General features: G+C 42.9%; 1 protein-coding gene across 1 annotated transcript; it reads right to left on the reverse strand.

The window, feature by feature from the left end:
- Positions 1 to 7427: 7427 nt before the first annotated feature.
- Positions 7428 to 74937, reverse strand: GATB (glutamyl-tRNA amidotransferase subunit B). The gene is made up of 13 exons (XM_077815367.1): positions 74768 to 74937; positions 71888 to 72038; positions 38824 to 38937; positions 34659 to 34857; positions 33477 to 33599; positions 30642 to 30755; positions 29851 to 29935; positions 28021 to 28065; positions 26218 to 26407; positions 19817 to 19950; positions 19196 to 19274; positions 12040 to 12174; positions 7428 to 9583 (listed from the first exon to the last, which is right to left on the reverse strand). Exons 1-13 carry the CDS (start codon positions 74932 to 74934, stop codon positions 9455 to 9457), a joined length of 1665 nt encoding a protein of 554 aa, XP_077671493.1. The 5' UTR covers positions 74935 to 74937; the 3' UTR covers positions 7428 to 9454.
- Positions 74938 to 144179: the final 69242 nt, after the last annotated feature.

Consider the following 144179-nt stretch of genomic DNA (forward strand, 5'->3'; position numbering starts at 1 on the left):
ATTTTTAGGGGGTTGACTGCTTTATTTTTAAAAGGGGAGTCTACAGTGCCACCTCTGAAATCCCCTTTACCAATGGCTGAGGTTGTGAATCCAAGTGTTCTCATGTGTTATAAATGCATGACTAGCTGAAAGCAGGTGCTGTACCCAACACATACCGTATTGCCTTATGTTGCATACAAATCTGCAGCTATCAGCTGTTGGTCTTTTGAAGTCAAATGAAATGTGTAAGTGGATGCAGAGTGCAGACTGCTTGGAATTTTCCTTGCAGTTTCTCAGCATTCTTTGATAAATATTATATTGCTATCTAAAATCTCAAGCAAGCCTTATTTAGTAAAATTTGCACAAAGTACAAAGTGTTTCTATGCAAGCTCTAAAAAATTTGTGTTCTTCTATTGATAAGCTGAAGAAAAGTATTCAGTATCTTTCAGTAGTGTTAAAAGGGCAACTCTGATCTATTTTTGTTAAGTACTGCTTTTTATGAAAAAGGACAGCTTGCCTCTGAAAAGGTGTTCTTAATTTTTTTTTAAAGGTCATTTTGAACACTGGTTATTTATTTTTTAAGTTATGCGCTAGCTTTTCCTAATATTGCACTTTTGGGGTAATGGGGAGGGAGGAGGAATGTTCAGTAGTTGGAGAGGAAAAAGTAACAGGGATAATTGAAAACAGTTGCTAGTGATTAACAGCTTAAGAAAATTCTCTTCTGTGAGTAATGAGGTTCATTAGAAGAACCCAAACATGATGAATTGGTGCATCACTGCAGCATTTAGTCTTACTCTTAGTGGCATAATTGTGCTTCCAGTGCTATACATGAATAGGGGGCTCAGTTCATGAAAGCCTTAACACTTCCCCTTTCTACTACGAGGAAACTAAAACAATCCCAAAGCACTGGAAACCAGAGGTAAGAATGATATTAAAGCAGTTTTTGTTATGCTGCTGGTTGTAATTCCCCAATACTGAAAAGCCCCATTTTATAACTTCCCCAATTTCAAGCATATTATCTTCACTTAAGGAATGTAAATGAAAAGCCTATAAGGAGAAAGATCAGGTTAAATTTTGTAAAGTACCTAAGTGACTTAGGAACTGAAGTCCCATTAACTTTCAATGGTCCTTGGTCACCTGGGGGGTATGGCTACACAGTAGTTAAACACCTGCAGCTGGGCTGGGCTCGTGGGGCTTGGGCTGCAGGCTTATAAAGTTGCTGTGTAGAGGTTTGGGCTTCAGCTCTGAGACCATGGTGGGGGGTGGCGCTGGGAGGGTCACAGAGTCCATGCTCCACTCTGAGAGCCTGAATGTCCATACAACCATTTTTAGCCCCACGAGCCTGTGTCAGCTGGCCTAGGCCAGCCACCATCTTTTATTCCAGTGTAGAGATACCCATAAGTGCTTGGAAAAGTGCACCCATCATCCATAGCAGGGAGAGGTATAGTAGTGCCTGACTGCATTAAGTCCTGTCTGTAGGAGACACTAAAAGTCCTAAAGTGGATCTGCACAGATTGCCACATGCAAATACTTCCCTAGACCTACCATCACTCGTCTGTCTAGGTATTTGTAATGTACTCAATTCTGTGGTGTCTGAACACCAGCTTCCCTCCCTCACAGCCCTGGCTGCTGCCTCTCAACCCTTTGTGCTTAGGCCCGTGCATCCCTCCAGGTCACTTTCTTCTCTGTTGCTCCTGTTCCGTGCAACTCTTTGCCTGTCAGATGCAATTCCACCAAATCACACTCTAGCCTCCTTGCTGCTGCTCCGCTCATCCCCCATTTGATTGCCTTTTGTTTAACTCATTTAATTTAGGAATGGGAGAATTCTTCTACTGATTCCAGTGCTGCTGGAGCCAGGGCCAACCACCAGCCTCAGGCCCCTTTCCTTCTCCTAGCAGCTTCTCCTTCTCCAGCCTACCAAATTAGTGAGCTTTAAAAACCCTACAGCGGGCAGAGGAATTCTTACTGACAAGTCATTACACTGTATGTGCATAAGGTATGCTTTAAGAGAGAGATCACTTACTGCAGTGCTCCAGCCTAATCTGGGCTGGGTCAGTGGCTGCTGAATGCTGTAAACACTGGTCTAATCTATTCCCATGTCATCAAAGCATAGCCACTACCTTCTAGCAAGAAGCTGATGTGAGTGCTTTAAAATGGACTAAATACATGTAATAATAAAATAAGCAAACTTCAATGAGTCATAACCAAGTGGGATTTACTCCCAAAAAACTATCCACATTTTTAAAAACTGTTAATGGGGTGAATTTGTTTGGTAATTCTCCCTTTCCTTGCCTTTTAGTTAAAATCAGACCATTAACTCTTTTTTGTGAACTGTTTAGGAGTGGTTTCATTTTAAATGGTCCTTTTTGTTTTTAAATGTGCTTATTCATTACAATAGTCTGTTCTGAAGACATAAAGGTAGATGGAGACCTTAAAACATGGACTCTGCAAACTAGATCTGTAAGTTTTGGGGTTTGGACCCAGTAAACTGTAATGGTTCCGGAGGAGTTACTCCAGCCTACCGAATTAGTGAGCTTTAAAAACCCTACAGCGGGCAGAGGAATTCTTACTGACAAGTCATTACACTGTATGTGCATAAGGTATGCTTTAAACAAAGGAAAACCATCTGTCATCTATCTAAAAGGAGAGACCATATTGTGGACTTGTAAATTGGCAAGTGATTTGTCAATTTTTGATATATTTGCTATTTCCTTTGTATAAGTCTGGTCGGTTTATACTCAAACTCTAAACTGTCCAAATAAAGATTCAGTATACATTATATGACTTCTGGCCTGAGATATCATAGGCAGGGTTTCAGCGAGGACTGAATTACAGAACCATAACCTCCAGCATCCTGAGAAAAAACGAACTATGATGTTGATTATTCCTACCTTCAATGTGCAGAGCAAACTACATGTAATTGAGCATGAAAACAGTTGTTTCATTATTAGAGCCTCAAATTAATAATCCTTTCTTGTGGAAGTCCTTCATCCGAAGGCTGTTTAATATGCTGCTGCTTTCAAATTGGAAAGATCTGGAACAAAAATCAAGACCTGATTCTGATCTGTTACACTGGTGGAGATGAGGAAAATCAGACCCAAAGAAGGTTGTTTTTTCTTATTAAAAAGGTTGCCCTTCTTTTAGTACACTTAGATACATTCCTTCAAAGTATCTGCTGTTCACAAATTGCTTTTAGTATTTAATACTTCATCGGGGTTTGTCACATCCTGTGGTGAAAGCAGAATGCATTCACTTACTGTAGTTATGCCTGTTTGGTAAATACTGTCTAGTTGGATAATCTTTTTGTGTTAACGACAGACAGGTACGATTGATCCATTTAACAAAACTGGTTTTTGTTTTTAAAACTTGGTAGGTAATAACACACTTACACCTAGATTTCACAAGTTCCAATCTGAGCAATAGCGGCTAAAAGGTTTGACAGCTCCTTGGTGTATGTGCTGTGAGAGAGCTTTCTGTCCACTCCCTATGGACACAACTGGCATGTTCAGGACAGAACGAGGGTTTAAGTTCAAGCTGCCCTTCTACCACTAGAGGTAGGTCTTCCAGTACAAGGCAAGCTAGCATGCCTCTGGATAAACAGAGGACTTCATTCTCCAGTGTTGTCAATTCAGCACCTTTCACAAGCATTTAAAAAAAAAAAAATCTCTAGGATGGGAGAGGGAAAAAAAAGCAGTCTTATTTGGTGCAATTAAATGATGTCACGCCTTTTACTGTATTACTTTGAATGGTAGCCAGAGCTACAAAGTCATTACTGCTTACTGTGCAAATCTTCTTTTATACATTGATTATAACATAGTTCCTCTTTGAGGAAGCTTGATTTAATAAGCAATTTACTGTGCTGTACTGACAGAAATTGCTGTGTCATACCTACAGTTTTTATGAAGGCTGCTAGGCTTACATTTGTAACATTTAGAGTGCAGCTGCAATTGCAAGTAATGTAGTACTTTTTTACCCATGCTAGTTCTGGCACAATTCAGTGCTGTCCCTATCTAAATTTGATTTAGGTAATTACAAGATGTCCTTGGTTGCACCTTTTGGGCTTTAGCAATAGAAAATGACAATTACCAAAAACCACAGGCTGGCAGTGTGTTACTCACTTCAGTGTGAAATACAGACAGAACTGAAACTCTTGTTTGTCACAAGCAGAAAAAAGTGGCCCTGTGTCAAGGACCACTATTGAAAAAATATCATAGAAGGGAGGGTGAAAATTACCCTGTGTTAATGTGTTTTTGGATTTGTTTGCATAAGTAGGTATTCAAGTAATCCGAGATAGGTGCCACCATAAAACTCTAAGATTGCTGTGGTGCATATTTAATTTATAACTTCATTAGCTACAAAAGATCAGATTAATAACTTTCTTTGAGGGAGGTCCTGCTTTTCCAAATGTGATCTAGCGTAAATATTTTTTGTTTTGTTGTATACTGGTTGAAGACACTTATTTATGAACAGGAGTATTACTGGGTCAAGTACATATGCACTTCGAGTTTTTGATCCTCTGGCCTGTAAGGGCTGCTGGGAAGTCATTACTGCTTACTGAGCAAACCTTTTTATTAATTGATTATAACAATTTGTGTGGCAGCTGGATTAAGGCCAAAAACCCTTTATGGAACTTTTGTGCAAAGGCTGCGTTTCTGAACAAAATAATTTTTCTTTGTCAAAGTTAAAGTGCCCGGGTATAATTATATACCTGCAAACTTGTGTTTTGGATATATTAGCTTCAAGAAAGCATTTGATATCACTAATATTTTATTGCAGTTTGCTTAAAAATAACCAAGTGTATCTAGGCCAAAAAAACAAAAGTAGCTGGGTTAAACCTAGGTCTAATCAAACTTTGTCTAAATGCTACCCTGTCAGCTTGGCTAGCACCCACACAGGATGCCATCTCCTCTCTAATGGAAAGATGTGGCCTTTAGAGACTACAAGTCTCAGCATTCAGTGCTCCAGCTTGAGCCAAGAGGCCATGTCGCTGCTGGATATGACTCTGTTAACAGTGAGAGTGACATTCAGTTTACTAACTCTAGCAATATTTAGTTTTCCTTAAAGCTCCAGCTCAGAGTATTGTGATTAAATTAAAGCAAAGATTCTCACATCGAAGTTTCTAGCCCTCAAATTTAGAGAAGCTTGAACCTTTAGCCCTCCTGTCAACTTTGTGGCAGAATTTTAGCAAAGTCCTGCTGGGAGCCTGCACCAGCATATTGCTCATTCAAACTTGTTTTTCTTTTCTTTAACATTGCATGCCCCACCTTCCACAAACCTCCCAGAATCAGGCTACTGTCTGCAAGGACCATGATTTGCACCCACAATTTATGGGGATAGAGAGCTGCCTTTAAAAAAACCCAAAATCTGTTGGACACTCGTGCCTGCATTCTGGCCCTGTTCTGCCTGGCTTGTGCTACTCAGGTTTCAAAAAGCAGGTAGGAAAAAAAAATCAGCTTTGCTGTTCAGCTGGGAATCCCTAGGGCCACTCTTTGCTTCCTAACCACTTCCCCTGCCCCAGGACATGAACAAGAGAAGAGGGGAAGGCTGCTTCAGTAATTCTTAGCTACCAGACTAGCCCCTTCCAAGTACAGCCAACCAGATCAATGCTATATTTGAAAAAATAAATTGGGACCTCCTTGCTGCTGTAACTTGGTTTTCTCTCACCCTTAGATGAAGCAGAATGTTCTCAACTTCCTGTCTGAATCATATGAAAATAGCAGTGCAAGGGAGATACAGAGAAGGGCAAAAGTTTTGATGTGCTCCTCTGTCTCAGGCTCCTTTCTTGAGCACCCTGAGATTATAGCTTTAAACAAAAAATGAAGTAGGATACTCGTTCAAGAGTGAGAAGCCACTTTACACATACAGCAAACACCCAAGGCCATAAATCTATGAGAGGCTGCTGCTGCAGTTAGTGACTGTGAAAGTCTGCATATTACAAAGGGCTGCTCAGCACAGAAATAAGAACATTATACTAGAATGATATCACAGCAACTACTTAATGTAATTTGAACCCTTTCCCAGGACATTAACAGTCACAAGTAGAATGCCTAAACTGTAATGAAAGTATCCACCATATACCTCTATAGCACGGATCAAATTAAACTCTGCTGTGAAACTTTGCAGCCAGGGCTGATAGCTAAAGGTTGTCTTTCCTCATTACTCCACACTGCCAGAAAAAATATTTTGTCAGTTTCTCCCTCCAACTCCCAAATGCAGGATAACTGCTGCTACACATATATAATCAATGCCCCCTGCCCAAAGCTTTTACACTCTATTTGGTAAGCACCCACATGTTTAACTACCTCTCTGTCCATTTGGATGAGATTGTAATGACTGTGTATGGTGTCAACTTTTATACATTGGCAAAATTTCTCTCTATAAGCTGAAGGGCCAAAGGAAATTCTCTCACACAGGTTGGGTATTAAATTAATACTGAAGATCTGAATGAAACTATATGTAACTCACCCTGCCTAACAACTGGAGCACATAAGGCATCTAAGCAGCACCTCAGTGAGGGCTGCAGTAGCAAACTGACACCTGAGTGAAGGGCAGAACTTGAGCCTTAATTCTAGGAAGCCCTAGCTTTTGTCCTTTGTTCAAGCCTTGTGACAGCCTCCCTCTACACCAAGCTTTTCGACATCACTCAGTCTCTGCACCATCTCACCCCGCAACACCCATCTTGTGTTTCGTATTTGTCCGATAGTCGATTAACTCCTTCAGGCTGGATCCTTAAGTCTTAAAATGTTCTGTAAAGTGCTGTGCACACATATGATGCTATACAAGTCAGTCTTACTAAGTGGTATGTGGCAGAGTTGTCATTCTCTGTAGGGAACAAACTTTGAGAGTTTAGACTTTGCCCTGAGCTTTTTGGTGGGGAGCAGGAGAATCATTCTGGCCGTGTTTAACTGGATGTTTTATGTTCTGCTCAGAGGGACACAAAGGCTGGAGTATAGTTAGGATAACATGTTTGAAGCCATGTCAGAGCTTAAGCTGCCCTCCATCCCGGCTAACACTGCTTTAGACAGGATAGCCAGCACCTTAATGAGCATGCAAAGGACTTCTTACACATTAAGATCTGATTCAAAAAGCTTACCCTTTTTGATTGTCCGTCAAGAAACATCCTTAATAGTTTTTGTTCCTATGCAAAATGTTGGTTTAAAAATTCAGCAAGTGCTGAGTCCATAACATGGTTGAAGATTTTTAACCGGTTTCCTTTGTCTTTTTCTAATACAAGGGAAGAGTTTGTTATAATTATCCACTTCTAGTTTCCTTGTTCTCCATTGTATGTGTGGCAGGCAGCGTTGAAAGTAGGTTGAGATTTATAGTAATTGCTATTTTAAACATAAAGATCTAATGCTGTATATTCATAGAACGTGTCCATGAATTATTACAGGCTATTTTCTACCCTATTACTAAATTGCCTAGAACAAAATGGCTTTGAAAACAGGTAACCATTAAAGATATTTACCAACAGTAGTCATGTTATGGTATCTAAGATCCTTCTATTTTAAGTATAAGTTACTACACTCTCTCAGGTAAGGGGGTAAGTGTAACACACATCCCACTCCAAAGCTGCCCAACAAAAAGCATTAATAATACAAGAGGACAAAACCTTCTGGAAAAGGTTGGGTTTGTTTGTTTGTTGGAAAGGTAAAGAATAGGCTTAAAACACATGGACCAATAAAATTCAAACTTTATGCAGATGCTCCGTCCATAATTCAGTCTTGTGCCTTTTGTTTCCTCCCACAATGGCAGGAGTTAAGGACAGAGCATTAATCTAACAAATTCAAAGTTCAGTGTATATTGTGGTTTGTGTCATAACCATTTATTATCTGAATAGGTTTTGTAAAATTGGTTTAAACTTCGCACTCTGAACAAAATCGTCGTGGAACAAAACAGGTGCCAGTAAATAAAAGATAAAATGGTGCTTTTGCTCAGATGTGACAAAATGATAGTAAAGCCTTTGTTTGAATGTCAGTTTAAATGCACAATTTTTTAAAAGGTCAAGGTCTCTGTCATTGCAAAATTCAGAGTAAATCTTATCCTTTTCAGACAAAACAAGGCAACCTAACGTTAATGCTTTTTGTCAGCTGCACAACCTTTTAACTAACTTATTTTTATGTGAACAATGGGCACACATTTTATTCAATAAATATATTTGAAAACCCCTGCATTTTGCCTCTTTTCTGCTTAAACTGTGAGCTTGTTTGTTCAGATGTTTCCCTGTCAAGAAAGAGAGTAGCACTGCTAATCAAAGAATGAAGTACCAGTGAGGAGGGCTGAACTAGCAATTCCATAACTTGAAGAGGATAGCTAGATTCCACAAGAGAGGCCTGGGCTACGTCCTCTCTGAATTAAGGCCAGATTTGTAAAAGTGTGTAGGAGCCCAAATTTCATTTTCAAAAAGGATTTAGGCATCTGAGTCAAAATCCCACTAACAGTCAACGGGATTTAGGCTACTAAGTGCCTAAATAAGTTAGGCATTGCAAAGCTGAGCATGGCAGCATGTAAATAGCTTTACAAACCTGGGCCTAAGAGCTTAGTATGGTCTGTGCATGCATTCCAATGGCAAAACATTTTACCCTTCAGAAGTATCTTTGAGCTTGAGGATAATTGTGGTTTTTAGAAGGGATCAAAAGAGGCTTCTGAACTCCAGCAACCACAGTTCATAGCCCGATCAAGTATTTATTATAGATGTAAGATTATAGATGTGCATATAGCACAGGCTCTTGAAGTAGCAGGATTTTTCCATAATGCACAGGACTGCCTGAGCTTCAGCTGCCTTAGTTGGCTTTTAGGGGCCTGTTTAGCCACTGGGGTTGGGTGGGGTGGGGTGGGGGGTAGGATTGGGTTTAGGATCGATCATCCCCTGAAGGAAGGAAAGGCAGCTGGGCAGTCTCTTCTCCTTTCCCTCCCTCTGGCAGAGGCAAGGGAGGAGTGACAGCACTGAGGAACTGCTTCCCCCTCCTGACAGGTGGCGGGAGTGGCCAAGCTGCCACTGAGTGTTTGGCAGAGCGAGTAGGTGGCGTGACCTATGCACATCATTACATTTCACACTCTAAGATGCGTGACTTTCTATTCCTTCAGAAAAGCATTGCTACCTGGCAATATTTAATCACAACATACATCTGATGCCAGTTCTAGAGTATTCAGCCAAACAGTAACGTAGTGAATCACTTACCTTTCTCATGTGTGCAAAACCAGCTCCAGGAAAACTGACCAGCTCTCAATACTAATGTCTGCTATTCTTTTGCACGGAATGCCTTTTCTTTTGTCCTGACAGAGGGTGAAGCATTCAAGAAAGATTGTATAACAAGAAACTACCTGAATAACCACCAAAAGGGAATAACAATTCTGTTCCATGCTAAGACTACACAGTATCTTTTTCTAGCTCAGGCTGGAAATGAACTGTACAGAGTCCAGGGAATTGTCCAGTCATTCCCTCTGTAGGGACCTGTGCAAGTTGCTCTGAAAGTTACTGTGACAGCCTCTTCTCTAATATTTGTTTCACCAGCACAGGGTCTGCTCGTCCTCTTGTTGTTCTTTGAACCAGTCCAATCAGTTTATTCAGAACTTTTCGGTTTCCCTTCTTTATCTCCATAACCTTGAAAATAAGAGTACAAAAGTATTTATCATGAATAAGGGAAGATGTTGTGTTTTCCCTCTAAACAGATGCACATTTTCTAACCTTAGCACCAGCTTAATGTAGGCCTTAAAGTAAGTTTTTGGCCTCGATTCTGCAAAAGATGGGTGTGGCTGGAGCCCCACTGGATGAGCACATGTCACTGCAGAATCAGCGCCTTAATCCTAATAGAATTACTGGTTTCATGATAATTTTTTGTCCCAAGACATCCCGTGCAGTGCTGTCTGAAAGCGTGAAAGAAAGACTTACCTATTTTACTTTTCCTAATGGGGTGACATGCAAAAAGTAAGATAGCAACTAATAAACAGATTTTAAAATGTTCAATTTCAACTGATTAGTAATAAATTTACTAGAGTTCAGAATTATTCTAAAATTCTACTATGGACAGTGTCCTTTTAAAGTGGAGACACTTGTATTTCATTAACCCTGACCTGGCATTTTTCACAAGAGCAGAAACTTTAGAATTAACCCTTTAAAAACTTTTATATCAGATATAATAACCTGGAGGAGTCTCTTGCAACAAAGCATTAAATGTTTTTTAACTACGTGTACTCATCATAAAAATACTACCAGTGAGACAGACAGATTCTATTTTTAGACCCATTGACTGACCCCAAAATACCTGCACTTTGGCCTGCACAATTACTGTGCACTGGCCACTTACATGGCCAGTCAGGTAGCCATTGACCCATTTGTGCATGCAAATACCCAAGTTGAAAAGAGAAAAGTTTAAGCTGGAAATGATGGCTAAAAAACCCTAACCGTTTAACAAGGGAAGTATGAAATTCACCATCACTTTGTCTGAAATCAAAATAGGATTTTGATACGTTCTAGTTCAACCATGAGTTATTGAGCTCTACCATGTTTACTTATGTAGCACGGAAAAATAATTATCTGCATTGTGGGAAGTATTGGGTGAAATTCTATAGCCTAAACTATGCATGTTGTCAAACTAGATAGCAGTCCCCACTGGCCTTAAACTTTACTAATACATGAACTACCAGCTGCACCAATTGCATGCACAATTGCAAATACATCCACCTGAACTTTAGCCCATCTTAAATCTTGTCTATAATGTCCCAGCATAGATAGGGCACATTGCAAGCAGATAAAAGTAGCAATTACTTAAATTGCTCAGTATTTGAGTGTTAGTTTCCCTTTTTAAAAAATAAACTACTATTAAAAAGCAAGGCATTTTCTCTTGCAATAGCCCAACTGCCTGTTCTGTAAGATAAGATCTCATGGTAATTTAAAGCAGAGACCTACAAGCTTTAAAAGCTTCTTTACTAAAAGGATCACCTGAAAGCAGCTGGAAAATAAGGCTGCTTTATCACAGCTGGCTTTGCTAAAACACTGGAAGCTGAGGGAGGAATTAAATTCGTACAAAATCATTTTTATTATTGAAACAGGAATCTGGTTATGGACCCTCAGCTTTTGTGCTGTTGAACAGTTCTAGCTCTCTGCTCTTGTGATTCAGTACTAGTATGAAAATACAGAAGCACTTTTATCAGCCACTGCAAATGAGTCAATATAAGGGAGGTCATGCAGATCTACTGCAAGTTCATTTTCTTTATCGAAAGCTGTTAGTGTCCCCCAGTGAGACTTTGGCGTGGGTGGTATTGTTCTCAAAAGATGTTAGCTTTTTTTTCCAACTGCAAATGTAGCTAGACAATGTTTATACTTAAAATAAGCCATTCATTCCTGCTTTTACATTTTGCACTCACGAGAATACAAAAGCACCTTTTTTATAAAGCTAATGTTGGACGTGGTCAAGGTTACCCTTCCATTTTGCCCCCCTTTCATAAATTACAAGTTTACTTTTTCTAACTGAAAATCTCTAGAATCTTGAAATGCAATACACACTGTGTGTTAGTGTAAGGTTGCTCACGAGGGTTAGCCAGTCAGTATACATTCCTTGGGAGAACAGACATGGTCTTTGCAAAGAGACCCAATAAACGCCAACTTTTTGGCTTACCAACATTGATGCTATCTCCTTTGAAGCTAATATTATTCATATAGAATAAATAATGACTTCTTGATAGATACCCTGAGTTTTCACACTGTTATATTAATTTCATCTCTTTGACCTTTGATATCTCCTAAGATGACAAGAAAAAAAATCAGGGAATTATACTGATCAAAACTGCCAGGCCAGGGTAACAAAAGTGCTCTCTGCACACATTCAGTTGAAAGGGATAGGACTTTTTTTGTGCTTGTTTTCTTGCACTATCACTTTTATGCATAGTCAGAACGCCTTGGCTTCTTGGACAAGCCAGACTAATAAATCCTTCATTTCTCTTTGAAGATGTACAAACAAATGCAGAGCCAGAGAAAAGATGGCAATTTAAACCCGTTAGCATCACAGACCACCACCATGTCCAAGCCTCTGTAATCAGTTCCCACCCAGTTCGAATCACCTCTTCCTGATGTCCTTCCATCACTGCCTGACAGATCTGTTCAAACTCTTGCTGATCCTGGATTAGTTCAAGTTTCTTTTCTTTAACAATCTGAAGAGGGGTCTTCCCCTCCCCCTTCCACAATTCCTCAAACACCTGCAGCATCAAAAAAGGTAGAGGAGGGGAGTCAGTGTCTGTTGCATACACACTTCCCACTCCAGTAATGTATGAGTGAATTTAGCAGGAAAAAAGCAAAGGATTAACATTTATGTGATAGACAAACTTTCCCAGGCAGCTCTGTGGACACATCTCAATCTTCACTTGCTAGTGCCCACCCCAAGAGCACCAGGATGAGATCAAGCAACTCCGTTTAATTTATGATCTGAACACAGTTTAAAGTCAAATGCAATAATCCAGAGCATCACCACATCCCCTCCCTTTATTCTGAAGCACAATATGCATGTCACATAGCTTTGCAACAGTGATGCTCTTTGTGCCCCTACTGTAGGATTGCCATACAAGAAGATGGTGCAATAATCCCTTGTTGTTCATACAAGTGTTGCTAAAAGAAATTACAACATGCATGGTCAGCAGAGAATGCCACCTCAGAGAATTGACAATTAGACAACTATTGTGCCTATTCAGATTCCAGGTAACTAATTTCATTTACAGACCATGATCACCACAGGAGGGAGCGAGTGAGGATGCTTAATAGAATATAGAAGATGAATATTGCAAATCAGAATCCATGTGGCAGCCCCATCCCATCCATATCTCACCTCCAGGAACAGCTGGGTGAACCTAAGCTTCTGGAATAATTACTAGCTCATGTGAATGTGTTTCCCTACTTTGTACCAGGGCTATCACCATGGAATAAACTTGCAGAAGAGAGCATTTATAAAAAAGCAATTTCCTTGGGCAGTCATTTTCTGTTCTTATTTCAGTGATGGGGGATGTGAGAGAGAAAGCCCTTATTAAAACAGCTGCTTCTGCTTGCTCCTGCCCTGAAGACATAATTGTATGTTCGGGCCATCCCGGTGTGCCAGGATGGAAATGAATTCCAAGTCAAAAATGCAGCACTATAAATTTGCTGCGGGATCAAGAGGAGGCTGGGGCGAGGAGCCCTAATTTAAAGCCATTTTCAATAATGAGCAGTGCAGCAAGGTGGTTTATGAAAAACAAAATAAATAGAATGACATTTTAATCCTCTCATTGATTTTTCTCCAATATGAAAGCCATTCAGCATGAAATGATGTGACAGTTGTGGCAGGTACTTTAAGAACCCTGCATTGATGCTACATACTCCAAGCCAGGTGCGACTCAAATTTGCCTCCTATGCCCCAACCCCTCCTTCTCCCCCCAACAGAATCGTATCGTTTTTGTTTTGCCACAGGCCTTGAGAGAACAGCAGCAAAGTTGTTCTGTGAAGCCACACTGCAGGTCTTGTGCTTTCCTTGTGAAAGGGAGAAGAGCAGAAAAGACAGATCAAATGATTAAAATTACGGATATCCAATCAGAGTTACAACCACCGTAAGTGTTAAATCTGTAAAACACAGTTTAATCTGTTCCTATCTAAAACTCAAGATGCCTCTCCTTCCAGTTCATTCCCTAGCACCACTACAGAGTCACCTGGAATATCCTAGGAAAAAAATTCAGCTGACCCATGGCCAGACACTGGGCTTGTCCACTTCACCAACTATTCTGAGAGCTCACTTAAGGGACACCCACAGTTGCTTCCTCCCCGCTATCAGCAAGTGCTCAGTCTTCCCCAAAGGAGCAGATGGGAAGCTTTCTGGAAGGTAATTCTCCCTGAGCTCCCCTGAGGCATTGTGACTCCATGTCACACCTCATTGAAGTGCAACTTGCAATTTGCACAAGCTAGCTCAGAGAAAAACTCCCCAGAGATCTTGCTCAAAATAGAAACTAACCAGTGAAGAACCCACATCTTTCTAAGAAAAGGGCAGAAACTGATTTTAGGTTTAGCATGTACCATACCTGCAATTCTTAAACCGTGGTCCTTTCTCAGGGAAGGAGGAGGGCACTGAAGCAATACACACAATACAAACACACACACACACACAAAACTACTAACAAAACCCTCTACTCCAAGCAGAATTACCAAGAAAAGCCCGTTGAGTGGTCTACCTTAGGTCAGGGCTAGGGAAGTTTGAGAATCAGGGAGTAATAACTGGTTCCCCTGACAGCCATCTCATCTCCTATGTTAAGCATATCTTGGCGCAGAGAGATTTTGCCCATTATGCACTATCTTAGGGGGACCAGGGAGAGACTGGATTTACTCTTGTAAATATACACAGCAAACTATGTCGGTTTGGGTTTTGTAGCTTTAAAAAGTATCCTATTGCTTGAGTACAATATTGGCTCCCTCTATGGAGTACGTGGACACAAATCCTCCTTGGGCTATTTCTGAAAGTCAAGGACGGAGAAGCTAATTATATTGGTTAGTCCATTATAAGGGGAACCTTGGTGTAATATATTATAGTAGTATTCAGAGGTTAAACAGAAAGCATTTTATTCATGAAGGCATAATCAAAACACTTCAATGCAGAAGTGCAGTTCTACTCCATTTACTTTTTCTTGGGCTCTTGTAGTCTTTTCTCGGCCAGACAGAATCAGTTGCAAGGGTTTAAGAGCCCCTTCCCCCTCATCCACCCGAATCTACATTGTTATAAACATACACAGCTGAGAGACCAATACTATTCGAACATGGTTTCCTATTAGATTGATATTAAGAGTTTATAGAAAAAGCTAGACAAATTTGACAGGCCAAAAATCTGGCCTCATCCCACTCCATTTTTTTCTTTTTCTACATGTTGTTCTAGCCTAGATAAGAGTCTAGTCTAAAAACAGTGTAAAATAATTTTAATTCATCCACACTCACTGGTCAAACCAGGCTATAAACTGGCTGAAAAAGAACAAGACTTAATGATAAAGTCTCCAATGCCAAAATGCAATTCTCAGTCTTACCTTCGTTCCTGAAATCCCAATAGTGGCAACTATAGACTCTAGCCGAGGTTTGGTTCAGACTACTGCCAGATCCTGCCAGCTCTAGCTTCATATGCCTAGCACCAAACCATTGGTCAGAATGATTTAGTAACAGCTTGCATGTCTTGCATCCACACAAGTATCATTCTAAGCATTTTAGAACTGTTGACTGTGCAAGCTGGTTGTGACACCTAGGAAAAGGTTTTCAGTTGAAACAAGTCTGCAACCGCTTGTTCCATATATGGGTACAAATACTGCAGCTACACCATTCTGGCCCATTCCTCCTCCTAAAATGCAATGTCTTTGCGTTTGCAAATTATCCAAAAGCCTATGCTACTAACAAGTGCTGTGCCCTTTGGATCAGGTGCTCCAGATTCCCCAGGCTGCGCTGGTACAACCATGACTGTAAAAGGGTCCTGTTCAACTTAGGTTCATACACTGTGCTCACCTCCCTGGTATCTGCTGTATGTAGAAGTGCCAAATGGTTCTGTCACAAAGTATTGTTGTGCAGATAAGCTAAACCATTGTGCAATCAATTTTGTACGATCCATGTGCCTGCAATGGTAGCCCTGATTAGCGTACATACTATTTTTAAGATCAGTTTGGTTTGTGTGCTATAATTACATAACACAGCACTGTACAGCAGTGTCTCTTCTTTGACATGCGAGTTCTATTGCCTTGTACAACAGAGAATGAGCACAGACCTTTTAAAAATTTAAACTGTTGGCACTTCCTGCAGTACAAGCATATGCATATGCATGACTATTTGCTCATCCCATCAAACCCTTCCATCTTTTCTTGTTGGATCTGTCTTCACTACTGCAGTTAATTCCTCCCACCCACCTCAAATGCTGCAGAGTGTGGAGTGTGTGTGAGAGAGAGAGATCCAATATCTCTGCCTACTGCAGAAAACTGTTATAAACATTTGTTATTCTTCTGACATCTAGGCAACCAAAATACTTTTCTAAATGTGGCAAGGTTTGATAGCATCACTCAGTGATAGGCAAACAGTATAGTTATTACTCTGGGTCCGAATTCAGATCATAGAGCACAATGCATACAAGGAGCTAGTAATTAAGCAGGAGATGCAATCTCTCTGAAATTCCTCATTTTATAACCTGTCAAAACCGCCTTTGTATAAATAAATTAAAATGCAAAAAGCTCCATTAAAACAACGTTAACTTTCTGACTTAAACACCACAACAAGGAAACAACTAAAAATAAACTCTGAAGGTCCTATTCAAAGTTTCAGGCACCAGGCTGATGGGTGCTCTCAAAAACCACGTACACAGAATTTTTGTATACCCACATGCACTAAGTATTCTCAATGTTTTCTGCCTATTACAAGCTTTTATTATTTTAAGACCATTTCCAGCCACCATGAGCAACCACAATTTTGACTGGCTTAATTACGAACTAAGACGTCTCAGCTCCACCAAAAACGAGGCCAGTTTAATTTAACTTTAAGCACCCAGACTTAGAACGCTTGTCCTCTTTATAACAATTTTTTGATGCAAAGACAAACATGCAGAAGTGAATATACATTAATTTCATTCCAAATCTGTAGCTACAGTGAAACAATAGGTGGAAGGAATATGCAAACACCTGCCCTTGTTGATCTGAGAACATTAACCCTGGAACCTCATTATGTGAGTTAAGTGTCTTAATTTCACTGTTGACTATTTTAGAATAAAAAACATTAGCTAGTGTATTTATCCAGTGGCGTTTGTTTAATATTCTACAGATATAAACTTGCAAGGTTTAAAGAGACAAATAGTTATTATATTATCATAGGACCTAAAACGTGATAGGTGCTCTGCATTCAAACAAAAGTCACAGTGCCCCACACAGTTTTACTGTTTATTTTTTAAAGTATGATCAAATATATTGTGACAGGGTCAGGCCAGATGGCTACAGGAGAGTAATAGAAGGCAGATATATTAGCCCCAGGTTAAGTAGGTCCCTTTTCCCTGGGTAAGGTAACAGGGAAGGTTCCAGAACAATCAGGAACTTTCTGGAAACAATTAAGGCAGACAGGCTGATTAGAAGACCTGCAACCAATCAAGAAGCTGCAGAATCAATTAAGACAGGCAGGCTAATCAGGGCACTTGGGTTTAAAAAGGAGCTCACTTCAGTTTGTGGTGTACGTGCAAGGAGCTGGGAGCAAGAGGCGCAAGATGCTGAAAGTGAGAAGGCATACTACTGGAAGACTGAGAAGTACAAGCATTACCAGAGGAGGAAGGTCCTGTGGTAAGAATAAAGAAGGTGTTGGGAGGAGGCCATGGGGAAGTAGCCCAGGGAGTTGTAGCTGTCACACAGCTGTTACAGGAGCCACTGTAGACAGCTGCAGTCCACAGGGCCCTGGGCTGGAACCCGGAGTAGAGGGTGGGCCCGGGTTCCCCCCATTCCCCCAACTCCCTACTTGATACCGGAGGAGTTGACTTGGACTGTGGGTTCCACCAGAGGGGAAGGTCTCTGGCCTGTTCCCCGATCCACTAGGTGGATCAGCAGAGACTGAGGGAATTGTTCTTCTTCCTTTTCCCCATGCTGGCCAGTGATGAAGCTAACTAAATGAATGGCAGATTTGAGCCACGGAAGTGGCCAAACTGAGGGCTGCCGTGAACCTCTGAGGAGAGCAAATCCGCCAATAAGCACAGGACCCTCCAAGGCAGAGGAGGAACTTTGTCACAATATATATACAAATATATTTTTTCTTCACTACAGGATTTCACTGGAGTTGAAAGAAAATTTACAGGAAATTACATAGAAAACCTCAAATGAAGATCTTGAAGGGGAATGAAAGATCTTAATTTTTTTTAACAAACATAAAATGGTGAAAAAATAAATTTTATAAAATGATTAAAAAATGTACTCAACATGTTAGAATTTTGGAGTGTATGTCTAAAATAATATCCAGTAGCTTTTCCAGAAAGATCAGAAGAAGCCGAGGCAATTTTTTTTTGCAGATTTCCAGTAACCTCACAAAAATGCTCACTGTTGTCAAATGTGACACAAACACCTTCCTCTGCTCTGCCAAGAGTGTCAGCATTCAGTAGCCATTTGTTAAATTTTTCAAATAGGCACCTTAATCCTTTCTCCCACACTTCTGAATATGCATGAGAAAGACTTGCTGTAAACAACTGCAGAGTCACTTCACTAGTGTCCTAAAATCCCTCCTTTCACCTCACTTCCCCCATGAAACCTAAAAAAGACTTGATAATGGTTAGGCAGCTGGGTGTGCTGTGACCACTGCCTACCATTTTAAGTGGCATTGTCACATTGTTACCTTGTGCTCCCCATGTTTTTTGTCTTGTACTTAAGTTGTAAGCATCTTGGGGCCAGGACTGTCTCTTTGTTATATGTTTGCTCGGTGCCTAGCACAGTGGGCTCACATCCATGATTGGCATCCAGAGGCACTACCTCAATACAAATTAATTATTAGGATTATTTATAATAGTGGTCATTAACATATTCCCTGATGTCAAATGGATTGTTAGCACAGTTTCTTAGATCCCATCTTCGTTTTGGGAGATTGGCCTAAATAAGCCAGTATTTGAAAAAAAAGAGGGGGGAAATAGTTGGCTCTATCTTGAATGCCTAGCTAAGATGCAGCAAAGAGTGTCATTGGCTTATCAAAAGGGCAAGTCATCCTCCTTCAGTCTCACGAGGCACTTGACACAAATTTATCTTTATCAATAAACCCAGCTGTGTTTTGCCCTTTGCCATTCAGTGGGATGTGTGACTTCTTATAGCTGCAGCTCCTATTCAAATTATTAAGAACTATGAAGCAGCAAGTTCCCCGAGCATCACCACAAGAGACTGGACCAAGCCACTAAAACATGGATGTCAATTCTAACCTTCCCAAAGCGCAGCAGTATTCAGAATTTGGGATTTGATTATAGGGATTACTGGTCAGTGGCGTCAAATCCAAATTTCCCAAAATTCAGGCATGTTTGGCTTTGTTAGGGATTTGTTTCAGGCCTCACTCTACTATTTAACCCTGAATTTTATATACATCCCACCTCCAGTAGAAGTTTGACATATTTCATGCTTTAAATATAAAATGAATATACTGACACCATGGAAGTCATATGGATTCCAGATGGAGATTTACTAGGAAAATGAAGTTAGTAGTGGCAGTTTCAAAGGCACAGTAGGTCCAAAACAAACTCACTTGTTTGGCTGCTGAAGAAGAAATTGCGCCTCTCTCTAGAAGGTTTAGAAGGTCAGCCAGGAGGAGAGAACTGACTGGACTAAATTAAAAAAAATTAAGGTGGGGTGAGAGCTCTCAAAAAACCCAAACAAAAAAACCACCACACACAGCGTAATCTTTACATCTCTACATGGTGCCTGGTCATTTGTATAAGTGACATACAGTCATTTAAACAAAGATTAAATGTTATTACTGAAAGCAAACTAGTTACCTTGTCTCCTAGTGGTACACTATGTCAACACAACTTTTAATAATGTAATTGTATTTTTGGTCAGCTGAGTAGGTTTAGCCATTTTAATAAGATAACAATGGAAACCCATGGATTACAAGCAGTAGCGATTAAAAGATTTCCCGTCTCTGGAGGGTATGGAATAGACTTGGTTCACCAAGAACCATACAGGCCTAGGCTTCCAAAAGAAGTGGTGGCTATTGGGAACTCTGTTGTTCACCCACCATGGAGTTACATTGCACTAAACTAGGATACAGTGTTGGTGTTAGAGGATACTATTCACAATTGTTTGTCTGGCCATGGGAAAACGGATGTTTCTGTTTGATCAACTCAATATAATCAGAAAGATTCACCTTTCTTTGACTGTAAGGTTGTGTTGTTTTAAATAACAAAGCATATCATTTAGAATCCAGCCAATCACTTTCTTTGGATTCATCTGGGTCTGTCTCACTACATTTTGAAAGAATTCCATTAATCCGTCTTCATTCTGTTAAGAAAAAGAATTAAATGGGTCAATGACAGAAAGGTACAAAAAATAATATTTTAGGTACATCAAATATGTGTAGGGTGACCAGATGTCCCGATTTTATAGGGACAGTCCCCATTTTTGGGTCTTTTTCTTATATAGGCTCCTATTACTCCTCACTCTCTGTCTCGATTTTTCACACTTGCTGTCTGGTCACCCTACATATGTGTATTCAGAGAGTCCTGGTCCTCTCTCATTCCCAGATAAACCTGATCTGTGCACTCATTGCAAGATCTTGGCAACCTCTAGTAATTCCAGTAAGGCAACAGTGTAATCTACACTAGGAGATGCTCTATCAAAAGAATACATAAGTATAGCTGTCAGCCCATCTGCCAGGTTGATAAGATTGTATATTTAATGTAGTTTCTATCTTTCATTAATCCTTCCCTGAAATTAGTGTACAGGGAGAAGCTGCTTCACCCAAGGCAGGTGTTGAGAGTTCTCTTGTTCCGTTCTAGTCTTCCTACCCTCTGGTGAAATGAGCTGTCAAAGAACATGCTATGTTTACCAAGGAATGGTTTTCTGAAGCCACCTAGAAATATTTAATGCTCCAACTTGCAGACACATTTCAGATTGCTGGAATAAGATGGACTTGTTTCTATCCTTGGGTGATTTGGATGGGTCAGACCAGAAGAAGCAGAATTTTTATTGTTCTAGTTTTTTCAAGTCAACTCTGATGAAGGCCCTCAGTGTTGGAAATTTATTGCATTGGGGGACACAGATTCAATTTTAAAGTGTACAAGAAATCTGAGATTGTTTTTAGTAAACGAGATACGGCAGGATCTGATGGATGCTGTGATGTTTGTCACTTGGAGAATGATCGCTCAGTAACTGTAGCACGTAACTCAAAAGACCTCCAAAAGACTGTGGATATTGTGGGCATTCTTACTTATCAAGGGAAGAACCCAAATTCAGTTGTGCTACTGGACTTTGTATACAAGTAAAATTATTAATTTAATTGATCCCTTACTAAATACTGTAATTTTTCTAATTGCCCTCAGGACTCATTATTCCAAATACAGGCATAGAATATTAAGTCTTAAAATGACAAGATTACTAAACAGACAATATTACCTTGGAAGTTCAGTCAAGAAAAAGTGAGGAGGTATTAATGCCCCTTCTTAGCAAATACGGTGGGCCTTTACAACCACATTTTTAACATGGGTGGAGCAGGTATGCCCAAAAAATGCTCATACAGGATACATTCAACCAAATTGACGGACCCACACTTACTAGATTTTCAAATGGAAATGCACATATTTGCAACCACTCCGTTGTGCTTTTTTTTTTGAAAATCTGCCTAGTATTGTCTTTACCAGTACCAGTCTATGATGAGTGAAACAAAGCGTGTGCTTTATTAAAATAAAACTTGAACCAAATTGAATCAGTGTGACACGAATGGAATATTTTCCTTATTGTTCCTGCAATTTGTTATATGATAGAAAATACTTGATCAGCCTTTGATTTCCAACCATCCTTACTACCCTACTGTTGGAAGTTAGTTTGGACCAGTTGTGCATTCTGATCAACTTTCCTCGAGCCAAATTCACTAACATGGAATACCAAAATCATCCTGTGACTCTATTAGGAATATTTATCTGAGAAGATGTTTGTCAGCCTATGGAACATCTCAGGCAGGCAGTTTTGCTATTGAGCTCTTATACACTGGATACCGACACTGAGAACAATTTTCTCCAAAATCCTAGCTCTCATCCCTCGCTATTCAATATAAGACAGTTAGTTTTCACCACAACTTCCAGTTTTCTTAACTGCATTTAGTAAGTACTTCTGCATTTCTATCAGCTTAAAAAGATTAGCATATATTGAGATTAAAAATTCCCAGATACAAGAGAAGATTAAACACATTTTTAACGTTACTGTAGCATATACAACGAATATAAAATGCTGCATAAGTATCAGGCTAAAAAACAAGGTGTAATTCAAATAATGGAGAATACTGGCAGAGAAGGTATCCGTAACAAACATTTACACTTTAAAGCAAATATCTCCTTACTGCCAGTTACTGGATAACATACCAAAGGATATTTTGGATCTTTACCTACCTCATAGAAGCCGTTTAACTGGTCATATACTGACAGCAGTACTCAGCACTTACTTAACACACCCGTATTTTAGAATGGTAGGGTACTTTAGACATGTCGGTAACCTATATTAGAGGTGTGCATAGATACTAGAGGGAGCTGATAGAGGAAGAGAATGAATGATCATATAGGTCTTTTCCGTCTATAACTTCTATACCTCAGTGACTCTGACCTCTGGATGTCAATATGCTTTTTTTATTATTTTATGGCAGCACATTAACTCCAAAGTCCCACGTCAATAAATAAGCAAAACAAACAAAACCCAAACAAACAAAAACCCACCAGGAAGAAAGCCAAAATGTTAACCACCACCCGTGGCCAAAGCCTCAGCAGGCGCAATTAATTCCAGGTGCAATATTTGCAGGCCTATTGGTTTGGAGAGATTGAACTTGCATGCACAAGTTGAGTAACTGAACACTTAGCTGCTCAGATGGCATGACCAACTGCCTACATGCATGTGTAAATGTGGGATTTTGTCTGCGTAAAATGTGCTCCTACAAATACTCCCAGTTAATTATTGCAATTATAAAAATCTGCTGAAAATTTGGCAATACATGTTTAAGAAACCACAGAAATAAGGAGATTCAAAGTGAAGGATGTCCTTCCATTTCAGTTCATCCTGTTGTACTTAGGTCCTGCAGGAGCTACAATCTTCCACACTGGAGCACACACAAGTAGTTACTGCAATACCTTCATACAATGGTGAGCTAAGAAATTAATGTTCATTTTGAAGTCTGACATTTTAACAGAATTTTTGTGCATAATGTTCACACTAACAAATTGGGGTAGAGTATCATAGAATCATAGAATATCAGGGTTGGAAGGGACCCCTGAAGGTCATCTAGTCCAACCCCCTGCTCGAAGCAGGACCAATTCCCAGTTAAATCATCCCAGCCAGGGCTTTGTCAAGCCTGACCTTAAAAACTTCCAAGGAAGGAGATTCCACCACCTCCCTAGGCAACGCATTCCAGTGTTTCACCACCCTCTTAGTGAAAAAGTTTTTCCTAATATCCAATCTAAACCTCCCCCACTGCAACTTGAGGCCATTACTCCTCGTTCTGTCATCTGCTACCATTGAGAACAGTCTAGAGCCATCCTCTTTGGAACCCCCTTTCAGGTAGTTGAAAGCAGCTATCAAATCCCCCCTCATTCTTCTCTTCTGCAGGCTAAACAATCCCAGCTCCCTCAGCCTCTCCTCATAAGTCATGTGTTCTAGACCCCTAATCATTTTTGTTGCCCTTCGCTGGACTCTCTCCAATTTATCCACATCCTTCTTGTAGTGTGGGGCCCAAAACTGGACACAGTACTCCAGATGAGGCCTCACCAATGTCGAATAGAGGGGGACGATCACGTCCCTCGATCTGCTCGCTATGCCCCTACGTATACATCCCAAAATGCCATTGGCCTTCTTGGCAACAAGGGCACACTGCTGACTCATATCCAGCTTCTCGTCCACTGTCACCCCTAGGTCCTTTTCCGCAGAACTGCTGCCTAGCCATTCGGTCCCTAGTCTGTAGCGGTGCATTGGATTCTTCCGTCCTAAGTGCAGGACCCTGCACTTATCCTTATTGAACCTCATCAGATTTCTTTTGGCCCAATCCTCCAATTTGTCTAGGTCCTTCTGTATCCTATCCCTCCCCTCCAGCGTATCTACCACTCCTCCCAGTTTAGTATCGTCCGCAAATTTGCTGAGAGTGCAATCCACACCATCCTCCAGATCATTTATGAAGATATTGAACAAAACCGGCCCCAGGACCGACCCCTGGGGCACTCCACTTGACACCGGCTGCCAACTAGACATGGAGCCATTGATCACTACCCGTTGAGCCCGACAATCTAGCCAGCTTTCTACCCACCCTATAGTGCATTCATCCAGCCCATACTTCCTTAACTTGCTGACAAGAATACTGTGGGAGACCGTGTCAAAAGCTTTGCTAAAGTCAAGAAACAATACATCCACTGCTTTCCCTTCATCCACAGAACCAGTAATCTCATGATAAAAGGCGATTAGATTAGTCAGGCATGACCTTCCCTTGGTGAATCCATGCTGGCTGTTCCTGATCACTTTCCTCTCATGCAAGTACTTCAAGATTGATTCTTTGAGGACCTGCTCCATGATTTTTCCAGGGACTGAGGTGAGGCTGACTGGCCTGTAGTTCCCAGGATCCTCCTTCTTCCCTTTTTTAAAGATTGGCACTACATTAGCCTTTTTCCAGTCATCTGGGACTTCCCCGGTTCACCATGAGTTTTCAAAGATAATGGCCAATGGCTCTGCAATCACAGCCGCCAATTCCTTCAGCACTCTCGGATGCAACTCGTCTGGCCCCATGGACTTGTGCACGTCCAGCTTTTCTAAATAGTCCCTAACCACCTCTATCTCCACAGAGGGCTGGCCATCTCTTCCCCATTTTGTGATGCCCAGCGTAGCAGTCTGGGAGCTGACCTTGTTAGTGAAAACAGAGGCAAAAAAAGCATTGAGTACATTAGCTTTTTCCACATCCTCTGTCACTAGGTTGCCTCCCTCATTCAGTAAGGGTCCCACACTTTCCTTGGCTTTCTTCTTGTTGCCAACATACCTGAAGAGTACAGATTCTGCATTTTGAAGGCATCCCTCTACCACTGCCATTTATTTAATGAACACTCTTGGGTACTGTAACTTGAAAGACTGTTTCTTAGATTTGTGCATCTGGCCTTATCAGCCATCTACGGTAGTTCTGAGTTAGGCTTAAAACAGCAATGGAAACATAATTTTCAGGTGAATTAAGGTTAACTATTCACCCAGTGAGTCAAATAAGTGAATTTGTACAGAGAATAAACATGCTGCCATCCTAATCTACACTAAAAGGAGAAAGACCCAGAATGCAGACGAGACCTCCCCGCCCTTCATTTATTGAAGAAAAACTACTTTCAATTCATCTGTATTTGTACATCTTTCTCACAAGCAGCAATCCAAAATCTTCTTCAGAATTAAGTTATAAAGAACAAATTGCAAAAGGAGAGAAATTAAGAGGCAAAAGGCAGGAAAAATATGTTTTCAAGTGAGATCTGCGAAGTGAAGGAGAGTTGACAAAGAGCTAGCAGTTACATATGGCTGGAGCTGCAGAGGAGAAGACTCTTGCATCATCACTGATGAGACTATGTAATAGAAAAGAGGAGAAAGGATTAGCTAAAAAAGGATTACTGAGGTGAAATGGAGGAGGGTCCATTTACTGCCTTCGATCAAAGCATATTTGTTTTCATAAATGAGAATTTTTCCTGAGGTGAAGTTACTTATACATGTGTGGAGAGAAACACTGGCTGCAAAGCACTTTAACATCATTAATCAACATCTCTCAACTGCTACCTTCACAGTCACAGGACTTCTACATGACTTATGACTGAGGAAAACTTGTGACTCACTAGTAAGATGCAACATCAGTAAGGCAAGAACCTTCCTAGTCACTTTCTTCTCAAGAGATTTCTGTAAAATTTGATTTAAATACTGACACACAAAGTCATCACTGCTGGATCAATTCAAAAAGGATTGAAAGAGCACAAGGATGCTGTAATTTGTTTTCAAGAGACTGGATGGTCTTTAGTTGGCTTCCAGAGGTTTCCAGATTTTAAACACAACCCCCTCACCTCCTTATCAACTGCATTTTTGGGGCAAAGTTTTCACCATGTTCGGTATTGTACATTTTTTACAAAAACAATGGTCATTTATTATTTTGTTAAGCATGAACAATGCACTTGGCCCTGTTCCAGACACAAAGACAAAACAATACCTGCTGTGAAGATCATGCACTTATGGACAAGACTTAGTTTGTCAGCAAAAAGTTGTACACTTGCAGCATTGTTAATGAGTCCACTTTGAGAGAGATGAGATCATCATTCACTAGCAATTTGTTAGCTCCCTATTTGTTCAGGAATCACTTCTCACAGAAACAAACTGCACATGTTATTTCTGAGCCTGGTTGAAGGATTTGGCACGGAGGTACAATTTAAGAGAGCTGTTAGACACATTTCCAAATTTAAAAATCCATGGCAGCTGACAGCTGGTTAATATGACATTTTACAGTGCATTTTCTCTAAACGCTGAAACGTTGAAGTTTCTTGGTTTATTTTAGCACTTGATCAATAGACCTACCAATAAGGCGAAACTATGTTCAGGCAGAATCCCATACTGTTCAACAAGCTTCACTCTCTTCACACTGGGGAGATCAGGAAGCCTCTCCCGAATCCAATCAATATTCACCACTTGCTGATGGTTCATATTAGCAGGCAACGATTTAGTATCGTACAGAATCAATGGAGGGAGGTTTGGCTCTGGCATGAACCTGGAGAGAATGAAGAGAGACGAATTTGGGGTTATTTTTTAGTCAAGATAATCCTTAGCATCTCAACAACAGGCTGTAAAATTTGTGTGCAAAAGTTAATGTTCCTCTGGAAATGATATTACTGGATTTAACTGACCAAGATACTGAAACTTCACAGCTCAGTATATTACTGTCAATTAGGGAAAAAAATCAGTCCACAGCCACCATTTTCACTCTGATTATCTGTCACTGTTTGCCAAACAAACAACCAGCAATAGAAAAAGGGTAATTTAAAAAATTTGACACCCAAAATATTACATGTCGATGCAGTCCATTGCTCTTGTTGGTGTGCATGAATTGTGATTCTGACCAGCAAGGCAGTATGGGTTGGACAGGAGAGAAGCATATTGACAGCCAGCTGCCAGGAGTTCTCTGTGCAGGTTGCAACCTCTCTCATATTAACCTGAGGAGTGCTGATAAAACCACATGCTGTGTTAAAAGCAAAATTACCATGCTCAGCAGGATGTCATAGTAAATAAAACTGAGTGACAACATCAAAGAACAAAGGATCTCAAAGCCATCAGAATTCAAGCCATCAGAAAAGCACTGAGAGTCAAACAGCAACTTTATACTGACATGAACAAATGATGGACTGATAAATCTCAAAACATAAAAAAAATTGCTTTCACCTTTGAGACACACCCTTTGAGCCTATTGAACTTAAAAAGAAATCATGTTTAATGTGTTGGATTTCGATTCGGCGTTTAGTGCACACAAATAAGTTCACAAAATACACAAACAATGAAATTTAAAACTTGATATAAGTTTTGTCCATCTTTAGCTGAAATAGCTTGGACTCTCTTCCTACCCACATTTGCCTGAATATTTTCTTATAGTTGTTATACATATTAGCCATGTTAAATAAGGATCTGGCCTGACACTAACATATTAGAGAATTAATTCATGAAACAGACTTTTTTTTTTTTAAGCTAACACCCGTGCACTCAGAAACAAAGGCTAACCAGGCTATCGTATTAGCCCCCAGCTGCCCAAGCACACTAGCTGCCAAAAACTGAAAATCCATTCTGTCCAAATAATACTTACTGCTGTATTTCCACAAATGCTCATCTGTAAACTTGTAAATATAGGGCGGAATTTTTAAAAGTGCTCTGCCTTGGTCTAATTCTGCTCTCTCACTGAAGTCAATAGCAACACATCCATTGCCTTTCATGGGAGAAGAGATAAGCCATCATGCTATGAGAGCCCATAATCTGAACATTTGTAATTTTCCTCAGTAAATGCTTAAAAAGAAGAAGTGACTTCACTGAGCTCAAAACATGCCTAAAAATACACCAAATGGTTATTATGCCACTACACAATCACCCTGTAGCATATAAAACTGAGCCCACCAACAATCCAACTCAAATATGTAGTAACATCCCCAATGATTTCAGCAGGGATAGATAGGATGGAGCCCAAAATCTGAATTGCTGTGAAAAGGACCTGATTTTGAGAGGAATCCAGTGTCCTCGACTCTCACTGAAGTCAACGGAGGTTGAGGGCATTCAAGAGGTGGACTAGGCTTTTAGTTCTTGAATAAAAGTTAACTTTAGAAATAAAATGATCGTCATTACCGGTAATCCTGTTTTCCTTCTTTATCTCTCAGTGGTATCGTACACCTAAAATAAGACAACACGGGTAAAATATTAAATATAATATATACTCTTTCTCCAGTCATACTGGTACCTCTGCATAACTAGTTTTGTGGCAAATAACTTCACACCATGGAGCTCAAGAAAGCTTCATTAAGCCTGTTCAAGGCAAATGTGTGTCTCAGTATGCAGTCCAATTCTACCCCCTACACAACCCAATGTAGAGTTTATCATTTTCTCCCAATATTACAAATATTTAACTTTAGTGCTACATGGCAAAGAAACAAAACCACATGTTAAGGCTAATTCCCCACTCTGGCACTTCGAGTGCAGAAGGTGGGGGCCTGCAAGGATTCTAAAAATTAATACTTGCCACTCCAGGCTTGTATTAAACACCCAAGGTTAGAGCCTTTTTCTGACCTTGGATTGGTAGATGCTGCCACCACCCAAGTGCAGAACCCCTTTGAGAGCCCAGGAAGGCACACTTGAGAATTCCTTCCTGTGGGGTACCCTCAAGCCCTTTCACACCTCCCTCCAGGGAAGAGCTAAGAAATAAAAAAAAAGGAAATCAGCTGTTGCCACCAGCTAATTAAACAACGTGCAGAAACCTGTTAAGACACAAAAATCCAATTCCGTTCTGTAAAAAAGTAAATTTTATTAATAAAAAAAGAAAAACTACATCTGGAAACTCAGGGTATTGCTAGATTTTAAAAGAGCAACTACAAGGATTAAGCACCAAGAATAGCTTTCTTGAGGTCCAGCTTAAAGGTTACAAGCAAAACAAAAGCACCTGGGGTTAGCACAGAGGAATCCACAGCCATTACGAAATAAAAGGGATAAACCTAATCTTCTCTTCCTAGACATCTCCTGATCTACTTACATGTCTGTGGTTTTAAATTAGTCGTTTCTAGGTAGGATATTGATGATTTTTCATACCTGGCCCAAGCATCTTACAGCATGGCTGCTGCCCTGTCCGCCTCTCCCCGGGAGAACAGCAAAAGACAGACAAAAGAGGAGTCTTTTTTCAATTTTAAAAAGATTGAGCCTTCCCATTGGCTCTTTTGGACAGCTGCCCACTCACTTCCTTTTACCTATGCATAGCAGTGAGACTTTTTAACCCTTTACAGGTAGAGGAATTAAAGAACAGCTACTAAGAGGGATTTTATAGCTGCTGGCTGGCCGGCTGGGTGTCCATAAAAGGGAGTTACCCCCACCCCCTTCATTTATCACACCACAAAAAGGGGAGAGTAAAGAAAATACATCAGGTGGTCCTGATGCTATAGCACCAGAAACATAGAGGGCCCAATCTTACAGCCTTTCACAGGCTAAAGTCCCACTACACTCTAGTGGAAGTTTTGTCTGGCTTAAAATAAGTTTACCTGGATCCTGCAATTGTTAAATAATTTCAATAGCTTGCTACATGCAAGAGAGCAGTACATGGGGAAGAGATGGAATGGTCTAGTGTATAGGATATGGGCCCGGCAGTCAGGGTTCTATTCCCAGCTCTGCCACTGAACTGTTGTGTGACTTCACTGTTCTGTACCTGTTCCCCCTCCCACGCTTAACCTGTCTTGTCTATTTAAATTGAAAGCTTTTCAAAGAAGGGACTGTGCCTAGCACAACGGGCATCAGTTGAGGCCTTTAGGCATTATTGTAATACAATTAATGCCTGTGATGGGACCACACTCCTGAATGGTAATTCAAACAAACAGAAATGGAGAGAGGACATTTTAACACCAGTGACCATCTCACTAGGAAGCATTAGAACTCCAAAGATGCTATTTCAAATACCTCTCTAAAATATTAACTCACCCAAGTTTGTAATCAAAGGCTCTGGTTTCATTCATAACGGTTTGTCCATTTTCAAGTTCCTTGATTTGCCTCTGGATTTCATAGTCTGACAAAAAAAATTTCAGCTGAGTTACACTGCACCCACTGCATTTTTATACCGCCCATTACTGCATGCTTCACTGCCAGGCAGTAAATGGAAAGATTATTTGAACCTTACTGAAACCAAAAGCAATCTATTAGGGATGCAATTACTGGCAAAACTGACCTCTCTCTGGCACTCTTGTGTACACATTTGGTTCCTGCGGGAGGGAGGGCTGGGGGGTTGGTCCCCCCCACATACACACACCACAGCCAGTTCCAGACACTCCAGACTTCAGCTAAACTGTACAGCCAAAGCAGTTTTCCCATCATCACATCAGGGGTTGAGTGGAAGCTCTCCATCCAATCTCCCTGCATTTTTTCTTGGGAGATGTGTTGTTTCTCCTTTCCTGCCCATACCCATACCGCAGCTGCACGCCCTTTGCGCGTCACACACACCAGACACCGTGCCCTGGGAAAGCAATCAACTTCATCTGAGGACACAGAGCTGCTGTATTGCTAACATCTATCGAAGCAGAACATGCTAAATACTGAATCATTCACTTTACTCTCCTTGAAGACAGAGGGTCACTTCACAATAAAACTGCCAGCCAATGTGGCTGACATACCTACGATATCCTGTACTGAAACCTATTACATTTTGTGATACTTGGTTCTGTCACCTAGATGAAAAGTATCTACTGTAGTTCAATAAAGGAGCAAATAACATTTACCTATTGCTCTTGCCAGGAATCGTGCACTATTGATATTCTTCACTTCGGTCCTTACTCCGTAAGCTTCTCCGGGGTGATGAACAGATACATTGGCATCCACTCTCAGTTGACCCTCTGTAAAAGGAAACATCACCAGAGTAGATGACCTTGGCATATGTTAATAAGCAGCATGTTATGTACAGGATGTTTATACTGTAAAAGATCTGAGGTCAGGAAGAGATCAGCTGCCTTATAACAGCTTCCTATTTATGGTTCTATTTTAAATCTCCATCTTCAATCACTGAATTTTCTGAGAATACTACCTTTTGGAATGGAATGACATGATTCTTCTCAAAGACACCTGTACAGTGTAAGTGCACGGGCTTAAAACCATACTCCTTAAAAACATAGTCCTTAAAACCATACTCTAGGAGAGAGGTTATGTCCTGTAAAGGGAGGACAGAACTAAGGTAAATCACCTAAAAGACCAGCAATTAACAACAACAACAAAAAACAAAAAGGCAGGCTGCAAGATTCCAGTTTTTATTTTTCTGCCCTGACAAAAGTGTGTGAAAACACCCCCTGAAATGACTACTTGATGGCTGTATGCTGCTCTACCATGGAGCACAAGACTTTAGCAGTCATGCTGGGTAGATTTATTGAAGCATCCTTGGGAATTTAAAGCTGAAGGGCAAAATGTCAGAAACTTGTTTTTTTCCTCCCTCAACCAACTGTAATCTTCTTCAACACATGAGATTTTGAATCCTTCCTTACTGACAAAAACATAACATATACAGGCAAACAGAAAGTTACACAGAGGGCAAACGTGCACTAAGGCAAGGGGTGGACTAGAATTCCCAGGAGAGCCTGTCTGACCATCTCACTGGTAATTCTGTTTTACCAGATTCCTCCAAAACATCCATCTATGCAGAGACTTTGTTGAGATAGTCAAATTAGGCATAAAGAAAAGAAAAACATAGGCATACATCTCTCACATGATAAGCCCATATCACTCTTGCTATATCAGAGGAAACCCATTCTCTACTCTTCCTCCTTATCTGAACTTAAAATTAATACGCTGTAAAATGAAGCAAATATTTGATATTTATACAACAGCACTAGTGAAGACAATGTAAATAGCCCAGCGTTAAATCTGTAGAGAGGTGTAAAGTCTTAGAGCCCATTCAGGATAGCCGATGTAAATTTGCAAAAGTGGACCTTGCCCATTCTGTAAAAGCTGAATGAATGTCATCTTGTAAATCTTCTCTATATTGATGGAGACTCCTTGAGTAGGCAAATGAAGAAGAGAGGTACAGAAGGGACCCCAATATTCATTTTAAAGGAGACTTTTCATTAGGGGTGAGGAGAAGAGAACACTTGTAACAAAAGAAATATATGTCAATAGTATTCTTCTGTCTTCACTTTGCTGCTATCAAAGATGTGGGTTTGACTCTCTCACTGTTGTTAGTCAGAAGAGAATGTGATTAACCAGGCATAAGTGAAAAGAGAATTGGGGCCTGTTTATTTTAAAAAAGGCTGTCTCCCTCACAGCCCAGCTTCATCTCCTATTTGATCATCTTGCAGTGAAGTCATGCTTTCAAGCAGTTTGTTGCAAAGCGATGAATGATGAATTCAGCATGTGTCTTCCCAGCACTTGCAAGTAGAAGGAAGATAAAATGTGAGGGAGCAAACCCTCACCTAAACACAAACAACACTAGTAAGAGAAAAGCATAGTAAAAAATACATCACTAAGCACACATTAATAAAACAATTTTGTTTAAAATCTAATAATATTGGGGAAAAAATATTGCCAGCATGGCAGGTCTTTCTTTAAAGAATACGTGAGATACGTTGGTGTGACGCCAATGGAAGTCTCAGGGCCAAATTCAGCAATGAAAGATGATAGTGAGTTACTGTATATCATAAAGTCTGTATAAGTAGCAGAGTAACGTGCTGATTTGGCATTCAGAAGGTATGCAAAATGAGTGACCTCCACCGAATGCCCGAGTCTCCTCTAACACTGGTGTAAATCCACTGGAGTTACAATAGTGTAAAACTAGTGTAAGTGAAGACAATCAGCTTGTGAGGCAGTGGAAGTGGAAGTTGCCTCAGAAAAAGCAGCTAGCAGGAGGGTACAAGATAAAGGTTCTGTTTATTACAGTAGTGCCCAGAAGCCTAAGTAAGGATCAATGTCCCCCTGCATAAATACATATGAAGATACCTGCCCCAAAGAGCTTAATATCTAAGAACTACTAATTACCCATTATTTTAAATTAAACCTGAACCATTCCCCAACATTCCCAGAGTCACAACCCACTTTGGGCTGAGCAGGCACAACTCTGATTGAACTCACTGGGAGTTGCACTTGCTTACCTCAGGGGCTGAAGGTGATGTTAAATCACTGGTTCACTGCTGAACATCTGTTTTATGATCAATTTACACCCAAAATTTAACTTACACAATCAGCTGTGTCGGGAGCCTTCACTCTCAACTACTAATCACTGTTACAATGTTTCCCATCCACAGTTAAGTACATGCAAGATGAGCAGAGAAAGACAATACGTGAAAAATAACAAGACCACTGCGCTACTTCTTCCTGCCCTGGTCTATCATGTAAAATTGATGTATGAGGCAGTATAAAAATCCAAGTGCTGCAGAGGAAGCTGGGCCCATAAAGACACTTGAAGCATAGCTGACCTTATACAGACACTGAAAATTTTAAAAGGAAGCAGCATTAAGAAAATGCTACATGTTAGGCAACAACAGAGCAAAATAACCAGAAGCTGTGAAACTACCCCTGCAAATGCAGAGAATTACAACTAACTGGAGGGAACATTGCCCTGCCCCCACCTTTACCTGCCATGATTGCCTGGCTGCTCCCAAGCGTTTGAAGAATAAGCTGAAGCTCTCTGACTGCTGCGGCTGCCTCTTCCCCAGAGCTCATATCAGGCTCCATGACAACCTCCATGAGGCCAACACCTACCAGAGAGAGAGAGAAACAAGATTCCCAGCAGTAGCTTTTGATCTTGACATATTAAAGTGCAATAAGCTAAACACATGAAAGCACTTGGGTTTGTTTGAGAAAACTGGGAAATCATGTTTTATTTAATAACTGTACAAATGGGGATATTTTTTGTTTTATTTCTAAGATTTAACTTAAAGGCATTTCCACACACTCCCCTCTTTGATGACATAGGGAACAGATGGAAAAAATATTTCCCTTTCTTCTGAGAGAGTTCCTAAGAACAGGCCACCTGATTTCCCAATTTCATTTTCTCATTACATTCAGGTAAATTAATGCAATCACAGTTTTCTTACAGCTTCCTAGAGTAAAGGTATTAGTCAACATTTGCAAGTGTGGGGCCTAAAGTTAGGCATCTAAAGCCATAGTTAGGCACATAGCTAAATGTTTCGATTTTCAGCAGTGATGAATACCTGCAGCCCTCAACTTCACTGGCAGCTGTGGATGCTCACCATCTCTGAAAGTCAGGCCAGGTATTTAGGCACCTAACTACGCATTTAGGTACATGGATTTGTTGGTTTGATTTATACAATAGATATTTTAGAGCTTTATGGAGAAAGTGATCGTTTTTATAAAAGCTAAAAATTAAAAGCCATTTCTGACTCAAGCACTGGCATCCCACTCTGCCGTCTGTGCATGTTCTGCCACGTTGCTTCATTCAGAGTCTTCACTCTCTTTTTAAACAACACTTACAGCTGCAGGAGCATAAGTGGCTTCTCTGTCCCAGTGAATACCCCCTTGATATGTTAAAGGTCTTATTTGGAAGTTGGCTGGCAGACAGGTTTGAGAAACTGAGCCACTAGCCTTCTGACTGGCCAGTGCCACTATGTTATCAGCAAACAGGCCAGAAAAGATGAACATTAGCCAGATATGGAATTTTTTTTACATTTAAGTCAAATTTTAAAATATTTATTGAAAGCAACAAACCAGATTCCACCCCCCATTCCCCAATTAGTTTTAAATATTCAGTCCATACATAGAAAGACTGCGGGGATAAGAAAGTGATCCAAGCCTACCAGCCCTGTTCAAGTCAATGAGAGTCTGGCTCCTTGTGTCATCGTGAAGACTCTTTCCGCTGTCTTGTTCCAGCTGGATCTGCTTGATCCTCACAGTCCTGGTTACCATCTGGTTCTTTTTTCCCCCTACACAGAGGCTGTATGAAAGACTCCCATTCACAGCAACGGGAAGTCTCTGCTGAGTGATTTGATAGCCAGCCTGCATACAGAATCAGGTCTGTGTTCAGAATTGTCGTTTTACATGAACAATAATTTTAATTCTTGTCCCAAGGTAGATTGGCCCCACTTGGGCCCAGCCCCTTCAGCCAGGCCCCTTGTCCCCACATGCCAGCCCCCACCCACCCCCCAATAGCTGGGACTGTCACTCCTACTCTGGCCAGAGCTCTATTGCTGTTGGTGAAAAATCAGAAAAACTAGAAAAGCCTGATTTCCACTAAAATTGCCATTTGGTCACTCAGGATACAGGGAGGAGGCAATGACCCCTCACACAGAGGCCTGTGACAAGGGAACAGTCAGTCTAGACACAGGGGTGAGGTCTAGCCAGGGCCCCCCTCATCCCTGTCCCTCGCTCTGGCTCGGCCCCTTGCTCTCCTGCACTGGTCAGAACCCTACTGATTTTGGTGAAAATCGAAAAACTGCAGAAGCCTAGTTTTAGTGGAAAATCAGCCTTCTCTGATTTTCACCAAAATCAACAGTGTTTGGACCTGACTAGCAGGGGAGAGGGGCCCAGCTGGAGTGGAGGGGAAAGGGCCAAGCTGGGTGTACAACTTGGCCTACATAAGCAGTGAAGTGTGCAACCTTCTAGTTGTAAATACGCTTGGTAGTAAAGTATTAGAGTTTTAATCAATAAACATCAATTTCACTGTATGCACACAAACCGAGAAAAAAATATTTCTACCAATGATAGTCAACATTTCAGATAGGCAAAGAAAGAAAAATGCTGCTGGAGAACTTATTGGAGTTTGATTTCAGGATATTTACTTTGTATATTTTGACATGTGATGTTGTCAATTTGTATTTTTAACAGCTATAAAGCTTTAGCTTTTTAAATCTCAACGTCTAGTCATTAAATATCTATTCGCTGATACCCCCATAATTTCATGCAGCCATGAAAATGTAAACCGATAAAAACAAAACAAATGCTGAAAAATAAACATTGATATTATCCATCAAAACTATAAAAACAATTGAATTCTGCCAAACCTAGTTTTAAGCACTATAATAAAAACGAGACAATTGACTCCATTCTATAGGCTCAATATAATCTATGCATATAGCTTTTCCTGCCTCCCCCAGCTTCTCATTAAGTGATTTTTTTTTTAAAGCCTCAAATGGCATGGGACAATAAACAACAAGAATCCCATTTCCCATCCGAAGCCCCATTTTCAGGAATAACAATAATCCCATTGTCAAACGACCCTAAGAGCAGGATTTATTTTATCTATTCCATTCAGCTCATTAGCTTAAACTCTGTATCTTATTATAGGGCTCCTGAGAAGACTGCCTTTTACGAAATGCAGGCTGGGCATTTTACAGTCAGTGCTCAACACTATAGATGCCAGCTGCTAGAAGATCCTGAATTCTGTGTGTTTAAAGCTAAAAGAATGTGTCAGGTATCTTCTTGACCCAAATTTCCCTGCTTATTTAACTAGAAGATGCTGTACTATAAGCCATTAGGTAGTGGCGGAACACAGTGCCTATGTACTGCACATGCTACCTGAAGATACATCTTCCCATTGCTCTCTCTTGCAAAACAGATGGACTAATTTTTACTCTGCTTCATTCTTTTCTGTTAGTTTTTTATTGGTGGAGTGATCACCACCAGGAAAGTCTGAACATTCTTTAATGTAGGAGCAGAAACACCTACAATCTAAAGGTGATCGGCAATTGAGTTTGTGATTTCTTTTTTCTTCTCTTCGTGATGCATAAAGCCAGTTTGAAAAGCTGGGCTTGGCTTCTTTTGTTTCTACTTTTTTCTCCTGCTTGTTTAGAATTTCTGCTCTTCTGAATGTACTGTTTTTACCAGGAAGATTTATCAGTGATGACTGCAGAACTAGTAGTGTATTGACAACCAAAGTAACTATCTATCTAGGTATTTATATGTCCTCCATCCCTACAGCATGCAATGCCCAGATCCACACAGGTACGTAGGTGCTTAAGTCCCAGTTTTAGGCTCCATTGCAATCCACAAAACTCTTGTTCCACTGCTGCCTAACCCTCTAGATGCCTAAATTCACTTGGTACCTAAGTTCTTAGGGTAAAGTTACCTAGACACCTATGTTGCTGCCTCAGGGTATGCACAATGCTGCCTCCCTCTTAGGCATCTAGATGCCTATCTCCTGCCCAGTCCCAGAGCTATCCATGAACCCAGGGAAGACAGATGTTTGCCTGCCTACTTTGCCTGGAGGGCCCAATATGGGAGGTGTGCTCAGTGGCTGCCTACCAGATGAGGTCCCATTCAAAATCAAGCACCAACAGCACCCACCTTACAACTTTTAGCCCAACCGTTAGAGCACTCATCTGGGATGTGGGAAACCAAGGTTCAATTCCCCCGTCTGCCTGAGGGAGGAGAAAGGATTTGAACAGGGATCTCCTACCTCTCAAGAGAGTGCTCTAACCTCTGAGATATGGGATATTCTGGGGGGCTCCCTCAACCTCTCCTGTTGCAGCTGTTTCATTATGTATAAATAATTAAATAGTAATTGAAGCAGGGGAACTGGACCATAGGTCTCCCTCCTCCCACATGGGTGCCCTAATCACCAGGCTACAGAGTCAGTCTCACTGTTGCTCAGTATCTGGCCCAGAGACTCTTTAAGCATCACAACACCTAAGTTACTTTGTGGATCTGGGCTCAAGTACTTCACAAATATTAATGACTTTATCCTCAGAACACCCCTGCAAGAAAGGTACGGAAGCATTATGCCCATTTCATAGATGGGGAACTGAGGCACAGAGATAACAACTTGCCCAAGGACAAACAGGACATTTCTAGCAGAGATGGAAATTGAACCCAGATCTCCTGAATCCCAGCTACGCATTAACCATAATATCATCTTTCTTCCAAGGACATCAAATGAGGGGGGAAATGGAATTTTATTTAAAAATTCTGTGTTTTATGTTTTTAAAAAATCTCAAATGCCTGAACAAACAGTTGGGAGAAAAAAATCTTTAATTAAAATTTCAACACCTCTACACATTGATCTATGGCCTGAAGAACACTCCCTCCCTAATTCTCTGGACCTCCAAGGACACCTCCAAGAAAAACTGGGAAAATAAGATTTGCTATTCCTGATTTTTCTTGGGTAACACACAAGCAGGACAAAGCATTCAAGTCTTCTTAATTCAAAAAAGCAAAGTGAACCAAATCCATTATTTTTCCCTTTACAGGCCACTTTTATGTTCAACAACATCCAGAACAAATATATGGAGGGAACGGCCATCTTTAAAGTTAGAACTGTGACTTTGTTAAAACAAAAATAAGGTCCTTGAGCTCTGCTGTACGTTGTCAAAAAGGTAAAACCAGACTCTCAACTAATTTCCATATTATTACTTCACTTTCTCAAGTGCAGTGAAGTACAACTCACTTCCAAAGACAGTTTATTCCAAATATGAAAGCAATCTACAGTATCCAAATCTATTGCTGCACGTGGCAAAGGCACATTTATTAAGTTCATTCAAGATCCTGGCAAAGATTAGAAGGTTTGAAAAGCAAATGTGATATTTATAGGTCCTTAAATTTAATAGCAAAAACAAAAAACAAAGAAGAGATGCTATGATGTTTATATTATTGTAATGTGTGTTTGCTACACATTCATTTTAAAAGAAGGGCTATTATCAGACTGGTTTGCTTTTACCCTAACAGACAATTAGTGCTAATACTAGGAATGGAGAAAGTACAGGCCCAGCAGCTCCATCTCCCAATTCAATTACATAAAACCACTGGAATCGTGAGGCTAAGCAAGGAGTCAGCAATCAGGGCAATCATATTCAATCAGTGAACACCAGGGTATAGCTATCTATTCATCGGGCTTGACGCAGCATCCTGTTAGCTTGGGCAGAACACTGATTGAAAACATAAAAAGCATCTCTTTGCTACCCCCAGCCCTACTCCAGACTCATCCTTTTCTATAGCTATAGTAGAACCAACTTCATAATGCATACTTACAGGCAGATCTGCATAGAAATAGTGTTTTCTGTCAAACAAAGACTTCTTGTTTATCCTGCACTTCAGTGCGAGGCCTGTCATCACCGCTGCTTCTACACATCTCCTGTTGAGAGCCTAAAGAAACATGACATACAATTTCACTCAGATATGCACTATATAACAAATGCTTCTCCCACATGCTGCCTTATACAGAGCGTATATTCAATTTTGCTTGCCTTCAGTAGGCATTATCTCTGTTTTCTTGCGTGGGTAGCTCATATTCATCATCAGTCTGGCAGCAGCTATAAATCTGCAAAGTTTTATATGGACAATAAAACCATCCAGTTGTTTTCGTTGTATGCTGCATGAGAAGCCACACAGTGTTTTGGGTTGCTACTTTTGCAGACATAACCAGTACTCTTGACACCCCCAAACCTTCACAGGGTATGTCTACACAGCAAAGAAAAAACCCGCAGCTGACCTGTGCTGGCTGACTTGGGCTCATGAGGCTCAGGCTGTTTCACTTCTGTGTAGACTTCCGGGCTCAAGCTGGAGCCTGGACTCTAGGCCCTGCAGGGTAGAAGGGTCATAAGAACGGCCATACTGGGTCAGACCAAAGGTCCATCTAGTCCAGTATCCTGTCTTCCAACAGTGGCTAATGCCAGGTGTCCCAGAGGGAACGAACAGGTAACCATCAAGTGATCCATCCACTGTCACTCATTCCCAGCTTCTGGCAAACAGAGGCTAGGGGCATCATCCCTGCCATCCTGGCTAATAGCCACTGATGGACCTGTGCTCCATGAATTTATCTAGTTCTTTTTTGAACCCTGTTATAGTCTTAGCCTTCACAATATCCTCTGGCAAAGAGTTCCACAGGTTGACTGTGTGTGGTATGAAGAAATAATTCCTTTTGTTTTAAACCTGTTGCCTATTAATTTAATTTGGTGGCCCCTAGTTCTTGTGTTATGAGAAAGTGTAAATAACACTTCCTTATTTACTTTCTCCGCACCAATCATGATTTTATAGACCTCTATCATATCCCCTTAGTCATCTCTCTTTTCCAAGATGAAAAGTCCCAGTATGATTAATCTGTCTTCATATGGCAGCCATTCCATACCCCTAATAATTTTTGTTGCCCTTTTCTGAACCTTTTCCAATTCCAATATTTATTTATTTATTGTATATAAGTATTGATTGACTGATTGAGATGGGATGACCACATCAGCACACAGTATTCAAGATGTGGGCATACCATGGATTTATATAGAGGCAATATGATATTTTTCTCTTATTATCTATCCTTTTCTTAATGATTCCCAATATTCTGTTCGCTTTTTTGACTGCTGCTGCACATTGAGTGGATGTTTTCAGAGAACTATCCACAATGATGCCAAGATCTCTTTCTTGAGTGGTAACAGCTAATTTAGACTCCATCATTTTATATATACAGTTGGGATTATGTTTTCCAATGTGCATTACTTTGCATTTATCAACATTGAATTTCATCTGCCATTTTGTTGCCCACTCACCCAGTTTTGAGAAATCCTTTTGTAGCTCTTCGCAGTCTGCCTGGGACTTAACTATCATGAGTAGTTTTTTATCATCTGCAAATTTTGCCACCTTCCTGTTTAACCCTTTTTTCGAGATCATTTATGAATATGTTGAAAAGGACTGGTCCCATACAGACCCCTGGGGGACACCACTATTTACCTCTCTCCATTCTGAAAGCTGACCATTTATTCCTACCCTTTGTCTCCTATTTTTTAACCAGTTTACAATCCATGAAAGGATCACAAAAACGAGGAGTCCGGTGGCACCTTAAAGACTAACAGATTTATTTGGATTTCAGCTTTTATGGGTAAAAAAAACCCCACTTCTTCAGATGCATGGAGTGAAAATTACAGATACTGGCATAAATATATCCTGGCACATGAAGAGAAGGCCAGTTCAGTCAGGGTGGATGTGATGATGATGATAATTGATGAGGAGGGATCAATACCCAGAGAGGGAAAATTGCTTATGTAGTGAGACAGCCACTCCCAGTCCCTATTCAAGGCCAAATTGATGGTGTTAAGTTTGCAAATGAATTGTAGCTCTGCAGTTTCTCTTTGAAGTCTGTTTTTGAAGTTTTTTTTGTTAAAGAATGGCTACTTTTAAATCTGTTATTGAGTGTCCAGGGAGGTTGAAGAGTTCTCCTACTGGCTTCTGTATGTTACCATTTCTGATGTCTGATTTGTGTCTATTTATCCTTGTACATAGAGACTGTCCAGTTTGGCCAATGTACATGGCAGAGGGGCATTGCTGGCACAGATCACATTAAGAAAAGGAGTACTTGTGGCACCTTAGAGACTAACCAATTATTTGAGCATGAGCTTTCGTGAGCTACAGCTCACTTCATCGGCTGCATCCGATGAAGTGAGCTGTAGCTCACGAAAGCTCACGCTCAAATAAATTGGTTAGTCTCTAAGGTGCCACAAGTACTCCCTTTCTTTTTGCGAATACAGACTAACACAGCTGTTACTCTGAAACATATCACATTAGTAGATGTACAGGTGAATGAGCCCCTGTTGGTATGGCTGGGTCCTATTACGTTGTCACTAAAGTAGATATGGGGACAGAGAAGGCAACAGAGTTTGTTACAGGGATTGGTTCCTGAGTTAATGTTTCTGTGGTGTGGTGTGTAGTTGCTGGTGAGTATTTATTTCAGGTTGGGGGGCTGTCTTTAAGCGAGGATTGGCCTGCCTCCCAAGGCCTGTGAGAGTGGGGGATCGTTTTCCAGGATAGGTTGTAGATAGTTGAAGATGTGTTGGAGAGGTTTTAGCTGGGGGCCGTACATGATGGCCAGTGGTGTTCTGTTATTTTCCTTGTTGGGTAGGTGACTTCCGGGTACCCGTCTTGCTCTGTCAATCTGTTTCCTCACTTCCCCAGGTAGGTGTTGTAGTTTTAAGAACGCTTGATAGAGATCTTGTAGGTGTTTGTCTGTCTGTCTGAGGGATTAGAGCAAATGTGGTAGTATCTTAGAGCTTGGCTGTAGACAATGGATCGTATGATGTGTCCTGGATGGAAGCTGGAGGCATGTAGGTAAGTATAGCAGTCAGTAGGTTTCCGGTATAGGGTGGTGTTTATGAGACCATCACTTATTAGCACTGTAATATCCAGAAAGTGGATCTCTTGTGTGGACTGGTGTAGTAGTAGGATTTTATGTTTGTATTTTATATAATTTAGAATGAAGGATAAAGAATAATAATGTAGCATGTATTAAATGTATTGGTGTATGATTTGATCATATCCTGCCAGCCACCCTTTTTGAATGGCCTAATGGGACATTGGTAGAGATACATCAGCCAGAATCTGTTTCTGGACTGATCTCAAGGCAGTAACACACCTTTGAGGGTCACCAATTTGTTGTAGGTTTAGCATTTTAAAATAAGTAAAAGAATGCCATGATTGTTTTCTTTTGCGTTGCAATTTGATGTTCCTGTTCAAAATGTTGTGTACATTAATTCTGTTGTGTGTGTGAATGAGGAATGTGTGTTAAGAGAGAAGTGTGAAGTCCATCGCTGAACCAGATGTTCTAGGGGGGAACCGGAGACAGATGCAAGTGCGCCAGGAGGCTGCAACACGTCCCTATTGAAATCTCAGAGGAGGGCAGATTGATGACTCTAAAGATGAGACAGGCACCTATCACGGGGACAAGACAGCAGTGATCAAAACCAGCATGGGATAATGCCCTGAGGAACTTGATGAAAGAACAAGGATGAGAAGGACAATTTAAGAAAACAAGCACTTGTCAAACAACAATTGATTACAGCATGACGGTGCAAAACTCATTGGCTCCAATGAAGGAAAATCACTATATAAACAGGGTGCTTTGCCATGAAACTTTGGGTTTGTCCTGCCAAGGCTTCCCCAAAGCATCGTGTTGTGACCGACAGAACCCAGCTTTTCCCTACCCATGATCAACCTAGCTGGCCAGATTGATCTGGACTCTGGACTGGTAACTATAACATTGACTGGCAGGACAGTGTGTGTGTGGTGTGACTGAAAATGCATATGCTAATTGTTGTATCTTCAATAAACGTGGCGTATTGCTGTTTCCCCTGAAAAAGATCCCATGTGCTTCTTATAAGCATAACACTGGTCCAGGCTGAGGTTCATGGTGAAGTGGAAATTATTTAAATTCAGGTGGAATTCTTCAAGGGCCTCCTTTCCATTGGTCCACATGATGATGTCATCAATATAGCGTAACTAGAGGAGGGGAACTAGGGGACAAGAGCTGAGGAAGCATTGTTCTAAGTCAGCCATGAAAATGTTGGCATCCTGTGGGGCCATGTGGGTACCCATAGCAGTGCCACTGACTTGAAGGTATAAGTTGTACCCAAATCTGAAATGGTTGTGGGTGAGGACAAAGTCACAAAGCTCAGCCACAAGGTGTGCTGTGGCCTCATCAGGGATACTGTTCCTGACAGCTTGTAGTCCATCCTCATGTGGAATATCTGTGTAAAGAGCTTCTGCATCCATGGTGGCCAGGATGGTGTTTTCAGGAAGATCACCAATGCATTGTAGTTTCCTCAGGAAGTCAGTGGTGTCTCAAAGATATCTGGGAGTGCTGGTAGCGTAGGGTCTGAGGAGAGGTCCTCAAGGAATCAATTCTGAAGCACTTAGAGGAGAGGAAAGTGATCAGGAACAGTCAGCATGGATTCACCAAGGGCAAGTCACACCTGACTAATCTAATTGCCTTCTATGACGAGATAACTGGCTCTGTGGATGAGGAGAAAGCGGTGGATGTTTTGTTCCTTGACTTTAGCAAAGCTTTTGACATGGTCTCCCACAGTATTCTTGCCAGTAAGTTAAAGAAGTATGGGCTGGATGAATGGACTATAAGGTAGATAGAAAGTTGGCTAGATTGTCGAGCTCAGCGGGTAGTGATCAATGGCTCCATGTCTAGTTGGCAGCCGGTATCAAGTGGAGTGCCCCAAGGGTCGGTCCTCGGGCCGGTTTTGTTCAATATCTTCATTAATGATCTGGAGGATGGTGTGGATTGCACCCTCAACAAGTTTGCAGATGACACTAAACTGGGAGGAGAGGTAGATACGCTGGAGGGTAGGGATAGGATACAGAGGACCCTAGACAAATTAGAGGATTGGGACAAAAGAAATCTGATGAGGTTCAATAAGGACAAGTGCAGAGTCCTGCACTTAGGACGGAAGAATCCCATGCACCGCTACAGACTAGGGACCGAATGGCTTGGCAGCAGTTCTGCAGAAAAGGACCTAGGGGTTACAGTGGATGAGAAGCTGGATATGAGTCAACAGTGTGCCCTTGTTGCCAAGAAGGCCAATGGCATTTTGGGATGTACACGTAGGGGCTTGCCAGCAGATCGAGGGACGTGATCGTTCCCCTCTATTCGACATTGGTGAGGCCTCATCTGGAGTACTGTGTCCAATTTTGGGCCCCACACTACAAGAAGGATGTGGAAAAATTGGAAAATGTCCAGCGGAGGGCAACAAAAATGATTAGGGGACTGGAACACATGACTTATGAGGAGAGGCTGAGGGAACTGGGATTGTTTAGTCTGTGGAAGAGAAGAATGAGGGGGGATTTGATAGCTGCTTTCAACTACCTGAAAGGGGGTTCCAAAGAGGATGGATCTAGACTGTTCACAGTGGTAGCTGATGACAGAACAAGGAGTAATGGTCTCGAGTTGCAGTGGGGGAGATTTAGGTTGGATATCAGGAAAAACTTTCACTAGGAGGGTGGTGAAACACTGGAATGCGTTACCTAGGGAGGTGGTGGAATCTCCTTCCTTAGATATTTTTAAGGTCAGGCTTGACAAAGCCCTGGCTGGGATGATTTAGTTGGGGATTGGTCCTGCTTTGAGCAGAGGGTTGGACTAGATGACCTCCTGAGGTTCCTTTCAACCCTGATATTCTATGATTCTATGAGAGAGTCCAAATAGCCAGATAATGCTGCTTTAAGAGTGCCAATGCCTGAGATGATGGGGCATCCAGGATTTCCAGGTTTATGAATCTTGGGTAGCAGATAGAATACCCCTGGTTGGGGCTCTAGGGGTGTATCTGTGTAGATTTGTTCCCGTGCTGCAGCAGGGAGTTTCTTGAGCAGATAGTTAGTTTCTTTTGGTACTCTTCAGTGGGATCAGGGGATAGTGGCCTGTAGAATGTGGTGTTGGAGACTTGCCTGGCAGCTTCCTGTTCATAATCCAACCTGTTCATGACGACTGCAGCACCTCCTTTGTCAGCCCCTATAATTATAATGTCAGAGTTGTTTCTGAGTCTGTGGATGGCGTTGCATTCTGTACAGCTGAGGTTATGGGGCAAGTGATGCTGTTTGTTCACAATTTCACCCTGTGCACATCTGCGGAAACACTATGTAGAAGTCCAGTCTGTCATTTCGACTGTCAGGAAGAGTCCACGCAGAATTCTTCTTCTTGTAGTGTTGGTAAGAGGGTTCATGCAGGTCAGTGCTCTGTTCAGTGGTGTGTTGAAAATATTCCTTGAGTTGGAGACGGCGAAAGTAGGCTTCCAGATCACCACAGAACGGTATCATGTGTGTGGGGGTAGTGGGACAGAAAGAGTCTCCTAGATAGGATAGACTCTTCTGCCGGGCTAACTGTGTGGCTGAATAGATTAACAATATTGTTAGGTGAGTTAAGGGTACCACTGTTATAGCCCCTTGTGGCATGTAGGAGTTTAGATAGAGGACCTTTCCTCTTATTCCACGAGAGCTTACTTTGCTTAAGAGCCTTTGGTGAGGGACCATGTCAAAGGCTTTCTGAAAATCTAAGTACACTATATCCACTGGATCCCCCCTGTCCACATGCTTGTTGACCCCCTCAAAGAATTCTAGCAGATTGATGAGGCATGATTTCCCTTTATAAAAACCATGTTGACTCTTCCCCCAACAAATTATGTTCATCTATGTGTCTCACAATTTTGTTCTTTACTATAGTTTCAACCAGTTTTCCTAGTACTGAAGTCAGGCTTTCCAGCCTGCAATTGCCGGGATCACCTGTGGAGCCTTTTTTAAAAATTGGCGTCACATTAGCTATCATCCAGTCATTTGATATGTAAGCTGATTGAAATGATAGGTTACAGACTAATTAGTAGTTCTGCAATTTCACATTTGAGTTCCTTCAGAACTCAGAAGTCCAGCCCGAGCCTGGAAGTGTGCTGGATACAGCAATGAAACAGCCCCACAGCCTGAGCCCCAAGAGCCCGGGTCAGCCATGGTTTTGTTTGTTTTTGCTGTGTAGACATACCCAAAGAGTTAGAGGCAAATCAGAGCAACTGATGACAGAGGTATTTGCCAATAGATTTTTGATATCTCATACTGAGTACAACACAGGGGATCTGAGTCAGAGACCAGGGTCCTGTTTCAGCCAAGCACTTAAAAATATGCTTAATCCCACTGACTTCAATAGGATTTATGAGCGGATTTAAACGGTTTGCTGAATAGAAATGAATTTACTCATATGTATAGATGCCTTGCTGATTCAAGATCAGGGTGTAGTCAATTGATTACAACCCTACTGTTTATTACATAGATATTAGCATACAACAGAAGGTGGGGTGGAATGGGGAATACACAGATGTCTGCACATGTGGATATTCAGAAACCATTTTTAGACATTTCTTTCAGAGTTTCCTCCATGCAGACCTCAATCCTAAGAGATGCTGAATGACATCAACTCCCAACAAAGATCAGACGTAAGCGAAATCAGACATCAGTGAATTAGGGCTTCTTTCTCTCCCACTGGAAGCAGTCTATTTATTATTGCAGCATTCTACCTTCCAGCAGCTTCAGAACAGAACAGAGAAAATTCTTGTTTGGTGAAGGCAGTTTTAAGTGTGTTAAATTGTGTATCCTGGACTTTTTCTTTGGAGTATATTCTGTGGTATCAGAAGGACAGGCTATAGATAACCGACTTTTTGGTGCGGTTTACTGGATCTGTGAAGGCAGGTGTGGTGATACGTGCGTTTCTTGTATAAAGTTATCTGTACGGTTCCGTTGTTGAAGCTGATTGTGGTGTCCAGGAAGTTGATGCTCATGCTGGAGTGTTTTAGGCACAGTTTGATGGATGGATGCAGTGGTGGTTGTTGAAGTTGGGGTGGAAATCTATGAGGGAGTTTAGGTCATCTGTCCAGAGGATGAAAATATCATCAACGTATCTCAGGTATATCGTTTCTATGAAAAGAACAAGAGTACTTGTGGCACCTTAGAGATTAACAAATTTATTAGAGCATAAGCTTTCATGGGCTACACGGCTGTTACTCTGAAACCTCTCATTGTTCCCATGGTGCATTTGTTCAGAAATTCCTCCTCCAGGTGGCCCATGAAAAGTTTGGCATATTGGGGAGCCATCCTATTCCCATGGTTTGGGACAAAGTGCATGTTGAATGTAAAATTGTTATGGGTGAGGATGAAATGGATGAGTTTGGTGATGTGTTTGGAGTGGATATCTGAGGGTTGTCCATTATCTTGTAGGCATATGAGGCAGGCAGCGATGCTGTCATTGAGAGGGATTTTGGTGTATAAGGAGGTGACACCCCTGATGGCAAGGATAGTGTTCTGAGGGAGGTTGTTAATGTTGTGAAGTTTCTGGAGCAAATCAGTTGTGTCCTGGAGGAAGCTGGCCATTTTTGTGGTGAGTGGTTTGAGGATGGTTTCTGAGTCCTGATATTCCTTCAGTAAAAGTGCTAAGGCCAGTTATGATAGGTCTGCTTGGGTTCCCTTGTTTATACATCTTGGGAATCTTGTGGAAGATCTCTGGGATAGGTTCATGGGAGATGAGGTTATAGAATTTCTCTTGTTGTTGTTTGGGGAAGGATCTGATATCCTTAAATCCTGGTGCATTATGGTGCGGGGTCTTCTTTGAGTTCTCTGTAATAAATGCTGTCAGAAAGTTGTCAATTGTCCTTATTGACATAGTCATCACAGTTGCGAATTATGATGGCACCCCCTTTGTCCACTGGTTTAATCACTATCTGATGGTTGGATTTCATGGATTGTATAGCTGTTCTCTCCGCGGTGGAGAGATTCTGGTGTGAGTGATGTTTATTCAAGATTTCACAGTCAATATTTTTCCTGAAGCTATCAATGTAATGATCAAGAGTGTGGGTTCATCCACTGTGGGGTGTCCAGTCAGATCATTCTTTTTTCTGATGCCTGTCAGTGGGGACGTGGTAGTTGTGGGTGATGTCATCATTGCTGTGAAAGAATTCTTGAGGTGGAGTTGGCAAAAGAATTCTTCTAGTTCTCGACATGTTAGTATGGTATCAGGTTCAGAGGTGGGGCTGAAGTTCAGTCCCTTGGAGAGTAGAGAGAATTCAGCTCTGGTAAGGGGCACTCTTGATAAACTGATGATGTCATGGTTTTGTGTAGTATCCATGTGGTGGGTTCTGGTGCCCTGGCTTATCCTGGAGGTGAAGTTCTGTGGTTTGTGGAGTTGTTGTAGTCTGTTATACTTTTGTTTTTGTACTGGATGACTGTCATCAGGGGTTTTGTTAGTTTGTTTGCCTGCCTGTTTTAATAGTTGTTTTGGGTTTCTTGTATGATATCCAGGTACTTGATGGGGACCACATCCAGAAATAAATCTTTCCCCAAACCCCTCTTCTGGCCTTCAAACAACTCCCAACCCTCATCAACAGCAAGCTCCCCACAGACCAGAACACGCCAACTTGGAGCCTGACAGAACAACAGCTCCAAAACCCGCAGACGTATCTCCACTGCTGTAATGATCAATACTCCCCCCCTCCAACACATTTTTCAAGATCCAGGGGTCCTACACATGCTTATCACATACTACACATGGCTCTACACATACTTATCACAAATGTGGGTGTACCTCATCCAGTGCACTAAATGTCCCAGACAATCACTATGATCTTGAATGAATCACACAGAAAAATGATAAGACAAAAACACCACATAACCCGTGGGCAAATGCTTTTTCACAAAGTCTGACCTCTCAGTCCTCATCCTCAAAAGAAATTTGCAGAAGACTATTAAAAGACAAGCCTGAAGGTTAAATGCATGTCTTTTCTAGACAGTAAAAATCACGGTCCTAATAAAGACACTGGATTTATGGCTTATAACAATCCGTAACCCACTAACCCGCCTTCCCCACATACACACACCCCACTCCCCTTTTGTCCTATAACTGCCAGGGTGTTAACAGGACCACTTTACCTTCCATGGCCCCTTAGAATGTGCGTTAACTACTTATGCTATACCTTGTGTTTAGCTCTGACATTCTGAGTACCTTTCCCAGACCGGAAGAAGAGATCTGTGTAGCTCAAAAGCTTGTCTCTTTCACCAACAGAAGTTGGTCCAATAACGATATTACCTCCCCCACCTTCTCTCTCTCTTAAGTTGTTTTAAGATAAAGTTCTATTTTTTAAAATTCGGTCAGGTTAATTTAATAATTGATTTAACTAACTCAAATCAACCAATCTTAATATAATTTTGAAGTGCTTACATTTTCAGTGCTTTCAAATAAGTACAGTATTGTCTCCATCCTACTCTGCATCATGAAGCTGTCAAGATGGCAACTTCTAGCAGGATTGTTAAAGAGACAGTGTCAAGATAAAATCATTTAATTGCCCCTCTACCCCGATATAATGTGGTCCTCGGGAGCCAAAAAAATCTTACCGCATTATAGGTGAAACCATGTTATATCGAACTTGCTTTGGCCTCAAGCATTTCTGTTATTAATAGTCACTTCCAGCCCCGACTGACCCCTCAGAACCCCAATCCATCTAACCCCCCCTGCTCCTTGTCCCCTAACTACCCCCTCCAGAGACCCCCCCCCATGCCTAATCACTCCCAGGACCCCACCCCCTACCCAACCTCCCTGCTTCCTGTCCCCTGACTGCCCCAACCCCTATCCACACCCCCACCCCCTGACAGGCCCCCCCCCCAGGACTCCCACACCCTATCCAATGCCCCCGTCCCGACCGCCCCGCCCCCAGAACCTCTGAACCATCCAACCCCCCCCCGCTCCCTGTCCGCCCCCCTCCCCGCCCCCCGAGACCCTCTGCCCTGTATCCAACCCCTCGGCCCCAGCCCGGCACCCTTAACACGCCGCTCAGAGCAGCATGTCGGAGTCAGACATGCTGACACGGAGCGTGCAGCCCCGCCGATCCACTGGAGCGTGCAGCCCCGCCCACCCAGAGCACTGCTTTGCCGCATTATATCCAAATTTGCGTTATATCGGGGTGGAGGTGTACTGAAATTCCCTTACCTATGTTACAGATACCATCACAGGTGATAAAAATGGAGACATCTTTACAAGTAATACTTATTTTTTGCTATTTATGTAATCATTTGCTTTTTGTATTTACCAGCTTGAACCATGAACACAGATTAACCAGTTTTCCTTTTATTCCAATAGTCAATTTCTTGCCAATTTCATTTTAAGGTTATTATACATTGCATAATGATACAATCTCTATATGGCAAACACAGAAAGTTAGTTTTAAAACTATGTTGCCAATTGAATTCACATTTAAATTTCAGGAAAAACATTTTTATTGGTCTTAGGTCTTGCAAAAGATTATTTTTATGAAGCCTAAACTTCAGGTCAAATTTGACCTAACAGTGTCCCTCAAATTATTATTTTCATTGTGTATCAGACACTTAAAAAAAAGTAAAATCACACTGTGATGCTGTATGGAATATGTGAGACACTTAATGATATTATTGATACCAATATTATAAAACTGCAATGAATCTTACCAGATATGCAATGTAAGGTATCCGTGAAAATGTTTTGATTTGCCAAGTATGATAATCTTGTTTACATGTTTGTATCATCTTTGCATAGTGAATTATAAATGTTTGATATATCTGTATTTCAAACTTGTACTGTGTTTCTGGGTGACATCCCAAGACAAAAGGGCACCAGCACTATCTAGCTTGCTTGATGGCCTATCAAAGGCAATCAGCTATACAATGAACCCATGGAATGAAACCAGGGGCTACACCTGAGTCAGCCAGATGTGTAGGCACATCCCTATGGACAGGGGACTCCAGGTTTTTCCAGGCCCAATTGCTTGGAGAAAGGATGTACAAGCCACACGGCAAAGGCTATAAAAGGCAGCTAAGTCATCTCCATTTGGTCTTCAATCCTGCTTCTCACCTCTGGAGCAACTTTTCTACAAACTAAAGCTCTGAACAAAGGACTGAATGACCTATCCAAGCTTTGGATGTGTTCCAGAGGAACTCTCAAGCCAACAAACTCTAAGAACCTGATGTATGGATTTTAAATCTTTGTATGTATCTGATTGCTTTACCATTTAACAAATTTCTTCTTGTTCTTTTCTTTTATAAAAAACCTTTAGTTTTAGATATTAAAGGATTGGCTGGCAGAGTAGTAGTTTGGGTAAGATCCAAAGTAAAATTGACCTGGCAATGTGGCATGCCCTTTGGGGATCAGAAGAACATTTTGTATCGTGAGCAGTTTTAAAATAACTTCCCACCTTAGTGGACCTATGTGCTAATTAGGAACCGGAGAACTGGAATGCAATAAAGGAAGCTGTATGATTTCTTTTTTCAGCTTCTTGATAACCAATATGTGGGATCAGGAGCACAGTTCATGACTAGTTGGTGAATCTAACTTCAGTGTGAACCACCAGTTTTGGGAGAATCTGCTGTCCTTTTGCAGCCTGCCCTGACCCTGGCATTTTCAGTGAGGACTACCCTAGGTATCCTGGGTCACACACACAACATTTAAATTGGACATAGTAGTTATCACTACACTGGACTTTTACTAATAGAACAAAATAAACTTCCTCTTTCCCTCCCCCGCAAAAAGAAACCTCACAGATTTGTTTTTGGATTGCCTGTTAGCAATTGAGAAATCAAAGCTCTACTACAATGGGATAAAGCTCCTTAATATAACTAGAAGAATAAAAACTTTTTTTTTCCCAAAAGAAGAAAAGTAGTTACATGTTTATGGCACTTAACCAGAGTACTATTACATCCTTATTGCAACTACATGCTTCTGGCTTGGATACATTGTCTGCTGAGTCTTATTTTAGTTATTAAAGTTTTTTGGGGAAAAAAAGGAAATAAAGCACAGTGTTAATGGGATAAGAATAATTTCCAATTTGAATGTTGACCAGCAGCAAAATGGACTCAATCCCTCTGGAACATACTGGCTAATGTTCAAGTACTCATTTGTTTTAATATGATAATTATAGTTTCTTACACAACAAAAGTTCCTACTTTTAGCAATTAAAATTTTATGTTCTAGACAATGGACAACATTTATTACTTACCAGAAAGTGTGTATTTTATCACAATTTTAGTCTGACTACTAAATCTAAAATACAAAACCCATGAAATTTCAAATTCCGCAGGCAACTTTCCCTCCTTCCCTCCATGGCCTGTGGCTTTATCTCCTCATTGCGTGATCCTGTTAGATCCCACAAGCTAAGCAGGGCTGTATAGGTCAATAGTTGAATAGGAGACTTCCAAAAAATGCTCAAGTGCTGCACAAGATGGGGTTGGTGACTTAAGGTGGCACTCTACCCTCTGAGTAAATATTGAATGGGGGCCCAGAATTATGCTTCCAGAGCTGTTCTTTTTTGGAATGAGCTGTAAAACCAAAGTCACAGCTACTTGTAGCCATTACAAATCCAATGACGCTCTTTACACGTGCACCACTGTGCACTAACCCAAGTGTCCGGACTATATTTTTACTCATGTAACAACCAACTTTCACTACCCACCTAATTTTAAGCAAAATACAGCATTCTTCACTTCCTAACAATTGGATAATGCTGGTGTGCTTATTTCATTGGCAAGTGAAGTGATCTTATGTACGTATTAGCTATCTCAAAAGGGTGATGAGGCTTAATTACTCACTTTTCTTCTGCCTGGGCTGCAATTTTATCACCTAAGTTTTGCACCTGGGTAACTCAGATGGTTCGGAAAACTACTATGTCTCCTTAGAATAGGCACAGCTTTTAGAACAATGTATAATGATAAACATCAATTTTGCATGTGAAAGCTTCCCTTACTAATGACCTAGATTAAATTCCCAGCTTATTTATGTACTATGATGTTATTAACTTGACAGCTTTGACTAGCACTGAGGATTTAAATTATTGGCTTGAACTGACAAGCTGCCAGTCTGAAATGCTTGCATAGTGCTGGTTTTGAGACAAAGATATGGAACTTCTGGAATAGGTCTGGACAAAACCCAGCATCTACAAAGAATTCTAAACATTTCCATCCTCCTAACATCTGTCATGGATATTTATTTCCAGGGAATTCCTAGAAAGTTATCTCGTAAAGGAAATGTAAATTGTTTGTATTGGAAAACCATGAAAGGATTCAATGATGGCATCAATATCATCCTCCCTCCACCTCTCCCAGCTACATTATCTTGCTAGCAGTACCATAGTAACTGAGAGCCAACGAAATAAAAGAATAACCTTGAGAAGCTCTATTTGTATAGAAAGTAGTCTACTCTGTTCACTCTACTCCTTCCACTGTTGGAGAAGATGTAAAGATTCTTTGCATGACCTTATCTTTAGGTGCAAGATCAGTTTAGACAGAACCTCGCTTTTACGTCTATCTGAGATAGCATCTTCGACAGCATAAACATCTACTAGCACCAGTGCTGGCAATCTAATCACTATTTAACTTACTTTTCCCTCCCTTTTTAAGACTCAACGACGTTTATCGATGGACTGACTAAAATTAGTTTGCTTTTAGCTAAAAACCTAAATTTCCATATTCAATAATCAATCACTTTTGTACAGAAAGAAAGCAGGTATTCTCCACAGATTGCTAAAGAATATAAAATAAATGTGAATGACAAAGATGTGACCCACCTACTCCTTTCCCTGGAGAAAGCATCTGCTTGCTTTCCCTACAATCCTTTTGTCAACACATTTTAATTCATTAATTATTTGTATTATAATAGCATGTAGGAGCCCCAAGTCATAAAACAGGGCCCACTGCATTAGGTGCTGTACAAATATAGAACAAGGAGATGGTTTCCGCCCTAAAGATCTTACAATCTTTTGCTTCTAGGCCATAGATCCTCTCACATTTTCATATGGTACACCACATCTTAATAGAATGTCTCTCAGGAAACCTTCTCTGCCATTTATGATCCTGCAGACCACCTCCCTCCCATTCAAAAACACACCAACAATCCCATAGCAACCACACACGATGTATTTAGTTTATTTTTAGCTTCTTTAAATGCAACTTAGCAGCTGGAAACAAAGAGGACGCAGTACAACATGACCGCCCATTCACCTCTCTGAAGACCACTAAGTACTCCATGAACTACAGCTTAAGAACCTCTATCCCACAATAGCTAGATTAGCAGTTCTCAACTCACAGCTGCATGCAACCCAGCTGTGTGCTAAAGGCTGCTGGGCTACCTGGCTGCCCAGCATGGCATTGGGAGCCTGGGGGCTACTGGCTGGGGCTGCCAGCCAGGTCCAGGGTCATGGCTGCCGCATGTGGAGTCAGGAGGGGCGGGGGTGCTATGGTTCTCAACCTGCGGCCCAGGTAATACATAATAAATAAGTTGAGAACCACTGAGCTAGACATATATTCTCAATTTAAGGATATTTTATGTCACTCTGGTTTCTATTTGCTTCCACTAATGCATTCAGTCCTACCATTAGTGCTGTGTTGAAAGTACTAACTTGCTCTGATATATGCTTCTTTGAAGTGCATTAATAATTTAAATTTTAAAATTATTACTCTCAAATCTATTTCGTTTTAATGTAATTGTGAATATTAGCGCTGCAACTGCAGACAAATGTTTACACATAGACCTCTTCCTTTGTGTCTTCCCACCATCTAGAAGGCAATAACTATTTTGTATTTATAATTGTTTAGAATGTGTTATATGAGAGATGATGGGCTAAGCAGAACACCAAAGTCAACAGCCTAATTCCTATTGACTTCAGTGGGAGCAGGATCAGACTGTCAGTATAGAGACACAGCAATCATTCCAGAAGAGGACCCAAACCTGCAGTTCATTGGGTCTGCGCAGATTTCACCATTGTGGTCTCTTACCAGAAGGAAATTTTTAAAGGACAATTTTAGGCTAATCAAACATTCAGAGAGATAGAATTTTGGAACATGAGATTTCCTCCTCTTTTTGCAATATCCAACAGTCTAGAAACTTGAGATTTATTATATTCAATGATTTTGAACAAGATCTATGGCACTGGATAAACCTGCATGCACAACTTTGGAATTTTGAACCACTGAATACTGTTAGGTCCCACTGTATGCTTTGCACTTTGCCAAAGACTGCTTCTAGTAGAGTTAAGAACTTCACTGGAGCACCGTTACTCTAGCAAAGTTAGACAGAAGTCCAATCACTCAGATTCAAAGAATCTATAAACTCTGCTGGCACAACCTGAGGAATCCATAAGATCCATGAGCCAAATCCCTCAGGTTCATGTAAGCTACGCTCTGCTGACGCAGCCGTTTGAGACTATAAATTCCAGTCTGATTCAAGGCTGTTATAAATTCCAACCAGTACAGTAACAGGCTTGAATAACAGTTTCATTGTAAAAAAGGAATCATCATCGAGCAGATGTGTTTCTTGCGGGATCCCGAAGGGATCAGTCCTTGGCCCTACACTATTTAACACTTTTAATCAGTGACAGAAAAACAGAAGAAAAACAAAATCATCACTGATAAGTTTGCAGATGAGATAAAAAATGAGGAAGTGGTAAATAATGAAGAGGACAGGTCACTGATACAGAGCAGTCTGGATCATTTGGTAAGTAAGGCACAACCAAACAACATACATTTTAATCCAGCTAAATGTAAATATATACATGTGGGAACAAAGAATGTAGGCCATACTTACAGGACAGGGACTATCCTGGGAAGCAGTGACTTTGAAAAAATGTTGGGGTCATGGTGGACAATTAGCTGAACATGAGCTCCCAGTGTGATGCTGTGACCAAAAGGGCTAATGTAATCCTGGGATATATAAACAGGGAAATCTCTCAGTAGGAATAGAGAGGATATTTTATCTCTGTATTTGGCACTGGTGCAACTGCTGCAGGAATGCTGTGTCCAATTCTGAAGTAATGAACTCTGTGACATTCTTTATTAAAAGATAAACTATAAAAGTTGTTTTTTGGAACTTTAGAACAAAGGTTGCAACAACAAAAGCCAGACAGGTAATGAAAGAAATGGACAAATATAACCCCCAAATCCTTGGAATAAGGGAATGTCGATTGCCAGGAGCTGAGTTGAGAAAAGGCCATTAAAAAATCAAAACAAAATCATAATACATTCAGGGAAGCAATATAGTTACCACATAGCAAAACAGAAAAATCTCTTACAAATTGGCAGCCAATTAACAGCTTCCAGCTAAACATGAAAATTACAAATATATGTTACATGTCAACAGACAACTACCATGACAAGATCTAAGAGCAATTCTACAATTGTCTACAAGCTCTGACTGACAATATTGCCAAGCATGACATCTGCTTAGTAATGCCAAGGTTGGGGATGACAACAACAGAGTGGAGAAAGCAATGGGGCAAGTGTGACCTGGGGCCCTAAAATGACAACGGTGTCAGATTGGTAGAACTGTGGCAGGTACCAGGGTTCAACTGATGAAACACTAGTCACGCACATAGATATCCATACAGTAACTTGGACAGAATCCCCAGGAACCAATGTGACCATCTATGTACTGGAACGAATTTTAGATCAACTCTCGAGGATGGGAGCTGCGTCAGAAATGATCACAGGTTGCGTGTCACAAGACTGAACATTATAACAAAAACAGAACAAGCATAGAGAAAAATGACAGCTAAAGTCTAACAGACAAGACATTACAGCAGCAATTTTGAATGGAACTGAAAAACCCATTTCAGATGTTATAAGCCTTAAAACCATCACAAGAAATCAACTGACATGTCATGGTTCTTCCTGCCGGATGGTATAATAGATGACGCAATGCCTGCAGTTTATTTCCAGACAAGCAAACCTAAAGTCTGGATATGTGAGGATACATGGAACTGTGTGCAAGAAAGGAAACAAGCCAAAGCAAAACATCAATCCCCAAAAACACCTTCAGAAAAAGCAGCTGCCAAAAACAAAGAATAAAGCAGGAAAGAGCAACATGGAGGAAATACGTGAATAAAGACGCTGAAGCAGTTGCTGAAGGAGGCACTAGTAAAACATCACGTTTAAAAAGAATCAACAAAATTCTGACTGGCAAGTTTACACCAACCGGAGAGCCCGTTAAGGTTGAACGAAGAGCTTAACAACAGAAAAAGAACATAGAGCCATTGGCAGAGCACTCTGAAGAGGTGATAAACAGGCCAACACCACAAGGAATTATTGATATTGACAAAGAAATCAAACCAGAACTAGACTTTGTAACATTTCAGATCACAAACAAGGAGAAAAAAATACAATTAAAAAGTTAAAACCTGGGAAAGCTGGCAGATGTAGACCAAGTCACCAGGGAAATGTTCAAAGCTTGTAATGATGAGACTATCAATAAAATTACTGAATATTTCAAAACAGTACATGACTAGGAAAAGTTTCCAGAAGAATAGAAAATAATGGCAGTATAGTCAAAATACCAAAGAAAGGTGATCTAAGCAACTGCAGTAACTGACAAGACGTTACACTCCTTGCAGTGATAGGCAAAGTTTTCCACAGTACCATCTTAAGCAGAATAAAATAGCAGATAAGGCAAAGCTAAAGGAGTATCAGGCTGAATTTTGACCTGGAAGATCATGTGTCAACCAGATTTTCACTCTATGAATAATCACTGGAGACAGCAGTGAATGGCAAAAGCCCGCATCACAAACTTAAGAGATTCTAAGAAAGCATTTGACAGCCTCCATCACACTTCACTCTGGAACATCTTGAAGTGTTATGATATGCCAACAAAAATGATTAACATCTTCAAGGCCTTATATCAGAGTGTAGTATGTACAATTAAAGTAAATGCAAACTTGAGAGAATGGTTTAATAGCTAGTGGTGCCAAAGATGAGTTCTCTCACCTTTGCTGCTTGGCATTACCATTGAAAAAGCGTAGACGGATACAACACAGGCATTGCGTGGCTCAACAGTAGTACATGAGAAGATCTAATTTTTGCTGTCGTCATAGCTCTTCTAAATCCAGGGCCGGCCCACAACATTTTGGCACCTGAGGCAGGGAGCAAAATGATGCCCCCATGCCTCCTCACTTGGGCCAAAACTTTGAAAGGTCTCCATTCTGCCTTCTTCCTGTTCTACTCCTTTCATGGTACTGCTCTGCTACCTACCCCAATAAAGGAGAACTAACAACTTAAAAAGCCTTGTTCAAAAAATTTAAGTAACACTTAATTTTCAAATGCCTGAACAGCAAATGTAACTTTTCTTGTCTGCATAGTAAACACTGGCATTTTTATCTGTTTGAATAATCAAAGTGGTGCTTTCCGCGCCTTGAAGATTTCAACTGGTTCCTTAAGGTCCACAGTCTGGGCCAGCTCTTGCTCTATTGAGATGGTTGCAAGGCCGACCAGCCTCTCCTGTGTCATTGTGGAGCGTAGATGTGTTTTTATAAACTTCAGCTTGGAGAAGTTGCGTTCTCCACTGGCAACTGTTACAGGAAGTGTTAGAAGTATGCGCAGAGCAACAAAAGCATTTGGAAAGAGGGTGGTCATCTTATTTGTGCACATATATTCCAGAACAGCCTTTGGAGTTGATCCTGCTGAAATACATCTTGAAAGGGCTTTCAGTTCATCACCTAAATCACTCGCATCAATATTGCACGTCATCATGTGTCAACACTGTCTCTAGTGCCCTGCATTGCTGGTGTAGGTCTTCTTCAGGTATAGTGAGGAGTTTTGGAATATCATACAACATTCCAAATATACTGCTGTGTTCCTTGAGCTGAATGAAAAGTTCTTCAACTGACTGTACTGCACAATCTAGCACAGGGGCAGGCAAACTTTTTGGACTGAGGGCCGCATCGGGTTTCTGAAATTGTATGGTGGGCCGGTTAGGGGAGGCTTCACCTCCCCAAACAGCCACGCATGACCTGGCACCCACCCCTATCTGACCCCCCTGCTTCTTGCCCCCTGATGGCACCCCCCAGGACTCCTGCCCCATCCAACCCACCCCTTTCCGATTCCCCTCCCCCCCCCGGACCCCTGCCCCATCCACCTCCCCTGCTCTTGGTCTCCTGACTGCCCCCGGACTCCCCGCCCCTAACTGCCCCCCGCCGCCCCATCCAACCCCCACCTCTCCTTCCTGACTGTCCCTCCAGGACCCCTACCCCATCCAACCACCCCTTCTCCCTGACTGCCCCTGGACCCCCAGCCCCTGACTGCCCTCCACCGCCCCATCCAACCCCCCGCTCCTTCCTGACTGCGCCCCCCCCCCCAGGACCCTTGCCCCATCCAATCACCCCTTCTCCCTGTCCCCTGACCGCCCCCGGAACCCCAGCCCCTGACTGCCTCCCACCGCCCCATCCAACCCCTCCTCTCCTTCCTAACTGCCCCCCCCCAGAACCCCTTCCCCCATTCAACTCGCTGTTCCCTGCCCTCTGACCGCCCCACCCCGACCCCTATTCACACCCCCAGCCCCTGACTATCCCCTGAACTCCCCTGCCCTCTATCCAACCCCCCTGCTCCCTTACCGCGCTGCCTGGAGCACCGGTGGCTGGCAGCACTGCTGCACCAGGACAGGCAGCCGCACCACGCAGCACAGAGCACTGGGTCAGGCTGGCGGCGCAGCGGGGTAAGGCTGCGGGGAAGGGGGAACAGCGGGGGAGTGGCCGGGGGCGAGCCTCCCGGGCCAGGAGCTCAGGGGCCAGGCAGGACGGTCCCACGGGCTGGATGTGGCCCGTGGACCATAGTTTGCCCACCTCTGATCGAGCACCTGGTTAAAGAATTCGACTTTGAATTGTTGTTTGGGGTCTCTTATGGGATTATCCTGTGCCTCGTAATCAATAGGTCGTCTTCTTCGGTGACTCTTGTATTCTTGAATGGGTGGGAAAGCTTTGGTGTGAAGTTCCTCTGCCAACTTCTGTGCACTCTTCATAACGTTTTGAAATCCCTCATCTGACTGGTAAGACTATAGGTATGACTTTGCTTTCTCCGGTTGTTCCATTGCTCCAGATATATCAAGGTCAACACCTTGGAGTCTCTTGCTTACAACATTTATTTCAAACAGTATGTCATGCCACAACACTAAGCCACACAGAAATTTGAAGTTATGTATGTTTCTGGTGATTCCATTTCCCTCTGCCACTGTTCTCCCACAAAGTGTTCCTGTCATAACATTATCCTCTATAATGGCACCTATGGCATCATCTAACTTCCCAATTTGGTGTCTGATAGGCTTTATCGCCTCCACTCAACTTTCCCATTGTGTGGCACTCAGTGGTTTCAGCATCAGAAAGGATGTTCCCAGATGTTGCTTCAAAATTTGCCATCGATGAGTTGATGCAGAGAAAAATACATAGATGCTTTGAATTACATTAAAAAATTCAGCAGCCTCACTAGAAGCTGAGGCTTTACCACTGACCACCAAGTTCAATGAATGAGAACTGCATGGGACAAAAAAAGCTTGAGGGTTTAACTCTCGGATCTGTGTCTGCACTCCTCTGTTCTTTCCTCTCACATTGGCACCATTATCGTAGCCCTGACCTCTCATGTCAGCTATCGCAATTCCTGTATCTTCCAGCTTTTTAAGAAGCACATTTGTCATACCAGCTCCTGTAGTATCATCAATATCAATAAATTCTAGAAAATGCTCTCTGACAGTCACCACTGCAGGGACATTTTCACTAGGTTCTGTTGTTGTTAAAAAACGCACCATTAAAGTCATTTGTTCCACATGGCTGATATCAGGTGTGCAGTCCAGAATAACAGAATATCTTGCTGACTTCAGATCTGTCACAATCTTCTGTTTGACTTTTGTTGCCAGTAACTGTATGATCTGATTTTGAATTGTTTTTCCAAGGTAGTGGTGTGTGTACATTTCTTGGGTGGTGACTCTTCTGAGCTGCTCCTGGAGTACAGCATCAAACTCAGCCATCAGCTCTACAATTTTAAGAAAGTTTCCATTGTTTGGCACATACAGCTGATCTGAAGTGCCACGCAGTGCTGGGTTTTGGGTAGCAAGCATTCTCACAATGGCAATGAGCCTTTTCAGAACATTTTGCCAGTAAAGAGAGACTGATGTAATCTTCTCCTGATGCTGATTATCTATGGTGGCCTTTAACCTTAGTCTCATCTCAAGCTCTTTCCACCTATGGAATGCTCTCTGGTGATTTGCTGCCTTCTCATGGCATGCCAAATTTCTAGCCAGATTTTTCCAGTCCTTTGTTCCTGTAGAACCCAATGTGGCTGGAAGATTAGACTGGAAGAGTTTGCAACAAAAACAGTATGCAGCATTCTGGGTTTTTATATACCAGTACATAAGCCATGGCCTCTCCACTTTGTCACCATTGGGGATTTCACGCCAGTAATGTGTTGGATGGAAACTTCTGTTTTCATTATCTTTGGGGAACATGAAGTTTTTCACTTGCTGTGGCCCATGCAGTACAAGGAAGTCCCTCAGGCTACTGCTCAACTGGGTCCAGAGTCCTGGATCATCTAGACCAGGGGTGGCCAACCTGAGAAGGAGCCAGAATTTACCAATGTACATTGCCAAAGAGCCACAGTAATACTTCAGTAGCCCCCCATCAGTTCCCTCCCCCCGCTCCCAGCGCCTCCCACCCATCGGCAGCCCCTCTGATCAGCACCTCCCCATCCCTTCTCACACTTCCTGATCAGCTGTTTTGTGGCATGTAGGAGGCTCCGGGGGGGCGAGGGGGGGAGGAGCGAGGGCATGGCAGGCTCAGGGGCGGGAAGGGGAGGGGAGTGGGGGCAGGGCTTGTGGTAAAGCCAGGGGTTGAGCAGTGAGCATCCCCTGACCCACTGGAAAGTTGGAGCCTTTAGCTCCAGCCCCAAAGTCGGTGCTTATACAAGGAGTTGCATATTAACTTCTGAAGAGCTGCATGTGGCTCCGGAGCCACAGGTTGGCCACCCCTGAACTAGACTTAAGGAAGTAAACTCAGCAGCAGCTGTTTCTTGCGCCTCCACCACACTCTTCTCTGATCTACACTTTTCTTCAGGAATGTGCATGGTTACATCCATTTGAGATGGAGATATGGATGCTGCAGTAGCTGCCAGGTCACCTGCACTCTGACTAACTGGAAGATCAGGCATCTCCTCACCACTCACATCTACACTGGGGCCGGAAGACTCACCGTGAACATTTGTGTGTTTGTATCTCAGGAGAGCTCCTTCCTGCTTAGATAGAAAAGCTTCCTTTGTTTGCTTTCTTCTTCTGAATGCTGCCCCAGAGGGGCGTTTTCTTCTTTCACTCATGACTGCTATTCTGTGCCAGCTATAGTGGCTCTCAACACTCAATTGAAGGGGACAAATAAGCAGGCTTGTAGCAGGACCTGAGTGAGGGAAGATATCAGCGTCTTAAGGGCCTAACTGGCTCCTACTACTTCAGCTGACTGCCTGTTCTCCTCAAGTGGGTTCAGGGAAGCAGCAGGAAACAGGAAGCTCCCTCAGAAGCTGGTGTTAATCAGTCCAGGCTCTGGGGGTGCTAGAGAGGTACATAAGAGGCTCCTCCTCTTCTCCCTGCAGCTCCTGCTGCTTTCTGTTATTCCCTCTCCCCTTTTCTCCTGCCTACTTGTTACATCTCATGTCCTCCTTCCTCCAGCACAGCACTCCACCATCTCTGTGCGTTTAGAGCAGAGAGAATACATATGCACTAGCAGCAGACACAATTTTCTACACTCTGGATCCTAGTGGCCCCCCCTCCCACAGTCTGGCACCTGAGGCAGCTGCCTCAGTTCACCTCATGGTAAGGCCAGCCTTGTCTAAGTCACAGCTCAAGCTAAATGCAAGCAAAGATCAAAAGACTGTCTCAAGAAAGATGGGGTTAATAATCAATTATGAAAACACAAATATAATGAGAACCTCAGACACGTCTAACTCAAGCATTACATTAGAAGACCAAAAATTACAACAGGTGAGTCAATTCACATATATTTGCAGTAACATGCAAGCCAATGAAGATTTCAAGAAGGAAATAATGTCATGAATTGGCAAGGTGGCAGCTGCATTCATCACCTTAAACAAGATTCACCAGTGGCAGCTTAAACAAAAAATCTGCAACTTAAGGACCAAACTATGAATCTTTAATGCCAAATGTTATTTCTACCTTAAATATGGATGTGAAAGCTGGAAAATCCACAAAAGGTACAGACAGATGTCTAAATGCCTGTGAATGCAAATGCCTCAGGAAAATACTAGGTATTAAATGGAAAAAATTTAAAACAAGTGCCTGAGATTTATCAGAGTCCAACAACTTCTTTACCTCTGAAGTTATCCAGAAAAAAATTATGGAAATATCTGGGACATGTAATATGGATGAAGCCAGAGCCTCTGCCATAACAAAAATGCCATTGGGAAGCTGGAGAAACATGTAAAAGAGGCTGACCAAAAAATCCCTCCATTGAACAGTACTTACAGAAGGAAAACTTATACCATCTAACAACACAGAGAACATGCAAAGAGCAGCACAAGACAGACAGGGATGGCAGAGACATGTTCATGTCCTAAGTGACATCCGAAGGCATGAGAAGGATGCAGATTCAGACAAATCTGAGACATCCGGGGTGAGATTTTCAGAAGTGCTCAGCAGTGACGTAACTCTGTTCCCACTGAAAACAGGAATTTATGTTGACTTCAGTGGGAGCAGAGGTAGGCCATCACCGAGTGCTTTTGAAAATCCTCTCTTTATAAATACCTGAATTGACTTCAGTGGGAGCAGAGGTAGGCCATCACCGAGTGCTTTTGAAAATCCTCTCTTTATAAATACCTGAATTCTTTATAATTTTAAAAACCATATAAATAGTACAAAAATACAGTTCATATTGTAGATACATTGAAAATACATTAGGAGGTTTTAGTTATTTTAAAATGGTTGATAGTCTAGAAACAAATAGCAATGGAAGCTCATGTTCAATTTGTGTTCATTTCACTCTTGTGACTATTTAAATCCTGAATTATATCTCAGTGTTTTTGTCTGTTAAGGAGAAGAATAATGACTTCACTGTGCAGATAGACTGATGAGACTAAGAGAAGGATAGAGCAACTTCCTATGATTAACAACAAAAATTGGGTAAATGCAGACATTTTAAATGTGTAGAAGCACCTGTAATGGAAAAGTGCATAGTTGCTTTTAGTTGGAAATTGTTGTCTGGAAACCTCAGCCATTGTGGGGAAAAGTGGTTATAGCTTTTAAACACCAGACATACCATTTTATTTCTAAGATTAAAGCTATCATTTATTCAGGCACTTCTCAAGTAATCCTGAGATGAGTTTTCATTCCCTTTCTATAGACCTGTTTTCAGCTCCCATGAAATAAAGACTTCCAACTTCAATGGTAGGTTAATCAGGCCTTAAATTAGGTCACCTTCATAGCTCATGAACAGAGTTTTAGAACAAGCTATGGTATATGTGACATGTCATGTGCCAACAAGCTCTGTTATGGCAGGGGTCTTTAGTGGCTGCTGTTTATGCCCCCAACTCCCACTTTGTACTCAGTCCTCTAAAGACAACAGGGCACAATTCATGCTGAAAACTATTATGAGCCAAATCAGCTGTGAGGAAGAATTTAATCAGAAAAATGTGAATGATATTTTGGAATAATTTAAGAACATCAACTAGATGTCCTAAAAGCCACAATCTAGGAAGAAGACTGTGCTGGTTAAAATCAGTTACCATCACCTGGTTTAGAGGGTAAGTGAAAGCAGTTGTAAACAAAAAATGTTATATATATGGAAGAAAGGGAAGTTGATACTAATGACTACAAATCAGAAGTTAGGAATTGTAGAAAATTGATAATGGAAGCCAAAAGGACACAAGGAAAAATCTATGGCCACAAGAGTTAAAGACAATAAGGAGTTTTAAAATACATTAGGAACTAAAAGAATCTTGACAATTGTATTGGCCCATACTAAATGGAAATGGTAGAATTATCAGTACTAAAGAAAAGGTAGAGGTGTTCAATAAATATTTCTGCACTGTATTTGGGTGAAAAACAGGTAATATAGTCTCATCATATGGTGATAACACTCTTTCCATTCTACTAGTATCTTTGAAGGATGTTGAACAGAAGCTACTCGGGTCAGACAGTTTTAAATCAACAGGTTGAGATAACTTGCATCCAAGAGTTTTAAAAGAGCTGGCTGAGGAAATTGCTGGACCATCAACATTGATTTTCAATAAGTCTTGGAGCACTGGGGAAATTCCAGAAAACTGAAAAGAAGCTAATATGCCATTTTAAAAAATTGGTAAATGGGATGACCCGGGTAATTGTAGGCCTGTCATCCTGACATCAATCCCAGGCAGGATAATGGAGCGGCTGATTCAGGATTCAATTAATAGAAAACTAAAGGAGGGAAATGTAATGAATGCAAGTCAACATGGGTTTATGGAAAATTGATCCTGTCAAGCTAACTTGATAATTTTTTTGATGAAATTATAAGTTGATATAGGTAATAAAATTGATGTAATCAACAAACTTCTGCAAGATGTTTGAGCTGGTACCACACAATATTTTGATTACTAAACTACAGTGATACAAAATTAACATGGCACACATTACATGCATTAAAAATTTGCTATCTGACATCTTAAAATGAAGCTAGACACATTCAGACTGGAAATAAGGTGTAATTTTTAACGGTGAGAGTAATTAATCACTGGAAAAATGTAACAAGGGTCATGGTGGATTCCTTATCACTGATAATTTTTAAATCAAGATTAGATGTTTTTCTAGAAGATATGCTCTAGGAATTATTTGGGGGACTCCTAAGGTCTGTGTTGCACAGGGGGTTAGACAAGATGATCATAATGGTCCCTTCCGGTCATAGAATCTACAAACCTGAGACCCCACACCTGGCAGCTGTAGGATCTTCAGGGGAGAGGAGAGGAAGGTCACTAACACTAAGACAATGCTTAGGGTAGAGTTTATTTTATCCAAAGAAAACTAAAACTCATGCAGCTTTAAGGCAGATGTTCCTGAGTTTGCTGCACTTTTAATGGGACATAAAATATGGTGAAAAAGTTATGCTTTTGTGCATTATAAAGCTTTTAGTGTCCCTACGTAATTCTGTGAGAAAGCACAACCCTAAAAGGATTTGGATGCAACTGTGGAGAACGGTATATGTTCTTGGAAAAGTTTCATCATTGATGAGGGGCTCCATTACCTCTAACAGTTCTAGGGTAAGTGAACAAATTTGTATAGTAGCACTGAGACAGGGGATATGTGGAAACAGTACAGATGTGATCCACCACTGCTACAGGAAGAGCTCTTTGGGAAGAATAAGGTGGAAGAAGAAAGAAACAAGCTGTTAAACAAAAAAAAGGGAACAGGCGGAGAGATTATCTGCTTTTTATCCATCTCACCTCAAAAACCTATCCATTTCCAACCTTGACTACACCTGAGCTGCTGTTCATGCCCATAGCTATTTCTCAGAGGCATCATCATGAGCAGCAGCACAGTGAAATGGACATGACCCTCGGTCATATTCTTTCTGGTGAACCACTTGCAGAGTACTAGAGGCAGGAGAATCAATTGCACTCTCCTGTAGCTGTAGTATAGGGTAAAAGATACTTAGGACAGGACAGGAAAGAAGAGACAGACTTCTCCCCCTCCTCCTACACAACATACTCAGCAGCGGCAGATCACATCTGTATTCCACCAGTAATCCAGGAATGTAGGACAATCATGTCAGTTATCTCTAGAGCTGCTTCTTCTAGGGCCAAGAGTGAAGCATTATGGGAGAACAGTAATACAGACATGATCCTTGCTGTAATTGTCTCTCAATCTCACAGTAAATGTAAATTCCTGTGACATTGATAACTGTGACTAGAGCCCTGCAAATCCACAGGTATCCGCTTTATATCCTTGGACCATTTTTGCGGATAGCATCGTGGATGCGGATACAAAATTTTTGTATCTGCCCAGAGCTCTGACATTAAGAGCCGAGCAGCAGCTGTGAGGAACCGCAGTGCAGACCCTCTACCTGTCCTGGGCAGGGGGCCGGAACATGGGCTGGGGGCTGTTCGGGCCTCCCACCCAGGGCACGTGGAGGGTACGCCGCGGCTCCCCACAGCTGCCTGCATAACTCTTACCATGGCTGGGCTGCAGCTCTGAGCCGCCCCCGCCTGAGCCGGGTCGGGGAGAGCCACGCTGGCAACAGTGGGGAGTCTGGGTCCCTCCATTTGCCCTAGGGAGCGGGGACACTGTGCGGGGCCGGCTCAGACTCCCTGCCTAGGGCAGGTGGAGGGACCCAGACTTCCCACAGCTGCCCATCTGGCTCTCACCATGGCTGGTCTGCAGCTCTGAGCCGCCCCCTCCCCCCACCGGAGCACCACACTGGCAGCTGTGCAGAGCCTGGTTCCCTCCACCTGCCCTGGTCAGGGGCCTGAGCAGCCCCCAGCCTGTGTCCCTGCCCCCCAGACCCCACACCTGGGGCGGGTGGAGGGATCCAGGCTCCCCACAGCTGCCAGCACGGCCCTCGCCAACCCGGCTCCAGCCGGTGGCGGGTATGCTCGTAGCCTCAGCCTGGCCCCCGCACCTGCCTGGAGGCTGAGAGCAGGTCTCCACATATTACCAATACATATTCTAAAATACCCTGCTTAAATAAATAAGTCTACATTTTTACTGCTAAAGCAAATATCAGCCTTGGCTAATGCAGCAAGTGCTACAGAAAAACAAAGCTGATACTAAAGAAAGGATTCCATATCACATTCTTACATACAAATATAAAAAGTTTGTAATATTCACTTTCAACTCTGCTCTCTCCATATTAGGAATGAGATTTTTTTTCCCTTGTACAGATAAAAGCAGTTGATGGAGATGAACAAGTGCAGGATCACTAATTTTTAATTAGCCTATCAGGCTGCCTACTAATCAGGTGCAGTTATCTTCTCTGCAGAAGCCTGCATGTGCTGGAGCCCATGATTTTCCACCAGGGATCAATCATGAAGGCAACAGCCATTCCCCCTATAAAGCACAGAAATCAATTCAAAAACAATAGAAAGAAAGTAAAGAAATACATAAAAAGGGAAACACTATCAGCTTTCATGTTTACCCTGCTCAAATTTTTACTCTTTCCTGGGCAAACTTCCAATTTGATTAAAGATACGATTTAAGTATGATTTCCCCACATCATTAACAAAATGTTAACTAGATGGGTCAAAATAAACATCTTGAACTCAAACCCCACTTCAAGTTTCAGTGCATGGGGAGGTGTTCAGATCTGAATCTGCCATTCTGGTTTTGGTTGTAGGCTGAATCTAAAACTGGAAGGGATTTATTTTGCAATACAGGTGCAGCCAAAATCTCCTCAGAAAAGCCACTCTCATACAATGTCCTCCCAAGATAGCACCAATCTCTGGAGAACAGCTCATTTTATAAGATTTTCACCATCTCTAGAACTGCTCAAGATTTCTGTGCCATCAGATCTGAAACTTAGCCCTGATTTGGCACTGACCTTGGAACATAGTCTAAACTCTACCAGGATCTACCAGAACAGCGTTTCTTCAGCCATCCAATACTTTCACAAACTGACTTGTCACCGTGCAGTTCTCTTCCCAAGCCCCACAAGTTTCTCTCCAAACAGCTTGGATTCCCTCAAGATCCCAAACATATTTCTCTAGATTTATTCTCAATTTCAGAATCCTACCTCAAGCTATTTTACAGTGGAAGAAATAAAAGCTTCAAATACCACAGTAAAAAACAGAAGGTTGCAATAGAAATTCAGGGTTTACTTCCAATGAATACATTTGGGGAGGCACTTTTACTTTAAACACTTTGACACCACTGTCATTGCTTTATAAAGAGCATACTTCTTATATGATACAACAATAACCTTGTTCAGTGATTACTTTCTCTGCACACCAAGTTTGTATATATAGTCAATAATATTCTACATTTATATAGTACCTGGCACCAGAAAGGATCCCAGGGAGCTTTACAGTGAACAAGTATTTTGTAGCACCATCATGGCCACCTCAAAAGACAACCACATTAAAGGAGTAAAAACGTGACTTTAGAGGATAAACTAAAAATGATTGGGGGATGGGGGGAGGGCAGCAGAATAAGTGAAGTGGAGAGGAAGCTGTTTAACCTGAACATCAGCCTCCTGAAGGGTCTGCTGACCAATGAAGAGCCCTATGTTACCAGCGTGATGGGTTCGGTCACAGAGACCCCCTTGGGACTGTCACCTGATGTGCTGAATTTGCCTCTGAGCCAGTTTTCCCTGCCATCTTGGGACTCCAGAACCCTGCCTTGTTGAGCCAGACACACTAGCCGGCTGCAAACACAGACCCAGGTCTGGTCCATGCCCCCAAAACTGTAGACTTTAACCAAAAACTGCTCAGCAGGTCACCTATCTCCAGTACCCAGACACCCAGTTCCCAATGGGATCCAAACCCCAAATAAATCTGTTCTACTCTGTATAAAGCTTATACAGGGTAAACTCATAAATTGTCTGCCCTCTATCACACTGATAGAGAGATATGCACAGCTGTTTGCTCCCCCCAGGTATTAATCATTTACTCTGAGTTAATTAATAAACAAAAGTTATTCTAGTAAGTATAAAAAGTAGAATTTAAGCAATAACAGACAAAACAAAGTAAATTACCAAGCAAAATAAAACAATGCAAGCAAGTCTAAGCTTAATACATTAAGAAACTGAGTACAAGTAAATCTCACCCTCAGATGTTCCAATAAGCTTCTTTCACTAACTAGACTCCTTCCTAGTCTGGGCCTAATCCTTTCCTTTTCCCTGGTACAGACCTTGTTAGTTCCAGAAGACATCTTAGGTGAAAAGCAGGGGATTCCACATGACTGGGACCCCTTTGTTCTGTTCCACCCCCTTTTATAACTTTGGCACAAGGCGGGAATCCTTTGTCTCTCTCTGGGTTCCCACCCCTCCTTCCTTCCTCCTTCCCTGGAAAAGCACCAAGTTTAAGATGGATTCCTGTATCATGTGTCATGGTCACATGTTCTGTGAGACCTCTAGCCTCCATTCTTCCAAGCCTGGCCAGCACGTACCCAGGGCATGTATCCAGGAAGTTTTGCAAGTAAACAGAGCCATTCACAACCAATTGTCCTAGTTAATGGGAGCCATCAAGATTCCAGGCCACCATTAATGGCCCACACTTTGCATAATTACAATAGGACTTCTGAGTAATACTTCATTTTTCTAGTTTTAGATACAAGAATGATATATACATACAAATAGAATGAACACACTCAGTAGAACATAAGCTTTGTAATGATACCTTACAAAAGACTTTTGCATAAAGCATATTCCGGTTACATCATATTCACACTTATAAACCTGTTTTTACAAAGCATATGGACTGCAATGTCACAACCACCACATTACCCCTACTATGAATGAATTCTTAAGGCTTAGGAAAAAGAAAAGGAGTACTTGTGGCACCTTATAGACTAACCAATTTATTTGAGCATGAGCTTTCGTGAGCTACAGCTCACTTCATCGGATGCATACCGTGGCAACTGCAGTAGACATTATATACACACAGAGACCATGAAACATTGTTTCATGTATTGTTTTATGGTCTCTGTGTGTATATAATGTCTACTGCAGTTTCCACGGTATGCATCCGATGAAGTGAGCTGTAGCTCACGAAAGCTCATGCTCAAATAAATTGGTTAGTCTCTAAGGTGCCACAAGTACTCCTTTTCTTTTTGCGAAGACAGACTAACACGGCTGTTACTCTGAAACCTGTCATTAAGGCTTAGGGTTACCTCCCTCATCCCTCTTTTACCAGTCTCTAAAGTCTCATGCTTATCTTTAGTGTATTACAAATAAAATAAACAAACAGTAAGTATGGTTCACACTTTCCCATACCAGATCAGTTTTGCTTAGAAGACCACATAACTCTATACTGAGACATTCCAAATAGGTAACGGCAGCTACATAAACACACATTTGGCAAAGTAATGTCAAATGGCCAACTAGAAATCCAAGATGCTCATCACTCATAGGTAAGGATAAGATTTTGTCACAAAGGTCCCAGAAGTCATAGATTCCATAACTTTCAGAGACTCCTAAAACATTTCCACATAGCCCTGTGCTACTGCGACTGGTGGGGGGCCCAGGAGCCCTGAGCTGCCACGAGCAGTGAGTGTGGGATTCCCACCCTTAGCAGCAGGTCTCAGTCTCTCATCCCCCACCGCGGGGCTCAGGCTTCAGTCATCCCCAGGTCAGGCCCCACGCAATTATTCTTAGTACTTTTATTTCTTCAAGTATTTTAAAAGCATTTTAGCTTCCGTAAATTTTTGCTTATTACCCACGACTGGTGACTTTTACTAAAAATAACAGTGACAAAAATCTTAACCTTACTCATAGGATTTTAGGTCTTCTCACATTTAATGAGCTTCCAGTGCTTCATACTAACCAAATATAGAAAATTAACTAAAGTAACATCACCATGCAAATACACCGACGCTGACTGCAAAAAGAAGTTGCCATTAATTCATTCTCTGCAAGAGATATTCCTGAGTTAATTCCTTAGCAGGAGTTGTCAGATATTTATGGTGATCAAGTTTAGGGGTTCTCAAACAAGGGGTCGCGAGGTCATTACATGGGGTGGTCGCGAGCTGTCAACCTCCACCCCAAATCCTGCTTGCCTCCAGCATTTATAATGGTGTTAAATATATTTCAAAGTGTGTTTAATTTATTGGGGGAGGGTGTCGCACTCAGAGGCTTGCGACGTGACAGGGGTCACCAGTAAAAAAGTTTGAGACCCACAGAGTTACAGAGTAAGTACACAGAAAGAAAATAATGAACCAAAGTTTTAGAAAACAAAGAACAGTGCTAGAAACAAAGACGGTTACGAAGAACAAAAGACAAGAATTGTGCTTCAAAGTATCTGCTCAATAAAAAATGTAAAGATTCTCTTATGAGACAAATTAAGATGAAATGTAACTTACTGGTAAAGTTCCTGGTAGAGAAGCATCAAAGAAAGATACCAAAGAATTAGGTGGTGCTGCAAACTGGACTTGGGAGCCAGAGAAAAGCTTTGAGTTGGAACTGATCTGTGCATGAATTTCCAGACCTACCACTGCTACCCATGGAGCAACACTGAAAGAGAGGGGAAAAGTAAATATGATTAGTATACACTCTATTAAACCTCCATAAGCTTCTAAACACTACAAGACCGAAAAACCCTTGCAATACCGTGTGGTAGCACTGTGCTGCTGATCCACAATAAATATAGAAGGGAAATATGAGGCAAAGTTTTTCATTATATACAGGTAGAGGATGGTAAGTAGGAACAATTATATAAGTAAGAAAAAAATAAAGGCCTAATCCTGTGAAATCTTACTCATATGAGTAGCATCAATCAGGCAAACCAACATGAGCAACAGCTTGATTGATCAACCCCCAATTTTGTACCCAACCCAATTATAAATATCAATTGCATTTCATGTACTTTGATAAGTCTCCAACAAACAGGTGGCATATCAATTATGTATACATTGTCAGCTAGTCACTTGCAAGTTGGAAAAAGTTTGTACTGCATTAGCATAAACATTTGTAGTCTGATAATAAAGAAATTATAATTTCCACTGTAGAGCAACTGCTCTCTGAACGTACTCCACAAGAATGAGCGTCTACATATCATCTGAAAAGTAATTGCAATTCTCAAATCCATAACTTTTATATAGGCAAGAGATGGGGGTCAGCCTTCACAGTGTGAACTGCTTGACAGTTTCTGTAAGTAATTATCTGGCCCTGTACAAATGAAGTGACACAAATATCATATTTCACTGGTGAAGTCAGGTTTGTATGACAAGATACTAGAGCAATATTAAATAACTAGATATAGTCGATAAGTGGGCTATGGAAAAACATTAAACAAATACATCAAATGCAGCATTTCTTTCAAAAGTGAACACAATAAGCTTGAGCTGTCAAGACTTGAGTTCAGGGTTCTGTCTCTCTCCTTCAACTACTGACTACATCACTACCAAAAACTGAGTAATGGGATGGAAATACTGTCACTTAGGATTAACTTTCAGGAATTTAAACAAACAGTTTTTCTCCATGTGTTGATTGAGATTACAAAATCATATTTGTAAAAACAAGGCTCATTAGCTATATTTCAGACAGCAGTTAGAATTAATATCTAAGGCCCAAAACCAAAAACTCTTACACCTGCTTAACTTTACTACCTTGAGAAATCCCATTGATTTCAGTGAAACCAGTGGGAATGAAATTAACAAGACAACGCATGATAGTAAAGTTAAGCACATGAGTAAGAGTTTGCAAGATTGGGGTACCTAACTTTGCTTTCATTATTTATGCTGTTTTCTTTCTGCATTTATCTCAACAAGGAATCATACTGGACTGGCTTGTGGTGGCTTGGCAGGCAGTTACTTGTTTATGGTGGCTACAGTATTATGATCCAGAAGCTCAGGTTTCATTAAAAAAAAATTTAGTGTCTAGCTATTATGATTGAAACCAAAGATATTTGCCTGAATCTGCAGAAGACCTGAAACAATACCTCTGATGAATGTGGAGAGCTTGCACTCATGTGAACAGAATCCTAATTTTGAATCAATGATGTCAATTTTAATATCAACATTAAACTACTTCATTGCTGATCAAAGTACACACAAAAGTAGAGGTGTGATGAAATTACAAGTACCTGCACAATCTACTGTGAGTGGCATCTCTTTTCTGTGTTGTGAATAGGTGGAAATTTAGACTACCTCACTTACCACCTCCCATTTTGACCTCTGATCTCAGTTCAGACTCTGAAAAACAACTGTTCTGTTTAATTTGCATTTATAGCCTGTTTCTAGTCAATTTCACATACTATACTGCAATGTTTTGTTTGCAAACACTGCAGAAGAATGATTGCTTAAAATGATTTTCACAAGGATTTTCAAGTATTTCATGGGAATATTTCCATGACTCGAGTTTGGAAAAAGCTTATTTTTACCTAAATTTTTGGCATAATTTGACCTGAAAATATCCCCTAAAAATCTCCCTTCTAACATAGGTTTTTATTTTTCCCAGAAGCTTTCTGCATGAAGGCCCTGAACCTGCATTCAGATGCACATAGTCAGAGCCTTGATTTCCACTCAGGTGCAAAGGTCTCTGTATGAACATCAGATTGTATCAGAACTGCACCTTCCCTGAACAGGAAGCCCATACAATTCTGTACATTGCTTTATCTATATTAGGTTTATCTAAGAAGCCAATCACTGTAGCATGCAACTGCACCTGATGCCTGTGTTAAATAATGTTTAAATTATCAACTAGTGCAGGAAAAGCACAAACCCGAATTCAAAACCTGGCAGGTAGCGAGCTTCCAAAATCTCCTTTGATTCTGAAAGTTCTTAAAAACCAGTTATTTTAGCAACAGGAATATGATGCTCTAGTGTCTGATCTACTGGAACTGGTGGGAAATTGGGGAAAGGGAGGGGGAAACTTGGGTGGTAAGGTCATGAAATAGGAGGGGAAGGGGTACATAACTTGAGAGCTGATGTTTGAGGAATATTAGGTAGGTGAGGAATATTAATGGAGATGTGAAACAGTGGGGGGAATCCAAATAAGGGCATGACATTGGGGAGCATAGCAGGGGGCGGGGAAACTGGGGCAGAAGTTTCATGGGGGGAGAGATGGGTAGAGTGAAGGGTTGGGATATGGGGGGGGGTGCGCGCGCGCGCAGGGACGCTGACTCTAAAAACAGGACAGCAATATCCCGCAGGAGGAGCGACCGGGGTGCGCATGGACCGGACCGAAAACTATCAGCCTTGTAGCCGCGTATTCCGCCCTACCCCCGGTAACCTGGACTTTACCCGCGCTCTCCCGCAGGACTATTCCCCGCTCTCCGGCCGGAAGCGATAGACCCTGGAGCCTGCGCCCTTCTCCAGGTCTGTCCGTTGTGCAGGACGGGGACATCCCCGGCCCTGCAGCACTGAGCTAGAAGCGAGCCCCAGCAGCGCCGCAGTATGGAGGCCGCCATCTTGCTCTGGGCAGGTGATGCATCAGCTGACCTAGCCGTGGCTGCGGCGCCTCCTGGGAAATGTAGTCTCTCGGGGAGAGATTGCGGGGCGAAAAGGGGTAGGAAAACTACAACTCCCGCCAGGCCAGGCGAAACAAACAGTTCCCCTTCCCGCCCCGCCCCTCTGCCCTGGAGTCCCGCGGGGAGGATCAAGGGAGTTGGTCGCTTCCAGAGATGGAGGCCCTCCAGCATGTGCTGTGTTGGGATTGCAGGGGCGAAGCCCAGGGTTGTGTCTGTGCTGATGGAGGAGCCTCACCTGATACACAGGCAGACGCCGCCCCGCTCCCCGAACTGAGATTTGGATCCAGAGCCCCACAGCTCAGGCTCCAGGGATTTGGGATCTACCTGTACAGATATGAGGCCAGTCCAGCTCCAGCTCCCCACAGGGTTCCATCCAGATACCTGGCCCATCTCTCGTTAACCTTTTGCAAATGTGTGGACTCCACTTTGAAAAGATTGTGCATCATAAATTCTCCTCATCTCTCTCTCTCCCTCTGGCCTTCTATCTCTGGGGGGAGAGATAACTCAGTGGTTTGAGCATTGGCCTGCTAAACCCAGGGCTGTGAGTTCAATCCTTGAGAGGGCCTTTAGGGATCTGGGGCAAAAACTGGGAATTGGTCCTGCAGGGGGTTGGACTAGATGACCTCCTGAGGTCCCTTCCAGCCCTGATATTCTGTGATTCTCTGGATCGGCTGCAAATGGGCCTTCTCCCACTCTCTGTCCATACACAACCACTTTGGATTGTTATCATCTCTGGCCAAGGGTCTGGCTAACAGAAATTGTGTTTTATAATCAAAGGCCTCCTGGCCCATAAGATTACCAGTTAACCCCTTGCAAAGGACAGTTTCACACGGTGCCAAAAGACATTAGTGCTTTGTATCAAAACATCTTGCTGTAACAAGCCTTGATACTTGATTCTTCAGTGCTTGCAGTATGCAGGCTCATCCTATTAAAATAACAGCAATCCTGGAGATCCTAGAACAGAAGGTAATCCCAATACCTTGATTTTATTGATAGTTATGAATTTATTTTAATTTAAATTGCTTAAGTACTGATAATGCAAGCTGCTCTGTTTGGCTAACCCCTGGCTCCATACACGCAAAGACAGAGTAACTTGCGCATGGGCCAGTCTTTGGGGAAGTCCCATCATCTCTCTGTGGCCCTCCCACCCTGTGTCCATCTTGTTTGTTTAAATAATAAACTCTTTGGGACAGAGACTGTTTTACTACGTGTAAACTAGCGCAATAGGGCATGATCAGGGTAGGGCCTCGAGGGCTCTTGTAATACAAATAAATAATAATAATCATCATCCATTGTCACATATTTATGCAAACATCACAGTTGCTAGTTATACAGCTACAGGGCATGGAGAATAGAATTAACAACTCTGTTCTAGATCACAGGCCTGTGGAGCTTAAATGAGAATAGTCATTAGCTGTTGTTTATATCATTTTTTGTAGGCCAACTGCTAGGAAAAAATAATCAGTGACAAACATTTGAACAGATCTGGTCTCATCCAGTAGAGGACAGTGGTGCACATAGACACCAGCTAGTATTTTGCAACCCTTATGCCTCACATCTTGCCAAACCTCAAAATGTAGAATGCAAGGAAGTTGTGGCTGCCAAAAGCTCAGAAAACTGTGGAGGATAAATTATTTAGCAAAGATAGCATGTTCTGTTATTTTGGTTCCATAGTTCTGTTTTTTATATATATAAATAATTAAAAAGTGAGTTAGTGAGGTGAGAAGGATATTAATTTTAAGAGAGAGCTGAACAAATTTATGAGTGCCGTTGTATGACAGGGTTGGTTGTGATGGTGAGGGGCAGGGCTCAACAGGCTTACTTCGAGTTTATGCCTTATGTTCCTAAAGTAGATGCTTCAGGGTTTTAGCTGGCCACTTGAAGGGTCAGGAAGGGATTTTCCTCCCACATCAATGCATTCTGGGAGGTGGGTTTTTTGTTTTTTTTTTAATTTTCTTCCTCTGAAACATCAAGGATGGCCACAAGGGGAGAAGGAAACTTGGGCAGGGTGGGCCAGGGCTCTGAGGTGTTCCGGGCATTCTCTCCCTTAGGGGCTTGTCTAACTGATTGCTATAAGTGGGATCAGGAAAGAATTTCCCCCAGGTCAGATTGACAAGGACCTTAGGGGTTTTTTGCTTTTCTCTGTAGTATGGGTAGAGGTCACTTGCCAGGATTATCTGGGTATCTCTCAGTTAATCATTTCCCTGCCACTGTGGGGGCCTCGGGCACTCTAGCACCTGATTCGCTGCCTGTGATGCATAACAGGCTAGTCCCCTGAGGGTTGTAATACTCTGGACTCATTTCATTTGGGTTTAGTGTGTTGGTACTGCATAGTGTGGGTGGCCTGTGATGTGCAGGAAGTCAGATTAGATGATTCCTTCTGGCCTTAAATTGTGTGACTCTATGTTCCTTATAAAAAGTACCATTTGAGAGGTATGCTTAATAGGTATTTATTTCTATTTATTTGTACAATCCAGAACTTTGGGAGTGGTGGTTTCTGGGATTATCCCCATTATCCCCTCAAAAGCTGGTGAGTGGAAAATAATGAGTCAAAATAAAAAAATTCTTGTAGCAAAGATGTACTGGACCCAGCAGCTCAGTGTCACTTTTGGGAGAAAGAAGATCCATGTTGCCTCTGCATCATCCCCTGCAGTAGTGCCCTGGGATGTTCAGAGCTCCTAACTTGAATTGCAGATCAGTGCTGTTTAATCAGTAGTTTTATTTTAAGGTTTTAATTTATTTATCTTGCAATAAACTCTGTATTGGCCCCATTGGAGCTGAATGGGGCTCCATGCAGGTGCAGGGTTAGCCCCTGGCAAACTCATTGAAGGATGAGACTATTGTGCAATCAAATGATATTTTGATAACAAGTTATTTCCTTTCACCATTGTCTCCAGAAGTTAACCTGGATTTTATAATTATTTGCTGCTTTATAGGGAGTGGTAGATAAAAGCAGACACTTTTGAATGTGGTAATTATGTTTGTACCAGTTGAAAATGGCAAATTTTTGGCTATTGTACTTTCTTTTAAGTCCAGTATTGTGGTGTAGTAGAAGATTTCACAAATGGTAAGTAAGAAGTTAAAACCTTATGAATATTAAAACCATGCTAGGTAAAGCCCCGCATTGCTATGCTCTAGCAGATTTCTCCCCTTTAAATATATGATTGAAAAAGGGAAGGGGCCACTTAATACGTTGAAAGGGGCATCCACCTTCCATACCTAAATAACCTTCTCATGCCCCTCACTTAAATTGTAGTTTGGGAAAAGATCCAGTGTTTGTGCTTCAAGCTGCCCCACACACCCTCTTACTTCCTTTCCCAGAAAATCCTATTTTTTAAAAATCTTTCTGATTGGCCCTCTTTCACGCACACTAGGCTGATCAATTGCAGGCAAGCTGGGAATAACTGTCTTTCCCAACAGATTGCTTTGAGCTAAAGGGCTCTGTGGTTTTTGTTCCTTTGGACCCTAGTCAGTGACAGTCACTTTACAATGTGTTTATAGATCATGTCCTGCCTTGGAATAGCAGGGTGTCTCCAGTGTTGCGTAAAGACTCGCATGACAGTAGATCTGTACTAACCATGTAGGCTTCCCTATTGGTGAGAGCCCAAGGGACAGTTTTCTGTGAATCTGAACTTATTACTATTGGAATGTAGCTGATGCCTGAGAGGAAACTGGAATTTCATGTAGGATAAAAACTCTACTTAGTGTATCATCTAAACCATACACACCCACTTATTTGAAAGAGGATCTTCCTGAATTTCAGTTTAGAGGGTTTGACCGCTCTAAATTTTGCTTTCTTGTAATCTATGTTTAGCATACGTTCTTATCCCTTTTGTGGACTGGAAGATCTCCCTGTAGCGTATCAGGGAATGGGGTATTCAGGCCTAAGTATTTGTTGGATGGCTCACAGACTGTCTGCAGTGTCTTATTTCAGCATGTGGAATAAAAACAGGCAGGGGCTTCTGTTATATTTTGAAGTGGAGGGTGTGGCTTTTGGAAGAGTGGATCCCATGTCTATTGAAAACCAAATGTCCTACAAGGAAAAGGAATGAAGATGATTATTGAGTATGGAAACCAACTATGGTAAGGGATGTTTTCAGGCTTTTGTATCTCCTAAAACCACATTTTTATCTTGAAAGCTGTTTTTTTCTACAGGTATAACAAAGAAGACTCTCCTCACATCCTGCAATTTTCAGCTAGTAAGTACAAGGATTTTTCATAGCAGATCAGACCGTGGTCCAACTCATCATGCTTCTTGCAGTGACTGATATTTTTTGCCACCTTCTTCTAAAGTAAAAAAAAAAAAAAAAAAAGTTAACCAATTAGGCAATATCTTATATTAGGAGAAGGGAGGGAGGGCATTTTTTTTCCTGACCACAGCAGATAAGCAGCTAAAGTAGTTGCCTTGTATGATCCACTAATCAAGTCTCTGCATACATACAGACATGCTGCGGTAAGGTGGGTGGTATGGGCCTCCAGGTTTGAGGGGATCTTCTAACAAAGCATGGAAGAGTATAGTAATAAACAAAATAGTATTCTTTACTGGGGCAGTGAGTGCCTCTCACCAGTTTGTTTTATTAAAAGTGCTACTACTGATCATAAAAAGGTGCCAAGCTAACCTAAGACAAAAACCATCTAGTAAAAATATATTGGCCATCAAATGATATTATACAATAAACGCAACACAAACAAAAAAGTCAGAAGGTGTGTCAAGTAGTCCCCACAGGCTGTGTCCTAGGATGTGTCTCTGGCACGAAGATCCCTGGCCTAACACTGCAGCAGTTCTATGCAGAGTTTTACATTCCAACTGAATGCGTCAGGGTGTGTGTATATATTTTGTATTTGAGGTTAATTTAACTTGGTTGGAAATAAGATCATTGGCTCCATCCTTTAATTATCTGAATGCTGTTTTTAATAGGTTGAAGGCCCTGCAATTTGCATTCTGTGCAACCCTAATTTTGGAAAATAATATCTGGCATCCGTAGAAGAAAATCGCCTGTGATACAACACTCTCCTTATGTTTCAGTTTACTTGGATAGGGCAGAGGTACTGTTGTCCTCACTGCACCTGTGGAAGCCGTCAGACTATTCCCTATGGTCAAATTCACAGATGGCATAAGTGAGCACAGATCCACTGTTTTCACTCAACAATGAGTAGAACTTCAGCTATATCTAACCTAATATCTCTGCTAACCAAGTAGAACCAAACGCCTCCCCTCCCCCCAGAATGGTATTCAAATATGTGGGCATAGGGATGTTTTTCCAGCATCTTTAGCGGCACTGAAGCTCTTTCTTCTCTTTCTCTAAGTTACTGGACATGCACAATGTTTGCAGTCCTCTTCATCTTGTGAGCTTTTACTGCTTTTTGACATGATTTCCAGCTGACATCCATTCCTTTTAATTGGGAACCCACGGTATTTTCAGGGTGACCACACCCTATGGTATTGGTCCCAGCTTAAAGGTCTTTGAGCTAAAATACTGGAACTCAGGAACCATATCAGGTTTATATTTAGGTACTACACAGTACTCCAGGAAGCTATATTTTGATATAGCAGAGACAGTGACCAAAGTGGACAAATTACAGAAACATTAATTAATTTGTTTTGTGATCCTGTAATAATGTTTTCCTATTCCTTGTTTTCTGTCTGTTTTTCCCTCTCCCCATTCTTCATTTTGTGTAGTGAAAGGAGAAGGTGTGTGGAGGATTTGAAGACACTATCTTTTTCTCCTCTCTCCTTATATTTTGCTAATATTTTTGTTTATTTTTCTCCCCCTTCCTTATCTTTAACTGCAATTGCAAAGAGCTGTTATTGGTAACTATGTCTGAGGCTTCATATATTTCCTAAATTAAGAGCAACAACTCTTGTTACAACTCTTGTTTCAAACTACGACTTGATATATAAGGTCAGAGCTATAAAATTTCAGCGGCATGTGGTTTCACATAACACAGGCCTAGATCAAGAACTTCCTCCTATGACTTCTGGATATAAGGGAAAACACTAAGTGCTATTATACAAGGCACAAGTCTAAATCCTAACCTTTTGTTGTTTCTGAAGCCAGTGTGACACAGTCCTATGGCTTATCATAACTATCTATTTTCAGACAAACTATACCATCCAAACTACATTTGAAATATTAATTGTCTATCCCAACATCCTTTCAAATTATTCAGCGCTTCAGTTTCATGCGCTCACTTCAGTTTTAAGATTCCAGTTGACAGCCTTGCCCAAGGAAAAAATAGACACAAAGACCAATACTGAGTTTGTTTAAGACGAAAAACTCCACTGGTCCCAGAAATACACATCAAAGTGTTTTCCCTGTGTTAAAAACAACTCTGTCTCATATGAAATAGGTGGAGGAACTGTTTGAAAGAGTTGTTAAGCAACACAATACTTGTGGTAAAGCCCATTATAATAATGGCATTATTTTAGTCTAAAATTATTTTTTTAATTACAAACTTTAAAAATAATCTCAAGAGTTAAATCCCAGTCCAGTGCTATTTTTCATAGAGGAATTTTTGTAAAATGCAGGATTATTTATAGGTTACAAGCACTTCAAGGGGGTATATTATAAAAGAAAATGATACTCTAGAGCTTTAGTACTGTGCTGATAAGTCTGCCTTTATTGTACTTAACACAGATGATTGCTTTCAATCTTCTGAAGCAATAAGAAATGAGAATTAAAAACTCTTGACCAGTTGCAATGTTCTGATTATTTGTTGATGTTTTTTCAGTGGAATAAGGTAAAATGACGAAAAAGAGCAAATTCTGAAGATGAACCTAATAGGTGTTTGTAATAGTGCATCATCACCTCATGGGCACCCCCTTGTCTCTGGTCGCAGCATTGCATAGGGCCTTTCTCTGGCATCCCACTCCACTGGGGTTTCCCTTGGCCTTCTCAGCCTTCATCTTCCCCCTATGGGTGCTCTGGGGCTTAGCCCTTCAGCCAATCACATGAAGTCTAAACCCCTTCTGGGGAAACATGAATAAGTCCAAATGAAAGTTCAAACAAATCTTCAAACTAATACTACTTCCACCCCTCTCAGGCCCGACTTAATTCTCTTGGGTATGTCTACACAGCATTTTGGAGTAAGCAAGAGGGAGGCTGAGTGGGCAGACTTGGGCTAGCGGGGCTCATGTTAGGGCTCTAAAAATAGCCTTTTAGACAGCACGTAGAAGTTGTGACTTGGGCTCTGAAACCTAGAAAGGGGAGCAGTCTTACACCTTCCTGTTAGTTGCTTTTCCTGTTACAAATCCTTGTGTCTGTCTTTTTGGTCTTTAAGTTACACCATCTTTGACTCCCAAGGCCAGATCCTCAGCTGACGTAAATTGAAGTAGTTCTTTTGACTACAGTGAATTCTGTGGAGCTATACCAGTTCACACCAGCTGAGGATCTGGACCACACTGGCTTATACTGACTCCCCATTGAGTAACTGATATAACCATTGTCAGCAGCTTTGAACCTGGCCCCAAGGATTTTAATTGCATTCAAAGATTCCCTTACTTATGACCTTAGGAAGCTGGAGTATAAAGTCACTTGTCCTTCTCCTTCAGTAAGGTGCATTGATTTTGATGCATACTATATAATTTATTTATATTGGACACGTGTGTCAAGTTTGCTGACACAGATAGTGGGCATTGTAATCAAGAAGTGTAAACAGGGCTCTCCTGAGAACAAAGAGAGAATGATAAAGCGCTTGACCAGGCTTCTTGAAGCTCCTTTATTCTGCAAGTTCCACCTTCAGGCTTTTCTCCCAGCACCCAAAATCAGGTGCTCAGATACCACAGTGATGATTGGGGAGTAAATGCCTAGAAAGATAGATTAGCTGGACAGACAGCATTTTCAGCCAGATACAGAAAGGCTTATCAGTTTCTCATCTTGATAGTGGGTACTTCATAGCCATGATGTGTAGGCCTGTTTATTTTTATTCATCACCCAAAGAATTTATTTGTATGAATATATGAGTGCGTATGAATGGTGCCAGATGGACAGCCCTGAGCAACAAGTTCCTTTGTTTAGCTACAAAACAGATACAGCATGGGAAACATCCTCCTCCATGTTGTCCTAAATCCTTAACTGGTGGCATCATCTCCATAGCCCTTGGCCTTTATGCTGAAACTGCCAACTAATGCAAAGAGTGGTGATTTTTGTAATATGAACTGCTGTCCATTGACAATAGAGTCATTTCACATAGGCTACTGAGCAGCCATCAGATGGTAAGAACTTTCAGCACCTTTTGGGCTGGTTTTGAACTGAGGTAAAAGTTTCTATTTGAAAACTTGGCCCCATTGGAAGTTTTTCCATTAACTTAAATGGGGCCAGGATTTAACCCTCTATATTTTGTTACCATTCCCTTGTGCCTTTCAGTCTACCCAGGTTATCGGTACCCAGCACATAATCCCCTTCATCCATGTACCAGATAAACTGACAAATCAAACATACCTATACCTCCATTAAGAAGAGTACTTATGCCCCTAACTGTGCTGTTCCTCCAGGATCTTGGGCTCTTATTAAATTTCCATTTTCATAACACAGAAAGTAATAATCTGAAGTATGCCCTCAACGCCTGGTACACCATGCAGCCTTCCACTCTACAGTTACCTCTGCACTCCATGTCTAACATTAAGGTGTTGCTGCACAATATTCAGTTTTGGTGAAAAACTCTATGTAGGCTCTAGTGACTGCTAGTGTATTTCTTCTTCTCCAAATATGCTGTGTTGTTGAGAAGGCTAGTGATGCTCCTCCAGTGCTCCCACCAAGGTGCTCTCTGGTCTACACAGTAGCAGAGAACGTGGAGAAAGGAGCATAGATCACAGGCATTACTGTAGGACAAAGCCAGAGATGCCATCGTACACCTTTACCAGCACTCAAACTACTATGGTTAACATCAGGAGGAGGACATAAGGGAACATATTACTACATAGATACAGTACAAAGAATACCCATTCATGAATTTTAATGGTTTAAAGGGAGAGGAAAGGAGAGACAAAGGGAAGAGGGACATGGAAAAATATATCAGAGGTGGATTCGTTGGCTCAGAAATTATCTTGGAAGTCCTGAAACACGCTATAAGATACAAACTCGTTAGCTCTGGCTCCTGCAGCAGCCACTGGACCAATCTTACAGACTTTATTGATGCAAAACTCTCATTGAAGTCCATGGGAGTTTTGTGAGCGCAAGGTCTGCAGGATCAGCCTTGTCACACAAACTGCCATGTCTACTGGCTCATATTGAATTCCTTGCACATGCCGCATGATAACGTTAAGCAAAGATGAAATAGAAACTTCAAAGATTATCCAATTTATTAAATGCTCCAATATGTGCAAAGCAGGAACATCTCCTAAATGTTTGGTTTCAGACTGCAATTTACCAATCAGTTACTGGAACTGAACCACTTCAATCTCACACCAGTTACTGATTGATAGGTTAATAAGTTTCTACACAGAGAATCTGGCTCCCATAATTGGAGATTTAAGGGCAAATCTCAGATCATGTAAAATAATAACAGTGCTTAATCTTTCCCCCCTTCCTCTCCCACCCCACACCTTTCTCCCTTTAATATAGCAGAAAAGGGAAGAATCACAATGACAGATACATGTGTGCTGATGTATAACTCTTCATATGACTGTTGCCCTCAAGGCAGCACAATTTTTTCAACCTTTTATAAGTAATAAAATCGGAAAGGAGATGCACTTTGATACTAGATTTAACAAATACCAATCCAAAGCCAAAATACTAAGTCAAGAGCTAAATATACTCTAAATAGTTAGAGCCAGATCCTGCTCCCATTTAAGTCAATAGGAACTTTGCAATGGGGGCACCAGTGGGCTCCCAACTATGTTAATTAGTTATGGGTTTTCCTTAACCCACAGGGGCTGGGGTTTTAAATAGTGAAAATAAGCTCCACCTTTCATATGGTTTTCAGACTACCCAGGGGAAGTCTCCCTCTTGTTGGCTAGCTTCCCCGCCTCCTTGGAAGAGATGTAGCAGGAGGCAGACAGAAGTCTGTCCCCTCCTGTCAGGAGTACAGAGAAGATTTTCCATACAGAAGCTGGGAAAGAGAGCAGCCAATGCCATTTTCACAAGAGGGGTATGAGAGAAGTGAGCAAAATAAACCCAGCAGCTCTGGGTGGCTCTGCTCTCTCCTCTCCCACTGTGAAAAATGGGATAGTTCCTGCCTACTCCTCCTTTCTCCTCTCTAATGCTGAAACACCAAGCCTGGAAAAGAGGATTCCTTTTGGCGCTGCCTTTCAGATGTGGGGCTCGGAGGCAAGGATAGTGCAGAATTGTGGGACTGGTAGCTGGGGCAGCTTTGAGAGCTGGGAGCACAAAATTAGCTCATTTGGGGCTGCGGGTTCAGAGCCATTATGGGGAAAGGAACACAAAATTAACTGATGTAGGGATGCAGTGGCCAAAACTATGTCTCAGTATAAATTGGCAACACCAGCTTTCACAAAGAGTGGAGCTGGGCAGGGAACGTCAAAAATCAAAAGATGGCTCAAAAAACATTATTTAATGTACACTTAATGCTAAAAATACAGTACCACTTATTGGTGAGGGTGGTACCTACATCAATTATAATATGATATAAATTGAGCAAGTTGAATTACAATGTAGCCACTTTTATCACATACAGATTATTTTTGACAAGTTAATTAAATTGCATGTGTCCAGTTAAGCTATTCATTTTACAACTTGTCTATTCACAAGGTGTCTGTGTTCTTAGCTTAGATGTTCAGGGTCTGATTTTCCACTGCTTTGCCCATATGTACTATGAATGCATCAGAATGGTAGTTTTCAGTATTGACAACCCCAAGCATTCAAAAAATTATGAGTCAAGCTCCCTCCCCCCAAAAATCATAAGATGGCCTAAAAATCATGGGACTTTTAAAAATAAATGCTGGGTTCTTTTTATTTGCCTTCTGGTTTTTGAGCCACTAGGGTTCATTTTTTTCAAGGTCTGTTCTGCAATTATGAAGGACGGAAACTTACTTTTAAAAAAATGAAAGCTGAGAGTCTCATATAATATAATATGACTCCAGGAGCTGGGGCTTGAAGTAAAACAAGAAATTTCACAAGATTCATAACAAAATGATGAGAAATGGAAATCACAGAATTTTACCCCCACTTTGCAAAAGGTGTAATTTACTACACCAGGGTAAAGTAAATGGCTACACAAGGTAGTGGAATATCAGAACTTCAGTATAGATCCCATACTGGAACCAGGTATAGTCAGTTGGTAATAGAATCTGTTGATTTACTAAGGCCTGGTCTACACTACAGAGTTAGGTCGATGCAAGACCTAACTGTGGGAGTGTCTACACTTAAAATTTCACTCTCGCCAACGGAACTGCCCTGCTACACCAACTTAATAACTCCACCTCCACGAGTAGCGTAGAATCAAGGTCAGTGTAATTAGATAGATGAATGTCCATGTAGACCAGTGGTCTCCAACCGTTTTAAGCACAAGATCACTTTTTGCATGTAAGTGCAACGCAGGATCTACCTCAAAGAAAAAGTAGAAGTAACAGTAATCACACAAACCCCAATACCCTTGCCCCGCCCCTGCCCATCCCCTTTCCCTGAGGCCATACCCCTTGTCCAAGGTCCTGCCCCATTTACTCCATCCCCCCTCCCTCCTTCGCTCATTCTCCCCCACCCTCACTCACTTTCACCAGGCTGGAACAGGGTTTGGGTGCAGGAGGGGGTGCGGGCTCTGGGCTGGGGCTGAGGGGTTTGGAGTGTGGGAGGGGCTTCAGGCTGAGCCTGGGGTTAGGGTGCAAGAATGGGTTCAGGGTGCAGGCTCTGGGAGGGAGTTTGGGTGCGGGAGGGGTCTCAGGGCTGGGCAGGAGGTTCGGGTAAAGGAGGGGATGCTGGCTCCTGGAGGGGGCTCAGGGCTTGGGGAGCGGCTTGGGGTGAAGGCTGTGGGCTCTAGGAGGGGGCTGAGGCAAGGGGTTGGGGTGCAGGAGGGGATGCGGGGTGCGGGAGGGGACTCAGGGCTGGGGCCAGAGTTTGAGGTGCAGGAAGGGGTGTGGCCTCTGGGAGGGAGTTTGGGCGTGGGGAGGCTCAGGGCTGGGGCAGGAGGTTGAGGTGAAGGAGGGGGTTCAGGGCTGGGGCAGGGGGTTGGAATGTGGGAGGAGCTTGGGGTGTGGGCTCTGGCTGGGCGCCACTTACCTCAGGTGGCTCCTGGGTGGTGGTGCAGCAGAGCTAAGGCAGGCTCCCTGCCTGCCGTGGCCCCGTGCCCTCCTGGAAGCGGACGGCATGTCCGGCAGTAGCTTCTGACGGGGAGGACGGGAGGTGGCTCTGTGTGCTGACCCTGTCCACAGGCACCACCCCTGCAGCTCCCATTGGCCATGGTTTCCCGTTTCCAGCCAATGGGAGCTGCAGGGGCAGTGCCTGCAAGCGAGGGCAGCATACAGAGACCCCCTTGCCCCTCCCCACCCAGGAGCCACTGCCAGACATGCCGGCTGCTTCCGGGAGCAGCACAGGACCAGGGCAGGCAGGGAGCCTACCTTAGCTTCGCTGCACCACCAGACTGTTAGCGGCCAATCTCCCGGTTTGGCTGCAGGAGGGTTGGCAACCCTAGACTGAGATCGATGGTCAGAGGTTCCACGATCAACCAGTCGATCGAGATCTACCGGTTGGTGACCACTGATGTAGACACTGCATTGCTTATAGTGACTGTTATTGGCTTTCAGGAGTCATCCCGCAATGTTCCACACTGACAGTACAATCAATACAAGCAGTCTTGGTGAGGACGCACACCGCCGACACAAGGAGCACAGTGTAGACGTGTACAAGTAATGTAATTACTGTGCAGGCTGTATGCCGCTGTAAGTTAGGTCAACTTCATTTTGTAGTGTAGACATGGCCTGATACTGATGTTACTCAAAAGCCACAAAAACTTTAATTTGGCTAGTCTATAGAAAATGATAGGAATGGGATGATCTGCTTTGCAGTATGCACCAAATGTAGCACAACACTGAAGAGTCAAAGGGCTCAAGGGTGCCTGGAGACTGCCATAATCAGGGGTTTGCTTGAGAAAGGAGCCAGTTGTATTCAATGAATAGACTTAAGGGATAAGAGCCAAAGAATACTAAACTGCTCATCAGGTATTTGCCACCTGAGTGATCAGTGGAGTAATACGGAACTCACACACAATCAAGTGGCTAATTATACCAGAAATTTAAACTCCAGGGGCCAATTTGACGATCCTAGTGTAGGTAATTTACACAACCTGACCCTTGGATCACAGTGGTGAGTTCACCAGGGAACATGACAGGAGATCAGTGTTGCCTCTATGGCTATGTCCACACTTTGAACTGGGGCTGTAATTCTCAGTTTGAGGAGACATCCTTAGCTCTGGTAGAGCTAGCATGCTAAAAACAGAGCATAGCCATGGCAATGCAACTTGTGGGAGAGGCTAGCCACCCCAGGGGTAAGTCAACCTAAATTAAACTACTCCAGCTACATGAATACCCATGGTGCAAGTAGAATTCATTTATTATCAGTACTCTGCACCAGCTAAAGGGGGGTGTGGGTTGGACGTGACCTCCCCCCATGACTCCTCACGTGATCCCACCCCCAGCCCAGGGACCTGCGCACTCCCCCTCCCGTGCCCTTGATTTATCCCACGTTACCTGCGGGGGTGGGGGGCGGGCTCTGTCCTCCTCCCACTGCGCCAGAGACTTCTGAACCACAAGGCTCTCTGGAACTGCAGCACTAAAAGGAGCAGAACGTGGGGCCATCCTCCGGTGCAGCTGTACTGCCCCCATCCCTTCCACATAGCTGCGTCTCCTGAGTCCTGTCTGGGGTCTGTACGGCAGCCCTGGCAGAGGACAAGGCTGAAGGCGGGGTTGGGGGCGGTACAGCCACTCCAGAGGAGCTGCCAGCATGGGGTTCTGCTCCTTTTGCTGCTGTGGTTCCCGGGAGAGCCCTGAACTGCAGGGCTCTCCTGGGAACCACACCGGCGAAAGGAGCAGAAAGTCAGGCAGCCCCACGCCAGCAGCTCCTTCGGTGCGGCTGTACCACCCCCAGCCCTGTCCTTCGGCGGGGCTGCCGAACAGACCCCGAACAGGAGACGCAGGCACGCAGCTGCGTGGGAGGGCTGGGGGCAGTGCAGCTGCGCTGGAGGAGCTGCTGGTGGCCCATGTTTTGCTCCTTCTGTGTCTTTCCGGTAAGGCATACCCGCTACAAATAGCTTACTGTTACGGCGTACCAGACCGTACCACCCTACTTGCATCGCTGTGAATAACGTAGCTGGAGTCAACGTAGCTTAGGTCGACTTACCCTGGTGTCTTCACTGCGCTGCATCGATGGGAGACGCTCTCTGATCGACTTACCTAACTCTTCTTGGGGAGCAGGAGTACCGTGGTCGACCAGAGAGCGCTCGGCTATTGACTTAGCAGGTCTTCACTAGACTTGCTAAATCAACCCCTGCTGCTTGATTGCAGCAGCATCGATCTCCAAGATAGTGAAGACAAGCCAATCATGTACCCATCCGAGACACGAGGCAACACTTGGCTAGCTCGCAGGTCCTGCCTCTATTTTTAGCCCACTAACTCAATCAGCGCTAGCATAGGCGTGTCTACCCAAACTGGGAATTACACCTCCAGCTCCAAGTGTAGACATACCCTTAACCACCCCTTCTTCTATCTCCCAGCACAGGGGGGTCATGTGTTAACAAGGCATAGTCAGGACATAGCAGTGCTCCGGCGATTCTTGGAGTCTGTGGGCATATGTTAGAGCTGCTGGGAAACTCTCAAACTGCTCTCACTTTCTCTGGGGGATTGGGCCAGTGCAGATCAGCCCCAGGAACTGAAGGCTACAAAGGTAGCTTAAAGTCACTTTTATCCTGCTCATTTAAACCACAAGCTCTGGGCTTCAATATTTGTCATCTGTCCCATTCCGCTGTGAATTTTAGCAAGAGACGGATAGTCTATTTCAACTTTAAAAGGGCTCCTGAAATATCAGCTTACTGAATTAACTGTAGGAATAGTCTAGATAATAAATAATCTATAATTGAGATGTAGAATTAACAGCATTTCCCCCCCCCCCACTTTTTATTGAAAGCAAAGACAAAGTTACAATAGTTCTGGACTCACTACATTATATATTCACATTGTTCCCTATTGCGTCATACAGTATCTTTGGGCTTCTTGTTCTGACAGGCTATCTGCGGTGTGCAGAATCATCCAGGATCCACCTATCTGTCTACAATTGCTTTGGTGTAGGCAGCGTGACTGCTCGCTCAGTAGAAGGGGCGGAGTTCCAGACTCCTGGTATAAGCAAATTCCAGATGAGACAGCCTTAGTGTAAGTCCCTATCTATGCGGGGGAGGCTCTCTTTAGGCTGCTGCCTTCAGACATCAGTGATCTTGGTTTGAATCTCAGTGGCAGTAGTACGCATTAGGGTAGCTTCTCAGCTGCGATAAGGCACCTTCATGGTGTTCTGGCAGCTCAAAGCAATATTCAACTTAGGTTACTGGCTACATGGGAAGTCTCTGGGTATAAGACAATTCCCAGGTGGAGGAAACTGAGGCGGAGTCTCCCAACCCTGGTGTAGGGAGTGTACTGGGGGTCTGAAGTAGGTGAAGCTAGAGCATCGCTGTGGTCTGGCAGTATATGGCTGTCGAACATCCCCGTAGGGGAAATTGCAGCCAGATGTAATTTAGAGCTGTTCTGAGACTTTAGTGCGTTTACAAAATAATTCAGTTTCAATGAGGATATTTCTAAAATTCTTCATGTGGGTTTAAACTCATGGTTTTTTGAAAGGAAAGAGCGGGGGATAGTATAGACCTATACTATCCCCACTTACCAAGCTAGACTCATGGCTCTGATAACATATCCTGTGTTCCTTTTTATAATTAGGCTTCTTCTTAAAATGTGAGTGGTTTTCATGCTCTTCCTTCTTGAGGTTTGCTTGTTCTTGGGAAACAGAAGCAGTAACTTTCTGGAAATCTCATTGATTGTCTTTAACATTTTGTAACGTAACTAGCTAAGTGTAAAAAGAAAAGGAGTACTTGTGGCACCTTAGAGACTAACCAATTTATTTGAGCATGAGCTTTCGTGAGCTACAGCTCACTTCAGATGAAGTGAGCTGTAGCTCACGAAAGCTCATGCTCAAATAAATTGGTTAGTCTCTAAGGTGCCACAAGTACTCCTTTTCTTTTTGCGAATACAGACTAACACGGCTGTTACTCTGAAACCTAGCTAAGTGTATGTATTGTTATATTTCTGAGCATCCTGGCTATGATATTCCTGTAGCTATATCTTAATATTCCACAAAGGTGCAAACAAGTTTGTAATGTGTTAAAAAGTTATATTTTGTCATAATTTTTGCATCTATATTGAGGTCTCTCCCCCACACTGTGGTGATGTCAGTGGAGTTCCACCAATATAAAAGTGGCGTAACAGATTAGAATCGTGTCCAGAGAGTCCATTCATTGGAAAGTGGATTTGGTTGCATCTGCTCTAATATCTAATGCAAGTTACCAAACAACACCTGGCTTCCTTAGACCTTGGGACACATTCTGCTGGACTACAGAGCTGTCACAGCAGTTACTGTAGCTTTAGTACCGTAATTATGAATTGTGTATACCAGAGTACAAGACACAGTATTAATTTCAACAACTAAGTTTTCAAATATTGTTTTAATCATATGTTCAGTTTAGCCACAGTCTTTATATACATGATCACTTAGCTCTTTCACAACATTTTGTATCTTCTCTAACTGTTGTTTTTGAGGTGGGCTCCCCTTTGTGGCCCTTCCAAGCATAACTCACCCAGCTGTACGTCTTCACTGGTATGTCTCTGTCCCTAAGAGGTCCAGTGTAGTGGTGCTTTTACCAATGCCTTTCACCTTTCAGGGCATTTATAATTCAAAGGCAGTTAGGAACAAAACAAACAATTCAGAAACAGGGTCATCCCACAAACCTTCAGTGGGGCCCCACTCTTCTATTCAGGACTTGCCTCCTGGACAGTCTGTGCATCTACCAGTTCCCTTGCCAGGCTCTGGTCAATCTTTCCAGGAGGACTCATCTAGTTGGCAAGCAAGCTCCATCTCAGGGCTGCAACCAGGCTTCTCTCCCACCAAAAGAAGCAGAACTCTATCCTCCTTCCTGGTCAGCCCTGAACTCACCTAGACCTTCTTCTCTTATCTCCCTTTGCCATGCCTGCAGTTGGCTGCATGTGTAGTGAGGCACGGTCAGCTAGATCCACAGGCTCCCCTTAACCCTCTCATCACCAGTGTGGTGACTGTCTGCCTCCTTAATCCTGTCACTGCCCCTATGAGGCCTGTTGGCCTCCTCACAATTACACATAGTTTCAAACCTTAAAAGAAAATAGCGTGACAAGATATTTTAAATAGCCGATAAAAAGAGCATAAGTGAAAATCTAACCTCTGTACTAATGAAGTTACTCTAGTTTATATAGCTTCAATTTAGCTACATCAAATCTCATTAGATACATGCATAATTGAGCCTGTTGGCAACTTGTTAGGTGGCAGTCATTACTGAAAAACAAATAACTCAGTGCATGTAAGGGGTTAAATCAATGCAGTGTGTGACAGCTACACTTATAAACTTCCCAGTGACCTCACTGGAGTGATCTACTTTAGTACAGTTCTATTTATTATCCATTATTAAGGTACCTGACTCATGCTGTGCACTTTTATGAGAGTGCTAAATAATACGAATTAATAACCCTCTCTTTGGTTCCTCCCTGGTATCTACTACCTCCTCCTCCCATAAATTAAGAAAAGAGAGGAAGTTAATCAGAATGTTATTGATGATGAAAGAATTCTTAGCCTTGTATGAGAAGAGACATCCAGGTTTGTTTTGTATAATGTTATGATTACTTGGCAAATGAACATAGGGAAGGATATGGCAGGCAAATACAACTGTGCTCTTGCTTTAGTCATTTTTAAACTCTCTTTTTTCAGTGAGACAAAACACAATTAGTGCGTGAATGGACATAACCATTTGCATCAGATGCCAGATGTATGCGACTTCCTAGAATTTATATAGTCTTTTAATTCCCCCCCCTGCACCCATTTTACAAAGAAGTGAATCCCAGTAAGCTGGATAAGTTGACAACTGTGTTACATGCTTAACTTCCCAAGCTCAATAATAGATAGCTTTGCTTTGACAAGAAGCTTATCAAGCCCTTAGCAGACCTAGAGAGAAGTTCTTTATTCATTTGGATTAGTGTCTTCCAGTCACTTCAAGTAGTTACTAGGGGATGTTTAAGGTTGTTCAGCTAATATTAGGTATTGTTTTACCTTCCTTATCAGACCTGAAAATCTCACCCATGAAAGGCTTCATGGAGGAAGCAATCACCTGGCTTGCTCTAGATGAGGAATTGGAGATGGACTAGTATAGGAAAGGTTTTCAGGCCACAGAATATATCAAAAGTAAGGGGGCTTGAGGAGGATAGAAATCAAAAGATACTGATATATTTGAAAGGAGGTTGGAGGGGGATTGGTAACTCAGACGCCTCGGACAAAATGTTTTCAGTTACTATTTGAAGTAATACAGTTCTCAACATGCTAATGCTTTACTTGGGAAAAGGAAGTTTCCTGTTCCTTACCTGTATGATAAAAAGATTGCAATACAAGAGCTAATTTTTTGAGATAAAAATTGAAAAATCAGTTCTCTCTAGAGTATTTCCTGGAGTTTAATGGCTTTATAGGCCACTTGACTTTTTAATGGCTTGATGAGATGATTCTTCAAGGAAGTGTTTGTTTTGGAGGAGAAAGCCTGTCTGAAAAGTTTGTATCTGTAGTTGCATTATCTCAGACCGAGGTAATAATCACAAAATTAATTTCTACTATATGTGGAGCAACTGGTTGTCCTTCAGATTGGGTGCTAGAAATAGTCTGGTGTGCCTATAGAATTTTAGGTTTTTCAGCTGATAATTTTCTTACCTTCTCATTTCACTGTGGCTTTTGTTTTCAGTGGTATAGGGCATATTCTAGGGTTTTTTTGAACACTGAATACAGTGTATGACAGGTATGGCAATTTCCTGCAATATCACTGGAAATCCTCATTGAGTTAAATTTAAGTATCTTTGGAGTCCATTGTATTAAATGCAAAGGTAATGTATTATTGTGGACCTGCATGATCAAAGGACTGTATTGAACAATGTGACAGACAAGAATGGTCTTTTGTGACAATGTGTTCAAAATGAATTTCTTGGGAAATATTTAGGGGAAGGTGAATGCAAATTCATCACCCCCACTTATGCAAAAACCCAGCCTTTTGACGCTACACCTTGAGGAGAGAACTACTGTCTACTGATTACCTGTTCCTGGAATCTGATGATCAAAGGCCCAAGCTGAATAAAGGAAAGACTAATCTATGCATGGGTGTGTTTGTTCTGAGCTATAGCTATTATGAATTTTTAGCCCTTTGTGGGATATTTGAAGGACTGATTCTTACCAGAGCCCCTGCTGGAGCTGGGGGGTATTGGGGGTGATTTATGGTAAGCTTGTTAGCATACATGTAGGTTCTTTTGTTGTTTTTTATATGTTTTCTCTGTAATGCTTTCACCTTAAGAATAAATGTGCTTGTTTGAAAGAGCTGGTAATTTATAACAGGGGGCAGTTATGCTGTTTATAGCCTCTGAAGAGAAAGCAAAGCACAGATGGTGCCCTGTGTAAGCAGTCTGGCTTGTTGGAAATTACACAGTATAGGCAGTGAACTGTGCAGCCTGGAAAAACCCTAGTCAGGCAGGAGAGGGAGGTGGATCTCTGCACAAGAGAGGTATCAGCTGAGGAGCCAGGAGCCTAGAGTGAATGCCTTTTCTCGACCACAGAGGGGGAATACAGGTGCAGTTGCCCTAAACTGTGACCAAAAGCATTTGGTAAAAAACTAGCTTTTGTGTGTATTCACAGCTGCCTCCTCCTGGTTGTAATCAGAATGGCTCATCAGTCAGTCTTATGCCCTATATTGCTAACAGTCATTCTCCTTTGTTCAAGGAATAAGAAGCCTATGATTTTGGTGCAGGAGGATCTGAGTTATATCTGATGCTTTCATGACGTTCTGAGTGGCTATAGGTTCAGCATAATGATAACCGTAGTCTTAGGTGGAATGCAATAAAATGCCCTAATGAGCTTTTTAAACTGCCATCTGCGGGCTGGTACTTTTGCAGTATCACTCAGAAATATGTTGTGTGGCATGTAGTTGGTTCATTTTTTTATTTGACCGCCAACCAGCAAAAGCCACCATTGGTGGGTGATTTCTCCACAACCAGAGACAGTTGTTGATTTCATTGTTTTTAGAGCCACAGCCCTTCAGACTATGTAACATTGCGGGGGGGAGGGTGGGGATTGTTGTTTTGTTTCTATGAGCTGTTTTCACAGGAGTGAGCTTTCTGAAAGGGACCACACATAAACCAAATGCTCCTTTTGGGCTTTCATGTGCTGCATAACAGTAGGATATTGCTGATTAATTTCCAGTATGTAACATGTCCCAGTCTCCTTACTTTAGGTGCACTGCAGGAGGAATGTAATAGAAAAACCCTTTCAGTGTTTCTTCTCTAGCCTGTGGCCTACCCAGCTAACGTACCTGGTTAGCCTATCTTACATGGCTACTTGGCACTCTTCCAGCCTCCTGAGTGCTAACAGATTGCCTTGCTGCTTAGACCCTGCTCAAAAGCAACATCAGGATGGAGAGAGAGCGCTTCAACAAACTCAGGGTGAAATCCTAGCTCTACTGAAGTCAATGGCCAAACTACCATTAAAATCGTAGGCTCTCCCTGCCTCAACCTGCTCTTATGAGGTTTTACTTCTTTCTTGGGCTGAAATCACTCTAAGGAGTGCCTGTTGTGTGCCAATTTTACAGGCAAAACATCCAAGAGGAGGTAGATGAGCTGCTACTGTACAGAACATAAATGTGTTATATTAGATCAGTTTTATCCTTACAGGAAACAGTTTACGAGTCTAGCTGTCAGCCATCCCTGGCAACTTTTTCCTGATGGGACGGTGAAAGGTACCTGCCCAGCTGGGACTTCAGCTGAACCTTTTGAACCCCAAAGCAGCAGCTGTACCAGCTGGAGGCAGCTCCCCATAAGAAGAAGACTATCACAAGGGAGGAGGAGACTTAAAATCCCACTGCCCTTGTTATTGTTCCTATTATTTAACGTTTATGCTGTGTTAGTGGCTAGAAGCCAGCTGGGCTGCGGGTCCCTTGTGCTACATGCTGTACAAACAAGTGGGTCAAGGTGTGAGGCAACGGAGACAGGGTAACAAATTTTAAGGTGTGCACAATTCTTAGACACTTAGGATCACTAATCAACAACTCTCCATCTGCTTGTCTTTAACCAGATTGCAGTTTATTGTAGGTATGTAGAAAGTGGTGAGTTTTAAGGAGAGGCTTTAAGGAGAATAAGGTGGTAGCTTTACAGATTTTGACCTGCTTTTCCCACTCTTAAGAGGCAGCATGGGCCAAGACACAAAATGGAAGTTGCCCACAGTCTACCACTGTCTCCCCTCCAAAGGAGAGAAACGTCAGAGAGGGGTTTAAACCTCCTTCCATAGAGCCATATTTTTGGTACTTATGGAACTTACTTCAGTTTTCTCTCTCTCTATATATTTTTTAAGCAATCAGTTGGCCAGAGATCAGGTGAGATCTATGTGATAAAAACTGTGTAAATACTAATGGTGCATATAATGGTATTCTTTAAATATTGTTCTGCACTTCTGGAAGGAGACTCGACTGTACATTATTAACCTCTCACCCCCACCCCCCCAATGTCTCTCAAGATATGTCAACAGAAAAACAGGCATAGAGAAGAATGTTACTTCTGAAGTTTTAGTAGGAGAGACTCATGGTTTATCCATCCATCCACCTCTCCTCAAGTGCCATTAGTAGTAGCTGCTTACAATGCTTTTCATTCAGCTGCAGAAGCCATCTCTTTCTTGATCTAGGTTTCAGACTCTACTGGATGCAGTACTTTCTGAGATTCATGCCCTCAAGTCACACTTTGACTTGTCAAAGCTTGATTCGGTAGATTCTAAAATTGGTATATTATTAAAGATGATAGATGACATGGAAGACTACAACAAAAGTTGGATGATAAGATTCAGGATTTGCAAGATCAGAACAAGTGTGTGAAATCTTTATTGGGGTCTGAATTAAAGATAATACCCCCACTCCATCGTAGAAAGAGAAACTGCATAATATTAAATCCTGCAATGTTAGAATATTAACCTGTAAATGTTGAAGGCCCTGTGTCATTTAATATTTCTCTTTTAGTCCTAGAAAATATTTTTATTCTGTTTTAAGTTTCCTTTCAAAACTTTCTCAGTTCCATTTCTATTAGAGCATCATTTATTTTTCCATCCAAAAATTCTATGTTATATGGACCTAAGAATACATTTTTTTAAATTTTGATGATGTGAAGTCTTTTTTAATTACCCAATTGCAAATAAAGGTTGAATTGAATGGATATAGTTTAGATGCTTTTGATGATTCACTTTCAGAACTATTCTTCTTGAATTTCATTAAGCTTTTTGGATATTGTTCTTCAAATTGAGTATACATAGCTTTTGATGATTTGCTTCCAAATTCTATTTTTTCCCTTCAGTTTCATCACACTTTTTTTGCCTATTATCTGAATCATTGCCTTAATGCAAATATGCTGTTGGACAATATTTAAATTTCATTTTTTGTCTATTATTCTATGTCAAGATTAAATTCTTTGCTAAGAGCCCAAGGTTATTTGTGGATATCATGGTTGTGTCAATATGTTATTGATATAAAATTAGTTGAAGACAGACATAAAATCAGGGAGGAGAGCAGGGAGTAAAAGAAAAAAATTGAGGTAAGAATCCAGGAGACATTTTTAGATTGTAATGCCAAGCATTGTGTGATAAGAATAGTTACACTGGCTAGACACATATCTTGCCTTATACAAATGTCTACAACCTGTGCTTTTATGTAGCTGACCATTATGATGTGCCTTATGTTCAGAAGAATACAAAAAATATTTTTGGCATGAATGTGGCCTTCCATCTAACGCAGGCATGGGGCACTGGCAGCATATTTTTTGTACACAAAGGGCAAGCAGATCATGGATGAAATCCTGGCCTCACTGAAGTCAATAACAAAATTCCCATTGACTTGGACTGAAATCCTGGACTCATTCATCTCAGACGTCTTTTGCTGTTCCCCATCTTAGGGAAGCAGCATGGGTTATTTTTCTTTTCTCTTCTTATCTCATTTTCCTAGGTTTCCCCCCTCTTCCACTTGCACTGTCAGTGATGCTGAATGCAGGTAAGACAACATCTGGCCTAAGGAGAGACTATCTTGGCAATTTTTTTAGGTACAGACCACCCATACATATCTTTGTTTGGTACTCTGATAGGTTCAATTCATCTATAGGCCTCCTATTGTTGGTCTTTTGAAGACTAAGACTTATGTGGACTCAATGGGTCAAAGTACTGGCAATGTGCCGTGGAGCCTGTCACCTTTAGATTACCAGTTCCAGTTCAGCCTAGCCATGACTGCAAGTTATTACCATCTCATTGCTGTTCAGTGGCCCAGATGAAGTAAGTTGGTGGTCTGAGTGTAGATCACAGTGATACATCATAAAGCCCACCAACACTATAACTTAATGGCCACATTAGAAAGATGGCCATAGACTGCACTGAACATGGAGACTTATCTATCCCCTCATCCCTCTAGAGGTCTGATGCCCATTGGCAGACCACTGTGGGAAGCCTGAGCTGTGTGAAGATGTTGTTGTAACTGTTCTCTAATTAAAATTCAGCTTCTGTGGCTGTCAGTCTGGCTCCTCTCAAGTTACATATGTAAGCAGGGTCCGAATGAACTATCCCCTGACAGCTAGTTCGGGAGGAGAAGAAACTTCAGGAGAAAACTGTATTTACATGAACAGACCTACTCTGCTTAGGTATCTAGCGGGCAGGAGTTGTGTAGTTCCAAGTGATCAGCTTTTGCTGGTGTTTGGTTACAAATAATTTTTGAATGCAGGGATAGTGAAATGTTGTTACCTTCATTGTATGACTAAAGGGGAGCAGAACTGTGCTGAGCTTGTGCTGATTGAGGGGTCACCCTCAGCTGAAAGGAGCTCACTAAGCCAGAGGCTCAAATGCTAGAACCCTGTGAAAGTAAGAGGGATGGGGACAGGTGTCCCAGCCAGGAGGTGTGGACACTCACCAAGGGTCTCCGGTGTGGTTTATCCTGGTTCAACCTGTTCCTCCCCACTGTTCAAAGACAGAGCTAAATAGGCTTCATTAGGAGCCTTTTTTTATGTTAAAGTGCTCAAATGAGAGCTAAAATCACTTGTGGTGGGGCAGTGTTTCTGCCCAGCCTGCAAAGAGCTGAAAATCACTGAGAGCATGGCTACACTTGCAAATGTAGAGCGCTTTGAGTTAAACCAGCCTTTGTAGAGCGCAGTAGGGAAAGCGCTGCAGTCTGTCCACACTGACTGCTGCAAGCGCACTGGCATGTCCACATTTGCGGCACTTGCAGCGGCATTGGGAGTGGTGCATTGTGGGAAGCTATCCCACAAAGCACCTCTTTCCATTCTGGCGCTGTGGCTTGTGGGAAGGGGACGGGGCGTGCGGGGCATTCTGGGTCCTGTCCCAACGCCCCCTGATGCATCGGTTTGCACCCCAGCAATCCCTCTGCTTCCGTCCACAATTGGCGCCATCTTTCAACGTGTTTTGTACTGCGCACTCTGTCTTCCCTTTCGGTCTGTGGGAATGGAGCCCAAACTGCTGAGGAATATGCTGACGAGTCTCTCCAGCACATCACATTTGGCAGTCGAGTTACTCCGTAAGATCCAAAGTGGCAGTGAGGACTCGGATGAGGAGATCGACAAGAGTAACACATATGACATGAGATTGCTTGTGGCATTCATGGACATGCTCACCACCGTGGAATGGTGCTTTTGGGCTCTGGAAACAAGCACTGAGTGGTGGGATCACATCGTCATGCAAGTCTGGGATGATGAGCAATGTCTGCAGAACTTTCAAATGAGAAAAGCCACTTTCATGGGACTGTGTGAGGAGCTCGCCCCCACCCTGCTGCACAAGGACACAAGATTGAGAGTTGCCCTGACGGTGGAGAAGCGGGTAGCTATTGCAATCTGGAAGCTGGCAACTCCAGACAGCTACCGATCGGTCGCTAACCAGTTTGGAATGGGGAAGTCTACCATTGGAATCATGTTGATGCAAATTTGCAGGGCCATTAATTGCATCCTGCTCAGAACAACCGTGACTCCAGGTAATGTGCATGACATTGTGGCTGGCTTTGCACAAATGGGTTTCCCTAACTGCGGAGGGCGATAGATGGGACTCATATTCCAATTCTGGCACCAGCCCACCTATCCTCCGAGTACATTCATCGGAAGGGGTATTTCTCTATGGTTTTCCAGGCGCTTGTGGATCACTATGGGTGTTTCATTGACATTAACACAGGCTGGCCCGGAAAGGTGCATGACACACGTATCTTTTGGAACACTGGCCTGTTCAGGAAGCTGCAAGCCGGGACTTTTTCCCCAGACCAGAAGATCACCATAGGGCAAGTTGAAATGCTCATTGTGATCCGTGGAGACCCCGCTTACCCTTTAATGCCGTGGCTCATGAAACCCTACAAAGGGAGCCTTGACAGCAGCAAGGAGCGGTTCAACAACAGGCTGAGCCAGTGCAGAATGACTATGGAGCGTGCTTTTGGCTGTTTAAAGGACCACTGGTGCTCTCTGTATGGGAAGCTGGACCTGGCCTATGACAGCATCCCCACAGTTATATCCGCTTGCTGAACCCTCCATAACATTTTGGAATGGAAGGGTGAAAGATTCACTCAGGCATGGAACTCGGAGGTTCAACACCTGGAGGCTGAATTTGAACAGCCAGAAAGCAGGGCTATTAGAGGGGCCCAGCGTGGGGCTGCAAGGATTAGGGATGCCTTGAGGGAGAAATTTGAGGCTGAAAGCCACCAGTAATGTCTGGTGCTCTGCACAGGAGTGAAGTACAGTGGTTCCAGTGTTAGTAGGAATCTGTGTTTGCTACGTATGATACACTGACTTGCAGTGCCTGTTACTTTCCTGGGCTAAGGTATTTTTTACATTATGCAATAATAAAGAATGTTTTCAAAGCAAAAAAATCCATCTAATGAAAAGAAAATGCATTTATTGAAAAGAAACACAACTGCTTGGGAAACAGAAAGGGCAAGGGGGTGGGGTGGGGTGGGGAACGGTACAATAACAGGTTTGCATATGTCCTGTTATCGTACTCAGCCTTCCTGTCTGGAGTGCTGTGCAGTGAGTGCTGCACTTCAGGATGGCTATACTGTATGTTGATGGGGGTTGAGTGCAGTGGGTAAGGGTCGTAGTTTTCATGGCTGGGTGGTGAAGCTACATGTGTTGGAGGCAGCTGGTGGCAATAAGAACCCGGATGTTGAGGAAAGTGGGTTGGAGGTGACATGGGGGCACCAGGGAAAGAGTTTTGGGACAAGAGCTGCGGGGGGCGGGGGCGGTAGTGCTCCGCCTGCATGGCTACCTGTGCCTGGATTGAGTCCGCTTGGCGCTCCATGATGCTTATCAGCTGCTCTGTGCTTTGGTGCTGGCGATCCGCATTCTGCTGATGGACCCTTCTTTCACTCTCCCGCCACTCCTGCACTTTTTTTTCATTAAGGGAATGCTGCATGACTTCATGCAGCATGTCCTCTGTGCTTCTACGTGGCCTCTTCCTGATTCTTTGCAGCCTCTCGGCCGGTGATAAGACGGACGGCTGAGATCTCAAGGTTGCATCTATAAAGGCAAAATGCAACACTTAACAGAGGCAGTATTGTTCACACCAGACGGTGCAAAGATTCCCCCGTACTTAAGGAGGGTAAGCACAGCCTACATAATCGCATAATTTGCCTGTCCCAAAGCGAGCGCACATAACCCCCAGGAGCCCCAAAATGGTGAGTAAGCACAGGGTCAAGGGGGACTGATTGTTTCACAGCTGTACTGTCCTCTGGGTTTCTGTGCCTTGGGGAGAGCCAACAGCAGCAGGGTGCCCCTATACCAAACACTGTGCCCACATTTTCCACAGGAGTTCGTCCTGGAAGATATCTCGCTGCTAAGGGTGACCTTGGAAGCAAGGGAGGGTCTTCTACTCTAGTGCGGCTTCCGCCCTGGCCCCTATGCAGCTTGCCTGTGTGCAGCAGTGGTCTCCCCGCCCCTGACTGCACAGTGGCGCAGACATGTTAGCCTGGCTGGGACACAGTGGCTCTCCCACGAAACCTGCGCAAGTGCATTGCCCAAGTTCTGGATGAGACCGTTGAAGAGATCACTGAGGCTGTTTACCACATTGTGAGAGAGCACATCAACGCCCTATTCCACATCTAGGCATGCATGCAGCCCTACCCTCCTCACTCCAAGAGCCTGCACAAATAACTTCCTTCCCCAAATAAAAGCCACTTATTGGGAACCTCCTCTGGTGTTTGTCCTTCCCCAAGCACCAACCACCGTGACTGGCTACCTTTCTCCTGGCTTGAGTGGAGGTGGGGTAACCCCCAAGCATCGCATCCAGCTCTTTGTAAAAGGTCGCAGGGGCAGCACCAGAGTGGCTGTTTGCCTCGCGAGCTTTGCGGTAGGCATTCCACAGCTCCTTCACTTTAATCCTGCACTGCAGTGCGTCCCGGTCATGGCCCCTTTCCATCATGTCCCTTGATATGTGCCCAAAGGTATTGTAATTCCTACAGGTGGAGCGTAGCTGGGACTGGACAGCTTCCTCCCCCCAAACACTGATGAGGTCCAGCACCTCGCCATTGCTCCATACTGGGGATTGCCTGGCGCGTGGAGGAATGGTCACCTGGAAAGATTCGCTGAGAGCACTCCGCGCCTGGCTGAGCAAACAGGAAGGGGATTTTCAGAATTCCCAGAGAATTTAAAGGGTGGGTCTGACCGTTGGTCACCTGAGGGCAGAGCAGTAGAGTTCAAAGTGATGACCAGAGTGGCTAGCACAGGCATTGTGGGACATTTCTGGAGGCCGATCAGAGTGCACTAACAGAACGGTGTCCACACTGGCGCCGCAGCACTCCAGCGGGAGCGCATCAAATGTTATTCCACTCGCCAAGGTGGAGTACCAGGAGCGCTCGAGCCACGGAGTTAGAGCGCTCTACGTGCCTTGCCAGTGTGGACGCATCATGAGTTAGAGCGTAGTGAGCTGCTGTAATGCGCTCTAACTCACAAGTGTAGCCATGCCCTGAGACTTAGGGCTTGTCTACACTTACATTTTATAGCGCTCTAGCTTGCTGGCTCAGGGGTGTGAAAAATCACCCCCCTGAGCGCAGTGAGTCTGAGCGCTTTAAGGCGCTAGTGTAGACAGGCTCCAAGCACTGGGAGCCATGCTCCCAGCATTTGGGGCTAATCCCCTCGTGGAGGTGGATTACCAGGAGGGCTGGGAGAGCTCTCTCCCAGCTCTCGCACGCGAGCACACTCACACTTCAAAGTGCTGCCGCAGGAGCGTTCCTGCGACAGTGCTTTGAAGTTTCCAGTGTAGCCATGCCTTGATGTGCAGAGGTCACAGCAGAAGGTGACTGACAGTCAGCTGGTGAACAAGTGGCTGGTGCGGTGGCCAGCAGAGAGGAACTGTGGCTGGTGGAGCGGTCAGCTAGAGCAAGTGCTCAGTTGGCGGAGCAAGCAACGTGCTTTCTCCCCCGGATGGCAGGTGAACTCACAGAGATGCACCTCTGAACCCTGTGTCCTCATGGATCAATGACAATCACTGTGAGTGGTGTATGGTGAGGGAGAAGAAAGGGGCACAGAAAAGGAACTGTTGGTTATAGAACTCAAGAACATGAGGCAGAAGGCACTGCTCCACACGCTGGGGTGGGTGTCCTGCTCATAGTTTTATTATTCTGAATCCTGCTTGTGGCATTTCCCTAATTAATGTCGGGTAACTTCCCTCCTTTCATTAAAAGTTTCTTTTCTACACTCAGACTCTGAGTTCTGTGTTGTATTGTTGAAAAGGAACCCCTAGACATTGAACCCGGCCTGGTTGCTGCCAGCTGCACCTGGCAGAAGAGTTACACATAAAAACGTTTAAAAACATTATTCTCTAAAGAGGAAATGCTGGACCCCTCTGTATACATCAGTGGTGTAGAGGATCTCTGTAGGGTTTCAGGAAAATGGAAAATCCCCCTGTCAAGGTTCCTTCCCCACTCTGAACTCTAGGGTACAGATGTGGGGACCTGCATGAAAGACACCCTAAGCTTATTCTTACCAGCTTAGGTTAAAAGCTGCCACCACCAAAATGTTACACAAAGAACAGGGGAAGTGCCCACTTGGAAAGTCTCACCCCCAAAATCCCCCCCCCCAAGCACCACACCCCCTTTCCTGGGGAAGGCTTGATAAAAATCCTCACCAATTTGCATAGGTAAACACAGACCCAAACCCTTGGATCTTAAGAACAATGAAAAAAGCAATCAGGTTCTTAAAAGAGAATTTTAATTAAAGAAAAAGTAAAAGAATCACCTCTGTAAAATCAGGATGGTAAATACCTTACAGGGTAATCAGATTCAAAACATAGAGAATCCCTCTAGGCAAAACCTTAAGTTACAAAAAGACACAAAAACAGGAATATACATCCCATTCAGCACAACTTATTTTATCAGCCATTTAAACAAAACAGAATCTAATGCATATCTAACTCAATTGCTTACTAACTCTTTACAGGAGTTCTGACCTGCATTCCTGCTCTAGTCCCGGCAAAAGCATCACACAGACAGAGAGAACCCTTTGTTTCTCCCCCCCCCCCCGCCTGAGCTTTGAAAGTATCTTGTCTCCTCATTGGTCATTTTGGTCAGGTGCCGGCGAGGTTATCCTAGCTTCTTAACCCTTTACAGGTGAAAGGGTTTTTCCTCCGGCCAGGAGGGATTTAAAGGTGTTTACCCTTCCCTTTATATTTCTGACACCCCTCCTCCACCAGCACGTACACTGTAAACCTGGGGCTGTTGTATTGCCACAGCTACTGCACATCATCCCCACCATTCTCCTCCTCCTCCTCCCACCCAGGCTTTGGCCAGCAAATGCACATCATTGTAGAGCCAACCTGCCAAGCTGTCCGCTGGTGTGCAGGGAGTGTGGAGTCCCCTCTGTGAATGCAGCTTGCTACCATTGCCACAAGGAAGTGGTGTTTCCACTGTATAAGGCCTTTCCTTATACAGCACAATTGTTCAGATTCATCAGGAATAAGCAGCGTGTAAACATTGTGTAAACAGAATTTAAGGTTAATTCACAGGAGCTATCATAGCTCTGATTCTAGACTCCACTGAGCAATATTAGCCAAGCTGCAGTGTTTTCTCATAGCACCATCTTTCTAGTGGATCAATTTTTCTTGTTTTGAATGTAGTGAGAGTGGGGAGAAACAGGTGCCCTCTGCCCCCTTGACCCTTTGTCTAAAGTGTAGAAAAGGATTCTGTTGTTCAAAGAAATTGCATTGTTTTTGCCAGGAGGAGAGATGTGCCGGAGGCTGAAGTTTCTGCCTTTTTTAGAATTTCATGACTGTGTGAAGCCAGTCTTATAGCAGTTGTATCTCTCCTAAGCTGTCAGCAGCTCAGAGTCTTCTACTTTGATTAGACCCGTGACTAAAAAATTACCATAATCCACTGACAGGCATGAAGAAAGCCATAATAAGGCTGATAACAGTGCATCAGTTAAAAGGCATTATGTTTTAGTACCTTACTACAGCATATTGAAAAAATCTATTCAGATTTACCATTGATATAACCAGTGCCTTGTTAAAATCTGAGACCTGCTGTATTCTTAATAACACTTATTATGAATATGGGAGGAAAAACTAAAATACACACCCATTTACATTAGAGTTTAGATGTTGGCAGTTTTACTGCAGCCATATAAAGTAGCTAAAAATAGAGGGCCCCATGTTTTCTTTCTCTTCTGGAAGTGATGGGGAGTTGAAACATGCAAATCTGGGCAGCAGGGAAGCATAGACTGGAGACAGCTGGGTCTGTATCATTGTTCCACGCCTCCTCAGCCCTGTTAAATCCCTTCTGTGGCATCTCCACAGGGATCTAGATCTCTGAGAAAGAACTATGCTCACTAGATTCCTCCATCCCCCACCCCCCCAAAAAATCTGCTAGGTAAATCAGCAAAGTTTATTGCAGACATTTTGCAGATGGAATTGGGTTATGTGTTTATTAATCTGTTTGCAAAGAAAGCAAACTTCTGAACAGGTTGAGTTTTAGCCCTACAGAACATCCACCTGGTTATCAGTTCCAGCACAGAAAATCTCAACACTGGAAATCAGGGGGCCACAGTGTCTTCTCACCACCTTTGTACCTCCTTGAGTGTTGTGGCTGGCCAGGGACCTTGTTCACCCCAGTATAAATTAGGGCATTGCCAGGGCACCAACTTACACCAGGTTACCAACAGCCCAAGGGGTCGTTCCACCAGTCAAAAATAGCTTGAGTGCAGTGATGCTTTCTCTTCAGGCTATGCCTCCATGCCATTGGCTGTGAGAGGGAATGGCATAGAGCATTATGCATGGTACCAGATGGAGCTCTTTTTAGCCTATGTGGCTTAATTCCTAGTTACATGAGTGGCAATAATCAAGCCCAGATGTTGTGAATGCATGACACTGCGACCAAATCTGTGTCTGATAGGATAAGGTGCAATCTTTTGGCCAATTGCAGATGGAATTGTGTTTTGCTGCCATCATTTAGTCTATCTCTTAGGAGTGAGAAGTCCAAGGGGACACCAGGGCTGTGGACTTATTAAACAAGTTGAGGGCAGATATCCATGATAGTCTGGGATGTTATATGAGAGACAGGTTTTTCAAGGTACTTCTCTCTTCCCACCACTATCACCCAAGTTCAGCTTTAGCCACCAGGTGTTGATCTCTGATTATGCAGTAGTTATGGAGCGGGTGTATATTTTCAGCCCTCTAGGTAGAATTTTCCATAAGCTTCAGAATTGGCCATGGTCCAGGAGTTTTTAGGCTGGATCATTGTGATAATTTCTTCTTATCTTGTGACTAGAATGGTCTAGCAGAAAAAAAAAGAGGAAGGCAGAGCTATAGCTTGGAATGCAGAAAGACAGACAAAAGAGCAGGACACATTGCTACGGATTAACAGAGAGATAGCAGGGGATAGATGCTGGGAGCTGCAATTAGGTTTGTTGAAGTTTAGTCAATCTGAAAAAAATTATAGTAAGAAAACATGATACATTCCACCTGTAATGAGTTTCACCTGTGAATTTGTTTTCATTTTAATAAATGAATAAGTTCAATAATGGTTGCAGTGAAGAACAGATAAATACATGCTCCCTGACCTCAGTACAAAAGGCTTCGGCAGGTGAAGTTACTTTTCAGAAATAATCCATTACTATTAACAAGATCCATAAGTAAGCAATAGTTATTAATAACCATTTATATGATTATCAGTTCTCACTGTGCTTCACTTTCCTCCACCTATGATTCTTTTGCCCTTCTGCAAGGTCTACCCTCACTCTTGGCTTACCCCAAACACCCATTTCTCTTATGCTACAGCACATTTCTGGTAGAAATCCTGTGCTCAGGCTGACTTCCACCACTACAAATTATTTTTTTCTCCCTTCAGTTCTGCTATCTTCCTAGCTAAAAAATACCCTCTACTTCGCCAACTTAAGTGAACCTCTAGTCTGCAAATCCAGCCACCTTTAACTCACTCATCAAACTCTCCCCTCCTTCTGCTTCCACTGCTCTTTCTTCACAGGAGCTTGCCAATTTCTCCCAAGAGAAAATTGACAAAATAAGATGTAACTTATCCCATCCCCTTGGATTGCCTCTCCTCCCACTCCCTGCAGAAGTTTCTCATCTACTCTCATCTTCTAACCCCTTCACCTGTCCAAGTGACTCCATCCCACCTCCTGATCTTTGTGCCCACCCTCATTCCCTCCTTCTCCTTAACCTCTCACTGTCCTCTGGCTCTTTCCCATCACAATACAAACATGCTTTAGTCTCTCCCATATTAGAAAAAGTGCCTCCTCCTTTAACCCCTCCTGGCTCCCCAACTACTGCTCCATCTCCTTCCTCCTTCTCATCTCTAAACTCATTGAACATGGGTCTACAATTACTGTCTGGAGTTCCTCTCCTCCAATTCCACTTTAGCTTCTCTCCAATCCAGCTTCTGCCCTTGCTCTCCACTGACATTGCCCTCAACAAAGTCTCTAATGACCTCTTCATAACCAAATCGCAGAATCGGTACTCCATCCTCATCCTCTGAGACCTGTCAAACACCTTTGACACAGTCAACCATGCTCTTCTACTTGAAATATTGAACACTCTAGGATTATGGGCCTCTGTCCTCCCATGGTTCTCCTTCTACCCCTCTAATTGCTCCTTCAGCATGTCGTTTGGAGGATCCTCCCCATCCCTTCCCACCTCCAACTTTCCATGGGGGCTCCACAGGACTCTGTTCCTGGTCCCTTTCTCTTCTCCCTCTACACCTGATTTCTGGGTAATCTCATCCACAAGCACAAATTCAATTACCATTTCTATGGAGACAATTCACAGCTCTACCTCTCTACTCCAGACCTGTCTCCTTCTCTCCAAACTAAAATCTTGACCTGTCTTTCTGACATCATCTTATGGATATCCAGCTACCAGCTGAAGGTCAACATGGCTACAACAGAGCTCTTAAACTTCCCCCCCTCATCTCCTTTGTTGATCACTGTGAAAAACACCAATCTGCCTGCAAGGCATGCCCATAACCTAGGCTTCATCTCTGACTCAGACCTCTCTCTAGGTCCTCACATCCTGGCTGGGTCTAAATCTTGCTGATTCTTTCTGGATAACATCTCTAAGATATCCATCCACAGAGCCAAAACTCTCATCCACATGCTCATCATACAACCCTGCCCCACTCACATCCATTCTCTTGGACCATCACTTTGACCACGTCATGCCTCTCTTTATATCCCCTTTTTCTATTGCATCAAACATAAGCTGCTTCTCACCATTTTCCCTGGCCTACCCCCACCTTATTTCTCATCTCTCATTCACTATTGAGATGTCTGACTGGCCCATGATACCAGCCTCTATCGCCCCCTGGTTAAATTTTAAAACAAGCACCTTTGTGCTTTTTCCAGTGCTGCCCTTTATGTTTAGGAGTAGCTCCCATAAACATCTGCAAAGCTACCTCAGTATCTTCTTTCAAATCTCTTCTTTAAATTCTCCTTTGCCATGATGCCTGCAATAAATTTGACAACAGTTAGACCACTGATGCACAGATATCACTGCTAATCATGCTGACCAATACTGTTTCATTGCTTCCTTGTACTCTCCTCTCTACATGTCTGAAACTATCTATTGTCTCTTTTCTAATACTTGGATTGTAGGCTCATTGGCACAGGGACCATCTTTTTGTTCTGTGTTAGTACAGAACCTACTGCAATGGGGTTCCGGTCCATGACTAGGGCTCCTGTGCAGTATAGTAATACAAAAGATAAATAATTCATAACAGTATTCTACTATTGGCTTCCTCCCTATGGCTGCATACTGTTCCCCGGCACCTCCTCACACAACCCTGGTTTTTCCTCACACAAAGGAGAAAATAATACTGGGCCAATGAATGTTAATTCCCACATAGATTTCCACCTTTAAATTCACTGATGTAACAGAGGTGCATGCTGAATAGAGCTTCTTCTGTTTGTTGGCTCCACCCCCTCTACCACAATACACCATCCAAATAGGATGTTTAAACAAAGGGTTACAGAAGGGAAGGAGGGAGGAAGAATGCCATGCTATCCCTTTTTCCTGTGGATTTCTGGCTCTTTGTACCCATTTTCTTGATCTTTGCTCCTCTAGATGGGCCTTCATGCATCTCTCACCAAAAATCAATGGAAAGACTGTCTTCAGTAGGACTCCTCTATGCTGTGTGCCAGAGAGGAGCATTTCTTGGTAATAGATGGGGTAGTATGGGTAATTTACAGTTATTTCAAGTGATGGGGAGGTAAACTGATATTTTTTTAAATACATTTGTTTTATCCCTCCTCATGTATATTATTTTCCTTCTTGAATTCTGAGCCCTTTGGGAACATTGATGGAATCTTATGTATTTGGAAAGTGCCGAGCAGTTGTCAGTACTATTGTAATTCAAATGAATAATAATAATAATACTCGGTATGTTCTGAGTGCATGTAATTCAGCAGAAAATGTCACATGATGTTTGCTATATGTTGACATTTTCTTATAAAAATTAACAATTTCATTTTTTTGAAGTTTTTTTTTTCTGTAATCATGTATGAAAATTATTTCACACGAAGCAATAAGCTCTAATTTGGGCAAGGTTCAATGTCATTACTGCAATACAATTTTCAGACCTCCCCTTCCTTCAGGCCCCTCTCGCTCTCTCTCTTTCTGGCACTCTCTATTCTCTTTTTTGCCAAGGCTTTTCCCCCTTTCTGTTTCTGTGTAGGTGTGTTTCTCTCTCTTACTTTTGGTTCCAAGCATTAGTAATATATTATTTTTTAAAATAATTAAACTATCAAGGTCTTTTCGAGTGGGAACTGGGTATGTAGCCACCACTAGACAGACTTATGCCTTGAAATGAAAATACAATCTAAAGATGAAATTCTATTTCAAGTGGAATGCACAATGACATTATTACAATACAATTTTCAGATATACTAGGCTGCAATTTTCTGGGGATGCTATTGTCCAGCTGTCTGGAGTGGCTCATGAAAGTGAGTGCCAATCTCAGGGCAGACTACCATAAACAAGGGCACAAACCCCAAATTGGCTGGGTGTTCTCTAATTATATTTCACCAATCAAGTACCAGCCTTATAACAGCCTTAACACAGAGTCACATACAGTCCTCTTGGACACTCCACCTTGCCACCCAGACAAGCCTGCTTTTGTCAATTATACCTCAGATCTCAAACCAAAGACAGCGCTTGTATACAATCCTGTAATACTAGCTAAAGATTTATTAACTAAGAAAAAGAAATAGGTTATTTACAAGGTTAAAGTAGGTAAATATGCATACAAAAATGAGATACAGTCTTAGGTTTCCAAAGGCAATAGAAGCTTCTGTAATATGCAAGCTCTATACGTCCTTGAGGGCTAACACAAGCCAAGAAGCTTGGGAATCTCTTGCTTATGCTAAGGCTTTGTCTACACTGGCACGTGAAAGACAAAACTTGAAAAAAATACACACACCCCTGAAAGACAAAAGTTTTGTCGACGACAAGCACTGGTGTGAACAGTGTTTTGTTGGCAGGAGTGCTCTCCTGCCGACAATGCTAACACTGCTCGTTGGGGGATGGAAGTTTTTTGTCAGCAGGCGAGCTCTCTTCTGCCGACAAACAACATCTACACTGCGCACCTTTCAGCGGCATGACTATAGAGGCACAGCCATGTTGCTAAAAGCTGTGTAGTGTAGCCATAGGCTAAGAAATATTGCCTTCTCTAAGAAATATTGCCAAGCAGCATATCGATACATTTTTCTTGACAGGGATTTTTATCCCCTTCTCCCAGAGCTCAAGCTCCATTTCATGGGTGTGTGGGGAGCAATCAACAAAGTCTGTTGTCCACTGATGTTCCACAATGGCTTGTCCAGTGTCTATGGATCTTCTTTTGTTGGGGAGGAGATGACACCCCTTGTGGTAAAGTAGTATTTCACACTTGGTAATGTTTCTCTCCTGACTGGGGTTTTACAGTTTTAGCAATCACTTTTTATAGTTACAGAACAAACACTTAAGTATTACTTTATAACATGGGATACAGATATAAGATTAATACATGCAGCATCCTACAAGCATTTCATAGAGTCTGAGCACTAGACATATTCTCATAAAATCTATTTTAATAGTATTAACATACAGGTGAGCCAGATTGGTTTCCAGCTGTGCATTTGTCAGTGTTCAGTGATGACCAGGAGCAGGCACTGGTCTGTCAGTGTCACACCCCCAGTGCTACACTGGTGTGGGAAGGGGTCTCAGCCCACACCACCGTCCTTAATAAGGCATTTTCTTTCCCCTTGATATGGACTATTTCCATGCCATACTCCTGCAGACCTAGGCTCCAGCATAACGGTCTGGAAGTGGTCCCTTTGCTCATTGCAACCATATTAGTGTGGCATGGTCTGTTAAAACCATACATTTTTTATTACACAAATAAAGATAAATTACCTAAAAACCCAACTATGGCATAGTATTACCACTCAATGACAGCATAGTTCTCTTCTGTGTGGGTCAGTTTTTTTACTCAAGAAGGCAATGGGATGCCACTTGTCTTCCTGCATTAGCACTGCATCTAACTCCATGTTAGATGCATCAGTGCACAGCACAAAGGGTTTGCTGAAATCAGGGCTGGCTCTTTAGACAAAGCCTCTTTTATGTCTTTGAAGCCTCTCACAGGCCTGGATTCATACCACCCAGTCTGATTTCCCCATTTTTGTAAGGTCTATTATGGGGGGCCACAATGTCACTAAACCCCTTTACAAACCCTCAGTAATAGTTGTCTAGACCAATGGATGGATTGGATCTGCTTCTTGTGGGGCAGCCCAACTCTGAATAGATTCTACTTTTAAAGGTCAGGGTAAACAAACTCACTGTCCATCCTGTGTTCTAAATAAGATACCTCTGCATTTGGAGACCTTGACAGTGACGTTGGTGTCTTTAAGCCTTGTAGTACAATTCTCACATGGTACAGGTGGTCTTGCCAGGAGTCACTAAAAATAGCTAGGACGTCTATGTAAATCCTGGTAAAGTTCTGTAATCCTTGCAGCACTTCATTGGCAAGCCTCTGAAAGGTAGTCCCTGCATTAATTAATCCAAAAGGCATAATCTTAACTGATATAGGCCAGATTCCACTATAAAAGCTCATTTTTCCTGGGCATCAGTATCTAAGGGAATTTGACAATATCTTCAAGCTGGCACCCTGGTCTGCCAGCATCACAGCTACAAGCTCACATCATCCTCTGGAAATAGGTCTTGCTCTCACTGTAACTTTTCTCTGCTCCTCCCTTCTTTTATTTTTTTTTCTGGATCCTTCAAACGTTTTCTTGAATTCTCCACATGGCTTTTGTAACCACTTCTCATTTTGCTATTCCCTACCAAAGCTTCAGAGGCTATTGCTACTTATCCTTGTCTCTGCCTCCTATCATTTCAGCCCAACTTCTTCTACCATTGGCTAGATACTGGGAAGAGGAATGTAACACCCTAACTCCTTCACATGTCCCCAGCCACAGTAAAGATTAACAAAAACTGACCCTTAAAAGGTTTGGTTGCACCAGTGAATTTAGGATTTCTCAAATAAGGTAAGTAGTAACAAAGAGAGGGGGTTCTGCAGGGCAACCCCAGGAACAAGCAAGCTTGGGGAGGAAATTTCCAGTAGACTGAGGATTATGTGTTATTTGAGTTACCAATAAAGCCAAGTCCCAGGAAGGGAGTACCTTTCAACTATATGGGAAGGGGGTGTCAATGCTCTTCATAGTGGGGTGAGAACCGTGCTTCTGAATCTGAAGCCTTACCACACCATCAAACCTTACTTAGGGCATGAACAAAGCTCCACCATCCTGGGTTGCTCTTTGCACATCAGGTATGTTAAGTCCCCAAAGTTTTCCCTTTCTAAGTACTGGTTGATGGAGGGATTCTTTTGGTCAGCCCCTTTTGTGTGTTCCACTAGCAGTCCAATGGCAGGCCTGCCATGGCAGATGCTCTGGTTTCATTCTTATCACATGTCCCAAATATTTCCATCTTCTTTTTGGGATAACTTTGGAGATAAGAAGTTGTCAAACTCTCTGATGAATCTCAGCATTTGTTATAAATTTATTCCATTTAGTATCTAGTATTTTCCTGAGGCATTTGCTTTTGAAGGCATGTAGTTGTCTGTCTGGACCTTTCATGTCCGTATGTTAAGGTGAAAATAACATTTGACTTGAAGATTCATAAGTTGGTCTTAAAAGTTGTACATTTTTGATGACCAAATCTTGTTTAAGCTGGTGAACACAGCTGCCGCCTTGCCAAACTTATGACATTATTTCCTTCTGGATATCCCCCTGGCTTGCATGTTACTGCCAGCATACATGGATTGAGTCACCTCTTGCATTCCTTGCCTTTACCATAAAGATTACAGGGAGATAATTGCCAAATTAATTCCTGGCATAGCTCCATTGTATTACATTGGGATTAATTTGGCTCATGATTTCTGGTACTGTCTTATTCAGAAGTAAGCAATAGACTTTCTAACATTGGCTGTTGCGTATGATAAGCAGGCTTCTGGAGCACATGTTCCTGCTACATAAGCTGCCTTCATGATTGTGTGTCTGTCAGTGCTCCTATCCATTTGCAGTTAGCTTCCTTGGGTGTTTTAGGCAAATCAGACTTACTGGTATGTTCTAGTCTAAGCTATTTCTGCACTGCTCTGTATAATAGTTAATTTCCCTAGTGTTTGGCTAGTAGTGCTTGTTACTGCAAGTGTGAATGGTATTCCATACATGTACAGTAGCAGCTGGAGCATGCCATAGATCTACAGACGTAAGGCAGCCTAGCATGCACTCTGAAAAAAAATTCCAAATCCAAGTGCATTCTAAGGTCATTAATATATAAACCGCAGCCCTATAGTTAGAAGGGTCCATTTAATTAATGTTAATTGCTCATAGCCCATTGTGTGGCTCACGCAGAATTTATAGAACAGTACCATGTATAGAACTACATTTAAAAAATCACTTTTATCTCAAGTTTTCAAACTCTTTTCAGTTATTTATATTTTTTTCATGCATAACACAGTCATTCATACAAATATGACTTGTATTTCCATTATTTGTGGAATGTTTGAGATATCTTAGGTATGGAGGGTTGGGTGGGAGAAGGAGCATGGACAAAAGCCAGCTCCAGCTTTGCATTGTGTTTTAGGGTTTTTTTTTTTATAGCAATAGAATATGTCCTCTGCTCAAACAGAGAGCTGATTTATCAAGATTCTCGTCTCCTTTTTTCCCCTTCTTGGTTCACATGTTTCTTTCAGCTCATTTTTGTATGGGTGATTTTATTCTTTCTTAGAGACAGTTTTTGGGTATTTTCACCCCCACAACATGCTGGCTACAAAAAAGAAGTGACAGGTTTGAAGTAAAGGTAATGATAGCTAATGGTTCATGTAACTGCCAGTGCAATCAGAAAAAAGCACTCAAGCACTTTCAGATGATAGCTCCAGTGCAAAATAAAGTTAGCAGGTTAGACTGAAAAAGGGAATTAATGGTTGGGAACAGAACTTTGCTGTTGTATTATGACATACAACATCTTAGGACCACGAACATTATGCCTTTTAATATTTACCAGTATCTTAACCCCACCTTCCTGCTTTGTCCAGTCCTTCAGTTGTCTCCTCTTTAAATAATGACAGTCTTAAAAACATCACTCATTATGTTTCAATGGTGTTCAGTAATGTATTCTATATACATCTATAATACCTTTGTGTGAAGTAGGTCTGCACTAGGCCCATTGCCATGGACGAGACTGATTTCATGACTAAGGTAAGGATTTTGCCCTTTACCAGTGTGAAAAGTATGTCTTGATTCCTTTCATAAACCCTTTAATAATTTTGAAAGCCTCTATTTTGTCGGATCTGTGTCCTCTTTACCACTTTATCTACCTGCATTTTCCCTTATAACTTACATTGCCCAAGAATGTACACAGTCTTAAAGATGATCAATCATTGTTCTTCAAACTCCTCTTTAAACTTATTACTTCCATCACTTTTTACCTGTTTTGGTCCCCCCATTGTTTATACAAATTTTAAAAAGTAACAGTATATAACAATCTCTCAGTGATTTTTCACTGTTGCACATCTTGCCTGGTGATACCATCTACCCGTACCCTTTATTATTATCATCCCTTGCTGTGTTAAGGCTTATTTGGACTCGAAGATCCTTGGGACAGGGGCCTGTAATCTTATTTATAGCTATGGTGTAGTATAATAAAAATAGTGCACAAATATAGTTTCAGGTGGGGTCCAATATGTGCCTTATTATCACTTTATTTTTATATTCTCTTTGCTAATTCAACAGAGTAGCATTCTTTTTTGCATGCAGTTCTGCATGGTTTAAGCTCCCTCTCCTCCTTCCAATAACCCTTTTTTCCTAACTGGGCTATATGATTGTTCCATTTAGGACATATTCTCTGACCAATTATATTACATGTTTCTACTGTGAACTGCATTTGCTATCTGCTGGCCTAATTACCTATATGAGCCAAATAAATTTGAATCCAGTTGCTTATTCCACATTATTTGCTCTAACTCTAATTTTAATATCATTTGCAAAGCTAGAGATCTTATTTTCATTGCTGTTATCTAAATCATTGGCATGGACCTGATTAATAATAGTATTAAATGCTTACTGTCCATAGGGCTTTTTGAGCCAAATTCTGCCCTGAGATATACCAGGGGGCCAAATACGGCACTTGATCCTCAAAGGACATTACAAGCATTGATTCTGATCCTGTGAGATACAGAACACATCCTTGAAGGTGTTGAGCACCTTCCATTCCCGTTGACACTACCTCACAAAGCTTAAGTGACTTGTCTAAGGCCACAGACATCAAAGCCAGGGCTAGAACTCAGGTCTAGAACCCTGAAATGTGAGATACATTCTCCCATCAAAACTATCACCTTCTATCAGAAAGCCATTTAAATCTCTTAACAGTTCATTTCCAACCTATGCCATCTGTATACTTAGGAGAGGCATGTAACAGCCAACTGTCTAACCAAGAGGAATATCAAGTAGGTTAAAGTACACACAGATGAACCTGTAATTTTATTCATGGCTCATTATAGTCTTAATTTTGAAAAGTGACCTCCAATTTTGCACCTGCACTTTTGCACCAGAAATAATTGCAGGCACCATTTATCAAGTGAAAATAATTGTAGGCACATTGTATAGCATTAAGACATCCTACAAATTAAGTAATTAGGTGTCTAATGTGCCTGAAGTTATTTGCACCCACAACAACTGCACCCTGCTCAAAATCAGAGGCTGAACTGAGGCCTTTTTAAAGGTCAGGGCCCACAGTATATCTTCAAATTATTTTAATCACAATTAGGCCTCGGTCCTGCAATGTAGTGTGAGGGAAGACTGCTGCACCTACGTGGAGCTTCATTGATTACAGGGGTGTTCCATGCAGGTGCACCAGTTGGTCCACATATTACACACTGTAGAAAGAGTTTTAGGCCAAATCTACACTTGAAAAGCTTTGCTGGTATAGCTATATCAGCAAACCCTCCTAGCAAAAATGGAATTTATACCGAAAGAAATGAACTGTACTGTTAAAAACATTGTTTTGATAGTATAACCACATCTACATTATAGTGTTTGCCAGTATAAAAATGTTTTCTTTTCTTTTTTTTTAAAATCATATCTTTACCTAACACTGATATATCAGCAGTAGTTTCTAGTCTAGATTGGCCTTTGACACTACCTTTCATTAATTGTGATCTATGTACTGTAATGCTTGTGATTGTCTTACTTATTTCTATACTAATTCTCTGAATATACATATATATATATTCAGAGAATTAGTATAGAAATAAGTAAGACAATCACAAGCATTACAGTACATAGATCACAATATATCCTATATATATATAACCCGCTTAAAACATAACATAGAACAAATTGCCAACCCTTGTGATACCATCTGAGGACAATGACTGTAAATATTCTTGTTCTTTGTTAACAGATGGTTTTGGTACAAATTTTTTTACAATTAACAAGCAAAGGTTTGGGACATGCTTTAAGGCTGAGCTGATTGTATTATATGCCGAGGTTCTGTCGGTTTTAACGTCTTGGCCAATTTGGGTTTCCAAATCATCTACCAACATGTACTTTTATTGTTATTCAAAATGTGGAAGGTTGATTTATATTTTCTGAACTCTGGGGGTATTAAAAAAAAAAGATGGGAGGAAGAACATGAAAGACCAGTTACATCCTGGCTTCAGTATAAGCATATAGCTAAAAAGGGTACCTTGCACTACAACTATTGTACTCCACTCCTAGTTCACTCAACTACTGAGGAGTTCAGGTTCCATAGTTCCATTGTGCACTGAGCTGTAGAGCAGCATTTGTGGTTGGGAACTAGAGGTCAAGGTACAGGGTCAGTTCATAGGAATATGTAGGTCCTCCTGTAACACACCATCCGGTGATAAAATTACTCTTGCTCTAGTCAAGGGACTGGTATGTGAGGATTGTATGGGCAACAGAACATGTGGGCAAATTTGTGTTGTTTTATGGACTAAAGCGAAGAGCACCACATTTTGGACTGGGGTTCATTTCCATCACTTTCTAGAACTAAAATGGCTTAATTAAAAATACTTCAACAGTATTTGAAACTCAAACACTTTCAAATACAACAATTAGAAAAACATGTAAAATGTATGCTTACAGATTGGGGCAAAGTACTCCCCAAACCATCTCTCCATCGTGTTCCAAAATTCAATTGTCTGCTGTACACCCACAAATTAACAAAATAAGAAGAGGAAAAAAAGCTCGAGACAAAGAATTTATAATATATTTCTTTCATTCCACAAGATGAGTCACAGGGAAGACAAAGAGCCTTGATCAGATTTCAATTTAATTTCAGATTCCTTTGAATGAACATTTTTGCCATAGTTTGTTCACTGATATACAACAGATTGCAGAACTTTTGAACTTAATATTAAAAAATACAGTTTTCCATAAAGTTAGTCTCTGCAAGAAATCAAGTCCTCTTTTACTGGTTGATTTGTTTCTTTTATGATATAAAACAAATGTTAAGCATGTGTAAGATTTTATTTATTTTCAGAACCATTTTTTTTTTTACTAAGCAATAACGTGCCACTTATACAACGTTAGTCATGAATGCCAGGTCTCACAGCAAAATTTTGTTACAATCCTAAATTTCATTTAACTGCTGGAGTACAAACCACCATTCACTCATAGGAGCATTAATGCAGTTATAAAATAAAACAGTTAGTTTTAAAAATAAAATAAAATAGTTACATGAAATTAGAGACTGTAGCATAATAGGGGCCTGGCTCTCTGGGGGATTCAGGGTGCCGTGATATCTGAGCACAGTGAGGTAAATTGAGGACACTATATTATATAGCAGACAGACCATCTAGAGCTTAAGCTGCAAGGTGCTTTATATCCACATCTCCCAGCAATGTCAGTACTGGGAGGGGTATTTACCACTGCTTCCCAGTTGTGTCAGTGGGAGCTGAGGGTGCTCATCACTCACAGGATTGAGCCCTTTAATGTATTTTCTTTTTTCTCTCTCTCTCTCAACCGTAATAAATTAAGTTTTTAAAGAGTAATTTTGTGTAATATATATTTGAACTGCTGGCTCCGGGCAAATTGAAGCTGACATTTCAGAGGAAGGACAGTGCATTACAAACTGCTATACTTTTTTTTGCCCACAGTGATTGTGACTGATGTCATCTAGCCAATCAAGCGGCAAGTGAATCACATCACAGTTGGCGCTAACAAACAAAATAAAGAGATGAAGCAGTTGATAAGAGAGAACCAGTGGAGAAGAGAACTGTTCTTCACTAGGCTTTACAATATTTCTGTTAAGAAAGAAAAGAACATGGCTCTCTTTTATTTTTACATCTTTCATCAAGCATTCTACCACACAGAATTCTGCCACTTCGTTATCTGGCTAATAGTATTCTGGAAAATATACAGATTTTGTTGTACACTAATTTCTCTTTGCATCAAAGAGTAAATAAATGTCATTGGCATGGGATGGTTCCCTATGAGCTTATGTGGGACTCATGCAGGCCATGTACACAGGGAGGTGAATTTCATATAGAACTATCACAGCTATGCTTTGATGGTAATGTTCACCTCTCCCACACAAAGCCAGACTAATCCTTTCTAAGCAGAGGTCAGCAATGGCATCCACCCTCTGCCCACAGGGCTGCAATACAGTCTTTCTATAGCCACTCCCTGAGCTGCATGAGTTCCCAGCCACTGGATAAATATGGATCCAGCATCCCCCTTTCTGTCCAACTCCTAATGTTCCCTTCTACATGAGACGTCATGGAGCTCACTTCCCACTGCATACATGGGGTGTGGAGGCCCATCTGCACAACTGCTCTTCCCTAGGCATATCCCCTCCTGTCCCTGCCAGAGGCGAGGGCTTCTGTGCCACTGAGGACCCTGCATGAGTTCCTTGGAAAATCTACGTGAGGGTGATGAGTGCTCTCAATTTCCACTGACATTGATTTCACCCTTACAGTCCATCTAGATGATGGGAAAAAAAGACACTTTTAAAAATTGAGTTAATGTTTCAAATCATGTTAGTTAAGGTGTAAACTGTCTATACAAGGTCTTAAGGAATGTTTCAAATCACGTTACGTAACAATTTAAAAAGCACCTTTCTTTTGTAATTTAACAGACCCTTAGAGGAGATCTTTCACCCAGACCTGGTCCCTGGAGAAAGCAGGCAAAACTTTTAAATCTTGCCTGCTGAGCCTGATTGGCTTCTGCCTGCTCCCAGCCTTTGGAGAACCAGAACTTATTTGTTCTGCCAGCAGCTGATTCTGGGTGGCCTCTCTAAGCTATTCTTGGAGGTCTGAACTCACTGTTTCCCCTGGAAAGTATCCCTTCTTCAGGCAGTATGTGCCAAGGTGATGAGACCTCTAGCAGGGGGAAGCAAAATCATGGTACATCCCACTTCCCTAATTATCAACCCTATCCAAGCTTTGCATTTCCCCTTCCATCAACACTGCCAATGTTCCCAAAGTCTTGTCTGTCCACATGTCAGCTTCTCACCTCTGTGCCTTCTTCTATAAGCCCCATATGCATGGTATGACCTCCCTAAACTCATCCACAGTGCCTAGACCCTGTCCTCATTTAAATTCTGCCATGCTGCAATACAGTGTATCAAGTTGTCTTGTATAGAAATTGTACATTGTTATTCCACTTCCCCTAACTTCCGTCTACTAGTCCCTCTGTCCGGACTGCAAGTTCCTTGCAGCAGAGACCATCTTTCTTAGGGGTCTAGAAAGCACCTAGCACAGAGCGGGCACTACTGAAAATACATAATATGAGAGACTATCCTATTTAGAGATTTGTGATGAATCCACAGAACAATGCAAGGTCAGCAAGAGGCGTTTTGATGAATCTGCTGGGTGAGAGTATTTTGTGACTCTTTCCCTCCTGGGTAGGGATGTAGGTGAAGAAGATTGTCTGGCAGTAGGAGGGCCAGCTCATAGAGGAAGAATGTTTGGGTTCTCCTGGGGGAGCACAGTGTCTGGTGGAAGTTGGTGGACTGTTGTGTGGGCCCCCAAGCTGTTAGAGTCTTAGCAGCCAAAGTGCCTACAATTCATGCCTGGGCCATCATGCATTACCAGGGTTCAGCTCAAGAGAAAGTTTGATAGCACAGCACTCCAAAGACTGCACAAGTAGGCACTAATTACAATACTGCCAACCCTAAAAGTTCAAGACTCACATCACCCCCTTGAAACCCATGACACTGTCCCCAAAAATCTTTTTAACTTTGAAGAATGATTATATTCTAGTATGTGATCTGTCTTTTCATTTCGAACTCCCCCTGCCACTCACATACGTGTGTGTCAGTCATAGTGTTGCCAGCTCTTCCATATTCATAAAGTGATTTTGAACTCTGCAGCAGGCGCTGTCATTGGAAGACCCAACTGAGGTCAGATTATTCAGATTTATTTACGATGGGGAAAGGCTTCTCCCCAAACCCAAATATTCTAATTAATTCTGTGCCCCCCCAGCCCCACATTTGGCCATCCCTTAGCCTATCAATGAATTATACACACCCCAGCCTCCATGTCAGCTGTGCTCCCCAAAGCCACACACCTGCCCCATGACCCTCAGCCTCACCTCTGCTCTCCTCGTGCAGCTCCAGGAGCTCTTCATCCCCTCTTCCAAGCCTGCTGGCATCACCCCCCTTTATGTGTATGGTAGGGGCTGCTGCTCCTCTCCCCTCCCCTAGCCAAAAACTCCTTTCAATGCCTGAGGGTGTCTGATGCCTCCAATAGCAGCACCGTAGCTTTTCTCCTGGAAGCAGGGAAGACACAGGGGTTTTTCTTCTTGGGCTGGGCTGAACATTCCAAGAGGGTGAAGCTTCTGATGTTAGCAGGCTGGCTCCATACCTATTAATGGGGAGAGTGGGCAACATTGTAATCACAGACTTAGCTACCCAGCCCCCTGCAATTACAGTGTGAGTGTTCATATCATAGAAAACTCACCCCCCTCTAGCCAGCAAATCATAGAATCATAGAATATCAGGGTTGGAAGGGACCTCAGGAGGTCATCTAGTCCAACCCCTTGCTCAAAGCAGGACCAATCCCCAACTAAATCATCCCAGCCAGGGCTTTGTCAAGCCTGACCTTAAAGACTTCTAAGGAAGGAGATTCCACCACCTCCCTAGGTAACACATTCCAGTGTTTCACCACCCTCCTAGTGAAAAAGTTTTTCCTAATATCCAACCTAAACCTCCCCTACTGCAACTTGAGACCATTACTCCTCGTTCTGTCATCTGCTACCACTGCGAACAGTCTAGATCCATCCTCTTTGGAACCCCCTTTCAGGTAGCTGAAAGCAGCTATCAAATCCCCCCTCATTCTTCTCTTCCACAAACTAAACAATCCCAGTTCCCTCAGCCTCTCCTCATAAGTCATGTGTTCCAGTCCCCTAATCATTTTTGTTCCCCTCCGCTGGACTCTTTCCAATTTTTCCACATCCTTCTTGTAGTGTGGGGCCCAAAACTGAACACAGTACTCCAGAAGAGGCCTCACCAATGTCGAATAGAGGGGAATGATCACGTCCCTCGATCTGCTTGCTATGCCCCTACTTATACATCCCAAAATGCCATTGGCCTTCTTGGCAACAAGGGCACACTGTTGACTCATATCCAGCTTCTCGTTCACTATAACCCCTAGGTCCTTTTCTGCAGAACTGCTGCCAAGCCAGGTCCCTAGTCTGTAGCAGTGCATGGGATTCTTCCATCCTAAGTGCAGGACTCTGCACTTGTCCTTGTTGAACCTCATCAGATTTCTTTTGGCCCAATCCTCTAATTTGTCTAGGGCCCTCTGTATCCTATCCCTACCCTCCAGCGTATCTACCTCTCCTCCCAGTTCAGTGTCATCTGCAAACTTGCTGAGGGTGCAATCCACACCATCCTCCAGATCATTAATGAAGATATTGAACAAAACCGGCCCGAGGACCGACCCTTGGGGCACTCCACTTGATACTGGCTGCCAACTTGACATGGAGCCATTGATCACTACCCGTTGAGCCCGACGATCTAGCCAGCTTTCTATCCATCTTACAGTCCATACAGGCCATACTTCTTTAACTTACTGGCAAGAATACTATGGGAGACCGTATCAAAAGCTCTGCTAAAGTCAAGGAACAACACGTGCACTGCTTTCCCCTCATCCACAGAGCCAGTTATCTCGTCATAGAAGGCAATTAGATGCCTTAGGTTAGTCAGGTTAGGTTAGTCAGGCATGACTTGCCCTTGGTGAATCCATGCTGACTGTTCCTGATCACTTTCCTCTCCTCTAAGTGCTTCAGAATTGATTCCTTGAGGACCTGCTCCATGATTTTTCCAGGGACTGAGGTGAGGCTGACTGGCGTGTAGTTCCCCGGATCCTTCTTCTTTCCTTTTTTAAAGATGGGCACTACATTAGACTTTTTCCAGTCCTCCGGGACTTCCCCCGATCGCCATGAGTTTTCAGAGATAACCCGCCAACTCCTTTAGCACTCTCGGATGCAGCGCATCCAGCCCCATGGACTTGTGCTCGTCCAGCTTTTCTAAATAGTCCCGAACCACTTCTTTCTCCACAGAGGGCTGGTCACCTCCTCCCCATGTTGTGCTGCCCAGTGCAGCAGTCTGGGAGCTCACCTTGTTCGTGAAGACAGAGGCAAAAAAAGCATTGAGTACATTAGCTTTTTCCACATCCTCTGTCACTAGGTTGCCTCCCTCATTCAGTAAGGGGCCCACACTTTCCTTGACTTTCTTCTTGTTGCTAACATACCTGAAGAAACCCTTCTTGTTACTCTTAACATCTCTTGCTAGCTGCAACTCCAATTGTGATTTGACCTTCCTGATTTCACTCCTGCATGCCTGAGCAATATTTTTATACTCTTCCCTGGTCATTTGTCCAATCTTCCACTTCTTGTAAGCTTCTTTTTTGTGTTTAAGATCAGCAAGGATTTCACTGTTAAGCCAAGCTGGTCGCCTGCCATATTTACTATTCTTTCTACACATCGGGATGGTTTGTCCCTGTAGCCTCAATAAGGATTCTTTAAAATACAGCCAGCTCTCCTGGACTCCTTTCCCCCTCATGACAGGTTTCAGAGTAACAGCCGTGTTAGTCTGTATTCGCAAAAAGAAAAGGAGTACTTGGTGCCACAAGTACTCCTTTCCCCCTCATGTTATCCTCCCAGGGATCCTGCCCATCAGATCCCTGAGGGAGTCAAAGTCTGCTTTTCTGAAGTCCAGGGTCTGTATTCTGCTGCTCTCCTTTCTTCCCTGTGTCAGGATCCTGAACTCGACCATCTCATGGTCACTGCCTCCCAGGTTCCCATCCACTTTTGCTTCCCCTACTAATTCTTCCCGGTTTGTGAGTAGCAGGTCAAGAAGAGCTCTGCCCCTAGTTGGTTCCTCCAGCACTTGCACCAGGAAATTGTCCCCTACACTTTCCAAAAACTTCCTGGATTGTCTGTGCACCGCTGTATTGCTCTCCCAGCAGATATCAGGGTGATTGAAGTCTCCCATGAGAACCAGGGCCTGCGATCTAGTAACTTCCATTAGTTGCCAGAAGAAAGCCTTGTCCACCTCATCCCCCTGGTCTGGTGGTCTATAGCAGACTCCCACCATGACATCACCCTTGTTGCTCACTCTTCTAAACTTAATCCAGAGACACTCAGGTTTGTCTGCAGTTTCATACTGGAGCTCTGAGCAGTCATACTGCTCTCTTACATACAATGCAACTCCCCCACCCTTTCTGCCCTGCCTGTCCTTCCTGAACAGTTTATATCCATCCATGACGGTACTCCAATACTTCAGCAGAGCTAGGAGAGCTGTGATTTCTTCAGATTTCTAAGGTAAAATGTAAGAAAGGGAAAACCCCAAACACTTATGTTTCTGAGGAGGGAAGGGGGAAAAATGCAGGGTCTTCTCTGCTGGAGTTTTGGTCAGCTTCTCCCATTGAGATTCTGGAGATGCTGGGTTAGCTTTGGGCCTCTGTTGTGAGCTGAATCCAGGTACCCCTGCTGATAAAACATCCTGCTGATAAAACAACAGCAGGCTCAATTCTCTGCTCAGTGCAGGAACTGGGAAGCAGGAGAAGGCAAAGATGGTTTTAAGACACTGGGTCTGGCCCGAAGTGTAATTTAGAGCAGCTGCAAGATTTCTTTAACTTACATTTGGGTTCCTAAGGCCACATGGGGCTGTGCCAGCAATTGAAAATAGCCAGAGCACAGCTGAACCCAAGCCATGCCCCCTTTTTCTGGTCATGTCCCTTACACCAGGAGTGGCAAGGGGGTCACATACAGTAGGAATGCCAGCTCTGTGACATGAGGGCTTCCCCCCTGTGCTGCAGGTATTTCCCTTTATTTTGATCCAGTGATATTAAAACTGTCTTTAGCGACTGCGGGAACACTAATGTAAACTCACTGCCAGTATTTTAACCACTGTGTCAATTAATTCTGCTGTGAATAGGTATAGATGGCACTCTGGTTAAAATCCTGGAAGCCATGGGAGGGCTCGCCAGACTGGCACTTTCAGTATTGCTCCCGCCAGTGGAGCTACACGGATGTTCAGGCACCAGTGGGAGGCCTGGAAAGAAATGGCAAGGTAGATAAGGCCTACCTAGGTCTACACATTGAGGCCACTCATGTAGAAAGCAGAGGCCCATGTTAAGTGTGTTTCTTACAAGAAATGTTACATCTGTATTGGCTCACTGCTCATTTCAGGATGCAATTTAAGGTATTATTTTTAAACCTTAAAATATGAAATGATCATCTCACAGACTGGCTTTCTCACCAGGTAAGATTGCTTGAGCTAATAGTCTGCCAGTGTAATTGCAAAGAGTCTGGAGACAAGGCATTCTCTGGAGTGACAGCAGTTGTGAACTTTACTTCACTCACTGGTTCATCTGAGCCTGAATCTGTTGAAATTCCAATAATATGGCAAAGCTTATTTGTTCTCTCAGGGTTTTTTTAGGGGGAGGAATCAGTAGTTGTATGAAATAGACTTGTTGGGTGACTTTGGGGATTTCAGAGTGTGTTGCTGTTTTTTGGACTGTGGTTGTAGTTGTTTTGTTATAAAAATAGTTCATGACCTACAACTTTGTACGTACAACTCTTTTTTAAAAAAAAATAAAACTAAATAAAAATATTTTTAATTAAACAAATTAACTAAGTCCATTAAACTTAGATCAACATAGCTACAGCACTCAGGGGTGTGAAAAATCCACACTCCTGAGTACCATAGCTATGCTGATGAAAGGGTGCAGACGCAGCTAGGCTGATGGAAGAATGCTTCTGATGATCCAGCTGCAATTGCTCGGGAAGCTGGTGTTCCTTCCTACAGAGACAGAAAAACCTCTTCTACACAACAGGGGTTATGCTGACGTAGCTCTGGCACCGTAGCTATGTCGCTATAACCCCTGTTGTTTAGACATAGCTTTAAAGTTCCAACTTTGCTCCAGAATAGCACACAGCATTTCATCTGGCTCTTGTGAGTTTTCTCCTTACTGTAAATTCCCAGAGTATGCTATGATTAAGATGGGGTTGACCTGTTTATTCCCTCGGAACAGCATGAGTCCTATTGACTCCACATTGGGACTGTTGGGGGAGCTAGTTGGCTCCGGGGTTTGTGAAAAGCCAGAGCTACAGGAGGTAGGTTTTTTTTTTTTTTTTTAACTGCTAATAGTAGATTCTGTGGGTGTACAACTGCTGACAGCCACATCTGAACACTGCTGCAGAATTCTATCACCCGTGCTGCAAATATTGGGCCCGTAGAGCTGTAATTTCAGACCTTCTGCCTTTGTATCACCAATTATAGATTGTATTTTGGTGCTGAAATTTCAGCAGATGACTATAGCATGCCCTGATCTGGCTAATTTTTATAGGCAATACTAAAAGCTAGCACCAGAGACAGAGGAAGGCTGGTCTGTAACCTGAAAATGAGCTACCCTCTCCCTTCTTTAAAAGGCAATCAGGGTACAAAACCTCAGCTTTGAGATCTTTAGCATACGAGAAGTTAAAATTGAATGGTGTGCAGAGGATAGCTACTCTACAAATGCATTAACATTGCAGCTACATTTGAAATGATAAATGACAGAGTTAATCATGGAGTAACTGTAGATAATCTCATGAACTGTTCTCCACTGAAGTCATAATTAACCGTCTGCATGCATAGAGCTGCCTAGTAATGTTTCCTATCAGTACTTACCATCCACAAGGATCTGGCATTAGGTTAGAATGGCTTACACAGAGCCATTTAGAAACTGTACTTGTCATCAAATGGTATAGTACTTTTGTCTGTTCTGATTAGGAACAACATTTGTTTACTAGCTTAAGATGCAGTGACAAGTGTCAAAGCAAATTTGTCAGCAAAAAACATACTGAAGTGTCAATCCTATTGGATACACACTGATAGAAAAATCATAATCCTAGTGCAGCAAAATAAGGATGGACATAATTGTCACTATAATATCCTAATTTTGGACTGCAAATTTGAAAGCTGTGTAATTTGATTGGTTTGATCTGTGATTTTTTTCCTCCTTGTTACAATTACTGAACCAGTACTTGTTTTTTCCCAGTGTGTAGAGTATCTTATTTTAGCAAATCGTTTTTGAGGTATATTACAGTTGATGGAAGAAAAAGGGGGAGGGTGGAGAGTATTTAAGCATTCCACAACCTTGTAATATTTCAGACAGAACAAAGAAGAGAAAACAGCTTTGTAACTAGTTCAAAGCTAATCTTTCTAGTGATTGTGTAAAATTTAGACTTTAATATGAATATGAGCATGAAATGCCTTCAGATATCAGCCCACATTACAATCTGCTACTTTGTTTTGAATGAATGTGTCGTGACTAGAAGTTTAAGTGGTAGCTACAGATAAGATTCAACAGAGTACTTTAATGATATCCCTTTTCAAGTTAGCTGCTGGAAATATTATTTTCATTTAATTTGCTGGAGTCCAGGGAGAATATAATTTTATTTTCCTTTATATAAAATTAACAAACCTGTGATGTTCAAAAGCCAATGCCAAAATCTTAATTAAAATGGACATTTTCTCTAATCTTAAGCATGTTCAGAAAAAAACATCCTGCCTGAAATAATTTAATCTTTGCTCTTCAACTGAGGGAAATTCCAAATGAATATTTTGTATATGCCTCGATGGTATCAAATATTTGTTTCACAATGCAGCTGTTTAAGAACAAATCTTGTTATGATATTAATTTATAATGGATTCTCCTTTTTGGGGTTTGTCCCAAACCATTCACTTTCATTTGTTTTACTCCACAGTGTCTTTTAGTAAACTAATGTTGTGTATACACTAATAGCAATTTTTAAATCATCTAGATTCAATATCTACGTTAATCATTATGAGACTCAAATCCTACCCCCCTGTACTGTGGGAATGGAAAACGCTCCTGCAATGGAGATGGTGTTGTTCCACCATGCAGAAGTGGGATGTGGAAGAGAACAGGAACTGTAAATTAAAATTCCAGGTCAGACAGGGGATGCAGTGCCTCCCTTGCCCCTGCATGCTGCTGAAAAGGACTGGGGTGGGGCAAGATGAGAGATGGCAGGGCAGGCTGGAGGATAGGGTGACCAGATAGCAAATATGAAAAATCGAGACAGGGGATGGGGGGTAAATAGGGACCCAATATAAAAAAAGCCCCAAATATCGGGAGTGTCCCTATAAAATCGGGACATCTGGTCACCCTACTGGAGGATCTCCCACTGCACAGATCCTTTACTCCTTTCTGTACCTGGAGTACAGATCTAATCCTACCCTGGATCTTGGCTGGATTAGTCACCACAGAGTGAGTCTGATGTAACTGTGTATGCCCTACCTGTTTTCTCCCTTCCCCTTCTCCTTCTCCTTTAATAGAGCTCCACAACCCCAACAAAGGTACTGAAACTTGGAAGAGGATTTGAAACTGTGAGCCAAATCCTGAAGTTCTTATTCTCTATTTATACAAAACTCTCGCTGAAACCTGAGTAAGGAGTATGGTATTTGTCCAGACAAATTAATATCTCTAAAATTTAATAGCTTATTTATAGGGACAACTTTTATATCCTTTGAGGAGTGATAACTGTTTATTCTAAATGGATGCCACACTGCCTCAGGTCCTTCCAGCCCTGTTGTTTCCCAAGTTCAGTTTCATTTGAGCCTTCATACTGTACTCCAAAGTACTTTTTGAAATGAAGCACTGGGATCCACTAATCTGTAACCCATAGGAGGAAGACTCCTTAGGGCTGTTACTTCTCAATAATCTAAGCAACAGCTGACATACGAACCTAGCTGGCAAAGATGCCATAGCATAGCTATTTCTTGACTGTGATGCGAAGACAGTGAAAGCATTTTCTTCCAGGCCAGTTTTCATTATCATTTGTAACAGGGTCTCATTGAAACAGCCTTAGAAGGAAATAGAAAGTAAATATGTTGTGCCACAAACTGAGACCCACAAAATGTTTTTTTTTAAATTGTAGCCAGGATTTGACTATATTATTTTTGTCCACATATTTATTATGCTGATTTTAATGTTGGGGTGATAAGCCTAGTATTTGAACAAAAAACTTAATTTTGGGGGGATTTTATGGTTTTCTTCCAGGCTAACAGTGTATGTCATAAAAATTTGCTTATACCAGGTAATGCAGTGAAAATGTGTGCTAAAAACGGAGACCACAGGGAACTTCTTTGGGTTTCTGTTTGGACTCAGTGTCCTGCCCAGGTTCATTGAAAGGGTTGTGAGGTGGACCAAATGTTATGGTGTAAAGAAGTTGAGAATCAAGATAGCCTTCCTTTTGGCCCCCATCTGGGATGCACTTAACTTTGAAGTGTTCAAAGCAGAGGCCCTATGACCTGCAACCCTCCCTCTGATGTCTTCTGGGATGGGGGTTGACCAGATTTTCCCCCCACCCATCCCGACCCTAGCACCAGACTGAAGCAGGATCTTTGGAGGACCAATACTGGGCTTCTGAATTTGGGATTATGAAACACTGGGCTCCGGTGATCTGCCTACCTGTTGTAGTAAGGTTTTACCTGAGTGGGTTGCAAACACAACTGCAGAACCCTCCTCTTTTATCTGGGCTTACGACCAGCACTGTTAGCAGTAGCAGAGCTTCCCTCATAGTAGCTTAGTAAAAGCTTTCTGGTCACAGTGGGAAAACCTGGAGTTTAAAGATGAAATAAAGAGGATGTGGGAGAGGCCAGTGGGTTGTGGATGCAGGTACTAGCTGGTTATACTGGATACACTGAAAAAGTAGGGGTCATGATCTTAAAACCACTGGACATTTTGGTGTTACAAAAATCTTAGCCAAGCTAATGGAGAAATTCTGTTCTGTAAAATGCAGAAAGGAAGTAGAAAATTGGTGCAGGAACTATAATACTTGTGTTGCAAAGAAGGACCCCCTCCCCTTAAAGTGAGAGAGCCCTTTAGCAGAAGTATCTTATGGTGGTCCCAATGGAACACACTGCCATTGCTATTCTTGGGCCCTTGCCTGAGGCAGAGGCTGGTAATCAATATTTGTTGATAGCTATGAACTTCTCATAAAATGGCCTGGGGTTTATCCAATAAGAAATTGAGAGGCTGTGACAGTAGCTGAGGTCCTAGTGAATGATTTTTTCACCAGATTTGGGATCATGAATAAATTACATGCAAAGCAAAAGAGAAACTTTGAATACAAAGTGTTTCAATTGATTTGCAAGATTCTAGGGATCCACAAAACTCAAAATTCCCTAGTACAGTCACAATTTGATGGCATGGTGGAAAGGTTCAGTAGGACTTTGGTGGTTCAGCTGGCTACTTTTGTAGAATAGCACTAAAGGGAGTGGGACCAGCATATTCTTTTGATGACTTATGGAACTACAATCAATGGGAGTGCAACATGTACCCCAGCATTCCTCATATTTGGGCATGAACTGAGGACCGCAGCAAACCTCTTGTATGGCGTTCCTGAAGAGGAATAAATGGACTAGAATGATTTGAACTCTGGAAACCTTACAATCCAAAATTGAAAAAGTTCACACCTTTCCTAGGGAAAATTTGAGGATAACCTTTGAAGAAATGAAAAGGCTGTATGATATAAGGCAGAGGTGGGCAAGCTACGGCCCGTGGGACTCTCCTGCCCGGCCCCTGAGCTCCTGGCTCGGTAGGCTAGCCCCCGCCCCCTCACCTGCTGTCCCCCTACCCCCGCAGCCACAGTGCCACACAGGCAGCGCGGCTGGGTCCATCTGGGCAGCGGGGCTGCGAGCTCCTGCCACTCTGAGTAGCATGGTAAGGGAGCGGCGGCGGTGCGCACACAGCGGCGAGTAGGGGGTTCCAGGGGGCAGTCAGGGGACAGGGAACAGGGGGCGGTTGGATGAGGCAGAGGTTCTGGGGGGGGCCGTCAGGGGTCGGGTAACGGGGGGGGAGTTGGATAGGCATGGGAGTCCGGGGGGCCTATCAGGGGGCGGGGGTGTGGATAGGGGTCGGGGCAGTCCGGGGACAGGGAGCCGAGGGGGTTAGATAGGGGGCGGAGTCCTGGGAGGCCTGTCAGGGGGCGGGGGTGTGGATAGGGGTTGGGGGGGCAGTCAGGGGACAGGGAGCGGGGGGGTTGGATAGGTGTGGGAGACCCAGGGGGCCTGGCAGGGGGCGGGGGTGTGGATAGGGGTCAGGGCAGTTAGGGGACAGGGAGAAGGGGGGGTAGGGTCCCGGGTGGGGCGGTTAGGGGCGGGGAGGTGCTGGGAGGGGGCGGTCAGCGGACAAGGAGCAGGGAGGATTGGATGGGTTGAGGGTTCTGAGGGGGGCAGTCAGGGGGTGGGAAGTGGGTGGGGACAGATAGGGGGTGGGGGCCAGGCTGTTTGGGGGGCACAGCCTTCCCTACCCGGCCCTCCATACAGTTTTGCACCCCGATGTGGCCCTTAGGCCAAAAAGTTTGCCCACCCCTTACCCCAGACCATATGATATAAGGTCATATGGGGAAACTTAAGAGGGGACCTTGCACAATCTTAAAAGAAAGAAGAGTAGGAACCTTAAACTGGATAATCCTTAGGAGGGGCCCTGTACAGTACTGACTCAAATAAAGGAAGAGGTAAAGAGGATGCAACTGGGCCCAAGACTAAACCCAAAGTTATCCATACGTATGAGAAGATATCATGGAGACAGAATTTCACCTTGGCTGCCCCCTAACTGTGAGAATGTAGCTGAAAGTTGAGGCTGAAAGAGTTGTTAAAGGTGAATTCCCTATTAAGAGTTAGGACAAGATGGGCAGGGTCTGTCTCAGCCATCAAATTCCACAGAAACAACAGGGGTTCCTTCAGGGCTGATTGAAAGGAAACTCAGGGAGAGAAAAGCCCCAAAGAGATGTGGGTGGGCAAAAAATTATTTTGGGTAGGTGATATGAAAACATCTTGACAGAAAGGCACTGTCTTGGATCATAGTTAACCTTGTATCATTTTTAATTTCTTAATTTATTTATTTTCTTTCTGTTTGAGATGGTTTGTTGGTGTTACCCTTTTAGGGCTCATCGAGATAAGAAGCAAGGCTGAGGTGGGGAGAGAGGTGTTTTGAGTTGTGTGAAACCTTGTTATGGGATGAGGTTGATAGGTTTGAGTTTACCTTTCAGTTAGCATAACTGTAAGCATAACCTCCACTTAAGACAAAGAAAGGTGTGAACCCTCCCAGGAGCTTTTTCTGAGTATTGTGTGTGTGAGAGAGAGGTGTGTGTGTGTGTGTGTGTGCAGGGTGGGGGACCACAAAAAAACTGAGCACAGACAAGAAAGACTAAGGCTATGGCTACACTACAGCGTAAGTTAACATAAGTAACATATGTAGCTCAGGGGTGTGAATTAGCCACAGTGGTGGACAGCGCTATGTCGGCGGGAGAGCTTCTCCTGCCAACATACCTACTGTCCCTTGTGGGGGCTGGAGTAATTAAAGCTGATGGGAGAGCTCCCTCCTATTGGTTTAGAGTGGCTATATTAGGGCTTATCTACACTGGCAATTTACAACACTGCAACTTTCTCGCTCAGGGTGTGAAAAAACACCCCCCTGAGCGCAGCAAATTTCGGAGCTGTAAAGCACCAGTGTAAACAGTGCACCAGCACTGGGAGCTACGCCCCTTATGGTGGTGGTTTTTTTCGAGCACTGGGAGAGCTCTGTCCCAGCGCTCTGCCGCGACCACACAAGCCACGTTAAAGCGCTGCCGTGGCAACGCTTTAGTATCACCAGTGTAGACTAGCCCTTAGAGCTTACAGCGTTTCAGCTACACTGCTGCAACTGCGCCCCACTCTAAACCCTCTAGTGTAGCCATAGCCTAAGAGAGAGAGGGAGCCAACCTAACGGAGAAGCTGTGAAAGCACAGTGGCTGACCCTGGAAGAAACCTTGGAGTGGGGTTTTTGGACCAGAGTGCAGTCTGAAAAGAGTGTTCTTGGTGCTGTGAGCAAAAGAAGTTGTGTCCTGCTATTCGATTCCTTCTGTGTTCAGAGACACAGAACTTTGTATATTCTTTGTAATAAACAAAACTGCAGCATCACAGGAGATACCAGATTCCATCAGTTCCAACTGGAACATCCCAAAGGCCCCAAACTATGACTAGCTGCTCATGTCAAAAGGGGCAACAGTATTCTCCCACCCATGTGTAAGGCCACAAGAAAAGGACGTACAATTTTGGTGTGACCACTACAGTCCTAATCCAGAGATTATCAGGAAGCACTGACTGATCTAGCCCTATAATTTAGGGTGATCAGTTGATAGGTATATTGCCCCAACAATCCTTGAAAGGTCTTCTGCAGGTGCAGTGTTGCCAACTCTCCCAGTTTCATCCCATTTTTGGTCCTTTCTAAAGATGGTTTTGCAATGCCTTGAAGCTCTGGTTGGCTGCCTTCCCACTTCCTTGCTTCCTGGGGAAGAGCAGCCAATTGGGGCTGCTGTGGGAAGCTGGAAGAGCCCTATCCCTCTCCCCTTAGGCTCTGACAGAAGTTTTTGAGTAGAGAGGGAAGGAGGGAGCAGAAAGAGTCTAGCTTCTCAGGGCAGCTTTAGTCCCCTCCTCTCTCTCTCCTCCTATGGAAATTGGTCAGTTTCTCTTGCTCTTCCCTCCTCCCCTGTCTTCTCCTCTAATCCTGCAACACCGGGCCTGGGAAGGGGCAGAAGAGCTCTCTGGCTGGAACTGCCCCGACCCCAGACCAGAGAGAATAGCGTGGCGAACTTCTACAGCTGCACGAGGAGCATAGGGGAGGCTGCGGGCATGGGGCAGATGTGGGGCTGCGGGGCTGGACAATACTGATGTGGATGTGAGGGCTGAGGCAGATGTAAGGGCTAAGGACACAAAATTGATTGAGATAGGGTATAAAGGGGACAGAAGTTACATGGGGTTAGGTGCATAACTAATTGATGGGCTGGGGGAACAGCATTAATTAATCAGAATTTTGAGGTTTGGGAAGAAGGTGGAAGCTCTGCACCATCAGGCACCACTTTATACAAATCTGTGTAATCTGTTCTCAAGTGGGTCTAATAGCATGATCTCCTGCAGCAGGAGCATTACTCACTATCCATCTCTGAGGCTTGCCAGCACTGTAATTGTCACATCTAATGGAGGTGGGCAGGGGTGGTTCCGAAATGAGAAAACCTACCAAAAAACATTATATAATCCCCTTTTAAAAGTCTAGTGGTTTTGGGAGGCAATCTCCTCATTGTTTGGGGGTCTAACTCATGATTTTTGAATTTTGGGGATTGACAATAATACAAACCTGCCTCCCTCCCCCAACACTCCAGTAGCAGGAGGGCAGGAAAGCCTTCAGCTCCATGTGTTACTTGTTCCATATTGATAGTGGGCCCTGAGAGGTTGCTATGGAAACTCTATGATATTCCTAGTTGCTCCAGGCTCCTCAGTCCATGGTGTTCCCAAGTTGTGTGCTCATTATGGAGTAGACTGAAGCTTTACTATGCTGCTACAGAAAGGGGGCCAAGCAGGCCTACCGCCTTCTAGAAGATTCCTTTCAAGGACTGGATGGAATGTGGGGGAAGACAAGGGGTTTCTCAGGAAGCTTAAAGAGCAGAAATGCAAGTCACAGGAATTCGCAAGAAAAATGTAGAAGGAAATTGGAGTCGGTAGTTGAGCCTGTTGAGGGAGTTTGTTGCTGTTGAGAGGAAGGAGAGGGGTGGTAAAAATGGTAAGTTTTATGGGGATTCCAATAGATTTGAACCTAAATTTTGATTGTACATTAAAGGGTTCACCCCTTGCTTACCTTGGAAAAAAAATCTTGCAGCCTGGGCTAATAAAATGTATGTGAGATGAAACCAGAGGCTTTCACACAGCTCTGATACACTCCATTGGACAAATTATATTCTAGAGCAGTGTTTCTTAATCTTTTTGTGCTGGTGACCCTCTTTGGACTTAAAAAAAAATGGTGACCTCCATATACTGAGACTTGAAAAAATTGCAGCACCCTACCTTAAATATCATTAAATATCATTATATAAATATCATTATAAAAAATACTGGCCCACCAGCATTAATAAACTGATATTTCAAACCTACGCAAATATCTGGGCCTGTGTTAGGGGGTAGCAAGCAGGGCAATTTCCCGGGCCGCACACCACAACGGGCCCCGCAAAGCTAAATTACATGCTTCAGCCCTAGGTGGCAGGGTTCGAGGTTTCAGCTTCAGCCCTGAGCCCCGCTGCCCAAGGCTGAAGCATGTAGCTTAGCTTTGCGGGGCCCGCTGTGGCATGCAGCCCTGGGCAATTGCCCTGCTTGCTACCCCCCAACACCCAGGGCCAGCTCTAGGCACCAGCAAAACATGCAGGTGCTTGGGGCGGCACATTTCCAGGGGTAGCATTCCCGCGCCAGCCATGCCGCCCCTAGAAATGTGCCCCTGCTGCCCCAGCTCGCCCCTGCTCCCTGAGCGTGCTGCCGGACCTCCGCTTCTCCCCCCTTCCTCCCAGGCTTGCCACATGCGAAACAGCTGTTTGGTGTGGCAAGCCTGGGAGGGAGAGAGGAGAAGCTGAGTGGCAACAGCGCACTCAGGGGAGGCGGCGGTGGAGCGGAGGCGAGCTGGGGCGGGGAGCGGTTCCTCTACTCCCCCTCCGTTGCTTCCTGCGCTCCCCCCGCTCACCTCCACTCCGCTGCCTCTCCCTCGTCTGAGAGGGAGCGGGGAGAAGCGGCGTGGTGGTGTGCTTAGGGGAGCAGGCAGAGTGGAAGTGAGCTAGGGTAGGGGAGAAATTCGGCATGCCTGGGGGAGGAGGCGGGGCCGGGTATTTGGGGAAGGGGGGGGCACAAAAAAAAGCGGGGGCGGCCAAAATTTTTTTTGCTTGGGGTGGCAAAAATCTTTAGGGCCGGCCCTGCTAACGCCAGCCCTGCTTGCGACCCCCCTAATCCTGTCCTGTAACCCCCAGTTTGAGAAACACTGTTCTAGAGAAACAGCCTCTGGTGGAGCACTGATTTTACTTACCTGTCTATATTTTTAATATACCATTAACTCCTCACTTAAAGTGGTCCCAGTTAACATTGTTTTGTTGTTACATTGTTGATCAATTAGGGAACATGCTCATTTAAAGTTGTGCAATGCTCCCTTATAATGTCGTTTGGCAGTTGCCTGCTTTGTCCACTGCTTGCAAGAAGAGCAGCCTTTTGAAGCTAGCTGGTGGGGGCTTGGAACCAAGGTGGACCGGCAGCCCCCCATCAGCTCCCTGTTCCCCTACGTTCCCTGTTCTCCCTGTGCAGCAGCCGCCCCCCAGGCTATCAATTGCTGGCAGTTCAGCTGTCCCTCCCCCCACTGCCATGTGCTGCTCCTGCCCTCTGCCTTGGAGCTGCTCCACAAGCCTCCTGCTTGCTGAGCAGGGGGAGAAGAGTGGGGCTAATGTCATGGTGTCCCCCTCCCTCCTGGGTGAGACATTCTGCAATAGGGTGGTACATCTAACTTGGTGCTAAACTAGGTGTATGGGAGCAGGAGTGGATACAGCACTTGTCTTGCAAAATTCTATCAAGCTGTATTGGTTTCTTATTTAGTGGTTTTGCGTGTTCACACTAGAAATCCAGCTGAGGTTTCTAGTTCCACGAGATGTCTGATGAGTATTATGTTGTCTAATGAGCGCACACAGTCACTGAAGGCTTATGCATCTTTTATGCACCCTGAGTGCAAAACAGAGGATGTTTATATGATGAGAATATCTTATGAACCTTCAGGAAATTATGCACTTTTTGTAAGTTATGCAATTAAGCCATTTTTCTTTTTTAGTATTAAAGAAAGTGCCATGGTTTTCTAAAAGCAGCTATGTATTTCAGGATTCTGCAATCTAAGAGAAAGCAGAGGGAGGAAAAGTTATCAAACAGACTAGTGAATCATTTGAAGCCTACGTGGCCTGAACCTGAGAGGGGCTTAGTACCCTCAGCAGCCTTTGCTTTAGCCTAAGGGTATGTCTACACAGCAAAGAAAAACACACGGCTGGTCCATGCCAGCCGACTCGAATGTAGGCTATGTGGCTGTTTCATTGCTGTGTAGACTTCCAGGCGTACACTCTAGGATGGGGTGGAAGGGTCCCAGAGTTCGGGCTCATGCTGGAGTTGGAACTTGGGGACCCTCCCACCCCATCCTAGAGTGTAAGCCTGGAAGTCTACACAGCAATGAAACAGCCCCACAGCCTGAGCCAGAGTCAGCTGGCATGAGTCAGCCACAGGTTTTTCTTTGTTTGTAGACATACCGTAAAGATCTAGTTTGGCAACCATGATGAGCTGTTCTCATGAGATTTTTAACCTGAAATGGCAGAAATCTTGACTGACATTATAATGATGATAATTTTAGAGATACCTATAGATAGTAAATACATTTGTATTTGTCCGTTCTCCATAGGGTGATGAGGTGTCCAGTTTTCGACCGGAACACCCAGTCGAAAAGGGATTCTGGCGGCTCCAGACAGCACTGCTGACTGGGCATTGACTGTCCGTCTGGCAGGCTCCCTGCTACCCTCCATGCTGCATAGCTCCCGGGAAGCAGCCGGCATGTCCAGGTCCAAGGCTTAGGTGTGGCCAGGGGGATACGCCTGCTTCCCTGCCCTCAGACGCAGCTCCCATTGGCTGGGTCAGGGCTGGGGACGAACTAGCGCGACTCGCGAGCGCTCAGTAGGCAGCTATTGAGGGGTTGTGTGCATGCCTCTCCCGCTGCTGCTGGCCCTCTTCTTCTCCTCGTGCTCCTCCTATAGCTGGGTTCCATCTGTCACCCCATCGCTGGCACCCAGGAGTTCGAGGTATCCCCGTCTCTGAGTGCTGGGAATGGGGCTGCTGGAGGAGAGGAGAGGAAAATGAGACGAATCCAGCGCCCAGCCCAGCCTAGCCTCCTCAAGGAGTCGGGGCAGGCCCGGCCCAGCAGCACCATCCCAGCACTGCCTCTGCCCTGGCAGCACTGCCTCCCCAGCCCAGGATAATCCTCCTGTGTCTGCTGCTGGCCCCAGCAGCACTTGACTCTGGGCAATTCCTACCCCACAGCCCTGCACCCCATCACTTCATCCCTCCCCCATCCCACTCCGCTCTGCCCCTCACACCTACCCATCCCAGCCCTGTACCCCTTACAGTGCTCTACCACCCATCCTCTCCACCTCCCAGAGCTGCGACCCCCATGTCCCTCACCTCCCACAGCCCTGCACGCCATTCACCTCCATATACTGCTGCACTCCCATTTTGTCCCTATACACCCCTGTGCCCCCCACATCCTCATACACCTGTACCATACACCATACACCTGTAGGTTGGATATTAGGAAAACCTTTTTCACTAGGAGGGTGGTGAAACACTGCAATGCGTTGCCTAGGGAGGTGGTGGAATCTCCTTCCTTAGAAGTTTTTAAGGTCAGGCTTGACAAAGCCCTGCCTGGGATGATTTAATTGGGGATGGGTCCTGCTTTTGAGCAGGGGGTTGGACTAGATGACCTACTGAGGTCCCTTCCAACCCTGATATTCTATGATTCTATGATTCTACCCTTCTGCCTCCCCCTGTATCCCCATCCTACCCACATACCCCTCCCATACTCCCTCCTCTCTCCTTCACTGCCTTCTCTCACCCCCACCCTGCTCTCATCCTTGGCCTCTTTCCCTCCCCATCCTCTCTCCTCCACACCCCCCACATCTTTTCCCCTCCAACCCACCCTCCTCCCTTCCCGGGCGGGTGATTTAGGCAGCTCCTGGAAGAGTTGAGTCCTCCTGGGCACCATCATAATCAGACAGAGAAAAAAAAAGGCAATAAAACCAGACAATAAAACTCAGCCAGCAGCCCAGGGCCCAGGCAGAGCAGAGCCCCCTCAGTGCCAGGTGGCCAATCTCTGGCCCCTTCGCTCTGGGGACCAACCTTCACACCGGGCATGGCAATGCTGCAGCCCCCTGGTCAAGGAACCCATGGGCACGGGAAGTCTCCTGCAGATAGGGTGACCAAGCATCAGAGGGAGGAGGGATGGAGTGAGTGGGGGACAGGGCCTCAGGAAGGGGTGTAGGGCTGGAGGCAGGGCATGGGTGTTCGGTTTTCTGGAATTAGAAAGTTGGCAACCCTACTTCTCCATACTCTCAAATTTCAGGAATGGGGTTACTGAGGCCCATCAGGAGTTAATAGATCCTGATTATTTCTAAATGAGAACTCTATAAATATCAAAACAGTTTTTAAAAGTCTTTGTAACTCTTTCACTAGCCACATAGTTGTATATGGTCTCTGTGAAACAGACATTTTAATGATGCTTCCTAGCAGAAGGCTCTCCGTGAAATAGGGAGGAATTCATGGCATGCAGATGCCATTTGAATGTAAAGGCAAACAGGAGACTTTTAAATTTGTTTTAAGGACAGTTCTAGCTTAAAAATATTTTAACAGCGAAAAAGAAAATGGTTTTACAACTATATTAACCACCGTTCAGATCTCTGGCTATACTTGTCACTGGCTAAACTGTGTATGACACAATAGTGCTTTTGTGATCTGAACCACAAAGAATTTAGGACTCCATTTACTGAAATTAAAAAACTACATATATAGGTGAGAAATCTTGTTTTTATTTCTTTTGCTTGACTGTGCTTTCCTTATTACTTACTTATTACTTATTACAAGATAAATCAGACCAAAACATTGACTTTCCATTTATTCCATAATGAATGGCTGGGCATGTATAAGGTCAGTATGCAGAAAGATGCTGAAGACTGAGTCAGGCACTGGTAGTATGAGGAATGGTTTGAAAACTGGAAATTTGAAGACTGAAGATGCCAGGAGTTAGATCTTTTCACATGCAAAGTGGAACAAAAAGCTACTCTTTGCAGCTTACCTCAGAGGGTATTCTTTTTCCCATTTTCCCTCTCCTATGTCCTCTTATTTGCTTGCTTAAACAAAAATTTGAAACTAGAGAAGTAATACTCAAGACACATCATTCCTTACATCTTATTAATATGGAAGATGAGCTGGAATGTACTGTAGTCTCATTCTTGCATACTATGTAACAATAGCAATTTTTAATCATATATTATTTTGTTTTAACCTACATGCTGATAAGATTAATTTGCTACTCTGTATTAAAGGAAACAAATTATAGAACAGCATGATGATTTGATAATACAAAGAAAGCTTTTTAATGGAGATAATAGCCCCTCTAGGAACTGAAATACAATCTGTTCCTGATCTCATTGACACCATTTTTACATCAGTGTAACTTCAATAATTTAACGGTTACTGACTTATTTTTTCCTCTGAGGTACTAAACAAAAATGCTGAGGGGCGGGCGGGGGAGGAGAAATATAGGAGAGTTTAAAAGTTATTACAAGTACATTTTTTCTGTAGACTATTTCAGGGGTTCTCACACTGGGGATCGGGACCGCTCAGGGGGTCGTGAGGTTATCACATGGGAGGTTGCAAGCTGTCAGCCTCCACCCCAAGCCCCGCTTTACATCCAGCATTTATAATGGTGTTAAATATACTTTAAACTGTTTTTAATTTATAAGGGAGGGTCGCACTCAGAGGCTTGCTATGTGAAAGGGGTCACCAGTACAAAAGTTCGAGAACCACTGGACTATTTTAACTTATTTCGGATGAATGTGCACCAGTCAAGTCTACCAATTTCCCATCTATTGCAAAAAGATTTATTGCCTCTGTACCATTAGAGGAAAACTACAGTGTAATATAAAAGCTATTCTAATCAGCATACCTAATTATAAAGAAGAGTAAATCATTTGAATTTTTTAAATGCATCTTAAATTTGTCAAAGACTAAAAAAAAATCAAGCAAGAAGCAACATACTTTTAACAGTGTGAGGATGCATGTAGAATAAGATTCTAATTCTTTCTAATTTGTTTTAAGGAAAGTTCCGATTTTTAAAAAAAAGGTATGTATGAATTTAAGGGCTTTGTCTACACAGAGATTTAAGGTTTTGCAAGTTGGGAAATAAATCAGTTGCATGCTCGCTGCCATGCAGTCCTTTCCATGAGGACCCTGCTGCCACACTTTAAAAGTTCTGTAGCATACTTTGACCTGCTGTTTTGGAAACAAAGCAACAAGGAGAGATTGGAAGCAAGGTTCTCACTGCTCACAAGTTTCAACTCAATTATTAACAAAGTTTGTATTGGGAAACTTCTGTATGATATGGTGATGAGTACAATGGAATTGGGGCGGGGGGGAATATAACAAACTGTATAGTGGCTATGAAGGACATTTGTCCCTTAAGAGAGAATGCAGCTACAGCAGCCTTCTATCCTGACTCGCCAACCAAGTGCAAACTCTCATAACACAATTCTTCCATGGAAGCAATTTGGAGGATGGGCCACCTTAATAGAGAAGAAAAAGGGATAGATTTCAATCACATCCGGCAGAAGACAGTGTTACTTCCATTAAAAGTAGCAGACGGTCATCTGTCCAGCCATTAGAACCACATTTCAGTTGCTCCAAATTGATGTTGGAAATGATTTGCTGGCTGAACTTAATAAGTATGTTAGGAGACCTGTTTGGCTATCTTGCATGTGTCCAAAGATATTGTCTTTGTATCATCATTCTGTTTTCTCTACTTATGCAGTTATGTTTTCTTTGCAGGGATAATAGTAATTAGTTCATTAATATTTTATTTTTATTATAGTGACTTGTAAAGACCCTAATCATATTGGAGCTGCATGGTACTGCGTGCTGTACAAATACATAAGACAACATAGTCCCTAGCTATGAAGAGCTTACAATCTAATTTATGACAAATAGTCTCACTTTTGGAATTATGGGATAGAGCAGTTCTTTGGTTGTAGAAGTATTTATTTCTCTTAGCTACCAGTGAACAGCAATTTCTGGTACCACACACCTTGCTTTCTTGTACAGAGGACTTCCTCTAAATTCTGTGTTTTAAATTGTTTTAAGCCTGTTTATTGGCTGTCAATAGTACAAATGAAACTTTGAACATTTAGGCCCTAATTATTATTATTAATTATTATTATTGGTGCTCCAGTCATTAGATCTCCCTTTTAGTCAGACAGTGCATTGCACAGAGTCTGCTCATGTTTGGGAGGACCATCAGTTTGCCCTTCTTGTCTGAGTCTCTATAGTCCTATTCTGGAGACAAGGATGTTAATTTCTGTCCCATTGGGATGTACAGGTTTCCCCTTATGTTTGGTCCTCGTCCTCAAGAAGCCTGGAACCTCTTTGGTTCTTAAGTCTCTGCTAAGGAGTAGATAGGGGAACCCAGGCCCACCCACTCCACTGGTTCCTGCACAGGACCCTTAACCCAGGCAGGCAGAATCAGTGCTCAACAATTCTTCTGCTGTAACTTGAGCTCCTTCCTATCTCCCTTGGTTCTGTAGGCTTCTGCAGCCTGTGGCTCTGGTCATCCCTTCTTTGGATTGTGGTCACTCTGGGACAGTTTCTCACCAGCTTTCTGCAGGACCGTCTCCTTGCACCTTGGGTGGCCACCTTGCTCTTCTGTGTCTCAGCTCTTTTATTCTCTCAGCTGCTGTTAGGCTGCTAATCAGTACTGGCTGGCAGTTCCTACATTAACTCCTTGGTTGCCAGGCCCGCGTGGGCTCTATACACCCCATAATACAGTGGAAATAATAGGGTAGTGCCTTAGGGCCCCAATCGTGGATCAGCTGTGATAGCAATCTGATCCATATAGGCATCTATTCCCATTAGGGTTGCCAGGCGTCCGGTTTTTCGACTGGAATGCCCGGTCGAAAAGGGACCCTGGCGGCTCCAGTCAGCACCTCTGACTGGGCCATTAAAAGACCAGTTGGCGGCGCAGCGGGGATAAGGCTGGCTCCCTCTTTACCCTGGCTCTGCACAGCTCCCTGGAAGCAGCCGGCATGTCTGGCCCCTAGGTGCAGGGGCAACCAGGGAAGCTCTGCGTGCTGCCCCCACCCCCAACGCCGTCTCCGCAGCTCCCATGGACTGGGAACCGTGGCCAGTGGGAGCTCCCGGGGGCGGTGCCTGCAGGTGCAGGCAGCGCATCTCCATATAGGGGCCAGACATGCTGGCCGCTTCCAGGAGAAGCGTGAAGCCGGGGCAGAGGGGGAGCCTGCCTTAACCCTGATGCGCGACCAACCAGGAGCCACCTAAGGTAAGCGCCGCCCAGCTGGAGCCTACACCCTGAGCCCCCTGCCCCAGATCGGAACCCCCTCCTGCACCCTAACTCCCTTCCAGACTACGCACCACCATCACTTGCACCACCTCCCACACCCAAACCCCTATTCCACCCCTGAGCTCACTCCCACACTCCAAACCCCTCGGCCCCAGCTCAGTGCCTCCTCCTGCATACTAAATCCCTCATCCCCAGTCCCATCTCAGAGTCTGCACCACCAGCTGGAGCCCTCATCCCTTCCTGCACCCCAGCCCTCCTCCCCAGCCCAGTTAAAGTGAGTGAGGGTGGGGGAGAGTGAGCAATGGAGGGAGGGGGGCTGGAGTGGGTGGCGGTGGGGCCTCGGAGCAGGAGCGGGGCTAGGGTGTTTGGTTTTGTGCAATTAGAAAGTTGCCAACCCTAATCCCCATGTAGAGTTCCATTGTACA

The sequence above is a fragment of the Eretmochelys imbricata genome, chromosome 4 (genome assembly GCF_965152235.1).
Source record: "Eretmochelys imbricata isolate rEreImb1 chromosome 4, rEreImb1.hap1, whole genome shotgun sequence".
Lineage (NCBI taxonomy): Eukaryota > Metazoa > Chordata > Testudines > Cheloniidae > Eretmochelys > Eretmochelys imbricata.

Coding starts and splice junctions, on each gene's coding strand:
- GATB (XM_077815367.1), bottom strand. CDS start 74,934: ATGGCGGCCTCCATACTGCGGCGCTGCTGGGGCTCGCTTCTAGCTCAG. Junction 33,600..34,658: donor CATTGACTTGAACAGGGCTG/GTAGGCTTGGAT, acceptor TCTCTCTGGTAG/GTGTTGGCCTCATGGAGGTT. Junction 12,175..19,195: donor CTTCTTCAGCAGCCAAACAA/GTGAGTTTGTTT, acceptor TTGATGCTGCAG/GTGTTTGAGGAATTGTGGAA.